General features: G+C 36.6%; 7 protein-coding genes and 1 pseudogene across 10 annotated transcripts; all 8 read right to left on the bottom strand.

Moving 5' to 3' along the window:
- Positions 1-5,206: 5,206 nt before the first annotated feature.
- LOC139963264 (ribonuclease P protein subunit p40-like) lies at positions 5,207-31,530 on the bottom strand. Of its 2 annotated transcripts, none has more exons than XM_071963908.1 (8): positions 31,087-31,310; positions 30,333-30,477; positions 28,742-28,810; positions 27,947-28,042; positions 27,402-27,527; positions 14,073-14,286; positions 8,880-9,014; positions 5,207-5,564 (listed from the first exon to the last, which is right to left on the bottom strand). In XM_071963908.1, exons 1-8 carry the CDS (start codon positions 31,156-31,158, stop codon positions 5,369-5,371), a joined length of 1,053 nt encoding a protein of 350 aa, XP_071820009.1. In that variant the 5' UTR covers positions 31,159-31,310; the 3' UTR covers positions 5,207-5,368. The 2 variants fall into 2 exon arrangements, with proteins under 2 accessions (XP_071820009.1, XP_071819999.1); XM_071963898.1 differs by lacking the exon at positions 31,087-31,310 and adding an exon at positions 31,345-31,530 and having other exon boundaries at positions 5,225-5,564.
- An 811-nt stretch (positions 31,531-32,341) lies between these two features.
- LOC139963275 (ER membrane protein complex subunit 8-like) lies at positions 32,342-39,325 on the bottom strand. The gene is made up of 5 exons (XM_071963935.1): positions 39,069-39,325; positions 36,609-36,685; positions 36,121-36,190; positions 35,649-35,740; positions 32,342-34,832 (listed from the first exon to the last, which is right to left on the bottom strand). The coding sequence occupies exons 1-5, from the start codon at positions 39,267-39,269 to the stop codon at positions 34,679-34,681; spliced, it is 594 nt and encodes a 197-aa protein (XP_071820036.1). The 5' UTR covers positions 39,270-39,325; the 3' UTR covers positions 32,342-34,678.
- Positions 39,326-40,692: 1,367 nt separating this feature from the next.
- LOC139958432 (aurora kinase-like) lies at positions 40,693-44,676 on the bottom strand. The gene is made up of 5 exons (XM_071955513.1): positions 44,057-44,676; positions 43,648-43,715; positions 42,855-43,073; positions 41,919-42,162; positions 40,693-41,647 (listed from the first exon to the last, which is right to left on the bottom strand). The coding sequence occupies exons 2-5, from the start codon at positions 43,707-43,709 to the stop codon at positions 40,901-40,903; spliced, it is 1,272 nt and encodes a 423-aa protein (XP_071811614.1). The 5' UTR covers positions 43,710-43,715; positions 44,057-44,676; the 3' UTR covers positions 40,693-40,900.
- A 5,024-nt stretch (positions 44,677-49,700) lies between these two features.
- On the bottom strand, positions 49,701-63,828 carry LOC139963247 (bactericidal permeability-increasing protein-like). Its single transcript, XM_071963877.1, has 16 exons — positions 63,280-63,828; positions 61,834-61,945; positions 61,332-61,457; positions 60,787-60,854; positions 60,475-60,571; positions 59,881-59,944; positions 57,600-57,663; positions 56,659-56,747; positions 56,216-56,392; positions 55,117-55,179; positions 54,466-54,633; positions 54,205-54,272; positions 53,866-53,908; positions 52,141-52,204; positions 51,675-51,751; positions 49,701-50,810 (listed from the first exon to the last, which is right to left on the bottom strand). Exons 1-16 carry the CDS (start codon positions 63,404-63,406, stop codon positions 50,739-50,741), a joined length of 1,479 nt encoding a protein of 492 aa, XP_071819978.1. The 5' UTR covers positions 63,407-63,828; the 3' UTR covers positions 49,701-50,738.
- A 600-nt stretch (positions 63,829-64,428) lies between these two features.
- Positions 64,429-76,525, bottom strand: LOC139963254 (bactericidal permeability-increasing protein-like). Its single transcript, XM_071963890.1, has 16 exons — positions 76,025-76,525; positions 75,072-75,171; positions 74,119-74,238; positions 73,535-73,605; positions 72,925-73,015; positions 72,613-72,664; positions 72,055-72,118; positions 71,673-71,764; positions 71,025-71,201; positions 70,213-70,278; positions 69,563-69,730; positions 68,634-68,701; positions 68,124-68,166; positions 67,149-67,212; positions 66,292-66,368; positions 64,429-65,663 (listed from the first exon to the last, which is right to left on the bottom strand). The coding sequence occupies exons 1-16, from the start codon at positions 76,134-76,136 to the stop codon at positions 65,574-65,576; spliced, it is 1,455 nt and encodes a 484-aa protein (XP_071819991.1). The 5' UTR covers positions 76,137-76,525; the 3' UTR covers positions 64,429-65,573.
- LOC139965885 (U2 spliceosomal RNA) lies at positions 66,743-66,953 on the bottom strand (annotated as a pseudogene).
- A 5,608-nt stretch (positions 76,526-82,133) lies between the features above and the next one.
- LOC139963213 (bactericidal permeability-increasing protein-like) lies at positions 82,134-97,374 on the bottom strand. 2 transcript variants are annotated; one of them, XM_071963799.1, is made up of 16 exons: positions 97,094-97,374; positions 92,809-92,908; positions 91,547-91,666; positions 91,192-91,253; positions 90,532-90,625; positions 89,551-89,602; positions 88,843-88,906; positions 87,852-87,943; positions 86,964-87,140; positions 86,234-86,299; positions 85,706-85,873; positions 85,218-85,285; positions 84,845-84,887; positions 84,365-84,416; positions 83,462-83,538; positions 82,134-83,256 (listed from the first exon to the last, which is right to left on the bottom strand). In XM_071963799.1, the coding sequence occupies exons 1-16, from the start codon at positions 97,206-97,208 to the stop codon at positions 83,173-83,175; spliced, it is 1,434 nt and encodes a 477-aa protein (XP_071819900.1). In that variant the 5' UTR covers positions 97,209-97,374; the 3' UTR covers positions 82,134-83,172. The 2 variants fall into 2 exon arrangements, with proteins under 2 accessions (XP_071819900.1, XP_071819891.1); XM_071963790.1 differs by having other exon boundaries at positions 91,192-91,259; positions 97,094-97,372.
- Positions 97,375-101,570: 4,196 nt separating this feature from the next.
- On the bottom strand, positions 101,571-120,644 carry LOC139963224 (bactericidal permeability-increasing protein-like). 2 transcript variants are annotated; one of them, XM_071963820.1, is made up of 16 exons: positions 120,357-120,644; positions 116,081-116,180; positions 113,135-113,254; positions 112,780-112,841; positions 112,125-112,218; positions 111,138-111,189; positions 110,430-110,493; positions 109,436-109,527; positions 108,541-108,717; positions 106,607-106,672; positions 105,480-105,647; positions 105,003-105,070; positions 104,626-104,668; positions 104,075-104,126; positions 103,162-103,238; positions 101,571-102,941 (listed from the first exon to the last, which is right to left on the bottom strand). In XM_071963820.1, the coding sequence occupies exons 1-16, from the start codon at positions 120,469-120,471 to the stop codon at positions 102,858-102,860; spliced, it is 1,434 nt and encodes a 477-aa protein (XP_071819921.1). In that variant the 5' UTR covers positions 120,472-120,644; the 3' UTR covers positions 101,571-102,857. The 2 variants fall into 2 exon arrangements, with proteins under 2 accessions (XP_071819921.1, XP_071819911.1); XM_071963810.1 differs by having other exon boundaries at positions 112,780-112,847; positions 120,357-120,643.
- Positions 120,645-121,346: the final 702 nt, after the last annotated feature.

Genomic DNA, 121,346 nt, shown 5'->3' with positions numbered 1-121,346 from the left:
ACCAATATAGAAAAAAAACCTCAACCCCTAACAGACCGGTCAAAATTGAACGAGTAGAGGGAAGTATGATGAAGAATGTTGGTCAAGGAATTTTCGAAAATTCAGACACAGTTAAATTATTGGTGTACAAATATTAAAACCTCTTATAACGGCTGCTATAAAACTTCGATATCATAGAAAATTCCCAAAAAAGAAATATGCTTGAAGGGGAGGGGCCGTCTCCACCCTTCGCCCCCCCCCTCCCTTGGCTACGCACCTGCGTTTAGAAATCTTGTAGGAAACAGGCCAAATGGAAACCCAGTGAACCCATATCGATGTGGATCATATATATGATTGTACATACTTATTTCATTACGGATGCGGTCCGTCTAGCTAATCATTTCGAAAAAAAGGAAAAACTACTTTCGGTCATATATAGTAACAAATTGTGACACGGTTAGACAGGCGCCTTGCGAGGAATTTGCCAAGGGAGGGGCAAAGCTTGTACCCAGACATTCTAAGCGTAGCGCCACCACAAGTTGGCGCGAAGCGCCAAAGAAAATTTTGGCCGAAAATGCCTCCCAGATCGATGGAAATGGCACTTCCCAGGCCTTGTCAGTTGCATCTAAGCATTTTCTATTTGGAAATTACTAGCGATATCATAAAAAAGTACAAAACATATGCTTAAAAAAAAACTATGCCACCAAATATTGGGGGGGGGGGATATTAGATACTATATCCCCCCACCTAAAATAGTGGGGGGACATGTCCCCCCCCCCGTCCCCCCCCCCCCCCATGATCGCCGCCCATGGTCATGTTGATATCAGTAAATAATACTAATTTATAATGAAGCTAGGTTTGGTCGGTGATTTCAGACGATAAATACTTAGATGGAGATGGGGTATAGCAGAGTGGCGTTCAAGCTACCGGTGGTAAATGACCGAGGATGGCGCGACACTGCTGCTTTTTAAATAACGGTTGCTAGTAAAAAGATGTTTATTTATATTCACACAAATACATAAAACCTTTTAACATATCAAAAACCCCTTTCAGCGTGTCAACGTATATCTTATATTGGAATTATTGAGACTACGTATGGTGTGGGGCAATGTCCCTTACTTCAAGACTGATCGTATATCTATATGGATATGATGATCAAATATTAAAGCAGGTGATGAGGATTGATTAAGTTTCAAGAATCATGCAAGGACGCTCACCCAACGATGACAGCATCATATAGGAACCCACACTGCCTTCCAATGACACAACAATGCGAAGTGAAAAAATTATGGAACAGACGGTATTTTGCAGTGTGCTATGTGTCAATTTCGTTGGTCAGTAAAATATTCTTTCTTTGCTATTTTCACATTTGAAATCCACTCTGAATCTTTCGTAAAGTACTTCAAAGTTCAGGAAATAAAATGAAGTAATTTTTACTAAAGTTTTTTGTTTTTTATTGCAATCTCTAATCAGATGCTGCCCATAGGCCTAGGCAGTTACAGAATACAATGATATATTCTTGTATTCTGTTACTACTATCATTGACTTTGAAATTGCAGCTCCCCTAATCTGTACCAGCCATCTTAGAAACAAAACGGGGAATAATTTCTGGGCTTAGCTTTCTCTTCGTGTCGATACATGTTTGTCAGTGATGTGTTAATGATATCATCAAATCAAGATTATCTTTGTAGCAGATTGTATTACATATGGTTTGGTAGTTTTACAAGATTCACGTGATTGTACTGTTAATCAATGTTTTTGTATTAAAGGTGTTAACAACGTTGTAAAAAAAGTATATATAAAACTTTCGTCCGTTTTGCTCTTTATTTGTTTCACTCATCTGAATGATATAATATGAATGATTTACTTTCACCTGGGACGTGTCATCATCACCAGACAGTGAGTAGATCTCAAAGAAAATGTCAACTCTCTCGAGAAACAGGCATGATTTTAGAAGTTACCTTTATGGACTCCCAAGCACTTTAGTAAATTCAATTTTACAGCCGCAAAAATGTGAATTGTGAACGAGAAAACTGACATGATATCGATCAAGTTGAGGTTAGCTTCAGTCATCAAACCCATAGCTTTGACTGATGTTAACTTTTTCAAAACAAGTTTCAACCTCCTTTGCTTTGTGAAGGCAAATGAATTCGCCCGTGATCATCAATATACATTATTTCTGCTAAATTTCCTGTTGGTTAAATAGCTTGTAATATTTAATATTAATAAGTGAAAAAGAATCTGTCTAGATCTTTATCAACAAACAAGAAAAACCAGAAAGATTATGGCTATAAAAGGGATCCTTTCTATAAGGATCTAGAACCGCACAAACACACAAAGGCTGTTATTACATTTGACCTATGACCTAGGGAGAGAAATATCATATTGTACAGTTTTAAAGGAAAAAAAAGACTATAAGCAAATAGTGTTATGGTGTCCTACTAGAAACTTCATATAGATGGAGATTATTTCAAAAGAAAACAAAATAAATATGTCAACTCTTTTGCAGTTTGATTGAAAATGAAGTGAATGTTATAATCTCAGTCTTGGTTATGTCAAACAGGGCACATCACACTAACATCCTACCTATGTGAGTTTGGGCACAGATGCTGGTCTTTATTGTGTATTCGACCTACCACCATGAAACATTGCTGTCCATCTTCCAACTGCAACATTAACTTGTTTTTTTTAAATTTCTTATGAATTTTCCATAGTCTGTTTTAAGCACGGTCATTAACATATGTTCTTTTGCATCAATGACATGAATAAGCATCAAATCAACCTGTTTATACCTGGACAAATATCCTTCATTTACAGTGTTTGTTTGTTTGCCCACTACTAACTCAGCATACAGACACCTTCCTTGCAGGTACAGTGTTTGCATCAATGACATGAATAAGCATCAAAACAACCTGTTTATACCTGGACAAATATCCTTCATTTACAGTGTTTGTTTGTTTGCCCACTACTATCTCAGCATACAGACACCTTCCTTGCAGGTACAGTGTTTGCATCAATGACATGAATAAGCATCAAATCAACCTGTTTATACCTGGACAAATATCCTTCATTTACAGTGTTTGTTTGCCCACTACTAACTCAGCATACAGACACCTTCCTTGCAGGTACAGTGTTTGCATCAATGACATGAATAAGCATCAAAACAACCTGTTTATACCTGGACAAATATCCTTCATTTACAGTGTTTGTTTGTTTGCCCACTACTATCTCAGCATACAGACACCTTCCTTGCAGGTACAGTGTTTGCATCAATGACATGAATAAGCATCAAATCAACCTGTTTATACCTGGACAAATATCCTTCATTTACAGTGTTTGTTTGTTTGCCCACTACTATCTCAGCATACAGACACCTTCCTTGCAGGTACAGTGTTTGCATCAATGACATGAATAAGCATCAAAACAACCTGTTTATACCTGGACAAATATCCTTCATTTACAGTGTTTGTTTGTTTGCCCACTACTATCTCAGCATACAGAAACCTACCTTACAGGTACGGTGTTTACATCAATGGCATAAATAAGCATCAAATCATCCTGTTTATACCTGGACAAATATCCTTCATTTACAATGTTTGTTTGGTTGTTTGTCGTGATGAATAGTTCACCTGCCCCTCTACTAACACAGCATACAGATAGCTACCCTTACAGGTACGGTGACATCCAGTTGGTCACCCTCACCTGCAATAAGGACAATCCATCAGCTCAGTATAATCTTTCAAAGCACTCTGTTTTCAACAATCTATTGCCGAACCAAATTGAAGTAGAAGCCTTTAGGAGGTCCCAGAGTACTAATTGGGAAAGTAATCAAGTCTCTCAAGTCTGACATTTAAAGAGGAAATGGAGGTGTTTGTGTGGGAAGGAGTTTAAGGCCTCCACTTGAATTTGAAACTCTTTGGCAGAGTTGTTTGGAAAGTGTCACCTAGAATAACATTGAAGATCGTCACCAAAGGACAGTATACTGTAGCAAATAGATAAATCACATTATTCTAGCTGTGTAGTACTACAGTCTGCTGAGCCATAATGAACAGCATCAGGTAATACAGACGCACCCATTTCCAAATAGAAAATAAATACAGAGTTTGCCTAAATGCATAACATCATATATAGTCAGGCAGTGTGTATGTGCTTACAACTGCATGATGATAGCCAGCTTCAAGTAGTGTTGGCTTCATTCAGGAAGTCTCTACTACTAACATTTACTTGACCAGCAGTCGGCTGTGTGTAGCTTTTATAACTAGACTTGCCGGGTTAACTAAATGCAGACAATCATGCAAAACCATCTAAACTTTGGCACGAACAACAGTGGCTCAGTCTGTGCCAATCATTCATATGGTGTATGGGGGGTGGGGGAGGGAGGGTCGCGGGCTTAGTTGCATGCTAATAGTTCTTGAAGAATATTGAAATGTAGCTTGTGCCCAGTTGATTGAGATTGCAATGAGTCAGGAAGTGCTTGGCCAACTTAACTTAGCTATAATTCTTTATTCAAATATGTTTCACGAATTTCACTGTAGGACTTTACCGTCAAATAAATCCTTACAGAAACTATTTTTGGTATTACCAAGGCAAAGAGATCATGTCAATCATTGCTAATCTTGCCTTCTGCAAGTTGAATGCATCATGATGAAATCAAAGCTAGTCACAAACCATTCTTCCTTCACATTCATAGAGTGAGAGATGAAACTAAAATACAGCACATCACTCAAAACTTATCAACACCCTGTCATGCTTCAGTTAGCCCTCACCATAAGAAACACCCCAACACAACTCCCACCATGCAGAACCATGCACAGTTATATGTCAGATAATACATTTGTCTTGCCTGTGGCATTTAAATGCACACACCTGGAATAATGTAGGTGCATTGTGGTAGTGGTAGATGGCAGCCTTCCAATAACTATAGCAGACAAGACAAATGTCTTTTCTGTGAAAACAGCCAGTTTCCACGCCTTTGTCATATGATACAAAATCCATTAACTTTAATTAAACATGAGCCTCTTTCTCCGCAACTTGAGCTATACATGCAGACTATAACACAAAACATTCTCAAATGACATAATTTACAAACATGTTAATGTTTCATGTTTCACTCCTACATACGAATGCTTCAGTAAGATATGAATATTATGATGATACACACCTACTGTATGTGTGCAGTGTCTTCATTTATCTCTGAGAGAATGATGTTTAAAAGAAACTTTCCAACGTTTCATATAGGGAATAACCAATGAACAAACTGGGGAACATTCAAAGTAGATGTAGATGTGTTTATGAACAGCCAGGAGAGACAACCTTTCTTCTTGCACGTTGACTGTCCTTCTCAATCGGTTCAGGTACGCTTTTACCTCCTTAAGACCTTGACATTACCTCAAGGACATTCATCATTGGTGCCGATAGCCATGTAGAGCCAATAGGTGTCATCAGGGAGAATCAGAATGGTGTAAAGGTTGCAGCCATTTTTATGGAAACCATGTTCTTTCCTCCACCAAGACACAGGGGAATCGTCAAAGCCATGAACTGTGAGAGCTGCCCACGGAACGAAGGCATCTGACTTCACAAATGATCTAGAAAGGGAAAAAAAAATTACAATATCAAAAATCAGTCCACCCCTCTCTCAAATCCAACTCTGTCCTTAGGTTGTCAACTACACAAACTTTCATTTTTGAGTAGATATTGATCATATTACACTCTTCCATATTTCTGCATTCATTCCACATCAGTTTATACCTTCCTTTGTACTCTCTATCAGCTCAGCCATGTAATACAAAACCCCCAAAAACATGTGAAATTGGAAAATGTCCACAGACATTATGCTTCCTAAATATGCATATTAAACTTGAAATTTCAATCTAGAGCTGTAAGGGTATCTACGATCGCAACACTTGATATTCTTAAACTTAATTTGTGGGTAATTCTAGGCCAGTTAGACTTGAGTTAGATTGCATTGCTGGTTCTTGCTCGGATTGTTGGCAGCAGAAAATACGTCCAGCTCTCCATCTGACATTGACTAGTTTATCAAGCAAGATCATTGGAAAGATATTATACAAAGCAGAAAAAAAAGTGAACAATGTCTACAGCTGGTAAACATTGCATGTTTAATACTGCAAAGTGCATTTAACTTCCACTTCAAACTACAGCATTGCGCACAAAAAAGCAGGATATTCTGGGTTTAATTGTGACAGAAATGAGGATAAGAAAATGAATTGGGAGGGAAACTATATACACATACTTAGAGCAAAGAAAGTTATAGCTACAGTGATGTTAGTGGATAGGAACTTAGGAAAGTCTGCAAACTTTACATAATATTCAAATATCAACATCAGATTATAACCTTTCATACAGAACCCTCCACTAACTCCTATACACAGGCATTTAGTGAAATCTACTGTAGTGTGTTTCTTCAATAAACCTTACTCCCCAAACAAACCCCCACCCTCCCCTCCCATCAGAGAAAAAGAAGAGTAGAAAGACTTTTCAATGTTCCTGATGCAATATATGATATCATTTACTGGACATACACAACTACAGTAGCGTCTATATTTGGTAATTTGGAGAAACAATATGTGGTTCTACAAATCATTGTTTTCTCACTAAGCACTCCTCCCTTTCAATATATATTCTGTTTTTCAAGTAAGAAATTTGAAAAAAGTACTGACTTTACACTAGCACATGTGGTAGAAAGTAGAGAATGCCTCAATGTACTCATTTATTTATGTATGTATATAATACAGAGGCTGCTCATAGCAAAAGATATAACGAAAATGGGGCCACAGTTTGTTGAGGTAAGATTTTATTACTCAAGAGATACAAAGTATGGAAATTACAAGGTCTGGAAAATGCATTAGAAGTGAAATCCCATTTTACTGTCAACTGAGTATCATACCTTGGCCCTTCACACTTAATGGGGATAACTTATTTGGGCCTAAGGACACTGGTGGGCCTTTATGTATAAACTGTAATGTGTTTTCCATTTTTTGCATAGAGGTTAATGTAGATACACTGTACAAGAAGACCTATCTATATACAGTAGACAATTATTACATCTGTCTGCTTATAACAATATACAATAAACCTCAAAATACAGTACGTCATGGAAAGGTCACAATTTTACTAGATAATGTCTGCTAGTTTACAATGGATACTATTCCTGCACAGAGTAGGACGACTGATTCTTTGAAAAATATATCTATAATTTGTTTATCTTTGACCATCTATTTTCAATAAATTATTAAATTCTAATTTCAACAAGTTTGGCCCTGTCTATTGGCATCTTTGAGATGCATAACATGAACACACTGTAAATCAATATACCGTAGGCATTGCATCTTCCAGTTATTACTTTATTACCCACTATTACATGAGCCAAACAATGTGAAACTTTAATGTATTTTTATTACATGTATTTTTATTACAATGTATTTTTCCTTGGTTTTTGAAATACTTGGATAATTTTGTTTCTAAGCTATTCGATACCAAAAGCCCTCACCAATGTAGTTAATTAGCTTGACTAATCAATATACATGTTGCATGTGATTGTTAATCAGCTTGACTAAACAATTTACATGTTGCATGTGAATACAACTGGTATACAACAAAAAGTATCATGGTGACATAACATGATAAATCATTACTGATTAACATTCAATGGTGAGGCAATTTTAATGAGGGTGTTGATAAATTACGAAATCTTGCTTTTTGATTGTATTAATTTTGGTAAAATTGTAGAAAAAAAAGATTGAGTTGTGCTCCAATATAATCAGGTCAATATTTCATTTCGATTTTGATTTATTTTAAACCAGTATAAAAATAAAATATTTATAAATAGGCATACATCAAAAAACAGTTCTTGTTAAAGCAGCATTTTGCGTCCTTTTCTATGATTTTTCTCAACCTCACTGACTCCACTATGCCATAACGACATACATAACTAGCTTATCTATTTATATTTTACTTCAAATGGTGGCATAAAAGTCGAAAAAATTGCAACTTTCAACTTTGTTGTTCTCCAAAATATTTTCCGTTGGGAACCCAATAAACCTCGCCCATAATATTAATATTTAAACACTACGAACGTCATTGACAGATACGTAATACAGTATAACACCACGCTTGATTTGTGTACAGTCTATATGGCAGTTGTACCAGAGAGTTGCATAACAACTCCCTGGTTGTACCAACGCAAAGTCTTGAATCTATTTTTAGCAACGGCTCATAACTAAACCTGCATCTCTGATTGGTTGAATTCAAACTAGGGGGCTTTGGAACTGAATGCGATTAATTTTGTATGTGGAATACTCGCCAATTAACGTTTTTGGCAGGGAAAAACTTGGCTAATATCTTAATTTGCTGTTTTGTGATTTGATGTATGTAAAAAACTCGATGGACATGTCAAAAAAGTAGAAAACGGCGACCAAACGCAAAAATGCTCATGAATAAACATACTATTCACTGATTGGTGGAATTCAAACTAGTGGATTTGGAGATATGAAAACTTTGTCGAGGACACTTTTACTCGTTATCGACATAAATCGTTAATTACTCGCTAATTAACGCTCTTGGCAGGGTGAAACTTGGATGGTATCTTAGTTTGCTGTTTTATGATTGATACATCTAAAAAAATCGATGCACATGTTAAAAAGGTGGAAAAAAGCGACCCAACGCAAAATGCGGCTTTAAGATTAAACAAATGATATGCTAAATGGTAAGTGAAAGAAATAAGATTGTTTTAAATGGTTTAAACATAAAATGATGAAACAGTCATTACTGAAACCATAGTAAAGGTTCTAAACTATCAAATTCATTATGATCATGATCCTTCTTTACACTCTTTGATGTTTCTTAGTACATTAATGTTTCAAGTTCCAATGTTTGGTACTTACCGTAGAGCTTTCAACAGCTGCTTTATCTTCTCCGAGCTGATTAGACCAGACCACCTCTGACATGTAATACCTTTTACCTCCTCACAAGGTTCTGGACAAGTGTATGATGAAGAGTAAATTCCTGGCCCACCTACCCTGAAACAACGGAATTGTTTATTGATCCATAGCAAAATATTTATCAGTCAAGTTTGTCACAGCTAGTGGTCTCACTGGATGAAACAACGATATCCACTTTTAATTGCAAATTGCAGCTTACCAACAGGTTTGTTTGCAGATATAACATCAGACAAGAGGTGCTCTTACCAACAGGTTTTTTGTGTCCCTATTTGTTGGTTAGTATCATAATGTTCAGTCCTCTGATTGTGTCGAACCATGAAAAGCAGTCACTGGTCTCTCATTGGTCATTTGACTGCAAAGTTATTTTTCTGCAAAACTTGAATAAACAATCTCAACTTTCTTTTATTGTATTCTGGCTCCACAGAAACATCTTTTACAGTCAAATATTTTCTCACATTTCTCTTTTTCACCATTGGGGTGCAAAATATGTTCTAAGTTGATACTACTGTATCAATATTGACATTGAGAGAATCGTTGTAAGCTGAATAATATACCCTGAATGCTCCTTTAACTGATGCTTTTCAAACAAAATCTGTCTTTTGCTGTGAAAGACTTAGTTAACACAGTATCTTGAAATAGTTCAAAGGAAATATGAAACATTACATTAATTAATGTGAAACAATATTTTGTTAAGTGGGCAAAATAGTGTATAACTTGATATTTAGGAACAGCAAAATGGTTGCATCTGTTCCTAGATCTGTTTATAGTGAGAATGTGTTGTAAACATAGATGTGTTCTGTGACTACATAACGTGACAGACAGAATCAAGTAAAACATTGAAAATAAACAAATCATCAACGGTAGATTCTTTCAATTCCCAAAGCCATAAACTATGAACAAATTGCTTTAAAGAGGTTTTCCTTTTAGGTGCCTTACAGTACATGTGATTTTTATTGAAGTAGGCAAATTTAGCAAATATAACTTTATCCATTTTCAAAGATAAAACTGTGCCAACTTTTGAGTGAAAGTTTTCAAGCAAGTAGCTCTACACTAGTATTAACATGCTGTGAATTTTGTCTGTTCACCGAGCAGACCGACCTGAGGATTGAATGGCGCTCATATTCTGTATAAAATACACTTCAACTGCAATGAGTCATGTTCTAAATTTACGTTGACAGCAATACAACTTTATGAATTTTTGACCAGTCTCCTAGCCCTCAGGTAGCACCTACAACTAATGCATATCATTCTATGTAATTAGACACCCACTAAGGTAAGAGCAATTTTGTGAGATGAGAATATTTGAGAGGCAAACATCAAGACACTCATTATTGGGGCATCATAGAGAGAGAGGACATACAGTATAACAAAACAAGAAAATTAAGAATAGACTAGTTTGTATCCTGTGTAAGAATGCAAATTATGAATGAAGAATTAAAATGATGAATTCATAAGTTGTTTTTTAGCTTTAATTTGAAGACCTTCAGTGTCGAAAAAACCCTTTTCCTTCACTTTGTGTCTAAATGATAATTTCATTTTATATTAAAATGTATCACTTTCAAAATAGGTAGGTTGAAACAAGGCTTTTTTCATTTATTGCTCTTGGCAATAAGATTCATCCAGACCCTTAGTTCCTACATCAGTGATTGCATTATGGAAACTACCCACATGCACAGAAAGGGCTGTACAGTAGCTATTGTATGGAAGGGAAACTACTACTAGCTAAAGTATGGAAGGTGAACTACCAACATGCACAGAAAGGGCTGTAGCTACGGTATAGAAGGGAAACTACCCACATACACAGAAAGGGCTGTAGCTACTGTATGGAAGGGAAACTACCCACATGTACAGAAAGGGCTGTAGCTACTGTATGGGAGGGAAATTACCCACATGCACAGAAAGGGATATAGAGCTCTACTGTATGGAAGGGAAACTACCCACATGCACAGAAAGGTCTGTAGCTACTGTATAGAAGGGAAACTACCCACATGTACAGAAAGGGATATAGAGCTCTACTGTATGGAAGGGAAACTACCCACATGCACAGAAAGGGCTGTAGCTACTGTATGGAAGGGAAACTACCCACATGTACAGAAAGGTCTGTACAGTAGCTACTGTATGGAAGGGAAACTACCCACATGTACAGAAAGGGATATAGAGCTCTACTGTATGGAAGGGAAACTACCCACATGCACAGAAAGGGCTGTAGTTACTGTATGGAAGGATAACTACCTACATGTACAGAAAGGGCTGTAGAGCTCTACTGCATGGAAGGGAAACTACCCACATGCACAGAAAGGGCTGTACAACTACTGTATGGAAGTGAAACTACCCACATGTACAGAAAGGGCTGTAGCTACTGTATGGGAGGGAAACTACCCACATGTAAAGAAAGGGCTGTAGCTACTGTATAGAAGGGAAACTACCCACATGTACAGAAAGGGCTGTAGAGCTCTACTGCATGGAAGGGAAACTACCCACATGCACAGAAAGGGCTGTAGCTACTGTATGGAAGGGAAACTACCCACATGTACAGAAAGGGCTGTAGAGCTCTACTGCATGGAAGGGAAACTACCCACATGCACAGAAAGGGCTGTAGCTACTGTATGGAAGGGAAACTACCCACATGTACAGAAAGGGCTGTAGAGCTCTACTGCATGGAAGGGAAACTACCCACATGCACAGAAAGGGCTGTACAACTACTGTATGGAAGTGAAACTACCCACATGTACAGAAAGGGCTGTAGCTACTGCATGGAAGGGAAACTACCCACATGTACAGAAAGGGCTGTAGCTACTGTATGGGAGGGAAACTACCCACATGTAAAGAAAGGGCTGTAGCTACTGTATAGAAGGGAAACTACCCACATGTACAGAAAGGGCTGTACAGGTAGCTACTGTATGGAAGAGAAACTACCCACATGTACAGAAAGGGCTGTAGTTACTGTATGGAAGGGAAACTACCCACATGCACAGAAAGGGCTGTACAACTACTGTATGGAAGTGAAACTACCCACATGTACAGAAAGGGCTGTAGCTACTGCATGGAAGGGAAACCACATGCACAGAAAGGGATATAGAGCTCTACTGCATGGAAGGGAAACTACCCACATGCACAGAAAGGGCTGTAGCTACTGGATGGTTTGGTGAATGGTGAGCGCAATACTCAAATTCAATTCATTCTTAATCTTATTATTTCTTAAACTACTTGGTTGTGGGCTTTTACAACAGATTTTATCTCCCTTCCTTAGAAACAGGTCTACTTGAATGAAATGAACTTTTGCTTCAAGGTCAACAACTTCTTACTATCCCACATTTACACAATACAAATCCCTTAAGGGATTTTATACATGTTAGACTTTATGCTCTTACATAGTGTATTTCATAGAGATTTACATTGCCCTATATGTTGTGGTACTTGCATATATATTTCAATGGTTAAGCACTTACAGTGCACTTATGTCAAAATTTAATAGTATATTTGTGTGTAAAGTACAATATTTTAACCTTTTGTGATTATATTTTAAGCCTGAAAATAATGCATTCCTTCCCTCTTTCCATGCAGACCTCTGAGGCAGTTATGATAATTAAAACAGTAATTTGGAAACACCCAAAATACATTCTACCCTTGTAAAACCAATAAAAGAGACATAAATAAAAGAGACATAAAATGTTTGCTCCACTTTTTATTTTGGTGGAATAATGTAGTGTTTGTAAACCTCCCAGGGTTAATACAATATTATTGAGTTTCACAATTGTGCTGGACAATTGATTTTTGTTCACTTGCAGTAATAAAATGCTATCAATGGGAAATGATGGGATATGCACTGACAATTTAAGCTAGCTATAAACTAGAATATAGACACATTGTCATATAATGAAATACAAATAATCATTGAAAGAATTACTAAGTTTAAACCATTATTTAACCATTTTAAACCGTTTTTACTGTAGGTTTAACTCAAGTAGCAAAGGTTTCATAACATGTGGGCAGGTTCAGCATATGCTCCATAACTTGGTTGATTATGGACTATAAACCTCAAGAAAGGAAATTCTTGAACGAAACATTTACTTCAAAGTCACAAAATACACCACCTTTTCACATTAAAGCACCCATAATCATACCAAAATTTCTAACCCCTCTCTTAGACCCCTCTCCAGGACACAGATTGGTAACAGATCATTTGGCCCCTACCACAGTAAATGACCCCCCCCCCCGTTCTACCAGTGCCTTGCCCACCGATCTAAACCTCCTTCTAATGCTCCTGAGTAGTGGCTACAACTCCATCCAAAGAGTCATAGTGTAATTGAAGTTACAGAGATACCAAGAATACATCAACAATGTATCCGCTTCTACAAATTATGTTGATTTGCAATGAAAACTTACAACATTATGGTGGCACGGAGAATCTTTTTAATAAAGATTTGAGCGATTTACAACCAAAATGATGCCAAAGTTCAGCAGCCCTGTCATTCTTGACTTTGAAATTAACATTGAAACTGGTCAAACACATTTTACAGAAACACTATATGTAGTATGTGACACACTTTAAACTGCAGGGAGACGTCAAGACTCTAACAAAGAATGTTCATCGATAGCCAACATACAGTACAGTAGTTAAAGACAAAACCAAGGAATTGGGCTCTCTCCAGTCACACCCAAAGTCAACAAGTGTGCTCTCATATCAATGGTCAGATCTAGTTCAACAGACCCTGAGACAAACTACAATCTCTGATGGTAGACAATAACATCTCCATGAGTTGATCACTAATAATATACAAACAATATCGTTTGTTATTACTATAGATGAGATCTTTTGAAATGTTGTAAAAAGTTTCACATCTAATTAATGGCTTTAAGCACCTTTACTCGTGTTTTCTGACGCAATCTTTCCGTTCGACCGAGCTGCGTGTAAGTGGAACAGTGAACTAGTCGATCACCCTGCATGTCTGTATACAAGTTAATCTGCCATGTGTGCTTGCTTCAGAGCTCTCTCACATGATTATGTTTACTTTTGATTCAGAGATCTGTAAACAATACAGATTACTTTCGATCAAACCGATTTGACAGCACCCTCCAAAGAAATGCTGGAGGGCCCCATTGGCATAACAATTATTGTTTTATTATTTCACTTACTGGTTGGCGTCACAGGAGATTGTTCCAATATACTCATAGATGCTTGAGACATCCTGTCCATCTCCCGGTGTAGACACAAGGGACTGATTGTGGCTCAGTTTCGGTACAACTGTCGTCTGTGTCTTCTGTATAGTGTGACTAACGATGGATAAGTCCTCTAAGACATATTTGTCCCATAGTCTAGTCAGCTGCATAAAATTCACCTTTTCTTCATCTGTCAAATAAAAGATAGATAAAGTTCTATTGAATGAGATCTATTCCAGAAACAAAAGGGTAGATTGCTTGATCTTTCTTTCTACTTTATGACGATGTTGCCATAGTGATCAGGAATATATCCACATATCATGAACTTAAAACCATGGAAGTGTCTCTTAATTTTGATATGATATAAATCACCTTATCCACCAAATAATTTCCACCCAGTAGATGCAATTGTCTTGTGATATTTGGCAATGATAGAGGGAATAAAAGCAGACCACCATCAATATTTACAATCTGAATAATTCAACGCAATAGTTATAACTGCGAGAACCACATGTGTCAGAGTGATCAATATCTCCATAATTCCGTGCTCAACATGTGTCACTGCATTCCTGTTGATGTCATAAATTTTTAACATGCCTCAGTGAACTCAAAACAAGTGACTGGGGAACACAGAGAGGCCTCCTTTTATAAACACTGACACTTTATATCACAGAGGTAAGAATTACCAACATTGGGGGGGGGGGAGGGGGGCTTAATGAGAGGAAGTGGATTCAGGAGGTAACATGATATCATTCCAAGTTTTAACAGAAAGTGGTTCAGAAAGTAGGGCAGTTACTTTGTTTGAATAAATGTGAGCCCAGGGCAGCTGATGAAAGACACTACATAGTCTTAGATAATCGAACAAGCATTGTAATTTACGGTTTGTTTATCCTTCAAAAAAGTAACAATTTCCACCAAGAGGTGAAAGTAAAATTTTGAAAATAATAATAATACTTATTTATTTATATAGCGCATTATACCCGCAGTTTCAATGCGCTTTACAAAAAAACAAAATGAGTACAAAAATACAGCAAATACGAACAAAAACTTAATGAAACAGAAAGGATCGGAAAAATGACAAGGTCCAATATGGGTAGTTCATGAATAAGTGAGTTTAAAGACGTTTTAAAATTGTCTATGGTAGGGGCATTTCTAAAAAAAAGAAAAAAAGAAACTAAAATCACACTTTTTCTCTGAAAGTATTTGAGGTAGGAAATCCTGTTACATGTTCATACCTGTAGCATAGAAAAATAAGTGATAAATGTGTATTAAAGCACAAACTGGGCAGGGTTACACTTGACCTGATACAGACAAAATCATGGCATATTCGATTGTCAAACATGTTAATAGATGGTTGGTCATCTTATCCAAAATAAATAGATTTCTACGACAAATTTTGGTCAATCTATTCATTGGATTTAACATTAATATGCAGAGCCTGTGTTTAATTTTGTGATTGAAAGTAGTCGAGTACTGCTTATCACACAGGGCCCATGCATGAGGGTTTGCGACCACCTGACAAACAAGAGTTGTAAACAAATACTAAACGTCTGTTCATGTGTTACCGACTGAAATGATGCACTAAAGATAGACGTGTTGACTCTCCATGGGTTTAATGATCACAGCAGAAATTTAAATTTGCTTAGGATCACAAGTTTTCATATGCAACTTTTAATACTGTGCAGCTGTCTCTTGAATCAGCCAAATACGTTGTGACTCATTCAAGTTTTGTTATTTATTTTTCAACCAAAATTTGATTTAAATGCACATGACAATGATATACTGTATTAAGATGAAAAAAAAAACTTGAATGAGCTAATATTGTTAACTTAGTATGATTTTCATAGCAGAATTTATTTATTGATCAATACAAAAATGTGGTCTAAAATATCCTCCTGGCCTAATACCCCATATGTTACCCTACATAAATATATACTCAGACCCAACAGTAAACCATCACAACGAACTTAACCGCATAATCTCAACCTTTCCTGAGCGGCTCCGCCAAACTATCGAACATCTCATACCCAAAGCTCCATCACCTGGTTGCTTCTATATGCTCCCCAAAATCCACAAAATGAAGTCAATACCTGGATCCTCTGAATCAACCGCCACCATGCACACCAATGACAAAGAAATACCACCTGGACGCCCTATTGTTTCTGGTAGAGGTACTCTCACCGAGGATATTTCTGGCTTCATCGATAGCCATCTGCAACCACTGATGGGGAACATACTGTACCTAGTTTCGTCAAGGATACGACAGATTTTTTTCGGAAACTATCCACCCTACCCACCAGATTCCCGGCCCATACCTTACTGGTCACACTTGACATATCTGCCCTATACACTAATATTCCGCACGATGAGGGGGTGCAGGCATGCAGGAAATACTTATCTGAGGGCAACCAACACAATGCTGAGGAGATCGCCCTACTTATAGACTTTATCTTCAGACACAATGTGCTTACGTTCATGGACAGATTATACATTCAGGCTAAGGGGACAGCCATGGGGACATAAATGGCCCCAGCGTATGCTAATTTATTTATGGCTGATTTGGAATCTAGATTTCTTGAAAGTTCTAATCTTCTACCACTTCTGTTCTTACGTTATATTGATGATATCTTTGTTATTTGGTCTCATGGGGAAAGTCTCTCAATGCGTTTGTAGATAGCCTCAATCTGTTCCACCCCTCCATTAAATTCACCATGGAGAAATCAAAATCTCATGTTGCTTTTCTGGCCACTCTGGTCACTCTATCTAAAGGTCGGATTAACATGTCTGTATATTCTAAACTCACTGACCGTCACACATATCTCGACTTTCATAGTTTTCACCCATTTCATATTAAGAGTCAATTGTCTTAAATAGCCAAATGCCTGGCTACAAACGCATCTGTTCTGATCCCCTACAATTTTGTAGTCAATCAACCACCCTAATAGGTCACTTTCTTGATTGTAATTATCCCTACAAATTATTGAAGAGAACCCTTAATAAGGTCTGTAGAATTTCCAGGGAGAAACTGCTTCAAAATCAACATAAGGAGGTGAAAGAGCATTGTATTCCATTTGTCGTTACGCACAGCAATCACGTCGATCCATTCATTAGGCTAGTCAAAAAAGAATGTAACGTGTTGAGCTTGGGAGATGATATGGGTGACATTTTTATTAACTCCCCTGTAGTTGCAAGAAGACAACCTCCCAGCCTACGCAACATTCTTGTTAGGAGTCGTTCAGGCTTGGGGTAATCGTAATCGATTACAATCGATTACATTTATTGAAGTAATCGTAATCGTAATCGATTACTTTTGTGAAAATTACAATGTAATCGTAATCTTAATCGATTACAAGGGCAAAGTAATCGTAATCGTATTACATATATGATTACAGTGAAATTTGAATGAGAAGGGCAAAATCAGTAGAAATGATTAAAACTAATTCTTACTATTGGCTTTTAGTGTGACCAAAGAAGTGTTCCTGCTTCTAGAATTCTCTAGCACAATAAACTTACACTAAGAGGTACTGGGGATTTGATCACCATATTCAAGGATTTTTTATCACCTGAATTATTCTGTTCAATGCTGCCTCTCAGCCTTCACAATCCTTTTGCATACACAACTGGTTGACATTAGTTGACATGGTGTGCTGATTATAGAAAATTATTTCATTAGTATATTAAACACTTAACAAACAATAACAGTCAGGCTGACAAAATACACCCTTTAAATTCATTTAAGTAAGTAAATGTGATAAATAATTCCATTTGCCATGTTCAGTGGGCCACAAGGCTCAGGTGTAGCAGCTATTGAAAGCACAATGCTATTTATGTCAGTCTATTGTTCTCATTACCAGAGTTGACCACTTTTTGATGAAAATAATTTACTATTACTTTGGCCTTCCATGTCCCATGTACTGTGGAATCATTGGAATGCCCCATTTCAAAGCTGTTTAGTTTTATTTTGGTGTTATAATGTAAAAGAGTTTTTAGTTTTGCTGCTATGCAGAAATTATTAGTTTACAAAATATAGTGTTGCATGAAAATCTTCATTTGTTTTACTTTAGTATTTGTCTGTTTACTCTTTGTCTGTTTAAATTGTATTTTTTACTGGACTTATGGGTTACACATCTTAAACGTGTTAAGGCATAAATGTGTAATGCCTGGTAGGAATTGTAGATATACTTCCACAATTTTGTCCGTATATACTGTAAATGCCCTTCCTTTGCCCTATTTCATTGCCCTATTTCCCGGCAGAGAGTTATATTAAACAGATATGCAGAGGATTGTGCAAGTAACCACAATGTAATCATGATTGTAATCACGATTACATTACAATGTAATCGTAATCGTAATCGATTACTTCAACTTTAGGCTGTAATCGTAATCATACATTCTCAAGTAATCGTAATCGTAATTGATTACATTCAGATGTAATCGCCCCAAGCCTGGAGTCGTTTACCCTCCACCGACACTTCCCAACCCAAGGAATATTAAATGTGGTAAACCCCAGTGAAAGGTCTGTCATCACATGATCACAGACCCTGACATTCAGCTCTCTCCTTCAGGGGTGTGTTAACATCCAGGTCCATACAATTGTGACACTCCCTTTGTGATATATCATATCACTTGTGTTCTCTGTCCTGATATATACAATACATTGGCCAAACCTACAATCCTTTTCGTCTACGACTTAATGATCACAAAAGCACAATCAGACTCAACCAAACCAGTTTTCCAGTGGCTGAACATTTTAATCTTCCACAACACAGTATCGACTGTCTTAAGTTTACCATAATCCTGGCTAATTTGTCTGACCATAATAAAAGAAACTTGAAGGAAGTCGAATTGATCCTTTAAGTACATTCACACTGTCATGGTCTCAATAGGGATATGGCTTTTCTTTCCGGGTTCAAGCACTTTGAGCAGTCTTGGGCTTACGGTAGACTAACGTTTAACCCCCCATTTAGTAAAACTGTAAAGACAAACATTGGAAAAACTTTTTTGAAGTTAGTGGCCAAGCACTTTCACCCAGGACACAGGCTCCATCAAATATTCAACAAAAATGCTCTTAAATTAAGCTACAGCTGCATGAGAAACGCAAAGGCTATTATTAACAGCCACATTAAAATAGTTCTATCAAAGGTCGTTGAAAATTCACCCAAGCATGGATGCAACTGCAGAATGCGAGAGACCTGCCCCCTAAGAGGAGAGGCCTTGACCCCCTCCATAGTATACAAAGCTGAAGTGACTGCTGGAGATTCTAAGTCTATTTATATTGGTATGTGCGGAGGGCAGTTCAAAACAAGGTTTAATAATCACAAAAAGTTGTTCAACTTGAGGAAATACCACAGAGAAACTGAGCTTTCAAAACATGTTTGGTCTCTAAAAGAAAGTAATAGAGCCTTCCAAATCTCCTGGTCCATTGTCAGGAGATCAAAAATATCGATCAACAGCTCAGGTTCTTGTAATTTATGCCAGGCCGAGAAACTAGCGATAATAGATCATTCTAGCCCTAATCCAAACAAAAGATCAGAGATCCTCGCAAGCTGCAGACATCAACCAAAACATCCCCAAAATAAAGTCAAAACTAAGATGAAAGAGAGATAGCTTTTTAGTACACCACCTGACGATTGCTAGTAAGCATGAAACTCTGAGTAGAATCAAAATTTACATTACGCTCTTCTTCATAAAGTGGAATTGAGCACTCTGTCGTGTTCTACTTGGAACATTTTATACACTTCTGTGTACGCTCCCACTGGTTGAGCACTCTTTCTAAGCAGGACACCGCGCAACGCAACCTATTATGAATAACATAAATTTCAGCTACTCTCTGAAAAACATCCTGCTACCTTCACCACAGGAATACAAACTCAAACTAATAGAGAAAGTAGAAAGCTTTATTAAAAGAATTAGATGGAATGCATTTTATTTCGACAAGGATGACACCACTGACGACCAAATCAACAGGACCCACTATGGCTTTAAATCAAAAAGAAGTTCACCATATATTTCAGACCTTAAGCCATTCGAGAACGACCTGCTTGCCATGGCCTAAATAATCCGGTTCAGGAACAATAGCAGCCAATCTCAAGCGACACTTAGAAAGGATATGAGGAAAATCCGTGCCCTAGACAAAATTCTTGTTCCCGCTGATAAAACCAAGAACATATATATGCTGTTGAACCTACTGAATACAAGAAATTACTATCAGAGAACATATCTCAGAAATACAAGAAAGCCAACACAAACGATCTCCACATCATTGCCAAGAAGTTAGACATTGACGACCGCGTCAGTGACATGATTGAAAAGGAAGCCTTCATATTAATCAAGGATCACAAAAATAACTTCCCAAATTGTGTGTCGTGCAGACTTTATAAACCCAGCTAAAAGTGAAATGGGCAAAGTAAGCAACGTCATGCTGGATAACATCAACCAGGAAATCAGAAACACAATAGAGGTTAACCAGTGGAGAAGCACATCAACCGTTATTGAATGGTTCAATTCCTTGAAGGATAAACACCACCAAACCTTTATGATCTTCGACATAGTCGATTTTTATCCGTCAATTACAGAAAAGCTCCTAACCAACGCCCTCAATTGGGCAAAAACATATGTTAGCATTTCTGCCCTCGACCACACAGTAATAATGCACGCCAGCAAGTCTGTTCTCTTTAGTGACGCCAACCCGTGGACCAAGAAGGACAGTAAAACCTGTTCGACGTGACTATGGGCAGCCACGATGGCGCGGAAGTGTGTGAACTAGTTGGCCTAAATATCTTACACAATCGGCTGACGTCGACCTGGCCGCAATTAGGACCCGCTCGGGCCGATTAGCCGACAAGACACGAAAGAGGTCACTCAACTTTTCAAAAAGTTTGGCCTGAAGGTCACCATTGAAACTAACCCGCAGGTAGTGAATTACTTAGACATTACAATAAAACCAAAGTGAAATAAAGAAGACGGAGGTGCTTGGACAGAATGTGAGCAATATCCCGGTCATCAAACTTGGCAACTCAACACTCAAAGTTGTAGACAAGTTTACCTACTTGGGCTCCACCATCTCAAACCGCCTTTCACTGGACTCTGAGCTAAACAGGAGGATCGGAAAAGCTGCCTCAGCCATGGCTCGTCACTCTACGAGGGTCTGGGAGAACCACATGCTGACCACCAACACTAAGATGCAAGTCTATCAGGCCTGTGTGCTCAGCACTCTTCTCTATGGCAGCGAGGCATGGACGCTCTATTCGCATCAGGAATGCAGACTCAACACTTTCCACCTGCGCAGCCTCAGGAAAATTCTTGGCATTAAATGGCAAGACCACATCCCAAATACAAGTGTCCTGGAACTTGTAGGCATCCAAAGCATGTATGCAATACTCAGCCAAAGGCGCCTACGCTGGCTTGGCCATGTCAGGCGGATGGATGACGGACGTATCCCCAAAGACATCCTGTATGGTGAACTTGCAACTGGCTCCAGACGCACTGGAAGGCCCATATTGCGTTACAAAGACACCTGCAAACGGGATATGAAGTCAGGATGCATTGACCCAACTAATTGGGAAGCACTAGCCGCAGATAGAAGCAAGTGGAGAGCAGCTGTCAGGACTGCCGTAAGGCACAGAGAGGAACAGAGGGAGAGCAGTGGGAGGAAAAGACGTCATCATAGAGGGATCACCTTGCCTGACAACTCAACCTCTTTTTCAGGTTTTACCTGCAGCACCTGCAACAGAGCCTGTGGCTCAAGAATCGGCTTATTCAGCCACTCTAAGCGCTGCAACTTCAATAGTGTCTGATCAAGAGTGCAGTTATTCCATCGTCTCGCGAGACGGAAGGTTGCCAATAACAATGAACCTTGCCAACGGATCGTTCGCCCCCTACAGGAAACCAGGCGACAACCCCCTCTTCGTCCATTCACACTCGGATCACCCACCAGGCATCATAAAGAACATCCCACCAGCCGTGAATAAGAGATTAAGCAGCCTATCATGCAAAGAAAGAATATTCAATGAAGCATCACCAGCATACAGAGAGGCACTCAACTCAAGTGGCTACTGTACAACTGCAACCTCAAATTTGAAGCAGAAACCTGACCTACCCCAACAAAAAGGAACAAAAGAACTAGAAAAATTACATGGTTTAATCACCCATTTAGTAAAACTGTAAAGACAAACATTGGAAAAACTTTTTTGAAGTTAGTGGCCAAGCACTTTTCCTGGTCCACTGCATGATTGTTATATAACTATGTATTAACAATTGGAAATCATTGTAATTAAATGGCAGAAAAACAAACAAATTGAGTCCAGAATATTTGGCCTGGCAGCTGAACCTAACACCCATGTTACAAGTATGTCATTATATAACTCTACCTTTAATACCCATAACTACATGCAATATACAGCCCAAAGATCTTCAAATGTAGCTTCATTTGAAATTGTCATAAATTTTCCACATTCCATGAAATATGGAAGATGACTTATTATTAATGGGTGTTTATCAGCAGAGATATAAATGTTAGTACTTAAACTGTGGACACGGAATCTACGTCTAGTCACGATTTGTAATAATTCATCAGCTCACCAACTTATTCCTTACTTGGCGAGAAGTTCAACAAATTACTGTGAAATGCAGCTGACATGTAATCACTGATTGAATCCACAAATTTGGAATAAACAAAGTATTAAATTAAACTTAACATGGCCAATGCTTATAGGAGCTTATTAATTAATGTATGATATTACTGACGTGAAGGTCAAAACTGTTCTGACTGGACCAATCCATCCGTTGACTGTCCTTGAGAAATGAATGTGTATATAAATATAAATATTTGTAAATTGTACGAGAGATTATCAGACCCCAACTATGGTGAGTAAAATGTACATCGCCTTTTCATCTTCCATGAATTTACTATGCAAAGACAAATGTGTTGAGCTCCCATTAAAAAAAAAAAAAAAAAAAGGGCTGTAATTAAATACTTGTTAACTTTCTCTGTCTGAGTATACAGTGTTGTCAATACTAACCATACGTAGAGTGAGTTAATATTGAAACACTAAATTATACAGTAAGGCATTTCTTGAATTGTCATGTACTGTTAACACTTGTAATAAAGCTTTAATCTGTAAATATTTTATTACCTCTGAACAATCCTATCAATTAGTACTCACTCAACCAGACAATATTTCATTTGCATATACAGTATTAACTTTGTCCACCATGACCAAAGATCCTTCAGTTGACAGGTGCATTAACCTGCAAAAGCCTTGTTTTCTGAAAGTTTTTTTTTTTATCAAAATGCCACTTTTGGATAACTGTTAGTAAACAAATTGCAAAGAAGAAATCCCTCAATTTTTGCATTAATTTCAATTGTAAGGACTACTTAGTTTTGTATTTCGTGACAAAAATTAGTCAGTCAGTCTTACATTGCCTGCATGCAACCAAACTGATCAAGTGCGAGCAAGGAATGGACAAGCCAACAGGTGTGAGGCTCAAAGGGAAGTTCACATGGGGACTTTAAGACAAGGTCCCGAATAAGCTTGCTGATTTTACATGTTCTCAAGGTAACATTGGATAGGAAGTGCATGAAAATTGTTGACACACCACAACAGTGCATGTTTATCGTGTTTAACACACAAACATTCACCTTTAAGGCCTCATGAGAGAGATATTCATTTGGCTACTATCTTTGTACAAATAGCCCAGAAAATTATAAAATGTTAGGTCAGCTTCTATGCTCGTATCAAGTATCCCATGGAATCATCCAATAATTAAGTCAGGTGCTTTCTATGTTTGTATCAAGTATCCCATGGAATCATCCAATAATTAAGTCAGGTGCTTTCTATGTTTGTATCAAGTATCCCATGGAATCATCCAATAATTAAGTCAGGTGCTTTCTATGTTTGTATCAAGTATCCCATGGAATCATCCAATAATTAAGTCAGGTGCTTTCTATGTTTGTATCAAGTATCCCATGGAATCATCCAATAATTAAGTCAGGTGCTTTCTATGCTCGTATCAAGTATCCCATGGAATCATCCAATAATTAAGTCAGGTGCTTTCTATGTTTGTATCAAGTATCCCATGGAATCATCCAATAATTAAGTCAGGTGCTTTCTATGCTCGTATCAAGTATCCCATGGAATCATCCAATAATTAAGTCAGGTGCTTTCTATGTTTGTATCAAGTAGTCCAGGGAATCACCAGATATGAAAGCCATCTGAATTTTGATAGTACCATATATAACCAAGGAATCGTGAGGTATTAAGTCATATGGGTTCCATATATGTATGTATCACATTAGCAAGAGATGCATCAGATATGACTTCTATGAATGTATTGAGTTGCACAGGAAATCATCAGTTGTTAATTCATGACAGGTGCCCATATTTCAAGTGTCCCTGGGAACCATCACTTACTACTGTATGCCATGGGGCTTCTGTGCTTGTATCAAGTAGCCCAGAGAATCATCCCATATTAAGTCAACTCATGTGCTTTCACATTTGTATCAAATATTAAACCTAGGAAATCATCACAAATTAAGTAATGTGGCTTCTACGTAAAGTTTGTATCAAGTAGCTCATATCATTTATCACGTTAGGTTCATTAGAACCTAACTAGGTTTTGGTACAATAGGTTTTACAATATTTACAGTTTTGTTTTAAAGTTTGCCTAGGTTTAATATAATGTTGGTGATTCCTTCAAACAGGGCTGTAAAAAATGTTTTTTTCCCGGCAAGGAAGGTATCATTTCCCGGGAACCATATTGCTGCTAAGCAGCCATCGCGTCGCTCAAGCGGCGCAGGGGGGTGTCTGGGGGGATATGCCCCCTTCACAAGCTACAGATTTTTGAAAAATGAGGATGCAATTGGCGCCATTTGGTGCACCTATTTGGCGATTTAAAACAACTTGCGATCGTTGAAGACCAGTACTAATTTGAACTTAAAAAGCTAATAAATATAATTTTGAAAACAAACTGTTTTAGTGTGTCAGTTTCTGGAGTAACGAGTAATGATGTGTCCCCAACCCACTCACAAGGGCAATGTCACACTGACACCCACGGCACTGCGCTGGAAGGTTGCTGTAATAAATCAGCCTCGCGGGAAATGTTTTGAACAATATTGCCATTCCATATTTTTTTTAATTTATATTGTATGTTAGTAAGTTAACGTTTTCTGTCGTATGAATTTGACTTCAGTTCAGCGTTCCCTCTTAGGTGCGGGATTCCCTTCAACTGACTCAGTAATCCCGCAAAGAAAACATTTGTCTGCTGGAAATCCCTGCATCGTTTTCTTGCATTCGCGATAAGTTTATACTCAATACACAACGTCTTGATTGTATGGAGATAAAACTCTGAAAATCAGTAGAGAAATTACCAATTGTGTACGAAAAGTAAGTTGGTACACCTTTCAAATTTTACGAAAGATCGAGCAAAACACTTTCGAAAAATTCACGCGAAACTGGCATATCGTGCTAAATGCAACTAATGTCATGTAAACAAGGCTCTAGTACACCCATTTATGAATAAACCGGAAGACCACATCTGGTGTTCCAGGGGGGTAAAAGGAAGTATTTTCTAGAATTTCCAAAAATACGGAAAAAATAATATCCTACCATAGTTAAGTGCATAGCAAATAGCCTAACCACCTTGTCGTTTACGGATCTCACATAACTACAAAAACACAACTATTGTAATTTGCGGAGCTGACCTTTTCTACAAGAACATGGAAACAATATTTAGCATTTAGTTAATCATGCCAAGTGGCCTAAAACATAAGTTATTACAAGGTTTACTTTCATAATAAAGATGGCCATAGCTATAGGGGCCTTGATATCGTGATATACGTGTATGGTATAAGCTGTGCCTTGTGTACTCCATTAAACGTTCCTTGGAAACGTGCCAAACAATGTTAACCAACAGGTGTTAGACAGGGAAAGAGCTCACAGTTGTTTGGCAAGGTACCTGGGAAAATTCGCAAGACATGTAGACTACCGTAGTATTTTAGTAGGATTAAACCGTACTGCAGTTGTAAACTGATGTACGTATAGTGCACGCTATTTATTGATAGGCAGTCTAGAAACAGGGCTTTGCCTAACGTTGTTTGTTTCATAATATCGGAAGTTTTGTAAGTTAAACTTTTTAAAGATTGTAAGACAAATTAAATCTCTTTTCATTTTATAACAAAATATAGCTACTCTACCTGTAACTTGTCGTTTTAAAATTTTCATCAGTTTCTTGACAATTTCAAAAAGAAAATTCAAAATTCAAAAAGTTGTCAGTATTTGCATCCTCAACTGCGAATTTTTTATCGCCAGACACGCAAAAATACCAAAATTTTCCGGGGACCTTCACCCCCTAGACCCCCACAGGGGGTTCCACCCCTTGACCCCACCAGGGCCCTAAGGCGGGCCCCTAGACCCGAGGCCATTATGCTCGCACGCTACGCGTGCTCGGCGTGTTCGCTCCGAACACCGGCGGGAAATCGGCACGGTGTTCGCGGGAAATTGAACAAGGTTTTCCAACACTGGCTTGAGAGATGCAGCGGGCTGGCGGCGGCGATGCCTTTGAATAATTATGATGCTATTTTGGTATGTTTCAAGTGAGAAATAAAGACACCCAGACACTAGTAAGTTTCTTTTTTTTTTTTTATTTATCGTCTTTTTTAAATTTTATTTCCTCTTTGGCTCTTTCTCTAACCTTGTTTCCACCTTATTTTTTTCCCCTGCGTGTGAGATTTCCCGCGAGTTATCAAGATTTCTTGTCTTTTTACAGGCCTGCCACTTCAAAAGACATTTGAACTTTACAGAATTGGGAGAGTTTCCTCTTTTGTGATTTCTACAGATTTCATTTAGAATTTTTCACATCTAATATTTTATGGAAGCAAAACAAAGGAAATATGAGGACAAGAAAGGGATACATAAGATATATGGACAGGATTATAGCAATATATATACATTTAATAAATGAGACAGCTTAAAATTGAGTGTCAAACAATTTTGTAATATTAGTTTGATTTGGAATATCTTTACCACTTGGTAGCTGACTTCAGCTTCAAAGTATTAAATGTTACCACATTAAAAACATTGAGTTTTCTCTAGTCTAGTAAGAGGACAAGACCTCCCTGAATTTTGTTTCTAGTCGGGCTTTATCTCCAGAGGCTTTCATTCAAACAACTGGATAAATTAGAGAGAGTAAAGGATGGCCTCTACAATTAAATATATTATGCATGCACACAGGTGGTCTTCTTTTGGAGAGAAGAAATTAAAAGAAATAGATGTAAACAGACTTTAGCTAAATGAGGAGAAGACTTACTTATTGGCTCCCAGCTAAATATAAAGTTGAATGTGAGGTTAAGTCTATCCTTCAGGCTCCATAGGACTCTGTTGTACTGCTTCTTGCCATTACTATGATTGGCATTAAACAGATCTATCTCCACAACTAGGGAGAGAAGAGAGAGGGAAAGAAAACACAGATTTGATAGGAATAGAAATGATTTTGATGTGCAAATATGACTGAAATGTTTAACTGAAAGGGTTTATTTGATTATCCATTTTTAATTATGACACTTAGCTGTTTGGGAGAGTTAACCATTAGCATCTTTGTCACTTCAATATTGTAGTTTAGTTTCTGTCTCTTATGTAGACCTGTTAGGATATAAACATTTTGTGTATGAATATTTGGTTTCAGTGTTGCCCATTGCATGATCATTGTATTCACTGTTCAAATAGTACTTTTTTATCTGTCATGCTAAGTTGGTATATACATTTATAGTCAGATTTTGGAGCATCCGAGGACGAACCCCGGTCATATTACAGATCGAGAATTGTCAGACACAATTTACCACGAGGAGAACTTACCAAAACGAGTTGCATTTCTGCCGGTGTATTTTGAAGGTTTCCCTGACAAACCAAGTTCTTGATATAAGTCTTTATCAACAGACAGAATCAGATGACCTAGAAAATGGAGTAAAAAAAAACCAAAAATTGGTGGATGTCACTTCAAGGGTTCAGCACCTTTAATTGGTGTGTCCTATTTACCAATGTATTACTTCTTACATTAAAATCAGCTGACAAGACTAGAGATTTGGCTACCCAATTTATAGTAGGTTATGATATACCATGTATGCTTTATGAGACTAACTTTAGGTTGTATACGTAGACCGTATATGTACATATTCATAAATACAGCACAATATGTGTACATTTACCAATTACACACAGCACCTGCTTCAATTTACAGGAACATTAAAGTGACACAAAACTTGCTACATATGTGCTAAACTAGCTACAATGTTTTAAAATCATACAAAAGGTTGATCATTTTCTGACAGTTTGAGGGTATTTGCCTGTTTTCTATTCACAATTTTGCGGGGTTATTTATGTTCAAGTTTTCATGATGGTTTTAATGGAGCAAGGCAGCCTTCCCTGAAGTATGGTACCATCAAGTGATTCTTTTGGCTTCCCTTTCGAGTCCTGTTTAACACGTGTTACAAAACTATTATCCCAAACTAACAATATATATAGTGTTTCAGTATTTGCATGGCAGATAACTTCATGTTGCAAACACAACCAACTCTGCTTAGGGAGCCAGAGGGGGGGGGGAGGGGGGGCAAGCTGACTATATAGTCAAGACCAAGAATCTGAACCTGTCACCTGATGGGAGGACTGCTACCACAGTATGATTATCGACTCTGGTACCCACAGATATTCCAGTAAAGTGACCTGTAACAGAAATAAAGAAAAGAGATCAAATTAATCTACATGAAAACACTCCGGTCTATCCAATTTGATGTTGCCAGGATATTTTCACATTGTTGGTCAGTTGTTTTGTCCAGTAAGAATGTCGTGTTGAAACTGAAGAATTTGTTGAAATGCCTTAATATCATGAAAATGTACTTTATAATATAGTTCAAGTTTCACCAAAATTTGTCACTTCAGTATTTGAAACAATGTTCACGATATGAATGGACCAGATTCTAAAATGAACAGACTTTTCAGAAATGAGTTTTATTATTAATTACATACTAATTAGATATCTTGAGTCATTATAATAGCCAGGATTGTACCCTAAAATGATCAAATGAATCACATCTGATAAACTCAGTACATTTGGCAAAATGTAGAAGAAAATATAAATTTAGAAATTATTCATTAAATTTTTTTTATCCAGATATTTGAAATGTCACCAAGATGATATCCTACTGAGTATGATGCATACTTTTTTCAGGAAAAAAAATATGTTAAGTATTGTTCACTAGTTAAAGAAACACTGCAAACATAAGGTAAGTTAATAGATAAGTTACAATTGCCGCATTGAAACCATGCCTAACTTTACATACTGTGCTGTAAAATGCATCACGCAAGATCAAGAGTTCTTGAAACAGGTATCACCCTTAATTAAGTAAACTGCAAAGTAGCAAGCACAGATTGTACATGGCTATCACCATTGGCCAACCATGAGCCAGCCGTGAGTGTACGGAGCCAGCCGTGAGTGTACCATTACAATCTTTCCTGCCAATAGCAAATACCACCAAAGACCCCTGTTTTGGGCCAAAAACAGGTGAGATTGAATATCTACCTGAGTTGGTAATGCTAGCCATTCTGAACGCTACTCAGCACAAATTCATTGTTAAACACACAGTGTACCATTGCAGTGGTCAAAACAAACTTGTCTTCACACATAGGAAAATAGTGTTGGCCATTAGAATCACTTGTGTTTACAATCATACATGTGACTGGTCAATTATTTAGGTGCACCCAAGGATGAATTCTAATGACAGAACTTGGGGTAATTTATGCTATCATGTAACAATTATTAATAATTGAGTGAATGTTAGAACTGTTTTTCGTTAGGCAGGCTTGACCGTTATGTACGGAGCCAGTCGTGAGTGTACAGAGCCAGCAGTGAGTGAACGGAGCCAGCTGTGAGTGCATGGAGCCAGTCATGTTTACGGGCCAGTCGTGAGTGTACAGAGCCAGTGGTGATTGTACAGAGCAAGCTGTGAGTGAACAGAGCCAGCCATGAGTGTAAGAGCCAGCCAGCCATTAGGGCACTGAGCGTACAGAGCCAGTCATAAATGTACAGAGTCAGATGTGAGTGTATAGAGCCAAAAATGAGTGTAATGAGTGTACAGAGCCAGCCATGAGTGTATAGAGCTAGCCGTGAGTGTATAGAGCAGCAGAAAGTATGCATGTTTGAAAGAGCTATTCAAGCTGTAAGAAGTATACTGTTATTTTTGCTAACCTTTTCTCAGTATCTCTTTGACAAATTCTTCCTTCACTAGTTCCACCACAGGTAATCTCTTTACCAAGTAATAACTGTCAAGATCTGGTGAGATATCTTGAATCACATCAGGAAGAGATTCACAACCTGGTAACATCACCTCCACCTAAAATTAATTTTAAAATGAGAAAATACAAAAAGGAATTAATAACTTTGGTATCTGCTCTGCTAAAATTGCTATCTGATTATAAATAATATCCAGTTATACCTGTGAGGAGGATAACAACAAAACACTAAGTACTTTCCAACACCTGCAGTATATCATTTATAAAATATATATTTGCATAATTAGATGGAGGGGACAGACTAGTGGACCAACTAAATTCTTTTCTCCAGTACCTTACGCATTTAATCAATGAACCATCCTGATGTGCAAGGGCTCAAAATTTCAAATCAAGGAAACAATTTGAATTGGCTTGAGCTATCTCCTCCCCCATCAAAAATTGATATGTACTGTATGGATACTTAAAACACCCGTCATTCACCTAGGTACTGTACTTATCCATTGCTCGTGACAGCAATGACCTATCTAGCTTTACAGTACCTAAAGATATTTGTGATTTAGGCTAGTATTACTACCTACACGCTTAGGAAGTGCTGCTATATGTACTATACAAAACGGCTGCAAGAAAAACAATCGCGGAACTAGGCCCCACACTTAAGAAAAGTAAGCAAGAAACGATACATTCACTGATGGATATTCATAACCACCTACCTTTTCCAGTTTTATGTTAGCGTTTGGCACAATGAAATTAATATTCTCACATAAGTAAAGTAACCTAGGCATAGGCCTAACTTAGACGTTATAATATTATCACTATTAACAAAACTACAGAGTAACAATAGTATAAATCATTGCAAGAAAAAAACTAGAAACAAGTAACGTTAATTATGCTAGGCCTAGCCTACCCTATATAAAACAAAATACAAAATGCCGGTACAAGACTTCCTAAAACATTCATTGTAAACTAACTGCATGGTTAAGTGGATGACCATCGATATAAGTATTATGTCTTGATTTATTGTTGTGAAACGAGGACTTTTCGACAATTAATTTGCTCTTAGGACTCTGGAACTGATCCATCGTGCATTTGAGGTAGTATATAACATTTTCAGCAACCAAAGGTTCAAGACTAAGTGTCCTTGCAGCAACTCGGAACATTGTAAGAAGCAGTGTTACACAGATTCGTTTATTGTGTTTGGGTTGTTTTCGCTTGGAAACATTTACAGGCGCTGCAGCCTGCAATCAGGGACGTTGCTGGAGGGGGGGGGGGTGTGGGGGGAGGTGTTCACCCCAAACTTGGTAAAACTGACGATAGTTGGAAAATTGGAGTGCGACAGTCGGAATTTTCGACTGTCGCACTCTAGTTTATCTAGGCCTATTCATATATTCCTGTGATTGTGAATGACCTAAAAATTGAAAATTTCAGTCAAAATTGACCTTTAATATATTTAATCATATTTACCACGTTTACACAGACAAAATAAAAATTACTTTCCATGCGGGGACAAAGCAGGCGATGGCACGAGTCTACCTCGACAGCCAGATGTATTAGCACCCCAATGAGATTTAAATATACCTGACAATTATTCTCCTCCAAGGTCATGATTTCTCAAAAATTGCAAGATTTTCCAGTCGTCAATCTGACTAGATGGAATATGGTACCCCCCCCCCCCCCTTAAAGACACACCTCCAATAGTCAATGGCCTAAACATTGTTTTCAATAAACATGAACAGTATCACATTTTTGCCGACATGTGCTTAGCCTGACTCATCCCTAAGAATGGTACCCAGACTCAATGTCAGTTACTGCTTCCCCTCGGTTGCCCCTACCAACTTTGAGAAGCAAATTAGACGTCCATCAAAGCCGTCCATCAAGGAACGAAGGCACGAGTACTGAAGGGTTTGAAATTAGACCCAGATATGGGAGAGGGTTACAAATAACAATAAATAAGACAGAACACAACAATTATGTTTGGTTTCTTTAATCATCATCAATGATTTTCTAGAATATGAAGATATATGTGGAATTAACTCTAATAAAAGGGTTTGTGTAACAATTTCCCATTCATTTACGAATCAGGAAAAATATGAGGTGTAATGATGGGTTAATTATTCTGTGAGTCAGTACAGTAGGTGCAGTAATATATTATATCATTTTTTTTTTATCATATGGCAAGCTATTTCACTGTTTCATTTCTGAGTTAACTTTATCACAAACTTACCAATCTTAAACAGGGGAATATTTAGGTCAACGTTAACATTTCATATCCGCGAAGCTTTGAATTGATATCAACAATACAAGAAAGTCATACATCGTTACCATAAACATAAATATACACATCCATTGCTGATAGTGTTCATACATATAACGGCATCATCAAAAGTTGAATGCAAAACAAATTCTTCACCCAGGAGTACTGTAAGATGCATGGACTGCATCCATGCACAATCGTTCCACCCAACCAATACAGTTCAACTCTGAAGTTGCAGTAATATGTTATGAATAACACGTTTTTGACTGGATTACCATTTCATGTATAGTAATGTTATCGAAGAATAATGATGAGCGTTCTTAATTTTCAGGCTTATGAGTCCACGAGGGATAAAACAAGTTATTTCATAACTCAATTCTTTGTCCAAGTTAGAAACTTACATTGCAGTAGAAAGAAAATCTTCTTGCATGTAAACATCTTTTACAGAGATTTGACCAATTGAGAAAAAAAAACTCTTCAAAAGTGTACAAAGATGTAAATGAAAGCTGCAAGTTGCTCTGAGATGTAACTTTCTGTTATTTTTTACCACAACTTGTAATGTTGACACATAATTAGGTAACCATCAATGGGAAACAGATCAATCTGGTTACAATCATTTTACTATTCTTAAAGCAAGTTATGAACTATATTATCCACAGTAGGAAATTTTGTGTCCCACAAATTTTAAGTTATGCTTTATTTTATCATTTCAGGTTAACAGAATTGATTATTCCTGTTGTAGTTTTGGTATACTTAAGTAACCAAATATCTTTCACTAGGAGACTTACCTTCTCTTAATGTTCAAGTACAGTATGCTACAACCAGATTGTAACAATTTAACCCAAAATGCAGTTTTAATTATCAACTGTCAATTTGCAAAATATACATTATATGACCTGCAGTTTTCACTACCAACAAACATTTCACAGATGGTTTGTCTTAATTAAAGTTTGTCTTAATAAACAAAACGTCTGATGTTCTATAACTCATCAACATCACTGCATTCAACATCTCCTTTTTCAACTGAACTCTTCAGTGAAATAATTGTAAATTATATGACCACTTTTTGCTGTAATTGCATCACAACATTATTGCCAGTACTATAGGAATTATGAACAATTATATCTAGGAGCTGGTCACATATGTCAAACTACAAAATCCCAATATTCTATACATACCTTCCCTCATGATGCAGCCCTCCCCCAGGAAAAAGGGTTACCAATAGTTGCCAGAAAAAAAATAGCAAAGCCATTCATGATAAACATTTATAAACCAACCATAAAAATATCTTGAGATTCTGTAACTTAAAAAATATCCCCCACTACCGTAACACTTGTTATGTGTCACATACCCTGATAATGATACTTCCATTAAACCTCATCCTACAAGAAATCTTTGCATGCAAACATCCTATGAAAGCATCACTTAGCCAGCTGATGAATGTTTAAATTTCAAGTTCCTCACTTGAGCATCAGGTATAAGTCTCCAAGTTCACATTGTATTCACTAAAAACTGACTCCAAACCTGTTAATACCAACTGCACAGTAGCTAAGAGTAGCTATAACAGCTATATATAACAGCTATGCCAGTAGCTATAACAGGAACCAATCACAGGTTTATCATGCTTGAGTATAACCAAAATTCATGAATCAGTACCTCTACCCAATCAACACAAAGATATTTATCATTTTAATTTATGTTCCCTTCATGTCACACATACTCAGATCAGTTGCTTCTGACCTGAAAATCTGCATTGAATATGGACAATGAGTTACATATAGTCTCAGACCTGGTAGAGATGGTATGCCTATTGACTTACATGTACAGTACTAGAACCTGAATGTGCAGTACTAACAATCACCATCCATTTGCATGCAGTCCTCACTGTACCACTGCACACACTTGACTTGTGTAGAAATACAATATATTGTGCAGTTACAGCACAGAATTGAGTTTCACACAATAGATTGTGTGTCAGTGGAAATTTACCAAGGTGTATCTACCATGAGATCTTTATGTCCATAGAATTGGTTTCCGATGCAAATGAGTTACTAAGAACGAGAATCTATCAGTTCGCTGAGAGTTCTATTTTGCCATTCCTTTGTGATGTCATCTAAATGGCTATCAAAATCAATCAGATCTGCTTCAGCTCTTGATTCAAGGAGCTCTGCACAAGCCTCACTTGTGCCTACGTCCAGCTTAAACCTGAAAAAGAAAAAACAAGTTGTATGTTATATCGGCATCGTAACAGGCTGTGCAGTGCAGTTAATACCTTTCCACAACTAAATTGCATTAATTATTTATTTTACAGATATCAATTAATTTGTTGCAAGTTAAAGTAGCTGGTAATGCTTGAAATATAACAACTTCACTATATGTGAATATAACAGCTTCATTTTTAAATAAATGAGCCCAAATATACTGTTGTTGTTGTTGTTAATTTTGTTGTCTTTGTTTTTTGTTTTTTTTGGTCACAACATAAGGCTAGATGCAATATAAAAAGCCTTGTTATTGTACAAAGAGACCTGTCCAATACTGCTGTCACATACAAAAAAACTGAAAAAACATTGCTTTCATTTACTTATAATGGTGGGTGGGTGGGAGGGAAATAAGAAATACTGATACCCTACAAAGCTTCATAGGTTTGACATGAGAGAACCAGGGCTTTAACCAAATAAGTTGCACCACAAATGTGGTGTCAATAAAGATAGAGTTTTACAGTCCCTTTTGGCCTGTAGGCAAATTTGTGCTTTTCTTTAAGAATACAAAGCCTTCATTTCAGTGTTCAGTATTTTATATCTATAAGTCTATAGCAGTTCTATCTCATTTTATTATAAATATCACTAACTAAAATGCAGGAGTATGTAATCCTAATATTTATCTTCTTTGTGTTGTGGCCAATGGGACCCATATTAAAGTCTTGGTGAGAACCTGGTCAGTATTGGAATGAGGTTTTGTATAAACTCTACGATATATCAGCTTGTTAATGATAAATGAGGACATCACAACTTATTAAATTACCCTGTGCTGCTTGGTTTCCATTTTCCATCAGTGCTTTGATACAGTACAAGAGCATCTTTCCCACACTTGCCATCAATTTTTTCATTGTTTATCTGAGAAGCAAAACAAAGGTCACACAAGCGAGTACATAATATGACTTCACATGTGCTTACAGTATACTGTACGTTAATGGTTATATTTGTGTTTAGAACAAGCATTATTATGAAAGTTAACTTGAGAGAACTTCAGCAATGATGAAAGAGACTGATTAATACAATCATCTGATACATCTTAAGACTATTACTAGTGTACATTAAGTTGATGAACTGTACAGTAAGCTCTACACTGTGGGTGGTCACAGGTCTGTAGTTCATGATATTCTGAATGTGGAAATACGATGAGCCGGTTGAACCTGTAGGGTTTAATGAAACTAACCCTAAGAGCTACAGCACATTAAATGAAAGTTAAAAATGAATTTGTAAATTCAACTCACCACGAATAGGCAAGAGTCACTGAAGTTGTCATGAAGTTTGTCGGCTATTTTTGTAGCAATAAGTGAAGGACTAAAATGGAGAAAATAAAACCGATGTTACAGTAGTTGGCATGCTGGTAGTTAAACTACTACTGTAGAGAGTAGAAAGTTACGTCACTGACACTGACACTGTTTACCCAACTTCCATTTTCAAACACTGGATCAAACAGAAATAGTTTAATTAGTCAAAACATCCTACCAATTGAGCAGCATCAACATGTTCAGTGTTTCCAACATGACAAAACCCTCTAACACTGAATTCTTGTAATGATTAAATTTGTATGTCACTGAAGTAACCTCAAAACAGATCAACAATTACAATCTTTCCATTGAAATAAACTAATTGAAAGGGCAATTTGAAAGGCTAAACTTTCATATATTTAACCATTGACAATGCCTGTAATTATTACAGTAGTTCTCCACTGACCACAAATACAAGAAAAACTTACACATTATCTTCTAGGTGTTCATTTGCATGGTAGTATCCAGCGAGTATTAAACCATTGGCTTCACAGTAAGAGTCAATCTAATGAATGGAAGACAAAAAGAATGGTTCATCACTAATCAGATGAAAATGAGATTATAAACATATACCTATTACAATTATAATGAAATAATATTTGTTTCTTTTAGTCTTAGATTAGAAGCACTACGATTATTTTTTGGTAGGTTGAGGTACCCTATTAAGGCACAGAACCAATTATGAATCATGTTTTCATAATTCTGCCATATAGAAACAGCAAGTACAACTTGACATTTATGCACGTACAGGGTAAGTTATTGAATGAGACTTTCACAATAGGAATGTCAAACAATGATGTTAATTTGTGAAGCTAGGCCTGTACATTAATGTAGAGACAACTCTGTGAATACACAACTGCACATCGTCTTCCCATCTGTCACAGAGACAGATGACATTCCTTAGTGTACAGATAGAATACAATATGTACTTAGTATTACTTAGGATTACATAGGCTTAGCTTTCTTAGGATTAATTACATAGTGACTTTCTATCTACCCAGTACATACTGTAGGTATATTAACTACAGTATTAACAATAGGCTAACCTGGATAAGGCATTGGCATCTACTAAGAATGCATACAGTAGGTAATACTAATATGATTCACATCCATATACTGTACACTACAGGCCTACTTGTTTCATTTGTATTGAAGGAAAGGACAGTGTTTGCAATTCATTTTGAGGTCAGTCATATGATAGCAGCTTATTTGGGAGTCTGAAAAATATATTGTCAAAAAGAGTTGCTCTAGAGGGGTGATTTTTGTTGGTAAAGTAATTGCAGGAATGAAATTTTCACAACATTAATTTTGTATACTCCTCACAAATTGTGTTGGTTTCTACATTTAATACAGTAAATTGATATTGAAATCACCTCCAATAATACACATGCTTGGGATAGAAGAGCAGTTCAAAGAATCTTCCAGTGATTCAAAAAAATGCTTTATATTACCCCATGGGTGATGATAACATGCAGAGACACAACACAGAAGTTACTAATGCTAAGACCTATCCATATACAGTATCTTCAACTTGGCATTGTGTAAAGTGGCATTGTGTACAGTGCAAGAGCAATTCATGTTCAAAGCCTGTTTCTTAACATATTGCTATTGAAAATGGTTTTGTAGAAGATAACAACTCAACCACATCTTAAAGATGATGGTACAAATTCAAGGTCACAACCTCTAAGTATATTACTCAAATAGCTTACTGTATGTCACTTTGTCCTATTTCAGATAACAGTATTACGTCACACTTAAATGTTTACAATAGAATCAAGGTTAGCAACAAGATTTGGGTAATTCTTTTGAAGGCTTCTTGTATTAAGGTGAAAGATTGAAATATGAGAATGTTTGCCTCTAACTGCATCATTAAATTCAGTCTCAATATAATATAATATACTATTTGCTTGAAACATTGCTGGATACATAATTTTCATTTTCAACTTTATCAAGGTATTCTTTAAAGGATGAATCATAACAATCACTGAAAAGATACTGCATCATTAAATTCAGTCTCAATGTAATATATATTTGCTTGAAACATTGCTTGATACATAATTTTCATTTTCAACTTTATCAAGGTATTCTTTACAGGATGTATCATCGCAATCACTGAAAAGATCATTAAAGTTGCTAATCTGTAAGATCATAGAAAGGGTCAGTGAAACAATTACCGGACAAGAGTCCATTAATAAAAGAGCGAAAGTGGAAAGAAGCAGGAAAACGAGCAAGAGCCAAAGATTATATTAATAAATAAAAAGTAGACAGGGCAATCCTTAACCACCTTTAATGTTAAGTTCTTTGAAGTTTAAAGAACTTTTGGCTTGATTTTTCCCTATTAAAAGGATATATCAAAGTATTCTGTGCCAATATTAACAAAGAAACAAAGGATATGTATTTTATAAGGATATTAACATGTTGAAGTGGCGCCTTTATGACAGTTCATGTTTGGCCTACTGTAGCTACAGCCCTTTCTGTGCATGTGGGTAGTTTCCCTTCCATACAGTAGCTATATCCCTTTCTGTTCATGTGGGTAGTTTCCCTTCCATACAGTAGCTACTGTATGTACAGTACCGTAGTGTAGGATGAGGTTGTGCAGGTTAACAATAACACATTGTAAAAGCAAGATAGGCCTTGGCCTATGAAAGAATTTATGAAATTCGAAAGGTAAGGAGTTAACGCTCCCGTTGAAGTTCTTTGTGTAATCCATTCATGCTTTCAAATGCTTTGTTTGACATACGCTACAGTAGGTTACTGCAGTATTGTTTGGACCATATGCTTAAAAAGTTAGCCTAGGCCTATCATTATGACAACTTCAACTTCAACAGACCTACTGTAGGCCTAGGCTAGTCGTACAATAGCCTACTGTAAGTTAGGCCTAGGCCTACCTGCATAAGAGCAATTTCCAGCATTGCTGCCAATCCAACACATTGATGGAATAACGGAACAGCGTCCACAACGGTTAAATCTTTCGAGTCTTTGAATTTCTTTTTATCAGCCAAAAACACCCCATTTACCGCACTATACGGGTATTTTGAAACATGAAGGAGGCATTTACAGAAAGCTTTTTTTGTCACGGTGAGCGCCATCTTTTCAGGTTTGAAGCTAGCTATACTATCTCTGTACGTTTACATCACTTGAGTTAACACGCAGGTTAAACACTGACCTGTTTGAAGGTAGCGGACATTAAGAGCGGACAATTAGAGCGGACAACAAGGGCAGACAATAACGAGAAAAGCAAAGAGCGCCATCTGTTTTCTAGCCGACAATAAGCAATGGTGAAGTGCAGTAGTTTTCAAAAGTTATTTGTATATAAAATGTAAAATACAATTCATCTCACCAATGAATTGCTTTCAATTAATATCTTTACTAATAGAAATAATTAGGTAGTGCGATACACATCACGAAAGAGAGCAATGTGTCCACCATCACTCTATTAATGTTTGATATCGGTGACATAACTTCTATCTTCGCCTAAATTTCGATTGAAAAAAATTAATTATAATTATGATTGCGTTGAATTCGGCTACAGCGCAAACAAACAACCGTAACAACTCAAACCCGAATGAAATGTTTACTATTATATATCTTTATTTATAGAAATAGTCTACATTTAAAGATAATTAATTTCAAACATTTCATCAATGATTGATTCGAAACTGTAGTTTGAACACGCTGTAATGATATTTAACGAATTCACAAATATAATTAATTTGTTCAATCCAGAATGTTAAAAGGAGGAGGTGTGATCGTGGGGTTGTTGAAGCCACTTCACATTGTAGGGGTGGAGGAGGGGGAGGGGTTATTTTGGTCCTTTGGTCATTCCCCACAGAAAAATATAACTGAAGACGTGAAATGATTCATTCTGAAGCACTTTTAGGCTAAAAATTATAGGTCTTTAATAAGCTCTACACACCCAAGGTTGTGTTTATAACTACTTTTAATAGTTTGGTGTTGGGTTGAAAAGAAGGGAGGAAGGAGGGGGGGGGGGGATGAAAATCTCCATACACCCTTTGATCCGCGCCTGTTTACGCGCCTGTAGATTGATACAATGGCGTTATAGCAGATGCTGGGTACCAGTAGAAAGTTATTTTTGTGTTACTTGCCGTTAGCAGGCATACAACCGCAGCAATCAACTTGGCGTTTTTATGCGTCGTGCGTTTGTATGTTTGGGTAAGTACGGGGTGAATGTGCGTGAACGTTTTATCTTTTCACTGTATTTTACTTGGCCTTCTCCAATGTTACTGTTATGAACAATACCACTTATTGAATATTTTCAATTTCACTGAAACCAATGATCCTTATACCTGAGTCTGATCTGTACAACCCGTAATGGTATACCTGGTTGATATGAGTGCTAACATATTACCAATGACGTCATCAAGTGTAGGTAAGCTAATTCATCGTGAATGGTCTTATAGGGTATAATTTGTGTGCTTCTTCCCAAAGTAGATGGTAAAGATATATACATAAATTCAATTAGAGCAAAAATACACATAACGAAACGATGTATAATTTTTTAATCTTAACTTAAATTTATTATTGCACGTGTCAAAATATAATAAGGTTTATTTTCGCGCAATATGCGAAAATATAAAAGAACACTTTACTATAAAAATAAAAATCACATGATAATCATCAGTGATAGTAATTAAAATATGTCTTAAAAGATGTTTTCTCATGATTTTCGGCTTTCACTTAAGCACCATGATTCAAATGATTAGGGTCCATGATTGTAACATGTCGGTATCTTCACACTCTGTGTCCTGACATTTATAATGTCTATGACGTCATCCAGTTTTGGTCTTTCATCTGGATTAGGTTTCATACATTGATCTCCAAGACGCATCAGAAAGTCGTCTCCGACGACCCTCAAGTCTTTCAGGACGCGGCCAATGGAAAATACATCAGAAGCTTTGCTGAATGGCCTTTGACCTGTGATTACTTCCGGTGCAACATGAATGGAGTTCTTCATCACCTCGGCTTGTCTTTCGTCGGTGAATTGTAAATATTGTCCTTCATCATTCATGTTTAATGTCAAACCAAAATCAATCAATTTAATTTTGAAGTTTGGATTTGACTCGGTAGGATATATGTCCTGAGTTGGTTCCCATGATGCAACGCTATCGACGTCATCCCAGAGGTCCTCGGTGTCGTCTACGACACTTGATGTCTGCAACAGAATGTTGTCCGATTTGATGTCACAATGCAACCAATTTCTGGCGTGCATATCCCTCAGAGCCAAACAGATATCCATCGCCACCTGTAAAGATTTATCTTTGGTGATAAGATGCTTTTCTGTGGCATCATAGAGTGACGTTGCAGTGTACGATTGACCGTTTGTGACGAACTCTTGCACAATGGCGGGGAAAGGTCCATCATCTGGGGGCAAAGTGACGCCGAAAAATGTTGGAATGCACTCCAAGCCTTGTAATGCTGTCAAAACTCTCACCTCTCTTACAAAGTTCTGAAAAAGAGAGGAAAATAATACCATACAAGTGTGAAAGCCACAACATGTTTTCCGGGGAAAAGATAAACAAAAACAAGTTTCTTTCAAATTCTTGAAGCAATTATAACAGGTTTGTAACTGAAATTCTGGAAAATCATAAACTAGCAAAAATAATCAAGCTAATAATGATAATAAAATGTAATGAAATCACAGCTGCTTTAATGTCAATTTACGTATATCATAACTACAAATTTAATTGAAATGCAAATGAGTTATATGGTTTATTTACCTGACTGGCAGTTTCTTCATTCAGATGTTTGTACTGAGTCTTGACTGCACAAAGTACTTGAGTTGATTTGATCCTCATCAGTTGTACAGCCCCATTACCACCTCCTCCCAGAAAGATGGGCATACCCCACTCATCCTCAACCTCTTCCAGATCTCCTGGAGGGATGTAGGGAACATTAGAAAGTCCCATCCTCTCACAGACAGAGGAGACGTGAAGCTCATCACTGGATTTATTGTCTTGTGAGCTGAGGAGTAATAAACAATTCTCATTGTATAGCTATTTGAAAGATATGTTTCCCGGGCGTACTTGACATATACAGAACGACTTCTTCATTGACTTGGTTGAAGCGGTCAAAGTGACAACAGTTTTCGTGCTCGTACCATGACGTTACCAAAAGTAACCAACAGACGGGTTACCCTTTCATATTCTGCTGAAAATTGCCGCTTCCCCATCACTCCTGTCCCTCTCTTTTACCCCTACAACTCAAATTGTTATGAAACGACATATGGGTGTACAAAGATAGTGATATCGTCGTAACAACAACGATTCTTCAGTACAATGAACCAATACACATCTTCATTATATTAGCGTTTATTCAAACCTAGCCTATAATAGTTCTAAATCAATGTATTTTGTTAATTAAACATGTTTGTTATGTCAACGTTGTGTCTTTTTTTTTGATCATCAGTGGTTATCAATATCAATCTTATACTTTATATTGGATGTACCTCTAATGTTTCGAAAGATAATAAAGGAAAGAAAAGGTAATGACGCCATTTCTAGTTATAGGAGGGATGGATGTGATGTGGGAGTGGTGGTGGGGCGGGGGGGGGTGGGTGCGTGAGGAGGTAGGTTACGTATGTGCTTGCAAATGTTTCATCCTTTGGACAAAAAAGCTCCCTTGAGATTTAACATATACATACGACTATCACATACCTTAGATGGGATCCCGTGCAGGGATCGTCAATGGAGATAGTGACGTCACTTGGATGATCAGCGTGGATAATTTCACTATCACTGACAGAGCAGTAACCTCCAGATGACGTGTATGAGTCAATGGTAGATGCATTATGGGATACATCAGTGGAGGTAACATCTTGCTCTAAAGACTTCAAACAAGCGAACCACCAAAAGATCTTGTTCAAAGGTGAACGTCTGTGGATGTTAAATATGGGTAAATTGTTAGATCTTAAAAATATATTGTTTTCCTCAGTTTGAAATAAGTTTGAAAAGTATCGTAACTTTAAACTAAAACTTAAATTTGTATTACTTTGGAAAAGGGATGGTTAAAAGTCCTCTGAGTGATTCACAATCAGGTTAAGCTGTTTAAAGTGCAATTTCATCATGATCTACTAAAATAATGAATTGTACAATTTACTACAGAATATACATATACAATTCTGTGATCATACGTATAGGATAGGCTTATAGGTCAAAGTAACAATTTCGCAAACAAAAGTGTAATTTTTGAAGAGTGTAATTTTGTGATTTGTATATCTCAGCCTACAGAGCTCATGAGGGAAGCAGAGGGTCGTTGAAGATCATTCTTTTACTTGTAATTCTAATTTATCGAAGTCCTAGTCCTATTGGTAGATTAGGGGATTTTCATAATTCGAGGTTCCCTTCTACCTCCTCCCCTGCTCCTTTCAAGATTTGATATGATTACGTCATTATCAACGATCGAATTACTGACAAAATCACTGACATAATATAAGAAGTTATCACGTACCTTCCTCGTTGGCGTTTCTGCTTGTTCTTCACTTGTCTTCTTCTGAAAAGTTTTCTTCCCATGATAAACTGGAAGCGATAAACAGGGAATATGTGAGTACCTGAGCATTATGATTATGATCGGGTGTTAGCAAAAATGTGATGTTACTTCATTTTTTCTAATATGACAGACGAAAGCTTACATTAAGTTACACATATGAGATGATTTAATGCTCACATATTTTCTTCTTGGCCCTCATATAAGATAACGTACATCCCTGCAACTAACCCTTTTAATAAACCGGATGCCAAGTTCCATTAACGGAGGTAAATATTTCCCTTTTTATTCTACATCTAAACTTTATACAAGACGATAACTATTGTCTTCAAATTCGAAATGAAACTTCTAAGAAAGAGGGTGTCCAACTTACCAATATTATCCAAGAAGATGAAGGAATCTCGTAAAAGATGAAAGTAGTTTCTCGATAAACAAATCGCTTGGTTCGCAATGTAAGGTAATGTTGACATCACTAGATGTAAACATGGTCCATGGTTAACTTCCATTATGGTGAAACAATGGGTCACTCCAGTGAAGAGTTGACTGCATTTAATTATTACGTAATACTGATCCATTGGCGCACCGGGAAATGTCCATTCTAATAAATCTTCAAGATAAGACATGATTTGATATCCGAAGAGAAGCGTTCAATATTATTACAGTAAGATCGGCCCCTAAGTGTCCGTTCTGTACTTATCAAAGTGAACATTATAACAGATAAGTTCATGTTTAGCGCATTTAAATTGTGTGAATCTATTTTGATCAAGAATATATAAATAATAATATTAACCACGCGCGTTTGCATCTCGATAGGGATTGGAAGCGTTGCTCTTTCAGTCAAGAAGCCCTTGTTCGAAGCGCACGCAATAGTGATACGCATTTCATGAGCATTGTTCACAGAGAATTCTTATTTTCGGCGTTGTACCCTTTCTCTGATAAATGCTACAACGTTCCATCCAATGATGATGTATAGCGTCGAAGGCGCTAGATTGATGACTCCTATATACTTCCTACACACAAGCAGTACACGCGTGCGTCTGCAGATGTACGCTTTTGACTATATGATTTGTTTCAGCGCGTTCGTTTACCCTTAACGAAGAAACCAACTTGCGCATATACGCATTGGTATTCTTATGACTTGTCTGTTCATTTCGTGGAACTGTTTTTCCCTATTTCTGATATGGGTGACACAAATATGTTTCGCTTATAGTACACTCAATTACAGTAACAACCAGAATGTTAAATGCATTGAGGTTTCGATGACTCATCAGTAACCAGAACTAGCTGTTACAATAGAAATGGTCCGAACCACCATTTTGATACATTTACGCTATGGCATGTTAAACACAGGTCAGTCTACTGAATGTGGCAATACACACCTCCACCAACACCCTCCAACAATAGGGGTCTTGTACTCAATGTGATGCATCCACACACCAATTATGAGAAGAATCCACGCACACACACCCATACCTATACACGCACACACGCACCCACACATACAATCATCAGCCTGCATGACTACAAAGGTTACGATTTCATCGAAACCAAAAATGGGGCCCGATTGATCATTTTGTTCGTATTATTATTATTGTTATTATTATTAATATTATTGTTATTATTATTATTATTATTATTATTATTATTATTATTATTATGATGATGATGATGATGATGATGATGATGATGATGATGATGATGATGATGATGATGATGATGATGATGATGATGATGATGATGATGATGATGATGATGATGATGATGATGATGATGATGATGATGATGATGATGATGATGATGATGATGATGATGATGATGATGATGATGATGATGATGATGATGATGATGATGATGATGATGATGATGATGATGATTATTATTATTATGATTTTTATTATTATAATTATTAATATTAATATTATTATTATTATTATTATTATTATTATTATTATTGTTGTTATTATTATTATTATTATTTTTATTATTATTATTATTATTATTATTATTATTATTTTTTTTTTTTCCCCCTCCATATGTATTCACGATCACTTAACATGGTACACAAAAAAATTATACATTGCATAAACAACAATGGTATGGTCTGTTACATATTCAAGCAACTGCAGTAAGTATCAGTTAATGTAAGTAGACAGCAAAAGAAACCATTTGCACTACACACAGCTAAATAAGAGACTTCTACGTAAACAGGTTTGGACAATATGAAAAGGCATTTCTAAGCTTTCGACGCTCAAAGCAAATTTAAATTTATAAAAGAAATCATCGATATTTGGCTCGGTGTTGCTTGTCTTGCATACAAAAATATAATACTTCAGGTGGATAATTAAGAAGTTGTAAGGGTGACAGTAAACGTTGCCAAAACCAAAAAAGATATCTTGTTTGGAGAAAAAGAATTGTTTATTTAAGAAACGCATTTCGGCATTAAGGATAAAATTTGCCGTCACGTAGCAATCCCAGAAGAGGTGCTCGATTGACTCTTCGTTAATTTTGCAAAAGGAGCACAGTGGAGATTCTGACTTCCCCATCAAAAACAAAAGTCTATTAGTACCTAAAATCCTGTGCAGAAATCTAAACTGAAAGAATTGAAGCTTGGCCTCAGAAAGAGTGCTCCAAGGAATACTAAAAATGCGACGCCAGTCGTGCTCGGTAATGTCGACAAAAGTATTTTGCCACTTTTGAATGGCGGTAGGCGGCCTAGAGATTTTTTGAGATAGAGTGGGTAACAGAATTGCGAGGCTGAATAAGAATGAATGCAGAAGATGGATTAGAAAAATTAACTTTACAACAGCCAGACCTCCTCCATTCAATTGGAATGGCATTTATTAAGCCCCAATAAGTTGTAAACGGGAAAGCACGCAGCTGGTATTTATTTTCAAAAGCTTTAAAAGACAGAGGAGCTTTATTTTTTTATTATTATTATTATTATTATTATTATTATTATTATTATTATTATTATTATTATTATTATTATTATTATTATTATTATTATTATTATTATTATTATTATTATTATTATTATTATTATTATTATTATTATTTAAGACGGTAATAGTAGTTGCACTCTGTGGTATGTCATTGGGACTAGTCTGTAGACCCATTAAAGTGACAAAATATTGCTTCTTTTAATTAACTTGAATTGATTTTTCTCCATGTGAAATGTATTTTGAACTGTATACAATATTTATGACTTTTATTTATGGTTTCGGGAAGGGTGATCATATTTTTGTTATAATTATTTTTGCTTCAGGCCCCTCGTTGATAGTATGGAATGCTTCAGGTCTAGGGTTCTGTGATTTTGTTTTTTCAATCTTCCACCGTGAATTTCAAGTTGGTTCCACCTATTTAGGTTTATATATTTTAACAGGACCACAAAGTTGGTGCAGAACCCCCCCCCCCCCCAAAAAAAAAAAAAAAAAAAAAAACGCGGACTGGTTGAAGGGGGTACTTTCATTTCACTTCATTGATACTCATTGATACTCAAATGACAATTTACCCATTAACACGCCCCTCGCCCTAAATAACACATGATCATATTGTTTTAAACGTACTTAACTGACAAGGAAGAAAAACCAGCTACAACAAACATTCAATTTAATAGCTTTAATTAATAAAATCTTTACAATACAACAATGAACTAATTCCCACTGAAGTTTACATTTTGAGTCACGTCATAACCCAATGGATGTTTTGAGTTCACAGTATGCAGGGTTTCCCCTTGAAAGACACCATCAACGAAACACAGAAATCAACCAAAAACTAAAAGAACACCCCAACAACTAAATAACAAAACATTACAGTAGAAAACCAATTCAAAATTATGGAACACAAACAAAGCATACATATGACAATGTGGGCTATCATTAAATATATATAATATTATGGCATATGTAAGACACCGTAGAAACCTGTTTGTGTGTGTATGCGTTTGAGATGGACTTGTGGGGTACTGTTTGACAAAATTTGAACCTAATGTTATCTTCCATTGTTCACTGTGTACGAGAGAGCCTAACGTGAAAATGTACGAGAAAAAGAGTTCTTGATATTTCTTAAATACTATTTCATTTATAAATGAAACACTATTGCATAGCCATTAAATGATCACATAAATACATTAGTATTGAAAACCTAAGATAGAAAGGAAGAAACAATGTCATGAAAATGGAATAGAATCGGAAAAAACGATGTCTGTACGGATGCTAACTGTGTCCATTATAGTTTACATGTTTAATTTAGCAAACGACTAACCCTGTTAAGTTATTTTTTTTTGGCGTATGTGTATAGCTATGTTTGCTCGACGAAAATCCCCAAATTAGGGAACGGAATTGAACTAACTTTGCGAGAAAAGTGGCTGCTGGTTGGTTGAAAAGTCATGGCAGTTGAAAATGGAGGCGGCATTGACTTTTTGGTTCCATGATAATCGTAACCTATGCAGTCATGCAGACGAATGAGTGTAAAGTTGTATGAGTGGGTGTGTGTGACGCCTTGCTTGTAAACACGATATCTAACAAGAAGGGAAGCTTAGACCAATCTCATATTTGGTGTGTAGGTGTACCATATTGAGTAAAAGAAATGTATTGTTTTTAGAGAAGGTCAAAGGTCATTTGGGGTCACCAGCGGTCTAATGGTGAAAACCATGTAAACACGATATCTCAAGAAGGGAAGCTTGGACGAATCTCATATTTAGTATGTAGGTGTGACACGCTCAGTACAAGAAACCTACTGTTTTTTTTGGAGGTTAAAGGTCACTTGGAGTAACGTATTGTTACGTTGGGAAATGACCAGGCGACGTTTACGAAACTTAACTGTCGCCTAGTTTGATTTTTGACTAAGACCAAACTCAATGTGAATTAATTGTGTAAACCGGTCTTAGTTTGGCACTGGGTTTACGAGCTGTGTCTGGATATGTTGATATCAAGTTATGCAGTCTCTTCCACCAGTTTCAGCATAGCTAGGCCTTACAAGTAACGTTCGTCTTTCGTCACGTTTATGATTATGCATGGGACAACTCGAACAAACCTGGCTAGCGCTATTGGCAATTTTGGGAAGTCTATGCCAGCAACGGTGGGGTAAATTTGGGTTCGTTAACACAACAACGTGAAGGATATCAGTCAGAATACCAATACACTCAAGGTGGCAAAACACCTCCTAAATGGTTATCAGTCATAATTTGCAAAATATAGGCTACAACACTTTAATGAGTTTTGAGACAAGTTTGCTGTTGTTGCTGCTAGGATTTTTGGAGGATAGATCGCTTGATTTAGGCAGTGTAGTAGAGTAATAGCGATAGTTTTTGCGCATTAATCTGCAGCTAAAAGACACGATAAATAATTGGGTAAATGTACGAAGTTGCGCTAATGGAGGTGCGGTTCAAAGTAGCAGTAAGGTAATGCATAGCCGTAGAACTCACACCTAGCTACTGTACAGTATCATAGACTGACCAGTATAGACTGACCTGTGTTTACCATGCCACAGTGTAATTGTACATCAAAATAGTGTTTTGGGCCATTTATATTGTGACAGCTATTTCTGGTTAACTTCAAGCAGAAGTCAAATACAATGAAGTCATCGAAACCTCACTGCATTTTAGCATTCTGGTTTCTCTTCCAATTAATAGTTTTAATCCTACCTTCTAGGACACGGACTGCTTGCAGGAATGTAGACGGGGTGCAGCTTAGAGACTTTTGCAAGGGTTAGGCTGTGCATTTCGTACCAGATATAAATGAGGAGAGGTAAACATGTAGGAAATAAGAAATCAACTAAGAGAATTGTTTGTTTACATTCGTATAAAACGTCAGTAGGTCGGGAACCCGCTCATCGTTTCAAGTACGGTAAGAAGAAATGTTCATTTACGCTGAAAACTTATTTTACATTCCAAAGGACTCATAAATAGGTCTATGCTCTCACTAAGCATATTCTTATCTTACTTGTGGAGAGGGGGGGGGGGGGGTAAGGCTGGTTTTAAACCCCTTCTGAGAAAAGAATCAGAATAAACTGTCGTACACCTTTTCTTAGTAAGGCTAATGTGTTTATTTAAGTAGTACTACTTGTGCATAACAGTTTAAGAAAGAAAAAAAAAATCAATAGATGAACTGTTACACTAAATCCATTCCAATTTGAAGAACTGAAGGATGTGAAACATTTCGTCCGGAACGCACCTTTAACATGCAGCAAATGCTGCCTATAATCTCAAGTCTGACACTGTTCACCATTGACTAGCTATAATCAATGGAACTCGCCATAAATGGAATAACAATTCCAACACTTTAACATGAATATAAACAAAACTATGAATAAAAGGGAGTTGACTATAGAGTGTACACATATTCACGGTTAGTGAAATGTAGATATTTCTGCACAAAGTGGTCACAATAATTATCATTTGGCCGAGGGGGGGGGGGGTATGTTTATATAGGTAAAGTATGAGTTTTTGCTTAACACTTGAATATTTACACTAAAATGTAGGAAGGCCTTTTAAATACGACCTACTTTATTCATTTATTAATATTGAATGTATAGATACTTGGAGACAAGTTAGAGTGCAGTTAGTATATCATGTGACACCGATTAATTAGGCTAACATGAAGGAAACAAAGAAAACATAATCGCGTAAATGCACTGGCAAACGTTAGGTCATTCGTTGTTTACGTTAATGCACTCGGGTAACAAAGCCTTTCCATCTTGCACTTAAAAGTAATGTAATGGTTCAATCTAAATAAGTCGTTTGTGATTGAAACAATTAAAAGCCGTGAGGCAATATGTAAAATGTTCAGCTAAAATTAGACGACAATTCTCGAAAGCATATGTACATGCACTTTTGACCCCCACCCCACGCCAATTATCACCAGTGCCCCCATCTCCCCTCCTTACACACCCCTACTAAACCGGTGACGTAATACATACAAAGCTACTGTGCATAAGTCTATAGATGACTACGAAAAAGGATTTGATATTTAAATGTCATTACATTTCTACTATGAATTCTAGTAACGTGTTCAATCTTCTATACACGTAATCAATATAATCGTACTTGTCAGGCTTTATTTGTACAGTGGTTTAAAACGTAGCTTATGTTCTTCCTGAGCAAGATCGGTGCTTATCTTCATGAAACCCTGCAAAAGGAAACAAAATAATAATAATAATAATAATAATAATAATAATAATAATAATAGTAGTAGTAATAATAATAATAATAATAATAATAATAATAATAATAATAATAATAATAATAATAATAATAATAATAATAATAATAATAATAATAATAATAATAATAGTAATAATAATAATAATAATAATAATAATAATAATAATAATAATAATAATAATAATAATAATTTGGAATAATTTATTCATGATCATAGACGAATCATATATATTTATGTTGCTTTTAGGTAGAAAGGCAAAAAGTTCGAAACTCAATTCAATGATGACTTTTTAAAGTAAACCAAAGTTTAAATGTCTATACCAGTTGTCTATACCAGATTTGGCAACCCTAAGTTCACCTTCACATGTTATATGCATGGATTGCTACTTTATGAATAATTCCTTCAAGAACACCGACTCTTCGGATTAGGTCAGTATTGGTTTATAAACTCTCGTTAGTCTAAAGTCTAACTGCCTGTATACAATTAACAGATCTCCAAGGATGGCCTCCATCATGTCAATAACAACTATGCAATACAACGCATACATGTTATGTCTATTAGGGATATTAAATTATTTATGTTTTCAATGGATTTATTAATTATGTATCCAAAGTCATCCTTTCTTATAAAGTAGAAACATAAGCATGTACCTTATGTGAAATATTTCCAAATAAGTCACTTTATTGTCAGTTCAAATTTTCAGATTTTTAAAATATTTTTTATCATATTTATGTGTGGTTTTGTGTTGTCATTTCGCAACAGCCATACATAATATATATGCATAGGTTTAGTTATGAAATATCGGATATTATCCGGCAAGCAATTTACCTCTCCGTAAGTGATGGAAGAACTTTTAAATGTATACCCATCGACGCTCGGAAGAGGAATTCCGCTTTCACCTTTACCTGGAGGCAGAAACAACAAAACATTTGTCAGTAATACTTTTCACATTAAAATATAGCTACACTTCCGGGTTGGAAGCATACCACCTATGTATAGTTTGGAAGTTGTTTACGAGGAAATAAGAAAAAGCATGAGGATTATACCAAACTTTGTAGTTGAATTTTCGAGACCTGATTGTAAGGAAAATGGGACTGTTAGACCATGGTTTTATAGATCGCCAATCAAAGGATATTATGTGGTAACGGTATTAGACAGACATTGCAGACTCGCGTTAATGGAGCTATATGCCTATCATAATTTGGTGTATCTTATTGTGGTTAACATTTGATTTTTAAATTGCCATGTACGCAGGCAATTTACTTCGCTGCAAGACACTAAACTGTATACTTACGGTTCAGTGCTGGTATCAATCCAGCTTTGCAGACCAAGGGGAATAAACCCTGAAGTTGCTTCAACTGCAATTGAAAGATAGCGATTTATTCATTAGTTATTATGACTTTCATGATTTACCATACCATATTTGAATACAACAACGTTAAAGGACTTAGTGTTGTCCACATATATATCAAGATAAAAAAGTGCAACCCATGTCTATGGCGCAAACATTGCATCACTAACCATTTCGAACTAAACCGAACACTATTCAGTACGTCAGGAAAATAAAAAATAAATAAGTGAAACGTATAGGTTTAACAGTGTATTGTATGATATGCTGTAACGTGCATGAACAGTCTCATATATGGTTCTGAGCCGAAGATGGGGGGGGGGGGGGGAAGGGTTCAGTCAGGAGGAGTACAACGAAGAAGGGCAAAGTTACACCTCGAAACTTTCGAACGAAATGTAACCGTACCACAAATTACAGAATTACAATTGGTTTCTTTATAATTGCAATTCTTAATTGTTCAAAAAGACAGTACTTCATTAACAAATATGAAACTATTGTACTTGTTCTTTAACAGGGGCCATATGTACCGTACTTTATGAATAGGGGTGACGCTTAATATTTTTCACAAACTGAAAGTGAACACGTTCCGCCCCGACCCTGTTATGCAGATAGAAGCATGATAAATGTATCCATAGATTTTGTACAATTAACTGTCAATATTAGCCCAACTTTCCTCACGTGTCTTGAACAATTAATAACCATGCATGGAAGAAGATATATTTTAATTGTAGAGAGGAAATATATAGAGAGAAATAAAGGAGTTAAATTAACTGTCTGTCCATCTGTGTCTCTGATAATGTGTTCTTAGATTTATTTTCGTTACAGTTAGCCTCTGAAGAAGATTCTGCTTGGATCTCTAAGTTTTACATTTTTTTACGTGTGTATTTTTCCAAAGCCAAAAACCCTCACAATATTTCGACAGTATTCGGAATACGTCCAAATCGTTGCAAGCTATATAATATTCTCTAAGAATCTCAGAAATTGCAGATATATTAATAAATATTGGGCGTTCTGTTTTGAGAAGAGTTTTGGTCTTAAATTGTTTAGTGAAAACAAATAATTGACTTGTATAGTTGACTACAGCAAAATAATGCGTTACTACCCACATTTCGCATTTGACTAATGGACTAATCTCACACTTCACTTTGACCTAGACATAAGTGTTGTAATTTAAACACATACATTGCAATATGCCTATAGAAAGCTATACATGTGACTCATATAGGCAACTCCATTAAGTAAAAGCAATTGATCTATACCAGGGTTGTCCAACCTACGGCCCGCGGGAGATGCTCTACGGTGCGAAATTTTAGTGAGCAGATTTATTGATAACAATTTGAAGCTATATAATCAATCATTCGAACCTTGTGGGTCCAAAAAACTGCATACAGGTCAGTTTGTGTGACACTCTCTCAACGGAGGAGGGGGGGGGGGGGGGCGGCTGAACTTTATTCATCTGTTTTATCAGGAAGGAAAATAAATCAGTGCGCTCCGCGCGCAGTGCTCACATTTTGTTGCCTTGGGCTTCGGGCAAAAAATCGAAAAATCGAGTGTAGGGTTCATGCGGCCCCTCCTTCATCATAATCATTCCATGTGGCCCTCCTCTGCAAAAGGTTGGACAACCCTGATCTATACCATGATACATGGCAAAATTCGAAAATTGAGACTTACTGGCAAGTCTTTCATAGCCGAGGACACAATAGATAAATCCGCACTGTGGAAAGGCAATGATCAAATATAGTCCGTTTAGATAGCTGATATTACAATAAAACGAATAACAACATAGCCCCATCATACATTGCACGTACCCATACCTCACTCGTTTCTTGATAAACATTGCAATGATGCTTATCGTCTACATAAAAGTAGGCCTATATATAACATAACTTTCTCTCATCTGCTTAGTTAGTGTTCTGTGGTATATGAAGGGAAAGAAGATAATGAGCAAAGTGGAAAACGAAGAAACATTAATTTTTGCACTTATTATAAACATATCCCAGGTGAACAAACCTGCCATAAGTTGCATTCCACACAAGATTCGTTTTGTTGATGCTCACTGTAACACCGAGGGAAAGGTTCTGTAAAACAAAAAACAAAAAAACAATAAATAGCAAATCAGGGTGAAGTCTATTGAATCAGGAACTTGAATATATGTATATATTTATATATATATATATATATATATATATATATATAAGGTATGCACTAACATGAAAATACGTTATAGTGTATGTGGTTCTTTCTGTTTACGTATAATTACGATCAACTTACCACTCCGAGGGTAAACAGGTACGTAAGGGAATTGTCAGGCTGTACAACGTAAGCAGCGATATCGCCCTCTATTGTACCATTAGTTTCATGTGCTAAAGTATTGATGTACGGTGGGGATGTCGTATTTAAGTTGATTTGCATCAGTCTACCCGGATACTGCTTGGTGATCTTAACAAGATAAAATTAAAAGGAAACTTGTTTTAACATTAAAACTAATGAAGCAAGCATCACTCTTCAATGTTAAATCTCATCAAGTCTGTCCTAAATCCTGTCAGTGACCAACTGTACTCAACACCGATTAATGCTAACACTCCATTCCGAAAACTAAACTACAAAATATGGCTACGAAATATTGTATTGATGCTGACTATATCTGCATTGTGTCATATTAGCTAAGACAAGACCAGGGTCTTCCTATAGGCTACATTGTAACAGTGTTGTTTTCGTAATTATTGAACAGGTGCGTTTCAAATCTAATGAGTTATACTGTTACATCATTGAAGTTCGTTGTCTAAATCAATCATGAATTATTCAAGATAGCAAATAACACATGTTTCTATGATATGCTGAGCCAACACTTGAATAACTTCGTTGTGAGATGTTCATAATAATCATATCCGTAAGGCCAGAAATTATAGAAATGAACGTTACCTCTGGGAGAAAATTAGCAATGGGAAATTCGGATGTGTTGAGACTAATTTTTCCAGTTGGTAGCTATGGACAGTATAAAGAGAGAAAGCAAATGACAAGAGGCGTGTAAGTATATGGTGATGTTGAATACTGAAAAGAACCATTGATAGAACAATGCATTATTTAAATGAAGTTACGTTACAATTAGACTATGTAATTTGAAAAAAAGACGGCAGGGTAGTTATAACAGACTTACTCTTGGATCGTGCAGCCTCAACTCATCTGCAGTAGATACAAAAGTCATGTCAAGTCAGTTGCTAGTTTGTCCAGTTCATGTCAAGTCAGACACATGCATCACTGTCAATTAAATATATCTACCTGAGTCCACTCGCATCAGTAGTTGACTTAACAAGTCACTCTAAGTCCATCGTATGGGCTGTAGTACAGTAATATTGTTATTCACCAATTTAAGGCATACTGTATAGAATTGTCAGAATCCCAAAATTTATAGATCATGAAGATTTTCTTCTCGTTAATATTTGCGCACAAGTTAGCATTAAATTGTATATTTTCAAGGACTAATTTGACATATATATGAACCTGTTCTTAATCATTGCCTACCAGTATTATAGATGTATTACCTACATTAGTTTAGGGTTAGAAAATACGCTAAATCTGCATCTATAACCTTAGTGTGTTTGCATTTGTTTTCATCGCTAGTGTAAAATTTTAAATAAAGTCTACATAATGCATTGAATTACCTTTCTCCTTCGAAAAGATAACTCGAGTCACTTCAAATGACGCGAGTCCGTTGCTTTGACTCGAGTCCTTGCCTAACCATGAGTAAGGCGACAGTCGGGTCTATGCCAAGTTAAGTCATTTTCAGTGATGACTTTTGTCGAGTCACTTTGGGTTGCCGATTCGAGCCAATCAACTCAGTTTGGGTTCAAAGTAATGTCAAGTCACCACAAAATATGACTGGAGTTGACTCTTTGACCAAGTCATGGACATGACTTGTTAGTGGATGGGTATTAGACAACCACTTGTAGAGATGCGTATAACTGTGATAATTATGTAAAACTTTATATGAAATAAATTACATTATCAAAATATAACTCACATTATCCTGCGTAACGTTATAGGTGAGGAAACCGGTGTTGTGTAGTACATAACCAGCGCTATTGGCGAGGTAATCGGTAATCCACATATAAAACATTCGGGAATCTTCGGGATCCGAAGGAATAGCTGGGATCGGACCAGGAGCTTCAGAATGGTGATTGATATCATACACTTCTCCCTGGTGATAAGAAAGGGCATATATTTAGTACTTATTCGTAGGTAAATGCCAATCTGACGATAAGATATATATACGCCATTCAAATGATAACATCACAATGAAGAAATAGAGGACTAAAAACGATGATCTGTGGAAGTATTATTAATACAGTAGCCTAATATTTGGATATAAGCGATAACTTGATAACGTTACAAAACCCTGTATCCCACTTCGCGTACAGTAAACAATGATATGTATATTTTGCTTACAGTGCGTATATAACTCACCTTATGAGCTGTATTAATGGATGTGTTGAATACTGGTGGCGCAACCAGTGAGTAATCAATCTCTGCTACGTCGTTGAATGGGATATTCACTGATCAATAAAACAAAAGGGTTTATTTAATAAAATGAAATTCCTGAATTTTCTTGCAAGACGTACTTGAAAGATTTAATTATGAAATCAACATTTGGAACTGAAGTTTGACTGTAATAAATATAGCATTTACCCAAACATACATTTAAACTTGGATACTCCTTTAATATGAAATCTATCTATGACGTATTCTTCTTCTTTTTGTCTTTTTCATACTGATCTGTTCAAACTAAAATACGTAATTCTGAAAACTTATTAAATATCACCTGCTAAATTTAAAACTAATATTCCATTTTCCTCTCTTTCCCATTATTCGTATGATTTTACATTTAATTTTTAATTTGACTAAAAGTACTAGACATTCCAGCAACAGTGTTAGGTTTGTATGTAGGTGTGTAGAAGCCTCTCTATACGCAGACAACCGGGTATTAATGTATGCATCATGTGGTCTCAAATAATGAGGTTTTAACTATTACGGTGACTACCACCGGTACCATGCTATGAATTGATTTGATATCAATGAATATCCATCCTAGTAGTGGTTTTGAGGTCATTTGAAACGAGACTTGCAATATCAGAAGCTTCCCAAATGAATTAATAACATGTTTTAAATACTAAAATGTAGCGGTTTCTGATAATTCAGTAATATTAAACGCCGGAGACCACATCCAAAGTAATAAATGTATTTAAAAGATGAACTATTTGATACTCTATAGTCAAAACAGATGAAACGTAAGAACTAACACAGACGTTGAGTGAGGTTTGTTAACTTTGTGGATATGACGATACTGGTTACTATAGGTTTGGGTAAAACACTATAGAATATATATCTAAACTAATAATAACAAATACCTTTCAGTGTGCTGACTTCCTGCTCCAGATCTTCGTTTATTTCTTTCACTATGGCCGTGCATACCTGGAAGATAGGAAGCAATATCTCATCGATTATGACTAAGGGTGCGACTGAGGTAGGGGGGGGGGCAGACTGGCCTATCCCATTTAGGGGCGAGGTGGGTCTGAATATGCCTATACCAAGCGTGTTTTTAAATTGATGGGAACTATATCCATCACCAGGGAATAAACATACCGAATTGTATGGTATTTGCTCATCCCAATTAGGATTTTGTTAAGTCTCTTGAGGCGTATTTATAGCGCTGCCAAGACGTATACTACCATTTGCGTATATATACCCACTGACTGTTCCCCCTCGATTTCTGTTTCTGTTATTTACAGATGATGTGAGCAATAACTGAGTAAGGAGAGCAGCAAAGCTCTCCTCATCGTATATTGCAAAGGTCGCAAATTTGAAGCTCGCAGACAGACCGGCTCAGCAGAATTTCATCTCAATAGAGTAGATTGAGCCAGTCGCGCACTGCCCGACTGACCACGAAGGAAATCGCGCGTATAGTCGGGCAGTGTGCGTGTGCTTACTAGTACGAGTAATCAAGAGTTTGACAGTTTTATGTCGAGTCGGCTTTAATCGGGAAAACTGAATGAGTAGCGTTTTCCCCGACGGGCAGTCGACAATGTGCCGTAGTTGACGACTAAAGGTGCGTGGTCAGTCTTAAGAAATGTAACCAATCACTTGAAAGCAATTTTGCACGCGGCTCACAAACGGGCACCTCTTGGTAACAGAAAACAGCCTTCTGTGTGCTGATCAGACGTTCAGTGCATGTACGTGCTCAGTTGTAAGAGTACGGGTATTTACGACTATCGAAAACTCAGGTCACGTGATCGAGTTGAGTCGAGATTCATACTTCCCTATATCAAGGTTAGGGAAGTATGTTTGTTCCTATTTGTTTCAAAACTGACTTTTTGATTAAAAGAGGAACTGATGCACAGGAGGAAGTGTATTCTTTTTAAACAATAAAATTAGTAGATTTGTGACACATCAGAAGGAACTTCCCGCTAGAAAACGCTGAAAATTTAGGTTCCTTTAACAAAGTTGTGTTTGCTCAAACCCCATCTTGCTGTTTTTGGTTAACACGTTGACACTTCCAATTATGAGGGCATCAAACGTATAGGTAACAGAGTATGCTTGATACTGAGGAATATATATGTTGTGAAAAAATAGTCATATATATTTACTTACCCACCCCTCCTCCAACCACTCCCACCTCTCGCCCCCCCCCTCCATATTTATATTAGTAATTATCGTACATTGTTCCATTCACAACTCTATCAATTAAATTCGTCCGGCCCCCAAAGCTGCAAGTGTTGCTCCATAAAACTTATCGTTCAAGACTCGATTGTAACTTGTGATGTGAAGTATAGTTGAAATGCTGCGAGCATTGGTCTCTATAGTTGCTCGCATGTCATAATGCATTTTGCGGTGGACGCAGCAGTTTATAATAGAAGTTAAACCATTGTTTATGAGGGGTTGCCTCCTATATATATCATTGTACAGTTATACCCTGTACCTAAACAAAGACATGTTATGAATAAGATGTTCTCTTAACAGAAATATTGATAGGTCGTTACAGTTTTAGGGTTATTCCAAAGGGTTAAAATATTGTTAAGGAAATGCGAATTATAGTATAACTTGTGACATGCTCTATATTCTAATGGGGTATTTCACAAAAGTTTAAAGGAACCTGTGGTTCCCTCTAATGGTTCATGTCTTGACCTACCGATGCTTTCATTTAAGACAGTTCCGCTTCAACCTATAGCTCTTCAGCAAACCAGCAGAAAAAAAACATACAAAGAATTTTATTTTAATATGATGTTGATGTTTACACCCTATTATATATGAGTAGTTACTGAGAAAATTTTCATTACAATTGGTGAGTCATCTGTCCGATATGCTTATTCTCTTCCGGGTTAGGTACGGTATACAGGGTTAAGGTTAGGGTTAGTTTTATATAGGGTTAAGGTTTAGGTTAGGTTTATAGAGTAAAGGTTTGTTTAGGTTTATAGGGTTAAGGTTTGGATTAGGTTGATAGGGTTAAGGTTAGGGTTAGGTTTATAGGGTTAAGGTTTGGGTTAGGCTTATAAGGGTAAAAGTTTCGGTTGGGTTTATAGGGTTAAGGTTATGGTTAGTAAGAGGTTAGGCAATTAGAGGTTAGGAGTATAGGGGTTGGTGTTTAGGTCAGGGTTGGGGATTGATATACATGTTGCTTTCTGTTATACTTACCTCCTTGTTCATTGATTTCTGGATACTATGAGCAAAATCGTCTCTGAATAGGTTGTAAAGCCAACTAATGGAAGAAGAAAGTAACAGACTTTATTTTTTTACTAAGGCTATAATACATCCCTTGTGTAATATACTATTTCAAATAATATTTCGAAATTTTGCTACGTTAGAATTAATATAACTGTTTTGTTGTCATGTGATTCAGTCAATGTGTGTTGGAAACAATACAAAATATGTAAAGTCCGGTCAAGTTAGCGTATTTTTATAAAATTAAACAGTAGTTATGTTAGTAGCGTTTAATTGTATAATATTATACTTTCAAATTAATTCATAACATTTCTATATTAAAGTTTGTCATTTTTTTAACGTTGTTTCAATCATTTAAATGTCTCTAGCTTAAAACATATCGTGAAACAATGTATTAATATTGTTAAAACATAACCCTATTTAAGGTATTGAAGAGGCAACGTCGTAAGGTACACTTGTTTTGTTCATCAAGAAAGTCAAATAAACTACATATCACTTCGTGTGTGGCTTTACTTGTTGTATTAAGTTGACCGTAATGTGATAAATGTAGCATCTTCAAGTTCCCACCTTGCACCATGGTGAAGTTTAATGGAAACTCGACCAGCGTTTAAGTAACAATCTGCATCAGAGCTGGATACAGTAGGACGCCCTCCTTGGTCAACACCTGACAACAAATGAAGATGTTATCAAGAGTATTGGTTATATGCGATGTTTTGTTTCACAAGTTTGAACAGGCGTGGTGCATGTAAGCAGAACATTTCGTCTTTCTGTACACGCTTTAACATCTTAACCATGAATTTTTTTTTAATTTTGCAATTCAGTTTGTATACGATTATCGCAACCGTTAAAAAAAAGTGAAGATCGTGCGTGATGTCTTACCTACGTGGATAGTAACGGACGCGTCTACTGCACTGACCGACAGATCGAATGAACCATGATCCGAGACACTGTATAATGAAACAGGAGTGAACAATGTTATAGCGCTACATGTGTTATTGGTTTGTTTTGTGAGGGGGGGGGGGGAGGGTCATAATTGAACATATTTTTTTTAAACTCACCATAATACAGTGACCATGTAGACCAGCGAAATATTCTGTATATTAGTAAATAAAACAGTTCGTCGTGTGGGCCTACTGGGAATGTGTGCAGTGATAATGTTTACACCTAACTGAGGCAAGGGTAAGCTCAGATAGAATACGAGAACAAGAGAGAGGAAGATAATGGCAAAATGAGGAAATTTTCCTCACCTTTACAACCTACGTGCTACACACATCCACCTCGTCTATTATGCCCCATACTCCCATCTTAGTATCAACATAGTGATATGTATGCGCCCCTCCAATATATCTATAGGCACACCATACCGCACCATATATCATCATTAGGTCACGTGGTGACAGTTCAGTTAAACTATAGATACTCACAAGTGGTATTTATACTTCCAATCTCCATGGACGGATAAACTAACACCTTTAAGAGAGACAGTTAGCCCTACACCAGGTTTAGTAGTTATTGTTGAGGATGGTATGTCAAATGAAGTCACTCGCATTCTGCAAAGAAACGCAAAGGGAAACATACATTATTCCAATCATAAACATAAACATGAAACAACTTCTACAGAAAGGATGTGAACATTCATCTCTGTTATGTTCACTTACGAAACTTTTTCATACTTTTCTGCACATTAAACTTAAAAAGTTCTATCATGACATCACATGTGTAATGACATTGTTACACATGTGTTGTGCGCTTTCTTCCCCTTATGAACACAACATTCCTGTAGAGATTCCTTCGAAATGAAAGGATGCTACAGGAACGAATAACAAAGGTACAGTGAATCTGTAATGATGTAATGAGAGGGTGGGGGAGGGGTGATTAAATACGAGGGGGCAGGTGAAAAGATAATGTATATGAATGAAGTTTTACCCTTTCAACTCATATTTAATGTGACCAATGGGAGAGCTCGCCTTTCCTGACTGATCTGGTATGGTTAAAGAGGTGATCTTCTGCTTCAGAATTGCAACTCCAACGTCACGCACTGTAATGTTAAAATGAAATGAAATAGAATTGAATGTGTAAGCATCATGCACGATTTTGCGTTTCGACGGTCTAAATAAAGAAGTTTGTTTCATGATATTTTCATAAGTTGGTGGAAGTTCTGATCCACAAAATCAAAGAAAAAAAAACATTATTTACTGAGTTCAAACTGTTCAAGGTTATTTGCACGCTCCTTGCTTGTCGAGAATGCCTACAGTATATATCACAATTGTTTGCCTAATTTAATTCCCTATGGAATTCAGAAGAAAGCTGAAGGCGTCCGCAGGGCCTATAGCCATTTAATATATGTTTATAATATCAATATTGTGGCTCATTATGCCTAACTGCAAGAAAAACAAACTGCTAAATCGATTCATAGTCCAGTATTAGAATAAAAAACAAAACAAGCACTGAAATCAATCCTTAGTTTGAAAACTATTGGATGTTGATGATTTCACCTATGTATATATTAATTTTGGTAACCATTATGTTGATTTCGAGCTAAATGGTTTGTCTCATTTGTGTAGTTGATTGATTAAGCAATACATTCAATTAATTTTCAAATTATAGTTTGATTTCCCATTTTGAATATTGTCCGTTGTGGCCCCCCATAGTCCTATTCATTATTTAAATAGACTCATGATGTCATACAAGGGGGATTCCCCGTTGCGGGCGAATTGTTCCGCTTTGTATACTGGCACGTATTGTGTGATGTTATCATAAAACAGGTTGTGGAATATAATAGAACGATTTCAAATTCACTTACTTGTTCAAGAAGAAAACTTGATTTAGACACGCACACACACTAAAGTTATTGCATATGTTATTGTAAGAGGTTTCACAGCGAACATTTAAAAGTACTGATGCTATGCACCTTGGGTAATTCTTTGAATCATGTTTGGAAGCACCTGTATATACAGCTTTCATAAAGGTGGATATCCTACATCAGGTGGCCGTACACTCCATACAGGCCTATCATGCTATTTTCTATGTTAGGCAAATTGAGACAAAAGACGTTTGACATCAAATTCCGTCTATTTTGAATCTGACCTTCTTTGCATTTCATAAGACCACCCCCCCCCCCCACACACACACACGTACATTCTTATAGATATAGGGAGTTAATCAGATTAGAGAGTCTGTTACAGTATATGCTGTTGTATGCTATATACGAGATCTTAGACCACGATAGTCGAGTGGAAACATAAGCCTAACTTATACCCTACATTTTCTTAGTTGTGTGCATACGTTATAAGTCTCTTTTATCATGTTGTTCATAATGATAACGTATGATATATTTGAATAGCATTAATTCTATGTATAAGGCCTACTTACAGAAATTGAGTCCATTTTGTGTGATACGAGCCTCGAATCCCGGTTGCGTAGAGAGTGTCACAGCACCGATTCCAACCAATGTCACTAGAAGACACACTATTTTCCTGGTTTGAGTAAGTACCTCCATAACGAATAACGTGTTATTCACTATTAAAACAAATTCCAACTTGACGATCTATTTTATACATAAACACTCTTTCGATTTGGTTTTTGTTAAAGTCAAGTTCCTAGTCATCAATTCACACAAGTGCTTCCCTGTTGTAATTATCATATTGTTCGACACAGCTTTCACACAGACAGCGGGAAATAGAAAGAGGAACTAATTAGGCATATATGTATACTGTTAATTTTGTCAACATATGCAAAGAACAAATAATTGCTTTACAGACTATAGCGTGGGCGTTGATAAACGAAGTGAATTACAAAGTAGTTTACGACAGATTTTCAGAAGGTATATACCACCTCATCCCTTCATAGGACTTAAGATAGCCAACAGGAACCCGCCGAAATGTTAATGCGAGCATACTCCATACAGTTGCGCCATTGACTTACACACTAACTTGTTAGAGTAATGATATAAGTCCTTGTATAGAAGTTCTCACCAGCTAAAACCTATACGCATCACTGGAAAGCTGACGTGGCACTTACCCTTTTCCGTATCTGGCTATGTAAACAATTGGCTATATGAGAGCCTGGTATTTTCGTCACCTTTCAACATTCTTCTTCACTCACTAGTAAACAATTTTCGTATGATTTTCTTGTAAGGCCCCAAAGTGTTCTAAAATTGCCTCAATTGACCTATTTTTCACACGAAATGTACTTCTATTTGTGTACTCTGACATCCAAGCTACTTTTTTTCCTGATAACACTGGGGGTGGGTGGGTGGGGAGGGGGTAATTGGACCAAGTGCTTCTATGCTCCTGTAATATACAAGTTCGTAGACATCCATACACATACCCAGAATTCAAGTGACCAGGCTGCAATCGGCACATGCGGTGACCGGTATTTGGGGGTTTGAGATAGCATAGACTGTTTATTGTTTGGCTGTCAGCAACAACAACAAAATGAAAAATATAAAAACTCGAACTTCAAAGTATACGTTACGTCATGACTTTTGAAACATCGAAATAATGGATGAGATATGACAAAGAATGTGCTACGTTTCATTGTTGTTACATTTGACGGTTGTTTACACAAAACACAAAGCAGGACGCATGAAATACATTCTACATTTGCAATTATTCAAAATTTCTTTCAAAGAGAGATTATCAGATTGATATCATTATATAATGGTACCGTATGCATGGGTATTTGTGCTGTCCATGATATCTGGGGTGATGGAATAGGGGGCACACATGTTAGTTGGGTTTAAAGTGAAGATTTGTTTTGAGTAATGTTTGAATGGGTAAAGGGGGCATGGATGCGAAATACTGCTTATCAGTTCCATCATTTTAGCACTGTACTTTTGTAGCACAATTATTAAATATTAGAGTGTATTATTTAATGAAATTCTGAAATAATTGCCCCTCGTCCCCCCCCCCACCCCCTTCCCCTTTAAACATATATTGTCTTCAATGTACCATATAGGGCACAAAGTTATTTCTATGAATGTCTTAAATGTAGCTTTTTACAATACAACAAACTGTGATAACATCATATTTCCTATTCGAAAACTCCACGTATGTTATACACAAAGATATAGCTATGCAGTTACTATTAAGGCCTATTAACAGTTGAACTGAACAGGATACAGCAGGGTATGTAATGTGTCAAACAGAATGATCGGTTTATTAATTTAGCAGCAATCGTGGATTCACTATAAACATCAGAAATCCAACCAGAGTATGAAAAAACTTACACGAAAGTGATACTAGGAACGAAAACACAATTTGTACTTTACTGTGAAAGTGAAAACTTAAAGATAATATCGATGACACTTGATAGTGTATTTTGTTAATGCATTTTTTCGGGCCATCAAAATTTAAAAAAAGAAGAAGAGAGTTTTCTCTTTATATATTTGTCGTATGAAAATGGTATCTGCAGCTAGATTAAAGGTGAAACATATTTTCTATATTTATTGAAGTTTTGAAATGAACCATAAATTCTGCATTTTTAACAAAGGATCAGTAATATAATATGACGTAACTTTAAACATCGTAATTGTTCTTTATGACCGGCTCGATGCAGCCTACATTCATCAAAATACATATATCAATAAAAAAATGAATTTGAAAATATTAAGCAATAAGGAGATTTAATGTAATAATTCAGTTACTGCGTATTGAATTATGTTCTTATTTCGAAATGAAGAGTTCGAAGAGCTCTTCAAATACTTTCTCTGCGGGGCTGTAGAATCTCAAGTCGGTTCCAAACTTTAAGAAGCGCTGTAAAAGAGAGAAAACAGTATCGGGTAACAAGAAGAAAATTATGTTTTATCGATGTGACATATATATGAACAGAATTATCCGTTTGATGTGTAATGGTTTAAAATTAACTGGACGCTTTGTTTGAATAATTTGATCGAATACAGTTGGTCAAGATTTTTAAAAAAGTGAAACCCTTACATTAACATATGTATATATGTATATTGAAATATATTTGAACTACGGTCCTTTTTTGTATGATGATTTATAAAAAGTTCTGATAATGACTTTGAGCCTTGAATTAAAATTCGCCATTAACTAGTATGATTCCAATTTTTTAAGTGTTCATGTTTTAGTGCGGAAAATATGGTTCCCGGCCTTTTCTTAAAATAAAATGCAGCAATATAAAAAGGTCCACTATATGTGTTTATGAAGGTTGGTATTCACATCGAAATTTCTAATGAGAATTCAAGTTTAAAACTGGACTTACATTTACAATCACTATTAATAAAAAGTATAAGGGTTTTCATGAATATGTTATATGTATATATGCCTATATACTACACTTATAATACTGGGCTTAAGATCAAACACGTTTCACCTGATGTCTCACTTCCTATCAGGTATAACTATAAATTAGATGACGTACCTCCCCTTGACAGATAAACGCATTGGAAGAGTGGTAGTCCTCGAAACTTGGAATTTCCTTTCCAATAGCACCCATTGCTGAAAATATATAGGCTATTAACTGATATAACACTAATATATTATGTTGGTATAGGCATAACACATTATGGAATTCATATTAACTGCAGAGGAATGAAAGGAATCATTGTAAAGAACTGAGTGTTGGCAACATTTTAACAAAACGAATAAGACGTCAGAGGCATAATATATATATATATATATATATATATAATATATATATATATATATATATATATATATATATATATATATATATATATATATATATATATATATATATATAGACACTTTACATTAATCACACAAACACGTGAGTTCAATGTATATATATATATATATATATATATATATATATATATATATATATATATATATATATATATATATATATATATATATATATATATATATATACTTTTTAAGAAAAAGTCACCCAGGAAAGAACCTGGGCACGAAAACCAAACTATCAAACGACTGATCCGCTCTCAGCCCCAGTCCCCTTGCATCGGGACTGTGACTGTGTGATCATTGTCAGGTGTGTACCACCATTCCCTAAGAGAACAGATACTACACATGATCTTAGCCAAAAGGCCGAGAAGCGATATATATATATATATATATATATATATATATATATATATATATATATATATATATATATATATATATATATATGTATACACACACACCCATATATATATATATGTGTGTGTGTGCATATATATATATATATATATATATACATATACAAAAAAATACAAAAACTTAGAAAGGTGTAAAAATTGTATATTTTGTTACCGTTCACACGAGGTATGACGTATTTGGTGATGGCAGAAGGTAGTACACTCTTCAGAAAGTCAATCTGTTTGAGAAAAATGAAGTTTCTGATATAGATCATATTGACAGAACTGATAATAAAACCAACTGTGCTTTGTTAGACAACAGGAGTCGTCAGTGTTTATACTCAATTCTTTATTTTGATAAGTTTCAGAAACATTTTAATGCAAAGTTTGACAAAACCTAACAAATCTTTTTATCTCGAACGAGGAGCTATGAACCGAATTAGGTTGGCCTGTCTGCTTCATCTCAAACACTACACTAACGCAGGAAGACCTAAACACTTATAGGTAGAAAAAAATCAGGATCTGTTGATCTTCTACCAGAAGAAATTGATTTTTCAGATGCTACAGTAGTTAAGACGGGATATTTGAATTGTTGCATGTCGGTCTCGGTCGACTTCCATGAATTTTTCGACCTGTTTGTAGAAATTTAACTTAATTTGGTCAAAATGACACTTTTTATCTCCACATTTTGAGTTTCTTCTAAATAATTCGAAAACAGTGGAAATTTGGACGAATATTGAGGTGTATTAAAATTACAATTGACCATTGCCTTGTTACCATCTTTGCTATTATGTGGATCCATATAACCCACACTAAGTTGAGTCTGGCTGCATATTCAGCCGCACATTCGCTGTGTACAGAACAATTATAGCTACCAATCGAAATGCCAGCCGCACATTTAGACGTACATTCCAGCGAATGTGCGGCTGAAAGTGCGGCCAGATTCAGATTGGCATCCCACTTTTGGGAGTGAGGGAGAAGCTACGTTCTAAACCGGTCCCCCTTCGAACCCCTTCCATTCTTTCACCTATATGCACGATGACATCATCAATTAACTGTTTCTCCCAATACGATGTATGGTTATGATAACTAGCTGTACGAATGTGCAAATAACCATAAACCTATACAACCACTCCAGGAAATACATTACCTTCACGTCACCAATAGCTGAGTCCACTAGCTCTAGGCTGACACTGTTAAAGAAACCGAGCATATATGTTACATCAAAGTCGGGAACTTCGTTAAAAAAAACATCTCAATTGTTCGTGAGGACGACTGGTTTACAGTTTGTCTCGGTTCCTGTTTCAGTACGGACAAATTTACAGGTAAAACATTTAACTACTACAACAAGAATATGTCATATACATGTTATATCTATATGTTACCCTGATAGCATATACAGATAATAAAACAAAACACATGATGAGGTGAACCTTCAACTAACATATAGCTGATATATACTAAATTATAGACTTAGTTGTATAGAATGTTGCGACCAGTCGTGTGGTTTATCGTCTACACATTTTAATCAGTTCAATCCCCCACCCCCAACCCCACCCACCCCACTCCTCCCAGTATGTAACGTTGTCATCCAAATAGCTCAAGGTTTGAGAAGAAGGAGACACTCTAACAGTATTAACATATGAGATATTATACAAACCTTTCAAAATATGACACCCATGTTACGTTCTGTCTTTTAATGGCGACCTTAACGCTTGCACTGAATTCCTGTTAATAGAAAGAACAGAGATGCAAATATTTCTAACATGATATGACGTGAATGAAATGGTCGCTATTCCAGACGATATCGTATAAGTATTTGGAAGATATGAAGTGAACTACCTAAACCGCGGGCTTTTTGGAAGTTTTTTCGACCTTGAAGAGATTCATGACACATAATTTTGTAACGTGATGTGCGCAATTCATTACATTTATGGTTGATTACATATTCATTCATACTTAGTAAAGATTCCTAAATCCTATTGGTCCATTCAGGTCAGCTGACCGTGGTTAATCCTGTGAGTAACGCACGGTAAAATTACGGGGCATCACTTTAATAAATCTTTGGTTATATGTAACCAAAAATGTTTTGTTTTATGATTTTTCCCCCACACAAATGGTAGTGTATGAACGAACGGGGTTAATTAACGGTCTAGCGTGCGTTACTCACATGATTAATGCACTCCGGGTGTTACCGCTATCGCTGGATGCCCTCGGGCTCCGCTACGCTACGCCCTCGTGCATCGATTGCATTATCCCCCGATCGTGCATTAATGTGAAGTAACGCACGCTAGACCGTTGATTAACCCCTTATTACTTTTTTTTTTATTACTTTACTTTATTTTAGTCTTCTGTGTATCTTGTTCACCGGTGGGTCTGGTTGAATTGCTGCAACGTCGTGCCAGAGATCTGGTAAGCCCCTCCCTCCCTCACCTCAACCACTCGCCCACAGGAAGGGTGATTCACCGGTGGGTCTGGTTGAATACTTGCAACGTCGTGGCAGAGATCTGGTAGGCCCCTTCCTCCCTCACCTCACCCCCTCGCAAAAAATGGAAGGGTGGAAATATTATGAATCTTTTGATAACTTACGAAACCCAAAGTGAACAAGTACGTCAGGGTATTTTTTGGGTTGGTGACGTAAGCTGATATTTCACCATTAACAGTGAACGTCACTTTCTCAGCAGTGGTGTTCACGACGGGTTGTTTTGTGCTTTGAATATGAAACTGCGTCATCATATCAGGAAACAACTTGCGGACCTGTCACCAAAGAAAATACCTTCACATAAATAGACGATACTTATGTAACTTTGGTAAAGTCATTTGAGGTGTTTAAATAGGTCATATTAATTCCATGTAAAATCATCAACATCATCATGATCATTTCATTGTTGATGTTGTATTTGTGTCGTTTGAAGAATGGTGTGACTGTAATGATAGAGAAATTGCAGTGGAATTACTACAAATAATAATGTGCCTATCAGGAGTTTACTATAACACTGTTTATGCAATGCTCGCGGTATACTCTATGGCAGTATCGCTACACTACCCACTTACAGAGCATATGATATGAAAATCGAGAATGAAACTATAGCAACCTCATAAAATCCTCACCCTTACGAAAGTAGTTTATTGCAGTAAAACAAAACCTGTTTAACAATGAGTCCTCCAAAAAATTGAAGGATTTTACAAAGTTTACCGAAAGATAATACTTAAAAATATCAATATTCATGTAAAAGTACTTGAGGGAAGAGCATCGCCATTGGAAACTGTGACGTATTGAGGCTGACCTCGGAGCCGTCAGGAATCTGTGGGTATAATAAGAGGAATTGTTTTAAAAAGGCATGATTGACTTATTTCTCATGAGTAGGCTAATATGAAAATGACTGATTATATAAAGAGTTATCTTGAATGAGTAAAACAAACTGGATTATTTTATACACGTGACGATGTTTGTCTATACTGTTTAAATCTTGGACATTCCAGTTATTCTGAAATCTGTTATTTCTCTCAAACTGTAACTTCCGGTAAGCACACTCCTTCAGGGCCTGGTTTGCATGTTTGGGGGTAACAACTATTAATATGACAGTATTCTATGAATAATGATAAATAAACTCTTGATCATTTTAGTCAATTAGTAACGCGTATCCAATCTAGATTTGATTATAAAAACATATTAACGATGGAAAATGCACAGAAGTGCTTTACACGACGGTTTCGGTTTTGACGTCTGAGAGAACAAAGTTTTAGAAATGTTGTCCTAAGAATTTAGAAATCTTAGGAAGTTTTACAAATCTTGTTTCTGCAAAATGGACTCCGCGGTCCATAACATTTGTATCAGATTGGTTGCATTCGAAAGTTGGGCACTGTTGTCGTCTGCTTCATGAGCGTAAGTAGATTTAACTGAAAGTAGAGTATAAGTTAGTACGTCTAACTTAGAGCAGGCCGCTTCATAAATTGCTATACGTGTTACATTGTGTGGTCTTCATTTGTCGAAGAAAATTCCAATAACTGTTTAGAAATAAACTTGGCCAATATGTGTGTGCATACGTACATCGTCCTGTGTAACATTGTAGTGGAGGTAGCCGATATTGTGTAGTACATAACCAGCACTGTTGATGAGGTAGTCGCTGATCCACACATAAAACATACGAGACTGATCAGAACCCACCGGAAATCTTGGTCTTGGACCGGGCATCTCTGAATGATGGCCAGTTGCATAAACCTCCCCCTGCAACATCAACCAACAATAAGAGAACAGTAACAGTTCTTAATCATCATCCGATGTCTGATTTTCTTTTCTTTTATGGAAATTTAAGACGATAATTTCAGTGGTTTTTCGAGAAGGGTTATAATAATATTTCGATGGATGTGTATACTAACACATCCGTTAGTCACTTTCTACCCCTGAAAACGACACGCCCACCGGCCAGCAAGTTCACATTTCAGATGTCAGGGGTTAACTAATTGTTTTCGCGTTGCGTTGTGATATAGGCCCATACGGAACCCTCGGTCTCCAGGTTACGAAGTCAATTTTCACAGCCGCGCCTGCAGCTAGGAATCTAATCGATATTTAACTAGCAGAGGAATAAAGAAGTTTCAGAAGACTATATAAGTTTGCTTCATCAAGACACATTTGAAGACTTTAATTTCGTGTATCTGTTTTCAGTTTGAATGCGGAGATGCAATAGTGTGCCTTTACCTTGTGAGTGATATCAAATACGTGGTCGGTAACCGTCGGTGTCCGCAGTAAGGAGTAATCTAACTCCATCCCCTCATAGATGCTTGCAACCACTTTAAATACAAATAAAGAGTTTATTGTGGGACATTGCTGACCATGGGTAAGAAAAGAATTATATATTAGCTATATGAAATGAAATTTAGCGCTGTCAAGCTGCAGACAATTCAACTCTGCATAATAACAATTATCATGTTAGGAAAAAACAAGTGCAGGCGAAAAGAATAATGCTTGCTTGAATTGACAGCCGTTGAAGTGGTTCACAAATCAGACAAAGGAATTAATAACGTTAGGCTAGTTTCACATTTAACTATTAAGTGTATTATACCTTAAAATTATAACTTACTTGTTAGTTTCGTTAGTCGTTGTTGCAGTTGTGTGTTAACAGCATCGACAATCTCACTACATCCCTGTAATTTTATCATGTAGGGAGAAAATAATATTTATATGTACTTACGTTAGCACACACAATATAAAGTGTTGCGTGTGTATGCCATTGTGTGCAAGGCAGTTTGATGTTATTGCTATCAGCGTCATTACTTTATAGCACTATGGCTATGTTACATGTGTATGTATGTTACGTGGATACATCACACTAATGATTGCCTTAATTGGCATGTGTATAGGCTTAATCTATGCGCATGATATTGGATACATTTTGCGGAAAGTTCATACAATAAAACTCATTGCGAGCAATAGAAGATTTCTGCTCATTCTATTTAGTTTATATTCCCATTTCTTAAACTTCCTTATACATATAAACCTAACAGTGTTATGGAAGGGTTCCTCAAAGCTTCTCTTCATAAAGCATTTATAGATCAATTTACTCAGATCTAGCACAGCTTATTAATCAATTCTTATTGGAGAAGGTCATGAAATTATTTCTATGCAAATTATTACTTACGTTCTCGTTGAGATAGTCATTGATCCGGTCTGCAAGCTTTCTACTTATAAACCTGTATAAATTATACATTAGAGAAGAACGGGGAGGGGTTAAAGGAGCGTCTCAGATCGTTTATAAGGTAAGGGGAAAATTGGATTGTGAAGAGAACGAAAGGAGAAGCTTCGGCCGACTAGTGAAAGTTCTGTTCATGTCGACATAACTCCGTATTGCAGATCATTACACACTTTACATCCCGTCCTCACGACCAGACACACGCTACAGGTATCTTTCTCATTTCTCTTCATTATCTTCAAACCTTAATAATTTACTTACTTGTGACCGTGCAGATCTAGGTAGACATCTCTAACATTGAATGTACAATAACTGGAACTAGTATCGACGGAAGGACGTCCATCACTCTCAGCTGTGAGAAGCATGGAGAAATTATAGGAACACTCTTTACTTTGTTTCAGCAAAATTGTTTACAGAGGGAGTTTTATTGCTTGATAGGTTCGTCACCGTGTACGTCAATATGTTTAGTTGATATAATACATGCTACAAACGTCCACAGATCTTCCCCTCCTCCTAGCGCAATTCCTCCACGAGAGAATTATTGCCTGCAGTGAATCGTCAGTAGCTTATAATACGAATCTTAACATGTGAAGCAACATATTCGACATATTTATTTTATGTATAACTTAGTGTTCTCCTCCAAAAAGGTCAACATATGGGAATGATAAGCAGATGGATACTCAAGTAAAATAGTATTGGAAACTTCAAGTAACTTATAGCATTCTTAAATTGATCCTTAATTTGGGCAACACTAGTAAACAGCATATATTTGGTCAACCCTTCCATACTGCATATGGTTATGTATAGGCTATATGAAATATTTATTTGTGTATTGACAGTTAAATTTTCGGAATAAATTAATTTCACTTACCAACAAAAACAGAGATTAACAATGAAATGTTTTTTATAAAGGCATCAAAGTCACCAGAATGGCTCCCAAAACTGCAAAGGAAGCAAATTATCATCTTAGGCTCAAATATTAATATCGTGTAACAAATACCCCAGATCTCTAATATTAAAGAATGACAAAAAACAAAAATTAATGAAAATATAAATATAAATTGAATATTCAAGAATTAGGGTCCAATGTACCCCAGATACTCGTTAATGAAAGCATCAAATATCTCACAATGCAAACTGGATTCGTGATAAACAAAAACACCATTTTAGGATTAAGGGGAATATTTGACATAGCACTAAATGATCTAAAGGGTATTTTTCTAGCACCTGAGGGATCACAGATCACTAAGACAGCCCTGTAAGGGTATCGATGGAATGAACTTAGTAATCCATGTACCAGGGATCATCCTTAGATGGTGTCCCCTGCACTCAAGAGTGGACCATGCAAAACTGATCTTTGTCCTCCCCTCATCCCCTCATCCCCTCGTCCCCCCCCCCAGTGCTGTCTTCCTTGTCAACATCATAGACAAAGAGAATACTTTGAAATAGACTTACAATTTAACCTCAAAGTTACCACTCAATTTCATGTACATGTTTGAAGCTGATATCGTAAGTTTAGGGCCAGGCCCTGCACGAAGCTCGGAAATCGGAATGTCAAAGTCAACGACTTCTACGCTGTTGATATTAAAATAAAAATCAATAACTTAAATCATGTTTAATAAGCAATTCCTTAACAATATAGCTACTCGAAAGATGCAGCTACTTGAAAGATAAACTTCCAAAGGCATTTTTTCGCAACAAGATAATAATTTATTCGTTGAAATCAAGTTTTAGTGAAATAGCGCGTATTGAACAACAGCATATATAGTGAGTGACAGTACCAAAAACTGTGCGATAAACGCATTAAAATATACGCATAACTTACTTAGGATAATTTATTACTCTTACTTTCAGTGTTACGTCGTCATTCAACTGTAGATTCATTTGCAGCTAATATTGAATAATCCAACTAACTCGGTCTGTTAAGTTCTACATTGATAGCATCTAAAAGTGTGTACGAGTTTATTTGACCGCTCAATGACTCTTGCATAGGTATATGGATAAGTCTTTCCTAAGAAGAATAACATGTCTACCAGTCGATGTGGATGGGGGAGGGGTGGGGTACGTTAAGGGAGGTGGATGTTTAGAATGAAACTGATATTGAAATTAGTACCAGTGCATGAGTAGACTTGGCTCTATTTAAGATCGTTATGTTAAAGAAACCCAATAACATTGCACACAAAAACCTAACAATCGATGGTACATTAAATAAACGGTGGCCCACAAAAGGACATTATATAAATAATCCGCATTTCTTGATGAAAATGACAAAAGTCTGAGATGCAATTTTGAAACATCACACTATTTACGATCTATTTAGTGAAGTTTCCAATGTCTTTTCTGGGCCAGAGTGAGGGAACATAGCTTTAAAGAAAAGTGTTGTTTAAACGTATAAATTTCATTAATACTTCCAAAGTTTGTAGCTGATTCCGTGTGATTTGCCGGATTGTGGAGGAATGGGATATTGTTTGACCATCTCCTCTATCTTCTGGACTCCAACATCATTTACTATAATGTTAAATGAAAAAAAGAACCGTAAATCTTATCGTAATAAAGAATATAGGAACAAAGTCTAATCCGTATAGCCTGTCACACCTGTCAAGTTACCATCTGCCTCTCCTTCAGTGGTTACGTCATCAGTGTAGACGACGAATGATACATCAGTTTATCTGCATGCTGTTGATCTAACACTTTCCGTCCTCTGCTCCTACATCTTTACTTTTACTTTCTATTGATTTCCTAACCAAATGTCATCAACGTTTCCTTTTTCATGAATATTTATAGGAAGTGAAAATGACCCAAAATTTCCACGGTTGTAACCAAAATGAAAATTGGGTTGTTTGTGGCAGGAATGTTGCAATGGATCATTCCTTTCAATTTGAAACAGTTGCGGGTTTTCCTACTGTTTTGCGTAATTTAGAGGGCCAATTCGCGGCGTCACACACATACAACTTAACTCGTGCTCCTTTAAGATTCTATACTTTGGTTACTCTAGACCAGGTGTTTTCAAATTAATTTCTTACGAGGACCATACAGAAAAATAAATTGGTTTGAGCAAAGGGCGAGTCAAAATCACACAAAACCTATAAATTAGGGAAATGTGGCAGGGTAGGTCAGTTAGTTGTTCAACTCGATCCGGGCCGGCTTGAAATCTTTCGCGAACCAAATTTTGAGTGTGGTCACGGGCGCTAGCAAATATAAAAATATGAACACCTGCATACTGATGTGAGTATAGTTGAATTCCTATATAGGCAAGCTTGATCAGAACGCTTTAAGTGCATATAGTGAACACGCAATTTGCATAAAGATAGCAACGTGACAATGCACATGCAATAGTAAAGTAAAATCGAAAACAACTTACAGAAACGAAATCCGTTGGGAGTGATTCGAGAAATCATGCCCGGATTTACAGCTGCAAGAACCGTCATCATTGACAGCTGGGCGATAAGACTGAACCAAGTGTTAAACATCATCTTCTTCGTGCGAACGTTACTAATTATTTTGGTTATACACTATTAATTAAACCATGCTATGAGGAACAGTGTGTAAGTTCAGCCCTTCAAGTGTCGAGTCAATTTCCTCTGTGACAATGCTATAAGTTGGTAAGTACTTTTTATAAACAAGTATTTGCAAATGCAGCTCGTTTCACAGTTCAATGGTTAATTTGCAATGTTTTTTTTTTTGAAATATATACTGTACGGTAACCATTTACTTCCTTGTCGTACAGGATGTTCACCGTGACACTTTGTTTAGACAAATCAAACGGGGAAAGACATGAAAGTGACGCTACACATGCTAATTAGTCGATCTTTTCTGCAGGCTTTCTGTATAGTTCCGTTTTGTTATAATTTTAGTGTTACTAAGAAACCTTCAATGCGTATCGTTTCTGCATTTTGAGTAAATTAAATTACCTATAACGAATTTTGCGGTACTTTCACTATATTTGCATGAAAATCCATTACAAACTTGATTCAATCATGGCACACATCCACCCCCCCCCACCCTCCCACACACACGCACACATGTATATGTTAGCTGCCCTCAATTATATATATTTATATATATATATATACATATATATATATATATATATAAATTGAGGGCAGCAAACTTTTAATATATTATCCTTCACATTGCTTGCGACTTTCAGGTAAACTATAATCAATGGATTGCTTATCGCTGTTGTGTATATTTGGGGTTCCTTGTTAACAATGACAGTTACATAAGCTAACCCGAACACATGCAATTAAATTGATGCCTGGTTTTGACAAGCAAGCATTGAAAATGACATTGGTTGATGTTGAAGTTACGCGCAGATCCATGGACCTGAAAAGAGAATTGTGAAGCATGAATTCGTGATGACGTCACAGCCATAATATAATAGTAGATTCAAAACACAGAATTTGTTGTTTGGAAACTTTACTGCGAAACCGTTCTTTGACCGCACGAATTAATAAAAATGATCATTTTCACTATGTTGTAAATTATTGACTTCGTTTGCGTCAGTCACATTTAACAATTTTCTTCATTATCATCATCATGAAAGTATTTTCACATTAATGACATATATCATATTTGGGAAAACAATGGAGTTACACATTTAGATGAACAAAATGACTAATAGTTCATCTGAAAGGTGTGTATCTCAAAGTTTATTCAACTTATCTTTTCTAATATTGACAGCTTTGTTCAGGCATTAATATCAGTAAATTTTGGAAATGTTAAGTTACCGTCAAACTGTTCAGACCTTTTTGCAAATATTTGTAGCAAATTTCAAGAAAGCGATTAATTGCTTAGATAAAACTTTGCAACAAAATCAGTGGCGTCGCCAAGGGGGGGGGGGCAGGGGGCACGTGCCCCCTCTGGAAAACCTAGTGCCCCCCGAGTGCCCCCCATCTGAGATTTGGGTTGGTAAAAAAATATATATATATTTTGTTATATTCAACTCCCACTATCTGAGTTGGTTTTTTCATAAGGACAAAGAAGCACAGTAATTCGTATTTTCTTCAAATGAGCAGCGAAAATATGAAAAAGTGTATCCTTGAACGTCGGGTATCGAAGTCGTAACCCGCGCCATCACAACAGGTGTCGATATTTACACTGAATGTGTCAGTGCTCACGCCATACCAGCGGATATATACGTCCGCTTCGCGAGCTACATGACTGTGAGAAGGGAGGGTACTGCAATATGTTGCCTTGGTCTGAGGTTGACAGGTTAGGAGCTGACGAAATGTGAGAATGTGAGGGTCCGCAGGCACCATACTTGCCTATATTTGTGGACCCATATATTAACCCTGTTGTGTAGGGGGTGCAGATGTCATTGGAGGTCAGATGCTTGTAGGAACAAATGGCGAATGTTCACACCTGCAAATACTGAGCCATACTCGATGTGTGATCAAACTATGGATTGCATGGTGAGATCCCTGATAGGAGCCAATAACGATGCTCGAACCTGTTACATCTTAATAGATAATGGGCGAAAACGAGGACAAGAAAGGAGTCGGGGGTCATGCACACATTAATTCAACAAATGTAGGTTCTATAGATATAGGGTTAGGCATAATATCGACAGCATGTGGTTCATATCCTCTGCAAAATTCTGCGCCTTGTTAAAATCATTACCTCAAAAATAGCAATTTCTGGAGATATCTTCAGATCGAATTTAGCATCAAATGTGGCAGCATTTTGCATCTAGCCCATCCTCCGTATGCGAAAATTTTCCAAAGGGGAGGGGGCAGTGGCGGCGGAACCGGGGGGGGGGCTTGGGGGGCTCAGCCCCCCAATGAAAAAGTTGAGGGGCAAATGCATGATAAGCCCCCCAATATTTACCAAGGCTCCGAAACGTGCATCTGCCCATTTTTTCAATGCATACTTGTCGATCTGTCCGATGCACGTATACTATATAGGTGTAATAATTTTAGTAAATGCTGGGGGGACCATCGGCACGTCCTCTGGCTATAGACCACATTGTCACCCCAACCGCGTCTTCACGCCCCGTGAAAAGTGGAAGCAGTGAGTGTGAGTACCGGTATGCGCAACACAACTTCGTCTTAGGCCAATGACTTACTTCATTTCAGCCAGTTCTCCAACATCCCCTTACTACACTCAAAAACGTCTTTGCGACTACACTACGAGTAATAGCTACTCTCTTAAAACACCATCGAATATACAAATTACAATGTTTTGACAGACTTTTACGTGCAATCTGAGAAATTGCAGGCTTGAGACCCATATTTTAGGGCTAGGTATTCGCAGCATAAAACACTCGGGAAGTGCCGTTTCCGGCCATCTGGGGGTTTGAAAAAACCCAAAATTTTCTTGTACGCTACGCGCCAACTGATGGTGGCGCTCCGCTTAGATAGTCTCTACACATTAGCCCCCCCCCAATAATTTTCCCGTTCCGCCGCATCTGGAGGGGCACCCCCTCCCCTTAGACCCCTCCCCCAGGACGGCGATCCGTATCCACCTAAGTGCCCCCCATCAAATGCTGGTGCCCCCCCTGTGCCTGCCCAGACTGAAAAGTCTGGTGACGCCACTGAACAAAATGATAAATTAATCTCGAAATAGTTGTCACTATTTTGCTTTATAATGATGAGCTATGCCCAGAAAGTCGTTATTTCAACACTTTAGAGGAAAATGATAAATCAATCAAATTAAAATCTCGTCAGTTCAAGATTTTTGCAACAAAATGATGCAGCATAATTGCAGAGAAAAATTTAACATTATTATGGCACCTTAACGTTTCCGTAGTTGAGCATGGAAATGTTAAGGTGCCAACATAATGTTAAGATTTTTTTGTAAAGTTAAGCAATTTTCAACAAAATGATAAATTCTTCAATTTGCAACAAAATGAATTGAATGTAGTAAATGAGGAACTCTACATTTTGGTGCAAATTGGAAAAATTATTTATCAAATATCATCAATTTAAAAAAAATCACCAAATGATAAATTAATCACTAATCTATCTCACCAATTTAACATTTTGCAACAAAATGATGAATTACGCTCAGAAAGTCATCGCTTTAACAATTTGTAGCAAAATGGGGTGAATCTGAAAGGAATTATGAACATATGAACATATAAATTATACTTCTCACAAGCCGCTTCCAGTATACAATGTACAATATACTAGTTGTATTACAGTATGTATTAACCATACAACACTTTCATATATATAACACAGTTTAGTACGGTAGATAAGAGTGTCCATGGATGATGGATGTATCACGATGATTAATATTACGTATTACAAATAGTTGACACAGACTAACTGCTTGCCTTTAGCATTTTTGGGTCGGTGGTTGGGGATAGGTGGGGGCGTTGTGGTTACTTTAATATAACTATACTGTTCTCTCACGCAATCTCTTGGTTTCCGTTGCAATCGTTTGGATTTGTAAACAGCTATTTGATGAATTACCAATATGTCATACGTACGAAGTTGCAAAATCTTATGCAAAGAGGATAAGCAGATGTTTGAGAGATCAAACCTATACAGTTTGAAAATGATTCGCCATACCATGCCAGGATTAACCGCTAAGGTAACTCCTATCAGTGGCGGAGCTAGGGGTATTGGTCAGGGGGCGAGAATGGTCTGTAGGGGCGCTTTCGACACTATCTAAGCGGAGCGCCACCACAGGCTGGCGCGGAGCGTACAGAATCTGTTTGAGTAAAGATACTCCCTAGATCGCCGGAAATGACCCTTTCCGGGCCTTGCTAATTTGCAGCTAATGTGAAAAATATCAATAGGTAGATGAGAGCGCAATAAGAAAGTCAACAATCGCGAATGAGTAAAAAGTGGTAAAAAGCTGAAAAGGGCGCCAGCAGTCCATTTGAGTCCGTCGGGGGGGGGCATGCCCCCCCCCCTGACTGTATGGACGCTCCGCCACTGACTCCTATCAACACTACTATTTGAATAATATTTAACAGTAATCGATGAAAACTCGCCATTCTTCGACTTTAATTATTAAACGTCGTCATGCAGTAAACTGAGCTCTCTCTGTACTTGTCATCTGTAATGTGTCACTGCCATATCTAGTTAGGTTGCTACTTTGCATGTTAAAGGGATATCCCAGTAGCAGACAATCAAACACTTTTCTGCAAATGATTGAAGAGGATTCCACACTATTAGTTGGAAACCCCATCTTGTCCATAAGTGGATATTAGGCTGATTGCATAAGTGGATATTTGGCTGATTGAACTTTATAACCTATTTCAATAACCTGAATCCTGATTTACTTCATGAATCAGATCTTAGTTTAGGTGATCTATGATGCCATTATCATGGCATATGTCCTTCGAAATCTTACCTTTCCTATTATAATCTTCTTGTAGATGTATCCTTCAAAAGTGATTCATCTGGAATATCTAGTTAATAGTCAAATTTCTCAGTAGATGGAAGTTTATCTTATGCCACATTTTTGTTTTCTTTTTCTGTTTTTGCTTTTGCATTCAGTCAGATTGAAAACGAAAATAGTGGTTGTATGTGGAGACGGATTTACAATAACGATGTACTGCTAATGACTGTGATAAGTATATAGACCTGTTAAATTTGCATTTCATATCATAAGGTATTTCGTAGTAATCCATGTGTTTCAATCGATCTGTTGGTGCAATTCTTGTTTCTGTGCTAAAAGATATAGCCTGATATGAAAGAAGATAAGTCTGTTGTTGTACGACTAGTTTTGTTATATGAGAGAGTCACAAAAAGCCGATGTCATTCTCAATTCCAGTAACTGGACTGTCGAATGTCGGCTCAAGTTCGTCACATTGCTCTTTGACACCCATGGTAGAAGGGCGGGACGGTTGGTGGGGTGGGGTTGAGTGGGGTGGGGTGGATGGCGGTGGGGGTGGCACTGGTATACCAGCTAGCTTTTCCCTAGTGTTAATTACACTGTGTTGATCGTCTCCGTGACGTTCTTTTGTCGACATCGCAGGAACTTGCGTTTCGACTAAAGTGACTTTATAGTAACATCGATGTCGAAAGAAGACTATCATTTATGCCAAAACAAATTTCAGCTAATAGTTATATGGAATATGTCAGCAGTTGTACTACATTTTTCGTAAGTATGAGGTGCTGTGAAGTCTGCAAGTGGGGAGCAGAAAGCAGGGCTAGGTTACATTAGCTGGTTAAGAATATCCCAGGAATAGCTTAGGGGGATTAAAAAGCTGGCCTTGCTAAGACTTGTAAAGACTTGTTAAGAGGATTAAAGGAAAGCTAGAGATGACGAGAAGAGGGTAGAAGGGTTTAAGACAGTTGGGCTATGGCCTTTGTGAGGTGAGTAGCTGAGGCATGAACGGCGAAAAGGAAAGGGAGAAGCCGAGGGTGGGTTTTAGGATAGAGGTGACAGTGTTGTGTATAACAATAGAGTGGAGGTTGGAAAGGAAGGCTGGATGTTTTCGGAGATGTAAAAGAAAGCGGTACTTCTTTTGAGGAGTCTGAATTAATAAACAAAGAGAAGCATGTTATAACTTACTGTGTGCTTAATTTATTACCCCGAGCTACCTAACATAAGGATACGTTTCATTAAACCACAATGTCTTTCTGTGTTACAAAATCCTTCATGGATATGTCGCTTACTTTGCATTTTTTATGAAGGTTGTACGCAATAATTTTGCTTCATATTCTTGGAATGAGGAATGTACGAAACTTAGTATCAGCTTTCTTGTGCTCGACTTCTCTAAATGGTCAGCACTATCAACTCAAACATAAAATGAAACTGTTCTGGAAGCGCATGTTAGTACTGTTTATCTACAAGCCACACACATAAACAACGTATTATCAGTCAACTATCTGCATTAATGTTAACAAATGTATAGGAACATTTGAAAAGCAAAACATAGAAGCAATCACATAACCACATGCTTTATTCTGAGCACGCTCAAAGCAGATTGATCTACTCGTCTATTTGCCGATATGAGTCACGTGGGACTGGTTATTGTCTAATAAAGTACATAAGTAATGTCATCACTCCCTAATAATAACAAATACAGCATATGACGTCATAAACTGTCTATGCACTTAACATATTTACATAAACCATCAAACGAAAAACAAACAACCTGTCTGTGTAACCTCGATATTACAATAATATTAATAACATATTAGTTACAATATTAAGATCTAATATGATAATGCAAATCATTATACTGATCAAGATTTAAGAAGTTAAGAAGTAAAACTTCAAAACTTTTAAATGTTCCTATACATACGTTTTACATGTGACTAATTTTAAGCATGGAAGTGTTGCAAATTGAGATGAAATCATTAACATATATGTGACACTCCCATTAGTCTCACATGTTTGGTAAACCATTCCAAGTGAGTCTAGTTCGATCCATAGTAATCTTGCTGTAAGCACTTAATGAAGAATAACAGCAATGGTCAAAGGAAAAAAAAAACAATAAGACGCCAATAAGAAAATCAAAATCTTATATCCTTGAAGTACAAACATGTGCATAAAAAGTAAAACTCCAGCTTATCACTTATCATCATTGAAATTTTTACCACATTATTTATGAAAAAATAACGCCCTGAGAAGATCTTCAAAAGGAGTATGTAGCTGCTGTATGTCTGTTCCAATTTTCAAGAAGCCCTGTGTGTGAAAACACAAGAAAAACTATAGTTAATAAAACAACAAGAAATATCTCAAAATGGTATACCTCCAGGGATATCCCTATGTACCCCCCCCCCGTAGGGGGCTTTCAAATGCATTACAATGAAATTGAATTCATTTCTCATAATTATGTATTTTGTGCTTAAATTTGTGAAAATTTTCATTGTATAAATCTATATCATACCTCGCCCAGTGTGATGTTGGTGGCCGTCGGGTGATAACCTTGAAATGATGGAAGATTTCTACCGACAGCACCCATTTCTGAAGATACAATAGGTATCATATGTAGTATATCATATTCATATGATAGGGCTAACATTATAAGAGGAAATATGTATAAATTTAAGTTCTGCTTCTAAGCGTCATTCACACTGTCACTGACAATCTTGTTTTACTCTCTGACAACAACTAAGAAGGAGAATAAGGACAAGGAGGTTAACATTCGACTATCACATTTCTAAAAGCCTCATTTTACAGGCTTATCTGATGAACACTGTACAAACACGCAAAGCTCCTTATTCAAGAAACCAGAAGTTAAAAGTAACGAGAAATAGATTGGGACTTTTGAATCCTTATAAGGCGTCTGCTACAATCAAATTTCTCTTTTTAAGTTTAGTATATGTCATTTCTCGTAATTCATTATTTCTCTATATTTCCGAGAAGACACCATTAACAGTTTTGAAGTGTGAAACGGAGGAAATGAATACTGCTTATAAACCCATTCTGAAGCTCAATATTGATTGGTTCGAGAGAAACTGCCATGGGAAGGGCAAAAGGCAAAGAGAATACATAAGTTTGTTGGTATAAATGAAGCCCATGTAAACTTTGTTTCTTTCCATTTCCCTGCATGTTAAAGATTAAGATGGAGTTAACACATCTACGTCTTTTCATGAGTAACAACGAACAATAACATATCTGCACAATCTTTACGTTGGAGAATATCCAGCCTAACGAGGGGAAACCTGACAAATAGGGCAAATTGAAATGTTCGGGTGTGACTGTTTACATCGGCGCGACTTGTCAAAGTGATGTAAATGTTGTTGTTTGATCAAACATACACGTTTTGTTATCTCAAACAGAAACTTACTGTTGATGAAAGTGTTCATCACCGTAGGTAACAACCTCTTGATCATGTCAATCTGTAAATAAGAAATAAATGAGCTAAGAATAAGTTTGTCTGCCGTCATGTACGAACAAGTATCTGTCATGTTACGCCACATTGTTTCGTGTAATTACTTGTAATGATAATAACCCAGTATTGAGTTTATAATACACTTATCTCAGGTGTCGACATCAACATTCAATCACTTTCTAATCCTCATTCCACACCAGACACAAGCACTCTGACGATGACGTCAGCCAATTGTATATTTACTTTGGTAAATAGTGAGGATTAGTATGACTAATGTAGACTAATGGAGTATTTATACATAATGTTATTTACTAAGTGGACCTTGCTGTCTTCGAGTGTGTTTTAAGATTCATATTTACTAGGTGGACCTTGCTGGCTTCGAGCATATTTAAAGATTAATATTGATATCTTTGTATATATCAGGATCATACTCACTTTCAAATCACCGATGGCTGTCTCCAGTAGCTCAAGCTTAAAACTAAAAAAAAAGGAACATCAGAAACAAATAAAGAGTCTATAAACTTTTCGCTTTTTATATTGAATTTCTCAAAATCAGGCATAACATGAAATTCTTCTAATGTAGTCCATTATTACACCCTACGGGAACAGGGAGGTGATCTCCCAGGTGTCAGTCTCTGAACGATAAATCAGTAGTGGTAAAAGAAAGGTGCTATATATTTAATATTTCCACCTTATTAGAAATTCCAATTTCACTTCAACATAAAAAAAATGTATACAGATTTCAGTTACTGTGTCTAATGCATACTACCATGTATGATCCGTCTAAATCAAGATAACTATTATTCACCTGTCGACCTTTGACCTCCAGGTTACGTTCTGTCCTTTCATAGCGACGTTGAAGCTTGTCGTTAATTGCTGTGTAAAGAACACGCAATAGGTGTTTGCCAGCTATCGAACACCTTTTGATTACATATGACGTATATTCTGATTAAATCTAACCAGGTGTTTATTTTATTGCATCGGATTGATGGCATTTAATGCTATAAAGATCACTTAGTCTAATTTCAACTATGTAGCTCCCACGTTTCTAATTTGTAACAAGGAAGCGAAGCTGTTAATTACACCCGATTTGATAAATTAGTTTCTTACATCGAAAGTAAATGTGTGCGTTTTGTATTCTGATTAAACGTGTGTTTATTGGACAGCCGATATAGTTGAAAGGATTGAAATCACTTAGGCTAAATCTAAGCCAAATGTTTCTAGCACGATTGGTGTTTGAACACATGTTCAGTAGATTATATACATCAGTATCAGTTGCTCGAGTAACATACTTACTGCCCCCAAAGTGAACAGGTACGCAAGTGTGTCGTCTTCTTCCATGACGTAGGCACTAACGTCTCCACAAATAATGATTGTCATTTTCTCGGTGGTGGTTCTAAACACGGGTTGTTTTGTACTATTGACATGAAACTGTGTCATCATATCTGGAAACATCTTGCGGACCTGTAGCTCAAGAAAATGCAACAGTACGGATTAATATGAATTTGTTCACAATGCAAGTAATTTCAAGGAGATTCTTTAGTATCTCAGTGAGACCTCGTATAGCTAGGTTCATGGTTTGTTTGTTAGGATGCATAGCATTAATGTCTTATCATGCAGGGCAGGAAGGGGTGGGTGGGATGATGTTACCATTGAGAGAATTTCGACACAAGTATAACGATGTGTGAGTTCAAATACGAGATAAACTGCCTTTGCAACTCAGTATAGCCAATTTATAATTCCAGTCATCTACGATTGAACGGAGATACAAATAGCATAATCTTTTCTACGTTAACTATATATACGTAAATGTAAACAACATACCTGTGGGAAAACAACAGAGAGAGGAAACCCGGAAGTGTTGAGACTGAATTTGGTCCCTGTAGGAATCTGTTTCAACCAAAAAGTATGGAATCTTGTTGTAATTATAAATAACTAACGATTCCAGAACAAGTTCAAGAAATAATATATCAGCTATGTTCGGCATCAGAAGAAGATTGCATGGAAGTAAGTATGTCCAGAAAGCATCGTCACCAACTCAATTTTCAAAACAGTTTATAAACTTACCGTAGAATTATTATTAAATGGAGATACAAGCCGTACTAAATCTAAAATTAAAACTAAAAACAAGCAAAATTGTAATAATTCTCGTCGATCCGATTATGCCTCACCTAATTAAGTGAACTGAGTAAAATAACAAAGAAATAATGACGTCAATCTTCCTCTTTAAACCTTTAAGTTGCCAAATAGCTTCAGAATTGGTTTAACTTGTTCGACCTTTTATTTTAATTTGTGTTAATTTATGTTCATTTGATGTTAGTTTTGGTTGATAGCCATTGTCGCTAGGGAAATTAACACCTTACCAATTGTTGGGATTTTAACCTTACAGGTTCTTAAGGTTAGCATTTTTTAATGTAGTATATTTGTGTGTATATATACATATATATAATCAATGCATGTTCACCTACACGTTACTGAATGAATGCGATTCACTATATCTGTGTTAACGTATATTCTACAGTTACTTAATACACCACATTAGCAAATCTCTTACATCATTCTCCGTAACATTCCGTTCCAGGTATCCGTAACTGTGTAGTACATAGCCTGCACTATTAACGAGGTAGTCGGTGATCCACACGTAAAACATACTGGTCTGATCAGAATCAACAGGTATGCTTGCTATTGGACCAGGAGCCTCAGAGTGTTGATCAATGGCGTACACCTCTCCCTGGGAATCAATTAGATTATTGAGGTCGACACAAAAAGACGAGATATCTCTGATGCACATATTTAGTAGGACGAATGTGGAAATATATTTAAATAGTTTATTGGAAGAAGATGCTTAAAGTGTAGACGAATGGCCTACACATTTCCCAGCAATATCAAAACATAAATGACGAAAATTTACAAACGGGTGTGCAAAAACAAGGCTCTGAATTCAATTCGTGGAACATAAAAGTGCGTGCATTGGATTGACAGCTTAACAACCCCCGCAATCGGAGTCTCCGCACTATATGGTTGTAAGATCGACTACATCGAGTACACTAAGAAAAGTTAGCTCAGTGGTTAACGCCGGTGCCTATCGATCATATGGTCCCGAGTTCGACTCGTCCCGAGTGATGTATGTCGTCCAGTAATATAGAGTTGTTGACAATTCATAATCATGGACGTTAAATATGAATCTAAGAGACTGACTTCGATCAGCTTGCGGCTTTGATAAGCCAATGAGGCTTCTTCGCGAGATCCTGCTTTCGGGAGGATCTAAAATACAAACATACACACATCTAGTGATGTTAAACTAAATGCCTTGAATGAATATGAAACAAAGTTACAACACAAACCTATCTGTAGAGAATATGCAATTAACTGATGCACCCTGCACTGTCACTACTGGTACAGAAGGGAAAACGTTTGAGAAGAATTACTTTCAACTATTTACCTTATGATTGATATCAAAGCTGGACATTTGCATCCTCGGGTTACTGACAAAAGAATAATCTAGCTCTAGTCCGTCATAGATTTCTTCAAGCACTATAACAAAGAACAGAATAGAATTGATGTAACATACTAGGAATTTAGGGCTTATGTTTTTATGTACATTCCGACGACTCACCAGTGGTTTGCAGTTTTGCAAAATATAATGAAATACATTGATTTGTGTTATATAGGAGCTAAAGTTCTGTAAAGTGCTAAAGTTCTGTAAGTCGAAGAGATTTCGACAACATGAATTAATGCATGTTTATCTCTTGACGAAATTACTCGGTTTTATTAATTTTTCTAACAGATGAATTCTTCCTTAAAGTAAAAAACGAGCCCTGTGCGGTTATATAAATATGATTCTTGAACTAACCAAAAATGTGAACCAACAAAAGATGACGTGGAAGTAACAGTTCTTACATTCATGTTTAAGTACGGAGACTTGATTAAGTCTAAGAGATTTCGATAACTCTATGGGTCAGACTTATGTCACGCATCTGATTTGGAACAACATTTTGAATGAGATTCCTGTTGATTCCATCACATAACCTAGAAATGGTATCCAGTGCAGAGGCGGCGGCAGTGGGTTCAATCGGGATGGGAATGGACGAGGAGGGGTACAAACTTCGTGGTACCTGTGACTTTGATTTGAGGAAGGGAACCGCAAAGCCACCTCAAAATACCCTGGCAAAATGGAGTTTCTGTGCATTCTGTACCGCAAATCACAATATTTTAATGTATTTCAACAAACCCGTACTTTGTTATTACTTTCCTGTCAACAAAACGGTACTATTCATTATGTTATATTTTAGGTCTTTCACAGGCCCGGCGTAGAGAGAGAGAGCGAAGGGGGAGGGGGGGTGTAGTGGTCACGTATAGGTGTATCAACCAAGATGGTATAAGACGTCAACTACATAACATAATTATTTTCATCCCCAAAAGTATTTGCTTACTTGTCAGACTCCTCAGCTGTTGGTTTATCATGTTAGTTATTTCGGGAAAAATTTGTGGGCAAGCCTGTACAGGAGAAAATGATTTAACTTTGAATGAGAAATAACTTACTGACACACTAGAGGTTTCGGGCAAAAAGTTACGATATTTGATAATCAGATAACTGTGATGAACGTGGCCTTTTGGGATGAACGTTTGTATGTTTACTTTTGCACAATGATTCGTTGTAGATGATGAATTTAGACTCTTCGAGAATCTTAGTTGAATATCTTGAATATATATCGTAAATGATAAATATATTTTCACCATTTATTTATTGTGCTATTTGATCATTAAAAAATAACACAATGAGTTGCCGATTTACTTCTTTTAATTATATATCCTTTCTCTTATGCTACGTCTCGGCATTCTTTATATTTTTAACTTGAAGCTTGTGTACTGTAAAATATTATACGTTTTAAAATCTTCTTCCAAAACATTCCTGTAATCATTAAACATTACTGTGAAAGTTCTCTACCGCTAAAGTCATGATAGCGTGATTTGCATTTCATATTTTTGAGAAAATATACAAACAATGTTATCAAAATACTATAGAGCCCGTGTGGACAGCTACGTTCTCAGGTAAGCACAATATGAAATACTCAAAATCGTTTTGTGATGTCCAATTACGTAACATTGCAACATTTTATATGGTGGTCATGGTTACGTACCTCGTCGTTCACATAATCCTGTAAATAGGCTGCTGCCTTGTCACTTATCCAGCTGAATGAAAATTCAAATGAACATCAGTTAAAAAGACAACTTTGTTGAGTACACTTTCAGAAAGTACTGCCTTGTTAATCAAGAAATGTTGTACTTTTGGTTATACGTGCTACAAAACTGAAAATCTACGGGATATTATATTGTATAAATGTTCCACTACATTTTTCTAAGAGTGATTCATATATATGTATGTTTATATATAAATATATATATATATATATATATATATATATATATATATATATATAGCAGAACAATACTAGTTCTGCTTTGGTGACATATTTGCCTAAATCTAGAGATCAAACATGATTCTAACCAACTCGAAGTCTTTTGTGATTCGTAAAGCCGGATCTCTTACGGGCAGCTTAAGGAATCACAAATGACTTCGAGTTGGTTAGAATCATGTTTGATCTCTAGAGTAAGGCAAATATGTCACCAAAAACAGAACTAGTATTGTTCGATACAGGTGACAAAGGCCTACAGTGGAATTACGACCTTCCGTACCGATTTCGAACCTCTGTACATACAATCAGCGTCCATAGCCTAGTGGTTAGGGTGCCCACATATAAAGCGGGAGGCCCGGGTTCGAATCCCGGTGGAGGCTGGAAGTTTTTTCACTGTTCTGGATTTTCCAACTCATAACGATATCAATAATATATATATATATATATATATATATATATATATCTATACATATATATATATCTATACATATATATATATATATATATCTATACATATATATATATATATATATATGTATGTATATATATATATATATATATATATATATATATATATATATATATATATATATATATATATATTACTGTCATTCCCACGGTAAGCTTATTGTGATCAATATATGCATTTCTATTACTTACTGATATCATTGTGATATTAACTGGGATTACTATAGAAGTCCTTACCCCGGCTGGCCGTGTAAATCAACAGAAACATGGTCAGCGTTACAACAACCAAGATAACTTCTGCTGACGTGCGGTCGTCCTCTCGTATCTGCGCCTTTAGAGACAAGGATAACATCGACAATATTAACCGTATCGTATACAAATCATTCGTAGTTGTAACTCTCTGAAGGTTTAAGATATCTGCTATAGAATTGTTGTAAGCAGCATTCAACGTATATGTTCATTGGCAACCTGTAGAGCTTAAATAAAGACAGGCGATATGTCTGCATTGTCATGGTGTGTTATAACATTCCTTAGTTGGTCGTCACAATACAGTTATTATACTGACGATGGAACATGATTATCTAAGAATGAACTAAACATTTCAAGCATAATTGTGCAGATAGTTTGAACTGGTTTTACGCCCAAAGGTAGGTTATGGGATAGTAGCTTATATATCATTAATAGCTGAGGTTCAGGGTGCCTTGCATATGACTATAATACAGTCCTGGGTTGCATAAAAGGTAAATTATTGAAACCATACATTGATATTATATATAACAAAGAATCCTCAAACTAACATCATATACATACATTAATGAGTATTATTTTCATAAATACGGCCATTAAACATGTTCCCTGTTTTTGAAGGATTTTTAAATGGAATGGAAATGCACTCACCAACCCGAATGTAGAACGTCGTTGACATATCACCAACGGTGGCATCAAACGACCCATCAGCACTATAACTGGGGAAAAATATCATCTTCTTCACCGAGATTAAAGATTTAGAACTGATAATAAACAACAACCATTAAGATGATGGAGGTAGTTTGATGTGGTCCTCTCGATATAAGTGTCCTATGTTCAATTGACTAACCATTTTAGTATGTAAATACCCCTCTAGATAACACAATAATTAAGTACAATCACACGTGGTAGAGGTTATCGAGCGGTCAACCATTGCAATAACTATCCTATACTCACAGCTTATATGCTAAGATCAATAACGAAATAGAAAAATAGATTCACTTACAAAGGAGCGCTGTAGTGAAAATGTCCATTAATGGATAATTGCAAATGACTGCTAACCCAAAGTCCGTCATTTTCAGTACGAATGCTTAATCGCGGAATCTGGAAGCTGGTAATTTTCATGCTGACAAGAAAGAAAGTAACATGAATTCATGTGCAGTGTAATAGAGAGGATGTACACATCTAATGCTGAGTACTGTTATAAATTCATGTGTGTAATAGAGAGTATGTACACATCTTATGCTGAGTACTGTTATAAATTCATGTGTGTAATAGAGAGTATGTACACATCTTATGTTGAGTACTGTTATAAATTCATGTGTGTAATAGAGAGCATGTACACATCTTATGCTGAGTACTGTTATAAATTCATGTGTGTAATAGAGAGTATGTACACATCTTATGCTGATTACTGTTATAAATTCATGTGTGTAATAGAGAGGATGTACACATCCTATGCTGAGTACTGTTATAAATTCATGTGTGTAATAGAGAGTATGTACACATCCTATGCTGAGTACTGTTATAAATTCATGTGTGTAATATAGAGTATGTACACATGTTATGCTGAGTACTGCTATAAATTCATGTGTGTAATAGAGAGTATGTACACATCCTATGCTGAATAATGTTAGAGATAGTATCAACTAATGCAGGATTGCGGAGCCTGCAACAATAGAGCGGTAGGTCATAAGTTTAATATAGTATTATGCACATTGCCTAAAGCTGCATTTTGTGGCTAAAGTTATTACAAGACATTCCAGACAACGAAACATATCACGGCCCCAACACACTAGAAACGAATAAATTAAGTAGGCAATCTAATAGGGGGTTGCAAATCTCAAATATTAGTTATTTAGTTATCAACTAATGTCGGAGTTTGCCACAACCAGAATCAATACTTTACACGACATTACTGTTAGTAGTAATCTTTCCGCTAGGCCACTAGATTTGTTCAATCGCTTTGGGCCGGTTTGATATCATGCGAAATCACCCCCTCCAAATAAATGAATGTTAACTTGTAACACAAATACACACATCTCCCCCCCCCCCTCACACACACCCCACACTTAAATGGTCCTTAGGTATTTGACCCCACTGGACAATAATCCACCAAAATTCAGTTCAAAGCCACAAAAGGGGTGTGTGGCGGCCAGCAAAGTAACAACTATTTTTACACAAATTGTCAATGGACTACAATGCATTACAGATAGGACTGTGAAATAGCTAAGTAATTAGCTCATGTTCAATGCAGTTTATTCATACCCCGAGACGTGATAGCTGACAGGTCCTGTGCTTCCGGACTGATCAGGAATACGATGACCTCTAGCCATCTCCTCCGCCTTCCTGCGACCAGCTGCTGCCACTGTGTTAAATATAAGAGAACTTGCTGCTGGGATAAATATAATTTAGTTTAGGTGGACCTAAAGGGGAGGTTCACGATAAACTAGACATTTATCTGTGATAGGCCATTGCCTATTTCAAACTAATATACCCTATTATTTTTTATTTCACTTGAGACGAGTCCATAATGTTTCAAGTAAAACAGTCGTCACTGTCAATTTGAAGGGTGGCTATATGGTCATATTCTTAAAACGTATAATCCGCGTATGTATATAGTACAATAGGCCTCCCCTACATTATAGTAGTTCTTGTTTAGATTTATATGGTTGTCTGTGCGAGGTATTTGTTTACATCTATGTTTTATTAACGACGTGTAATGAAAGTATAACGGACAGTAAGGTAGATGCAGACTTTAATTGTGTGTGAATAAAATGTAGCATTTAAATATTTCAGGGCCTTCTTGTAAAATCTGGGACATATTCGGGAATCCTTGTTAACCTGGGACGAAATATTGGAATCGGGGACTGTCTCCGAAAACCAGGTACGTCTGGTCACCTTATGGAAAGTCATATCATCGAACGGCAATAAGAACGTGAGCTAACTGTTACTGGCAGTAGGGATTGCTAGTTCTAGTATTGTAGAAGCCTTTGTCCTAGTATCATATTAGCAGCCTAGTCGGAGACTTAGTTCTAATTAAGTTATGCTTTTGGGCCTAGTCAGAGAGAGATTATGAAGATGATAGAAGGTCTGTGATACCAAGTGTAGTATTATGTGTGACCATAGGCTAGGATTTGCACTTATTTTAATGTTGTGACTAGTCTGCTAGTCTCATCGACGATTAGCTAGCTGTTCTTCGAGCAAGGAGAGCTTCCTTGTTACTAATTATGCATAACAGTGCGTTCTCTCATTGCCTTGTTTATACGAAGAGGCATCGTGTAACAGAATATATGAATGAAATCGGTCTTTAACGGATTTCGTTTTTTACTTTCGATCATTTATTTTTTAATGAATTAAATGGTCAGCTCGGTAGAACCTTATTTTTCATGGATTTTCAGATCTTATCTTAATGTTAATCTTCTCCGTAACGTCTGTTACATAATTCAAGATGCTCTCTTTCCACCCCTGTCGATCTTCTGCAGCTCTTCTCACATCGGATCAGCTTCACCAGCCATTCTTGTCTCTCTCTTCAGTTGCTGTCTTTCTCCAAGTCGTCTTGGGTCTGCCAACCTTCCTCCTTCCTTCTGGTATCTGGTACTCTCTCAATATATTCGGTGAAGAGAGTCGAGAGCTTTCTCAAAATCAATACAATGCACTTACAGAGGTTAGTTCCATTCATTTGACTGCTCCAGGATGTTACGCAGTGTAAATATCTGCTCTGCTGTACTCCTGTTTGGGCGAAACCAGCTTGTTCTTGCCTCAAAACCTTGTCCACTCCGTCCTTTAATCTGTGGATGAGCACTCTTCCGAAGATCTTGCTCATAACTGGCAGCAATGTCACGCCTTCCCAGTTGCTGCAATCTGTGAGGTCCCCCTTTTTTTGGGATTTTAACAATTAACCCCTTGTTCCATCTTTTTGGGGTTGACTCCTCTGACCATATTATATTAAAGAAGTTGTCCTGCTTTAGATTCCTTTCTCTCAAAGGCGAGGATGAACTCCGCAGTCGCACCTCCTCGCCACGAACGTGGGTGTTCTTGCTGCTTTTAGCAGGACATGGGGCAGTGGGTGTGGGTGTGGTACTTATATCACAGCTAAAGCGGCGTGGGTGCGTGTAGCCAGCGCTATACAAGATTAATCTCGGTCTCTCTTTTCAAGGGGATCACAGGCTAGACTGGCTTGAACGGGCTGGGGAGCCTTAAAATCCCCTAGGAGAGGAAAACTCTGATTCCAAACCCGGGCAGGCAGAGCTCCTTAGAGTTGGCACGCAGTTGTCAAGGGGAAGGTACCCTAAGAGAAAACCCGGTCCTCCAGAGTGGGGGTTGGGCAGTCGGCTGATAACCGCCTCCTGGAAAAACCCCATTTATCATGGAAATCAATAATGCTCAAGGACCTAATGAAGGACCACAAAACCTTTTTGGATTAACTGCAGTGGCAGACAGTTTCACAACTGGACGCAGGATGACGCCGTTGGGCCAAAGCCTTCGGGAAGCCCAACGCCCGATAAGAACTGTGGTGACGCCAAAGCACAGCCTATTCTTAGGCACATGGAACGTGAGGACGATGTATGCAACAGGAGTTGTGGCAAGAGAAAGAGAGAGGTACAACATTGACATTCTAGGCCTCAGTGAGGTCAGATGGACAGGTGCAGGGAAAGTGAGACTTGCTTCAGGTGATACTCTGTTGTATGTGGGCAACGACAACACAAGGTGTTGGTATCATGAATGGACACCAGTCAGTAGTAGACTAATTACAGCAAGGTTTTATGGTAAACACAAGAAGGTCAAAATCATACAAGTATATGCTCCGACAGAAGCTGCAGTAGAGGAGGAAGAAGACACGTTTTATGGGCAGCTCCAAGAGATTGTAGACAGATGCAGCCGACATGACATGATATTTATCATAGGTGACTTCAACGCAACGGTGGGATGCGACAACGAAGGAATAGATGACATTATGGGCAAGAAAGGTATAGGTGTTAGAGACGACAATGGAGAGAGACTATGTGAGTTCTGCCAAGTGAATGGATATGTTATCACAGGTACGATCTTCAAACACAGAACTATCCATATGGAAACTTTGGTCTCGCCAAATGGAAGAGCGAAGAACCAAATTGACCATGTGTTAGTGAACAAGAGTATGAGGACCTCAGTACTAGATACAAGAATACAAAGAGGTGCAGACGCAATAAGCGACCACTACCTTGTCAGATGCAAAATAAGACTGAAACTGTGAAAATATTTGAATAGATCAAAGGTAAAGCCTAAATTAGATATTGAAAAGCTTAAAGACAGGCAGATGAGAGAGCAATACAATGTATACAGGTCAACAGATATGAAGCCCTGGGTGTTGAAACACTAGAGGAATGTTGCGAAGGGCTGGAGAAAGTATATGTAGAAGCAGCTGAGATGACAATAGGATACACCAAGAGAGTAAGTAAACCTTGGGTCTCAGCAGAGACATAGGTTAAGGCAGATGAAAGGAGGGAAATTAGTACGGATTTTCAGATATGCAGCTTAAACTCTTTTTGAAAATAAACAGTATTATGTATTTCCTTTTTCGAAACGCACGAATTCACTTTAAGTGTACTACCAGCTAATTGACAAGGAAAAGTAAAAACGACTTAGATCAAGTGACGTTACATCATTTAAATAATTTCAAAAGATTAAACAACTCAGTACACGGATGTATTCCTGCAACAGATATATACTCTACATATATACTCATAGCAGAAACTGACAGTTATGCAAATTTGTCATTTACTTTCACTAGCAGAACAAATATGATCATGTTGAATTGAATGATTGTAAAAAAAACACTACCTACGTTGGTGCTGCATAACTTTACTGAAAATTAGTATGGTCAAATAAAAATTTGAACACAAGAGGGCGATCCATGGACGGACAAGCATGTAATGGCTAAAAACAACAATTTTTAGATTTCTTGACCAGTGACATATGATCTACATTGACCCATGACGTCATCAATCATGCAGCACCATGCAGTTTACATGTATAGGAGCATACTCTCCAAGTTTGAACGTAATTTGACTTATATTGTACGAGGAGTCGCGACACACTTTTCGCACAAGGTTAGGCCAATCTGACTCCTCAAATCGACCTTTCACCCCGACTCTAGCCACCTAAATCTCTCCTATTTTAAACTTTTATACTCATCATTCTCTACATAGAATGTGGTTTGATGCATTTTCCCTACATGCTGCCAAGCAGAAAATGGCTAAAAATCAATTATCAGGTTTCTTGACTGTATCATACATATGTTCCACTTAACTCCAAACAACTGTTTCGGGGATTTTACGTCATTCAATCAGACAAAATGGCCGCTCTTCAAATTAGCGGTCACGACGGTTTCACTCGATATATTTCAAAGTAATTTTGCTAAAAATCAAATTAATGTGAGTTATTAGTTTGGATCGACTTTGTCTTCACATATACATGTCTGTTTTTAAACTGAACTTCACCTTAAAGTCTGTGTGCCTTTGTGCAAATATATTTAATATATAAAATGATTAAGAATAGATTCATAACTTACAGAAGTCAAATCCACGGGGTGTGACTCTCGAAACCATGCCAGGATCAACAGCAAATGATACTGCCACCGACAATGCTAGTTGAATAATAGCTACTTTAAGCAAAGTATTCGCCATTTTTCTGCTATGACTTTTCTTTCAGTGTCAAGCAATTTAGATGAGCACTTTTTCCTGTCAGAAAGAAAATCTCCTTCTATCTAGAATCTAACTTATATCCTCTAACATGTAACTCAGACTGAACAGTGTTTTGATGATAATAGCATACATATAGATTTCAAGTGCTTACGTCAGCCTGTGTTACTTTCAGTGTGTTTTAATATTAAATGATATATCTAATTATATATTAGTAATTACGCACGTACCGAAAGGGAAAGGTTGTCCCGCTCCCCATTGTGAAAACAAGGTGCTTCAAACTTGGAGACTATGCGCCTTTACATGTAATCTGGTGCTCTGAGATTGATGACGTCATGGGTCAAAGATCATATTGTCACTGGTCAAAAAATAAAAAAATTGTTGTTTTTAGCCATTACATGCTTGTTCGTCTGTTGAAAAAAGTCATTAAACCACAAAAATATATAGAGCATAAAGGACAATTTGCAAGTTTCTTGACATTTGACGTCTGACCTTTGACCCATGACAGTATCAACCACGCAGTGACAAGTGTTCATGGTCAGGCACATACCTTCCAAGTTTTAACGTGATCTGACAAACAATGTCAGAGGAGTTTGAAAGACACATTTTCGCACGATTTAGGCCAATTTTACTTCAATCGACCTGTGACCTCGACCCTATAGCAACCTAAATCTGTCCTATTTTAAAATTCTTCTTACCATTCTCTACATAGAATGTGGTTTAATGCATTTTTCCTACATGTTGACAAGCATAAAATGACTAAAAGCATATTTTAGGTTTCTTGACATTTGACGTGTGGCCTTTGACCAATGATAGTATCAATCACGCAGGCACGAGTTAACATACCCACTAAGTTTGAACTTGATCGGACTACTACAGTCTATGAGGAGTTTGCGGCACACTGTTGCTCAATCCACACAAAGAGAACACAGTTACTACTCTATGTGAATCGGTTGCTCAATCACACACACACGCAAGCGCACGCACGCAAACGCGCACACATATATGTTTGCTGCCTCCAATGTATATATATATATATATATATATATATATATATATATATATATATATATATATATATATATATATATATATATATATATATATATATATAATTTGAGGGCAGCAAACTTTTAGTCTATTATCCTCCACATTGCTTGCGACTTTCAGGTAAACTATAATCAATGGATTGTTATCGCTGTTATGTTTATTTGGGGTTCCTTGTTAACAATGACATATACATAAGCTAACCGAACATATATGAAATTATATTGATTCCTAGTTTTGACAAGCAAGCATTGAAAATGACGTAGGGTGATGTTGAAGTTACGCGCAGATCCATGGACCTGTGAAGCATGCAATTCGTGATGACGTTACAGCCATAAAATAATAGTAGATTCAAAAGACATGATTTGTTGTTCGGAAACTTTACCGTGAAATCGTTCTTTGACCGCACGAATTAATAGAAATATTTTTTCACTATGTTGTAAAAGATTGATTTCGTTTGCGTCAGTCACATTTAACAATTTTCTTCATTATCATTATCATGAATGTATTTTCACATTAATGACATATATCATATTTGGGAAACAATGCAGTTAAACATTGCGTGAACTCACATGTTTAATAGTTCATTTCAACGGTGTTTATCTCAAAGTTAATTCAACTTATCTTTTTTAATATTGACAGCTTTGTCAGGGATTAAGATCAGTAAATTTTGGAAATATTAAGTTGCCGCCAAATGTTCAGACCTTCTTGCAAATATTTGTAGCAAATTTCAAGAAAACGATTAATTGCTTAGATAAAACTTTGCAACTAAATAGTAAATTGATCTCGAAATAGTTTTTACTACAGGTATGTTGCTTTATAATATTGAGCTGTGCTCAGAAATTCGTCATTTCAACAGTTTAGAGCAAAATGATAAATCAATCAAATTAAAAATCTCGTCAGTTCAAGATTTTTGCAACAAAATGATGAATTGCAGCATAATTGCAGAGAAAAATCTTAACATTGTGAGGGCACATTAACGTAACCGTAGTTGAGCATGGAACGTTAAGATGCCATCATAATGTTAATTTTTTTCGTAAAGATTCAAGTAATTTTCAACAAAATGATAAATTCTTCAATTTGCAACAAAATGAATTGAATATAGTAAATGAGAAACTCTACATTTTAGTGCAAAATGAAAAAAATATTTATCAAATATCATCAATTTAAAAAAAAAATCACCAAATGATAAATTGATCACTTATTTATCTCACCAATGTAACATTTTGCCACAAAATGATGAATTACGCTCAGAAAGTCATCGTTTCAACAATTTGTAGCAAAATGCGGTGAATCTGAAAGGATTCATGAACATATAAATTATACTTCTCAAAAGCCGCTTCCAGTATACAAGATACTAGTATGTATTACAATATGTATTACTATAAAACACTTCATAGTTTGAAATATATGACATAGTTAAGTACGGTACATTAGAGTGTCCAGGGATGAAGGATGTATTACGATGACTAATACTACGTATTACAAATAGTTGACACAGAATAACTGCTTGCATTGAGCATTTTTGGGTCGGTGGTTGGGGAAGGGTACTGTTCTCTCACGCAATCTCTTGGTTATACCTTTTCCAAAATATTGCAATCGTTTAGATTTGTAAACAGCTATTTGATGAATTTCCAATATGTCATGCAAAATGCGTACGAAGTAGCAAAATCTTATGCAAAGAGGATAAGCAGATCATGGTTGCTCAAGATCAAACCTATAGCTTTGAAAATGATTCGCCATACCATGCCAAGATTAACCGCTAAGATAACTCCTATCAACACTACTATTTGAATTAAATTTAACAGTAATCGGATGAAAATTCGCCATTCTTCGACTTTAATTATTAAACGTCGTCATGCAGTAAACTGAGCTCTCTCTGTACTTGTCATCTGTAATGTGTCACTGACATATCTAGTTAGGTTGCACTTTGCATGTTAAAGGGATATCCCAGTAGCAGACAATCAAACATTTTTCTGCAAATGACTGAAGAGGATTCCACACTGTTAGTTGGAAACCCCATCTTGTCCCTAAGTGGATATTTGGCTGATTGAACTTTATAACCTATTTCAATAACCTGAATCCTGATTTACTCCATGAATCGGATCTTAGTTTAGGTGATCTATGATGCCATTATCATGACATATGTCCTTCGAAATCTTACCTTTCCTATTATAATCTTCTTGTTGATGTATCCTTCAAAAGTGATTCATCTGGAATATCTAGTTAATAGTCAAATTTCTCAGTAGATGGAAGTTTATCTAATGCCACATTTTTGTTTTCTTTTTCTTTTTTTGCCTTTGCATTCAGTCAGATTAAAAACGAAAATAGTGGTTGTATGTGGAGACGGATTTACAATAACGATGTACTGCTAATGACTGTGATAAGTATATAGACCTGTTAAATTTGCATTTCATATCATAAGGTATTTCGTAGTAATCCTTTGGTTTCAATCGATCTGTTGGTGCAATTAATGCTTCAGTGCTAAGAGATATCGCCTGATATGAACGAATATAAGTCTGTTGTTTTACGACTAGCTTTGTTATATGAGTGAGTCACAAGAAGCCGATTTCATTCTCAATTCAGTACTGGACTGTCAAACGTCGGCTCGAGTTCGTCACATTGCTCTCTGACCCAAATGATAGAAGGGCGGGGTGGGGTTGGGTCGGGGTGGGTGGAGGTGTGTGTGGCACTGATATACCAACTAGCTTCTCCCTGGTGTTAATTACACTGTATTGATTGTTTCCATGACGTTCTTTTGTCAACATCGCAGGAACTTGCGTTTCGACTAAAGTGACTTTATAGTAACATCGATGTCGAAAGAAGACTATCATTTATGCCAAAACAAATTTCAGCTAATAGTTATATGGAATATGTAAGCAGTTGTAATACATTTTTCGTAAGTATAAGGTGTTGTGAAGTCTGCAAGTAGGGAGCAGAAAGCTGTGCTAGGTTACATTAGCTGCTTAAGAATGTCCCAGGGATAGCTTAAAGGGAATAACAAGCTGGGCTTGCTAAGACATGTAAAGACTTGTTAAGAGGATTAAAGGAAAGCTAGAGATGAGCAGAAGAGGGTAGAAGGGTTTAAGATAGTTGGGTTGTGGCCTTTGTCAGGTGAGGAGCTGAGGCATGAACGGCGAAAAGGAAAGTGAGAAGCCAAGGGTGGGTTTTAGGATAGATGTGACAGTGTTGTGTAACAATAGAGTGGAGGTTGGAAAGGGAAGGCTGGATGTTTTCGGAGAAGTAAAAGGAAGCGGTGGTTTGAGGAGTCTGAAGTAATAAACGAAGTGAAGCATGGAATAACTTACTGTGTGCTTAATTTATTACCCCGAACTACCTAACATAAGGATACGTTACATTAAACGGCAATGTCTTTCTGTGTTACACAATCCCTCATGGATATGTCGTTTACTTTACATTTTTTATGAAGGTTGTACGCAATAATTTTGCTTCATTTCTTGGAATGAGGAATGTACGAAACTCAGTATCAGCTTTCTTGTGCTCGGCTTCTCTTAATGGACAGCACTATCAACCAATACATATGTAAGTATGTAATATGTACTTAAGATCCTCCTGCAAGCAGGAACTTGCGAAGAAGCCTCATTGGCTTATCAAAGCCGCAAGCTGACGGAAGTCAGTCTCATAGATTCATATTTAACATCCATGATTATGAATTGTCATTTGTCAACAACTCTGTAACTGGACGACATACATTAATCTTGGAGTGACTCGAACCGGGGACCTTGATTTGAAGGCACCGACGTTAACCACTGATCTAACACTCCACATGGAAGGAACTTTTCTGGAAGAGCATGTTAGTACTGTTTATCTACATGCCACACACATGAACAACGTATTATCAGTCAAATATTTGCATTAATGTTAAAAACTGTATCGGCACATTTTAAAAACAAAACATATACAGGCAATCACATAACCACATGCTTTATTCTGAGCACGTTCAAATCAGATTGATATACTTCAGATATGAGTCACGTGGGACTGGTTATTGTCTAATAAAGTACGTAAGAAATGTCATCACTTTATGATAATAACAAATACAGCATATGACGTCATAAACTGTCAATGTACTTAACATATTTACATAAACCATAATACGAAAAACAAACAACCTGTCTGTGTTACCTCGATATTACAATAATATTAAGAGCATATTAGTTACAATATTAAGATCTACTGATAATTCAAATCATGATGCTGATCAAGATTTAAGAAGTAAAGAAGTAAAACTTGAAAACTTTTAAATGTTCGTATTTGCGTTTTACATGACTAATGTTAAACATGGAAAAGAGTATAGACGATCTAGTGTTGAAAATTGAGATGAAATCATTTAACTATACGTGGCACTCTCATTAGTCTCTGTTTGGTAAACCATTTCAAGGGGTATCGTAGATCGATCCATTGTAATCTTGCTGTAAGCACTTAATGAAGAATATCAGAAATGGAATTTACAAAGGGAAAACAATAAGACGCCAATAAGAAAATCAAAACATTTTATCCTTGAAGTACATACATTTACATATTGAGTATAACTCCACCTTACCATCATTTGAAATTGTTACCAAATTATTCATTAAAAAATATCGCCCTGAGAAGATCTTCAAAGGGAGTATGTAGCTGTTGTATGTCTGTTCCAATTTTCAAGAAGCCCTGTGTGTGAAAACACAAGAAATACTATTATAAAATAAACGAACAGAAATATCTCAAATGATATACCTCCGGGGATATCCCCCTATAACACCCCCCCCCCCTGAGGGGACCTTCAAATACATTACAATGAAATTGAATTCATATCTTATAATTATGTATTTTTTGCGCTTAAATTTGTGAAAATTATCACAAATTATCAGTGTATAAATCTATATCATACCTCGCCCAGTGTGATGTTGGTGGCCGTCGGGTAATAACCTTGAAATGATGGAAGATTTCTACCGACTGCACCCATTTCTGAAAATACAATAGGTTTCATATGTGGTATATCACATTCATATGATAGGGTTAACATTATAAGAAAAAATATGTATGAATTCGAGTTCTGCTTCTAAGCGTCATTGACACTGTCACTCATTGACACTGTCACTGACAATCTTGTTATATACTCTTAGACAACAACTTAGAGAGAGAGAATAAGGACGAGGAGGTTAACATTCAACTATCACATTTCTAAAAGCCTCATTTTACAGGCTTATCTGATGAATACAGTACAAACACACAAAGCTCCAATTCAGGAAACCAGGAGTTAAAAGTAACGCCAAATAGTTTGGGACTTTTGAATCCTGATAAGGCGTCTGCTACAATAAATTTCTCGTTTTTAAGTTTGGTATGTCATTTCTCGTAATTCATTATATCTCTATATTTCCGAGAGGACACCAGTCAAAATTTTGTAGTGTGAAACGGAGGGAATGAATACTGCATTCTGAAGCTCAATATTGATTGGTTCGAGAGAAACTGCCATGGGAAGGGCAAAAAGTAAAGAGAATACATTAGTTTTTTGGTATAAATGAAGCCCATGTAAACTTTGTTCCTTTCCATTTCCCTGCATTACAAAGAATAAGATGAAGTTAACGCATCTACGTCTTTTCTGAGAAACAACGAACAGCAACATTTCTTGCACAATCTTTACGTTGGGAGCATAAACAGCCTAACGAGGGGAAACCTGAAAAAAATAGCAAATTGGAATACTCGAGTGTGACTGTTTACATCGGCGCGACTTGTCAAAGTTATGTAAATGTTGTTGTTTGATCAAACATACTCGTTTTGTTATCTCAAACTGAAACACTTACTGTTGATGAAAGTGTTCATCACCGTAGGTAACAACCTCTTGATCATGTCAATCTGTAAATTAGAAATAAATGAGCTAGGAATAAGTTTGTCTTCCGTCATGCACGAACAAGTATCAGTTTATGTTACAACTGCATTTATCAATATGAAACACTGTTTCGTGTAATTCCTTGTAATGATAATAATCCAGTATTGAGTTTATAATACACTTACCTCTGGTGTCGACATCAACATTCAATCACTTTCTAATCCTCATTCCACAACAGACACAAGCACTCTGACGATGACGTCAGCCAATTGAATTGTATCTTTACTTTGGTAAATAGTGAGGATTAGTATGACTAATGGAGACTAATGGAGTATGTATAAAGAATATTATTTACTAAGTGGACCTTGCTGGCTTCAAGTATCATTAAAGATTAATATTTACTAGGTGGACCTTGCTGACTTCGAGTATCTTTAAAGATTAATATTTACTAGGTGGACCTTGCTGGCTTCGAGTATGTATAAAGATTAATATTTATATATTTGTATATATCAGGATCATACTCACATTCAAGTCACCGATGGCTGTCTCCAATAGCTCAAGCTTAAAACTAAAAAAAAAAAGGAACAGCAGAAACAAAAAAAGAGTTTTTCAACTTTCTGCTTTTTATTTTAATTTGCAAAAATATTGAATAAGATGAAATTCTTCTAATGTAGTCCATTATTACACCCTGCGGGAACAGGGAGGTGATCTCACAGGTGTCAGTCTCTGAAAGATATATCATCAGTGGTCAAAGAAAGGTGCTATATATATAATATTTAATATTTCCACCTTATTAGAAATTCCAATTTCACTTCAATGTAAGATATTTATCTATATCAGTTACTGTATCTAATGCATACTACCATGCATGATCCGTCTAAATCAAAATAATTATTATTCACCTGTCGACCTTTGACCTCCAGGTTACGTTCTGTCCTTTCATGGCGACGTTGAAGCTTGTCGTTAATCGCTGTGTAAAGAACACGCAATAGGTGTTTGCCAGCTATCTAACACCTTTTGATAACATATGACGTATATTCTGATTTAATCTAACCAGGTCTATATTTTAGTGCATCGGATTGATATCATTTCATGCAATAAAGATCACTTAGTCTTATCTCAACTATGTAGCTCCCACGTTTCCGATTTGAAACAAGGAAGCGAAGCTGTTAATTACACCCGATTTGATAAATTAGTTTTAGTTTCTTACATCAAAAGTAAATGTGTGCGTTTTGTATTCTGATTACGTATGTTTATTGAACAGCCGATATAGTTGAAAGGATCGAAATCACTTAGGCTATAACTAAGCAAAATGTTTCTAGCGCGATTGGTGTTTGAACACATGTTCAGTTTCAGTTGCTCGAGTAACATATACTTACTGCCCCCAAAGTGAACAGGTACGCAAGTGTGTCGTCTTCTTGCATGACGAAGGCACTAACGTCTCCACAAATAATGATTGTCATTTTCTCGGTGGTGGTTCTAAAAACTGGTTGTTCTGTACTATTGACATGAAACTGTGTCATCATATCTGGAAACATCTTGCGGACCTGTAGCTCAAGAAAATGCAACAGTACGGAGTAATATGAATTTGTTCACGAGGCAAGTAATGTCAAGGAGATTCTTTAGTATCTCAGTGAGACCTCGTATAGCTAGCTTCATGGTTTGTTTGTTAGGATGCATAACATTAATGTATTATCATGAAGGGCAGGAAGGGTGGGTGGGATGAGAGTACCATTAACAGAATTTCGTGTTAGGTCATCACACCAAACCCAGAGTTCTCTGATCAAGAACAAACATTTATTTTCAGTGGCTAACACCCTTACATACAGTATAGATCTACTGTTAAAAAATGAAAACTTCTTATAGTGTGGTGTTATATAAGTGTAGATAACACCAGTTGAGAATCCCGGTTCAAACTATTTAAAAATATAAGCAGTAAAATAAGTTCACCCAGTTTAACCTAGCAAAACATAGTTGACCCAGTTGAACCCAGTAAAACATTGTTGACCCAGTAAAACATAGTTGAACCCATTAAAACATAGTTGACCTAGTAAAACATAGTTGAACCCAGTAAAACATAGTTGAACCAGTTGGACCCAGTAAACATAGTTGAACCAGTTGGACCCAGTAAAACATAGCTGAACTTTAACCAGTTGGACCCAGTAAAACATAGTTGAACCAGTTGGACCCAGTAAAACATAGTTGAACCAGTTGGGAACCCCAGTTCACCCTTTTCAACATAGTTCAAATTTGGGCCAATTTTGGGCAAAGTTCAACTGGAGTTTCCACCAGGGTAGGGCAGGAAGGGTGGGTGGGATGAGGGTACCATTAAGAGTATTTCGACACAAGTATAACGATGTGCGAGTTCAAATACGAGATAAAGTATACCTTTGCAACTCAGTATAGCCAATTTATAATTCCAGTCATCTAGGATTGAACGGAGATACAAATAGCATATATTGTCTTTTCTACGTTAACTATATATAAGTAAATGTAAACAACATACCTGAGGGAAAACAACAGAAAGAGGAAACCCGGAAGTGTTAAGACTGAATTTGGTCCCTGTAGGAATCTGTTTCAACCAAAAAGTATAGAAATCTTGTTGTAATTATAAATAAATAACGATTCTAGTACAAGTTCTACAAAAATACATCAGCTATGTTCGGCATCAGAAGAAGATTGCATGGAATTAAGTATTTCCAGAAAGCATCGTCACCAACTCAATTTTCGAAAGTTTATAAACTTACCGTAGAATTATTATTAAATGGAGATACAAGCCGTACTAAATCTAAAATGAAAGCTAAAAACAAGCAATAATTTAAATCGTTCTCGTCGATCCGATTATGCCTCACCTAATTAAGTGAGCTGAGTAAGATAACAAAGAAGTTATGACGTCAATCTTCCTCTTTAAACCTTTTTCGTTGCCAAATAGCGTCAGAATTGGTTAACTTGTTCGACTTTTTATGTTAATTTGTGTTCATTTATGTTTATTTTATGTTAGTTTTGGTTGATAGACACTGTCGCCAGGGAACTTTATACCATATCAATGGTTGGAATAGTAATCTTACAGGTTCTTAAGGTAAGCATTTTTTAATGTAGTGTATTTGTGTGTGTATGAATATATATATATATATATATATAAATGAAAATCGTAATGAGTTGGAAAATCAAGAACAGTGAAAAAACTTTCAGCCTCCACCGGGATTCGAACCACGGGCCTCCCGCTCTGTACGCGGACACCCTAACCACTAGGCTATGGACGCTGATTGTATGTCCAGAGGTTCGAAACCGGTAAGGTAGATCGTAATTCCACTGTAGGCGTTTGTCACCTGTATCGAACAATACTAGTTCTGTTTTTGGTGACATATTTTGCCTTACTCTAGAGATCAAACATGATGCTAACCAACTCGAAAATCATTTGTGAATCCTAAAGTCGGATCTGGAAAGAGATACTTTGAACAGACTTTATGTTAATGCAATGGAGGTAAACGACAAAGGCAAATGAATATATATAAATGAAAATCGTAATGAGTTGGAAAATCAAGAACAGTGAAAAAACTTTCAGCCTCCACCGGGATTCGAACCACGGGCCTCCCGCTCTGTACGCGGACACCCTAACCACTAGGCTATGGACGCTGATTGTATGTCCAGAGGTTCGAAACCGGTAAGGTAGATCGTAATTCCACTGTAGGCGTTTGTCACCTGTATCGAACAATACTAGTTCTGTTTTTGGTGACATATTTTGCCTTACTCTAGAGATCAAACATGATGCTAACCAACTCGAAAATCATTTGTGAATCCTAAAGTCGGATCTGGAAAGAGATACTTTAAACAGACTTTATGTTAATGCAATGGAGGTAAACGACAAAGGCAAATGAATATATATAAATGAAAATCGTAATGAGTTGGAAAATCAAGAACAGTGAAAAAACTTTCAGCCTCCACCGGGATTCGAACCACGGGCCTCCCGCTCTGTACGCGGACACCCTAACCACTAGGCTATGGACGCTGATTGTATGTCCAGAGGTTCGAAACCGGTAAGGTAGATCGTAATTCCACTGTAGGCGTTTGTCACCTGTATCGAACAATACTAGTTCTGTTTTTGGTGACATATTTTGCCTTACTCTAGAGATCAAACATGATGCTAACCAACTCGAAAATCATTTGTGATATATATATACAATTATATATATATATATATATATATATATAATTATATATATATATATATATATATATATATATATATATATATATATATATATATATATATATATAAATATATATATATATATATATATATATATATATATATATATATATATATATATATAATCAATGCATGTTCACCTACACGTTACTGAATGAATGCGATTCACTATATCTGTGTTTACGTATATGCTAGAGTTACTTAATAAACCACATTAGTAAATCTCTTACATCATTCTCCGTAACATTCCGTTCCAGGTATCCGTAACTGTGTAGTACATAGCCTGCACTATTAACGAGGTAGTCGGTGATCCACACGTAAAACATACTGGTCTGATCAGAATCAACAGGTATGCTTGCTATTGGACCAGGAGCCTCAGAGTGTTGATCAATGGCGTACACCTCTCCCTGGGAATCAATTAGATTATTGAGGTTGACACAAAAAGACGAGATATCTCTGATGCACATATTTAGTAGGGCGAATGTGGAAATATATTTAAATAGTTTATTGGAAGAAGATGCTTAAAGTGTAGGCGAATGGCTTACACATTTCCCAGAAATATCAAAACATAAATGATGTAAATTTACAAACGGGTTTGCAAAAACAAGGCACTGAATTCAAATCGTGGAACATAAAAGTGCGTGCATTTGATTGACAGCTTAACAACCCCCGCAATCGGAGTCTCCGCACTATATGGTTGTAAGATCGACTACATCGAGTACACTAAGAAAAGTTAGCTCAGTGGTTAACGCCGGTGCCTATCGATCATATGGTCCCGAGTTCGAGTCGTCCCGAGTGATGTATGTCGTCCAGTAATATAGAGTTGTTGACAATTGACAATTCATAACCATGGACGTTAAATATGAATCTAAGAGACTGACTTCGGTCAGCTTGCGGCTTTGATAAGCCAATGAGGCTTCTTCGCGAGATCCTGCTTTCGGGAGGATCTAAAATACAAACATACACACATCTAGTGATGTTAAACTAAATGCCTTGAATGAATATGAAACAAAGTTACAACACAAACCTATCTGTAGAGAATATGCAATTAACTGATGCACCCTGCACTGTCACTACTGGTACAGAAGGGAAAACGTTTGAGAAGAATTACTTTCAACTATTTACCTTATGATTGATATCAAAGCTGGACATTTGCATCCTCGGGTTACTGACAAAAGAATAATCTAGCTCTAGTCCGTCATAGATTTCTTCAAGCACTATAACAAAGAACAGAATAGAATTGATGTAACATACTAGGAATTTAGGGCTTATGTTTTTATGTACATTCCGACGACTCACCAGTGGTTTGCAGTTTTGCAAAATATAATGAAATACATTGATTTGTGTTATATAGGAGCTAAAGTTCTGTAAAGTGCTAAAGTTCTGTAAGTCGAAGAGATTTCGACAACATGAATTAATGCATGTTTATCTCTTGACGAAATTACTCGGTTTTATTAATTTTTCTAACAGATGAATTCTTCCTTAAAGTAAAAAACGAGCCCTGTGCGGTTATATAAATATGATTCTTGAACTAACCAAAAATGTGAACCAACAAAAGATGACGTGGAAGTAACAGTTCTTACATTCATGTTTAAGTACGGAGACTTGATTAAGTCTAAGAGATTTCGATAACTCTATGGGTCAGACTTATGTCACGCATCTGATTTGGAACAACATTTTGAGTGAGATTCCTGTTGATTCCATCACATAACCTAGAAATGGTATCCAGTGCAGAGGCGGCGGCAGTGGGTTCAATCGGGATGGGAATGGACGAGGAGGGGTACAAACTTCGTGGTACCTGTGACTTTGATTTGAGGAAGGGAACCGCAAAGTCACCTCAAAATACCCTGGCAAAATGGAGTTTCTGTGCATTCTGTACCGCAAATCACAATATTTTAATGTATTTCAACAAACCCGTACTTTGTTATTACTTTCCTGTCAACAAAACGGTACTATTCATTATGTTATATTTTAGGTCTTTCACAGGCCCGGCGTAGAGAGAGAGAGCGAAGGGGGAGGGGGGGGGGTGTAGTGGTCACGTATAGGTGTATCAACCAAGATGGTATAAGACGTCAACTACATAACATAATTATTTTCATCCCCAAAAGTATTTGCTTACTTGTCAGACTCCTCAGCTGTTGGTTTATCATGTTAGTTATTTCGGGAAAAATTTGTGGGCAAGCCTGTACAGGAGAAAATGATTTAACTTTGAATGAGAAATTACTTACTGACACACTAGAGGTTTCGGGCAAAAAGTTACGATATTTGATAATCAGATAACTGTGATGAACGTGGCCTTTTGGGATGAACGTTTGTATGTTTACTTTTGCACAATGATTCGTTGTAGATGATGAATTTAGACTCTTCGAGAATCTTAGTTGAATATCTTGAATATATATCCTAAATGATAAATATATTTTCACCATTTATTTATTGTGCTATTTGATCATTAAAAAATAACACAATGAGTTGCCGATTTACTTCTTTTAATTATATATCATTTCTCTTATGCTACGTCTCGGCATTCTTTATATTTTTAACTTGAAGCTTGTGTACTGTAAAATATTATACGTTTTAAAATCTTCTTCCAAAACATTCCTGTAATCATTAAACATTACTGTGAAAGTTCTCTACCGCTAAAGTCATGATAGCGTGATTTGCATTTCATATTTTTGAGAAAATATACAAACAATGTTATCAAAATACTATAGAGCCCGTGTGGACAGCTACGTTCTCAGGTAAGCACAATATGAAATACTCAAAATCGTTTTGTGATGTCCAATTACGTAACATTGCAACATTTTATATGGTGGTCATGGTTACGTACCTCGTCGTTCACATAATCCTGTAAATAGGCTGCTGCCTTGTCACTTATCCAGCTGAATGAAAATTCAAATGAACATCAGTTAAAAAGACAACTTTGTTGAGTACACTTTCAGAAAGTACTGCCTTGTTAATTAAGAAATGTTGTACTTTTGGTTATACGTGCTACAAAACTGAAAATCTACGGGATATTATATTGTATAAATGTTCCACTACATTTTTCTAAGAGTGATTCATATATATGTATGTTTATATATAAATATATATATATATATATATATATATATATATATATATATATATATATAGCAGAACAATACTAGTTCTGCTTTGGTGACATATTTGCCTAAATCTAGAGATCAAACATGATTCTAACCAACTCGAAGTCTTTTGTGATTCGTAAAGCCGGATCTCTTACGGGCAGCTTAAGGAATCACAAATGACTTCGAGTTGGTTAGAATCATGTTTGATCTCTAGAGTAAGGCAAATATGTCACCAAAAACAGAACTAGTATTGTTCGATACAGGTGACAAAGGCCTACAGTGGAATTACGACCTTCCGTACCGATTTCGAACCTCTGTACATACAATCAGCGTCCATAGCCTAGTGGTTAGGGTGCCCACATATAAAGCGGGAGGCCCGGGTTCGAATCCCGGTGGAGGCTGGAAGTTTTTTCACTGTTCTGGATTTTCCAACTCATAACGATATCAATAATATATATATATATATATCTATACATATATATATATATATATATATCTATACATATATATATATATATATATATATATATATATATATATATATATATATATGTATATATATATATATATATATATATATATATATATATATATATATATATATATATATGTATATATATATATATTACTGTCATTCCCACGGTAAGCTTATTGTGATCAATATATGCATTTCTATTACTTACTGATATCATTGTGATATTAACTGGGATTACTATAGAAGTCCTTACCCCGGCTGGCCGTGTAAATCAACAGAAACATGGTCAGCGTTACAACAACCAAGATAACTTCTGCTGACGTGCGGTCGTCCTCTCGTATCTGCGCCTTTAGAGACAAGGATAACATCGACAATATTAACCGTATCGTATACAAATCATTCGTAGTTGTAACTCTCTGAAGGTTTAAGATATCTGCTAGAATTGTTGTAAGCAGCATTCAACGTATATGTTCATTGGCAACTTGTAGAGCTTAAATAAAGACAGGCGATATGTCTGCATTGTCATGGTGTGTTATAACATTCCTTAGTTGGTCGTCACAATACAGTTATTATACTGACGATGGAACATGATTATCTAAGAATGAACTAAATATTTCAAGCATAATTGTGCAGATAGTTTGAACTGGTTTTACGCCCAAAGGTAGGTTATGGGATAGTAGCTTATATACCATTAATAGCTGAGGTTCAAGGTGCCTTGCATATGACTATAATACAGTCCTGGGTTGCATAAAAGGTAAATTATTGAAACCATACATTGATATTATATATAACAAAGAATCCTCAAACTAACATATACATACATTAATGATTATTATTTTCATAAATACGGCCATTAAACATGTTCCCTGTTTTTGAAGGATTTTTAAATGGAATGGAAATGCACTCACCAACCCGAATGTAGAACGTCGTTGACATATCACCAACGGTGGCATCAAACGACCCATCAGCACTATAACTGGGGAAAAATATCATCTTCTTCACCGAGATTAAAGATTTAGAACTGATAATAAACAACAACCATTAAGATGATGGAGGTAGTTTGATGTGGTTCTCTCGATATAAGTGTCCTATGTTCAATTGACTAACCATTTTAGTATGTAAATACCCCTCTAGATAACACAATAATTAAGTACAATCACACGTGGTAGAGGTTATCGAGCGGTCAACCATTGCAATAACTATCCTATACTCACAGCTTATATGCTAAGATCAATAACGAAATAGAAAAATAGATTCACTTACAAAGGAGCGCTGTAGTGAAAATGTCCATTAATGGATAATTGCAAATGACTGCTAACCCAAAGTCCGTCATTTTCAGTACGAATGCTTAATCGCGGAATCTGGAAGCTGGTAATTTTCATGCTGACAAGAAAGAAAGTAACATGAATTCATGTGCAGTGTAATAGAGAGGATGTACACATCTAAAGCTGAGTACTGTTATAAATTCATGTGTGTAATAGAGAGTATGTACACATCTTATGCTGAGTACTGTTATAAATTCATGTGTGTAATAGAGAGTATGTACACATCTTATGTTGAGTACTGTTATAAATTCATATGTGTAATAGAGAGTATGTACACATCTAATGCTGAGTACTGTTATAAATTCATGTGTGTAATAGAGAGTATGTACACATCTTATGCTGAGTACTGTTATAAATTCATGTGTGTAATAGAGAGCATGTACACATCTTATGCTGAGTACTGTTATAAATTCATGTGTGTAATAGAGAGTATGTACACATCTTATGCTGATTACTGTTATAAATTCATGTGTGTAATAGAGAGTATGTACACATCTTATGCTGATTACTGTTATAAATTCATGTGTGTAATAGAGAGGATGTACACATCTTATGCTGATTACTGTTATAAATTCATGTGTGTAATAGAGAGTATGTACACATCTTATGCTGAGTACTGTTATAAATTCATGTGTGTAATAGAGAGTATGTACACATCTTATGCTGATTACTGTTATAAATTCATGTGTGTAATAGAGAGCATGTACACATCCTATGCTGAGTACTGTTATAAATTCATGTGTGTAATAGAGAGTATGTACACATCTTATGCTGATTACTGTTATAAATTCATGTGTGTAATAGAGAGTATGTACACATCTTATGCTGATTACTGTTATAAATTCATGTGTGTAATATAGAGTATGTACACATCTTATGCTGATTACTGTTATAAATTCATGTGTGTAATAGAGAGTATGTACACATCTTATGCTGAGTACTGTTATAAATTCATGTGTGTAATAGAGAGTATGTACACATCTTATGCTGATTACTGTTATAAATTCATGTGTGTAATAGAGAGTATGTACACATCTTATGCTGAGTACTGTTATAAATTCATGTGTGTAATAGAGAGGATGTACACATCTTATGCTGATTACTGTTATAAATTCATGTGTGTAATAGAGAGTATGTACACATCTTATGCTGATTACTGTTATAAATTCATGTGTGTAATAGAGAGTATGTACACATCTTATGCTGATTACTGTTATAAATTCATGTGTGTAATAGAGAGGATGTACACATCTTATGCTGATTACTGTTATAAATTCATGTGTGTAATAGAGAGTATGTACACATCTTATGCTGAGTACTGTTATAAATTCATGTGTGTAATAGAGAGTATGTACACATCTTATGCTGATTACTGTTATAAATTCATGTGTGTAATAGAGAGTATGTACACATCTTATGCTGATTACTGTTATAAATTCATGTGTGTAATAGAGAGTATGTACACATCTTATGCTGATTACTGTTATAAATTCATGTGTGTAATAGAGAGGATGTACACATCTTATGCTGATTACTGTTATAAATTCATGTGTGTAATAGAGAGTATGTACACATCTTATGCTGATTACTGTTATAAATTCATGTGTGTAATAGAGAGTATGTACACATCTTATGCTGAGTACTGTTATAAATTCATGTGTGTAATAGAGAGTATGTACACATCTTATGCTGATTACTGTTATAAATTCATGTGTGTAATAGAGAGGATGTACACATCTTATGCTGATTACTGTTATAAATTCATGTGTGTAATAGAGAGTATATACACATCTTATGTTGAGTACTGTTATAAATTCATGTGTGTAATAGAGAGTATGTACAAATCTTATGCTGAGTAATATAGAGTATGTCCACATTATATGCTGAGTAATAGAGAGTATATACACATCTTATGCTGAGTACTGTTATAAATTCATGTGTGTAATAGAGAGCATGTACACATCTTATGCTGAGTACTGTTATAAATTCATGTGTGTAATAGAGAGTATGTACACATCTTATGCTGAGTACTGTTATAAATTCATGTGTGTAATAGAGAGCATGTACACATCTTATGCTGAGTACTGTTATAAATTCATGTGTGTAATAGAGAGTATGTACACATCTTATGCTGAGTACTGTTATAAATTCATGTGTGTAATAGAGAGTATGTACACATCTTATGCTGATTACTGTTATAAATTCATGTGTGTAATATAGAGTATGTACACATCCTATGCTGAATAATGTTAGAGATAGTATCAACTAATGCAGGATTGCGGAGCCTGCAACGATAGACCGGTAGGTCATAAGTTTAATATAGTATTATGCACATTGCCTAAAGCTGCATTTCGTGGCTAAAGTTATTACAAGACATTCCAGACAACGAAACATATCACGGCCCCAACACACTAGAAACGAATAAATTAAGTAGGCAATCTAATAGGGGGTTGCAAATCTCAAATATTAGTTATTTAGTTATCAACTAATGTCGGAGTTTGCCACAACCAGAATCAATACTTTACACGACATTACTGTTAGTAGTAATCTTTCCGCTAGGCCACTAGATTTGTTCAATCGCTTTGGGCCGGTTTGATATCATACGAAATCACCCCCTCCAAATAAATGAATGTTAACTTGTAACACAAATACACACATCTCCCCCCCCCCCTCACACACACCCCACACTTAAATGGTCCTTAGGTATTTGACCCCACTGGACAATAATCCACCAAAATTCAGTTCAAAGCCACAAAAGGGGTGTGTGGCGGCCAGCAAAGTAACAACTATTTTTACACAAATTGTCAATGGACTACAATGCATTACAGATAGGACTGTGAAATAGCTAAGTAATTAGCTCATGTTCAATGCAGTTTATTCATACCCCGAGACGTGATAGCTGACAGGTCCTGTGCTTCCGGACTGATCAGGAATACGATGACCTCTAGCCATCTCCTCCGCCTTCCTGCGACCAGCTGCTGCCACTGTGTTAAATATAAGAGAACTTGCTGCTGGGATAAATATAATTTAGTTTAGGTGGACCTAAAGGGGAGGTTCACGATAAACTAGACATTTATCTGTGATAGGCCATTGCCTATTTCAAACTAATATACCCTATTATTTTTGATTTCACTTGAGACGAGTCCATAATGTTTCAAGTAAAACAGTCGTCACTGTCAATTTGAAGGGTGGCTATATGGTCATATTCTTAAAACGTATAATCCGCGTATGTATATAGTACAATAGGCCTCCCATACATTATAGTAGTTCTTGTTTAGATTTATATGTTTGTCTGTGCGAGGTATTTGTTTACATCTATGTTTTATTAACGACGTGTAATGAAAGTATAACGGACAGTAAGGTAGATGCAGACTTTAATTCTGTTGTGAATAAAATGTAGCATTTAAATATTTCAGGGCCTTCTTGTAAAATCTGGGACATATTCGGGAATCCTTGTTAACCTGGGACGAAATATTGGAATCGGGGACTGTCTCCGAAAACCAGGTACGTCTGGTCACCTTATGGAAAGTCATATCATCGAACGGCAATAAGAACGTGAGCTAACTGTTACTGGCGGTAGGGATTGCTAGTTCTAGTATTGTAGAAGCCTTTGTCCTAGTATCATATTAGCAGCCTAGTCGGAGACTTAGTTCTAATTAAGTTATGCTTTTGGGCCTAGTCAGAGAGAGATTATGAAGATGATAGAAGGTCTGTGATACCAAGTGTAGTATTATGTGTGACCATAGGCTAGGATTTGCACTTATTTTAATGTTGTGACTAGTCTGCTAGTCTCATCGACGATTAGCTAGCTGTTCTTCGAGCAAGGAGAGCTTCCTTGTTACTAATTATGCATAACAGTGCGTTCTCTCATTGCCTTGTTTATACGAAGAGGCATCGTGTAACAGAATATATGAATGAAATCGGTCTTTAACGGATTTCGTTTTTTACTTTCGATCATTTATTTTTTTATGAATTAAATGGTCAGCTCGGTAGAACCTTATTTTTCATGGATTTTCAGATCTTTTCTTAATCTTAATCTTCTCCGTAACGTCTGTTACATAATTCAAGATGCTCTCTTTCCACCCCTGTCGATCTTCTGCAGCTCTTCTCACATCGGATCAGCTTCACCAGCCATTCTTGTCTCTCTCTTCAGTTGCTGTCTTTCTCCAAGTCGTCTTGGGTCTGCCAACCTTCCTCCTTCCTTCTGGTATCTGGTACTCTCTCAATATATTCGGTGAAGAGAGTCGAGAGCTTTCTCAAAATCAATACAATGCACTTACAGAGGTTAGTTCTATTCATTTGACTGCTCCAGGATGTTACGCAGTGTAAATATCTGCTCTGTTGTACTCCTGTTTGGGCGAAACCAGCTTGTTCTTGCCTCAAAACCTTGTCCACTCCGTCCTTTAATCTGTGGATGAGCACTCTTCCGAAGATCTTGCTCATAACTGGCAGCAATGTCACGCCTTCCCAGTTGCTGCAATCTGTGAGGTCCCCCTTTTTTTGGGATTTTAACAATTAACCCCTTGTTCCATCTTTTTGGGGTTGACTCCTCTGACCATATTATATTAAAGAAGTTGTCCTGCTTTAGATTCCTTTCTCTCAAAGGCGAGGATGAACTCCGCAGTCGCACCTCCTCGCCACGAACGTGGGTGTTCTTGCTGCTTTTAGCAGGACATGGGGCAGTGGGTGTGGGTGTGGTACTTATATCACAGCTAAAGCGGCGTGGGTGCGTGTAGCCAGCGCTATACAAGATTAATCTCGGTCTCTCTTTTCAAGGGGATCACAGGCTAGACTGGCTTGAACGGGCTGGGGAGCCTTAAAATCCCCTAGGAGAGGAAAACTCTGATTCCAAACCCGGGCAGGCAGAGCTCCTTAGAGTTGGCACGCAGTTGTCAAGGGGAAGGTACCCTAAGAGAAAACCCGGTCCTCCAGAGTGGGGGTTGGGCAGTCGGCTGATAACCGCCTCCTGGAAAAACCCCATTTATCATGGAAATCAATAATGCTCAAGGACCTAATGATGGACCACAAAACCTTTTTGGATTAACTGCAGTGGCAGACAGTTTCACAACTGGACGCCGTTGGGCCAAAGCCTTCGGGAAGCCCAACGCCCGATAAGAACTGTGGTGACGCCAAAGCACAGCCTATTCTTAGGCACATGGAACGTGAGGACGATGTATGCAACAGGAGTTGTGGCAAGAGAAAGAGAGAGGTACAACATTGACATTCTAGGCCTCAGTGAGGTCAGATGGACAGGTGCAGGGAAAGTGAGACTTGCTTCAGGTGATACTCTGTTGTATGTGGGCAACGACAACACAAGGTGTTGGTATCATGAATGGACACCAGTCAGTAGTAGACTAATTACAGCAAGGTTTTATGGTAAACACAAGAAGGTCAAAATCATACAAGTATATGCTCCGACAGAAGCTGCAGTAGAGGAGGAAGAAGACACGTTTTATGGGCAGCTCCAAGAGATTGTAGACAGATGCAGCAGACATGACATGATATTTATCATAGGTGACTTCAACGCAACGGTGGGATGCGACAACGAAGGAATAGATGACATTATGGGCAAGAAAGGTATAGGTGTTAGAGACGACAATGGAGAGAGACAATGTGAGTTCTGCCAAGTGAATGGATATGTTATCACAGGTACGATCTTCAAACACAGAACTATCCATATGGAAACTTTGGTCTCGCCAAATGGAAGAGCGAAGAACCAAATTGACCATGTGTTAGTGAACAAGAGTATGAGGACCTCAGTACTAGATACAAGAATACAAAGAGGTGCAGACGCAATAAGCGACCACTACCTTGTCAGATGCAAAATAAGACTGAAACTGTGTAAATATTTGAATAGATCAAAGGTAAAGCCTAAATTAGATATTGAAAAGCTTAAAGACAGGCAGATGAGAGAGCAATACAATGTATACAGGTCAACAGATATGAAGCCCTGGGTGTTGAAACACTAGAGGAATGTTGCGAAGGGCTGGAGAAAGTATATGTAGAAGCAGCTGAGATGACAATAGGATACACCAAGAGAGTAAGTAAACCTTGGGTCTCAGCAGAGACATAGGTTAAGGCAGATGAAAGGAGGGAAATTAGTACGGATTTTCAGATATGCAGCTTAAACTCTTTTTGAAAATAAACAGTATTATGTATTTCCTTTTTCGAAACGCACGAATTCACTTTAAGTGTACTACCAGCTAATTGACAAGGAAAAGTAAAAACGACTTAGATCAAGTGACGTTACATCATTTAAATAATTTCAAAAGATTAAACAACTCAGTACACGGATGTATTCCTGCAACAGATATATACTCTACATATATACTCATAGCAGAAACTGACAGTTATGCAAATTTGTCATTTACTTTCACTAGCAGAACAAATATGATCATGTTGAATTGAATGATTGTAAAAAAAACACTACCTACGTTGGTGCTGCATAACTTTACTGAAAATTAGTATGGTCAAATAAAAATTTGAACACAAGAGGGCGATCCATGGACGGACAAGCATGTAATGGCTAAAAACAACAATTTTTAGATTTCTTGACCAGTGACATATGATCTACATTGACCCATGACGTCATCAATCATGCAGCACCATGCAGTTTACATGTATAGGAGCATACTCTCCAAGTTTGAACGTAATTTGACTTATATTGTACGAGGAGTCGCGACACACTTTTCGCACAAGGTTAGGCCAATCTGACTCCTCAAATCGACCTTTCACCCCGACTCTAGCCACCTAAATCTCTCCTATTTTAAACTTTTATACTCATCATTCTCTACATAGAATGTGGTTTGATGCATTTTCCCTACATGCTGCCAAGCAGAAAATGGCTAAAAATCAATTATCAGGTTTCTTGACTGTATCATACATATGTTCCACTTAACTCCAAACAACTGTTTCGGGGATTTTACGTCATTCAATCAGACAAAATGGCCGCTCTTCAAATTAGCGGTCACGACGGTTTCACTCGATATATTTCAAAGTAATTTTGCTAAAAATCAAATTAATGTGAGTTATTAGTTTGGATCGACTTTGTCTTCACATATACATGTCTGTTTTTAAACTGAACTTCACCTTAAAGTCTGTGTGCCTTTGTGCAAATATATTTAATATATAAAATGATTAAGAATAGATTCATAACTTACAGAAGTCAAATCCACGGGGTGTGACTCTCGAAACCATGCCAGGATCAACAGCAAATGATACTGCCACCGACAATGCTAGTTGAATAATAGCTACTTTAAGCAAAGTATTCGCCATTTTTCTGCTATGACTTTTCTTTCAGTGTCAAGCAATTTAGATGAGCACTTTTTCCTGTCAGAAAGAAAATCTCCTTCTATCTAGAATCTAACTTATATCCTCTAACATGTAACTCAGACTGAACAGTGTTTTGATGATAATAGCATACATATAGATTTCAAGTGCTTACGTCAGCCTGTGTTACTTTCAGTGTATTTTAATATTAAATGATATATCTAATTATATATTAGTAATTACGCACGTACCGAAAGGGAAAGGTTGTCCCGCTCCCCATTGTGAAAACAAGGTGCTTCAAACTTGGAGACTATGCGCCTATACATGTAATCTGGTGCTCTGAGATTGATGACGTCATGGGTCAAAGATCATATTGTCACTGGTCAAAAAATAAAAAAAATTGTTGTTTTTAGCCATTACATGCTTGTTCGTCTGTTGAAAAAAGTCATTAAACCACAAAAATATATAGAGCATACAGGACAATTTGCAAGTTTCTTGACATTTGACATTTGACGTCTGACCTTTGACCCATGACAGTATCAACCACGCAGTGACAAGTGTTCATGGTCAGGCACATACCTTCCAAGTTTTAACGTGATCTGACAAACAATGTCAGAGGAGTTTGAAAGACACATTTTCGCACGATTTAGGCCAATTTTACTTCAATCGACCTGTGACCTCGACCCTATAGCAACCTAAATCTGTCCTATTTTAAAATTCTTCTTACCATTCTCTACATAGAATGTGGTTTAATGCATTTTTCCTACATGTTGACAAGCATAAAATGACTAAAAGCATATTTTAGGTTTCTTGACATTTGACGTGTGGCCTTTGACCAATGATAGTATCAATCACGCAGGCACGAGTTAACATACCCACTA

The sequence above is a fragment of the Apostichopus japonicus genome, chromosome 3, assembly GCF_037975245.1.
Source record: "Apostichopus japonicus isolate 1M-3 chromosome 3, ASM3797524v1, whole genome shotgun sequence".
NCBI classification, from domain to species: domain Eukaryota; kingdom Metazoa; phylum Echinodermata; class Holothuroidea; order Aspidochirotida; family Stichopodidae; genus Apostichopus; species Apostichopus japonicus.
The sequence above is the reverse complement of the archived record's forward strand: the minus strand, read 5'-3'. Positions and strand labels throughout refer to the sequence as shown.

What these genes read in the sequence shown, in the direction of transcription:
- LOC139963264 (XM_071963898.1), bottom strand. Translation starts at nt 31,455, where the DNA reads ATGGATCAGTTCCAGAGTCCTAAGAGCAAATTAATTGTCGAAAAGTCC. An exon ending in CAGAAATGCAACTCGTTTTG is followed by an intron (nt 27,528 to 27,946) that starts GTAAGTTCTCCT and finishes TTCTCTCCCTAG; the next exon opens with TTGTGGAGATAGATCTGTTT. An exon ending in ATCTCCTGTGACGCCAACCA is followed by an intron (nt 9,015 to 14,072) that starts GTAAGTGAAATA and finishes CCGTTGTTTCAG; the next exon opens with GGTAGGTGGGCCAGGAATTT.
- LOC139963275 (XM_071963935.1), bottom strand. Translation starts at nt 39,269, where the DNA reads ATGGCGCTCACCGTGACAAAAAAAGCTTTCTGTAAATGCCTCCTTCAT. An exon ending in TGGAAATTGCTCTTATGCAG is followed by an intron (nt 36,686 to 39,068) that starts GTAGGCCTAGGC and finishes TCCATTCATTAG; the next exon opens with ATTGACTCTTACTGTGAAGC. An exon ending in GAACACCTAGAAGATAATGT is followed by an intron (nt 36,191 to 36,608) that starts GTAAGTTTTTCT and finishes TCTCCATTTTAG; the next exon opens with TCCTTCACTTATTGCTACAA.
- LOC139958432 (XM_071955513.1), bottom strand. Translation starts at nt 43,709, where the DNA reads ATGGGAAGAAAACTTTTCAGAAGAAGACAAGTGAAGAACAAGCAGAAA. An exon ending in TGCACGGGATCCCATCTAAG is followed by an intron (nt 42,163 to 42,854) that starts GTATGTGATAGT and finishes ATTACTCCTCAG; the next exon opens with CTCACAAGACAATAAATCCA. An exon ending in ATGAAGAAACTGCCAGTCAG is followed by an intron (nt 41,648 to 41,918) that starts GTAAATAAACCA and finishes TCTCTTTTTCAG; the next exon opens with AACTTTGTAAGAGAGGTGAG.
- LOC139963247 (XM_071963877.1), bottom strand. Translation starts at nt 63,406, where the DNA reads ATGGAGGTACTTACTCAAACCAGGAAAATAGTGTGTCTTCTAGTGACA. An exon ending in TGGAAGTATAAATACCACTT is followed by an intron (nt 60,855 to 61,331) that starts GTGAGTATCTAT and finishes TTCATTATACAG; the next exon opens with TGTCTCGGATCATGGTTCAT. An exon ending in ACCTGTTTACCCTCGGAGTG is followed by an intron (nt 54,273 to 54,465) that starts GTAAGTTGATCG and finishes TTTGTTTTACAG; the next exon opens with AACCTTTCCCTCGGTGTTAC.
- LOC139963254 (XM_071963890.1), bottom strand. Translation starts at nt 76,136, where the DNA reads ATGATGTTTAACACTTGGTTCAGTCTTATCGCCCAGCTGTCAATGATG. An exon ending in ACGACTAACGAAACTAACAA is followed by an intron (nt 71,765 to 72,054) that starts GTAAGTTATAAT and finishes TTGTATTTAAAG; the next exon opens with TGGTTGCAAGCATCTATGAG. An exon ending in CAGCTATTGGTGACGTGAAG is followed by an intron (nt 67,213 to 68,123) that starts GTAATGTATTTC and finishes TTTCTCAAACAG; the next exon opens with ATTGACTTTCTGAAGAGTGT.
- LOC139963213 (XM_071963790.1), bottom strand. Translation starts at nt 97,208, where the DNA reads ATGGCGAATACTTTGCTTAAAGTAGCTATTATTCAACTAGCATTGTCG. An exon ending in GATTTACACGGCCAGCCGGG is followed by an intron (nt 89,603 to 90,531) that starts GTAAGGACTTCT and finishes ATTTTCATTCAG; the next exon opens with CTGGATAAGTGACAAGGCAG. An exon ending in GCTTTGATATCAATCATAAG is followed by an intron (nt 87,141 to 87,851) that starts GTAAATAGTTGA and finishes ATTGATTCCCAG; the next exon opens with GGAGAGGTGTACGCCATTGA.
- LOC139963224 (XM_071963810.1), bottom strand. Translation starts at nt 120,471, where the DNA reads ATGGCGAATACTTTGCTTAAAGTAGCTATTATTCAACTAGCATTGTCG. An exon ending in GACGTTCTACATTCGGGTTG is followed by an intron (nt 112,219 to 112,779) that starts GTGAGTGCATTT and finishes TTGTCTCTAAAG; the next exon opens with GCGCAGATACGAGAGGACGA. An exon ending in CAGCCATCGGTGACTTGAAT is followed by an intron (nt 104,127 to 104,625) that starts GTGAGTATGATC and finishes TCTAATTTACAG; the next exon opens with ATTGACATGATCAAGAGGTT.